This window comes from Amblyraja radiata, chromosome 18 (assembly GCF_010909765.2).
Source record: "Amblyraja radiata isolate CabotCenter1 chromosome 18, sAmbRad1.1.pri, whole genome shotgun sequence".
Taxonomy (NCBI): Eukaryota; Metazoa; Chordata; class Chondrichthyes; order Rajiformes; family Rajidae; genus Amblyraja; species Amblyraja radiata.
This window is the reverse complement of record NC_045973.1, coordinates 28,704,709-28,831,330: the sequence shown is the minus strand read 5'-3', so window position 1 is coordinate 28,831,330 and position 126,622 is coordinate 28,704,709. Positions and strand designations below refer to the sequence as shown.

At 41.9% G+C, this 126,622-nt stretch overlaps 2 protein-coding genes across 2 annotated transcripts; both read left to right on the top strand.

The window, feature by feature from the left end:
• Positions 1–10,797: 10,797 nt before the first annotated feature.
• On the top strand, positions 10,798–37,753 carry LOC116983580. Its single transcript, XM_033037364.1, has 9 exons — positions 10,798–11,221; positions 15,623–15,681; positions 16,319–16,594; positions 19,524–19,580; positions 22,413–22,448; positions 26,656–27,048; positions 32,207–32,488; positions 36,641–36,874; positions 37,662–37,753. Exons 2-9 carry the CDS (start codon positions 15,639–15,641, stop codon positions 37,751–37,753), a joined length of 1,413 nt encoding a protein of 470 aa, XP_032893255.1. The 5' UTR covers positions 10,798–11,221; positions 15,623–15,638.
• A 651-nt stretch (positions 37,754–38,404) lies between these two features.
• On the top strand, positions 38,405–73,321 carry LOC116983301. Its single transcript, XM_033036993.1, has 5 exons — positions 38,405–38,505; positions 40,303–40,608; positions 65,677–65,775; positions 67,240–67,338; positions 72,524–73,321. The coding sequence occupies exons 2-5, from the start codon at positions 40,359–40,361 to the stop codon at positions 72,979–72,981; spliced, it is 906 nt and encodes a 301-aa protein (XP_032892884.1). The 5' UTR covers positions 38,405–38,505; positions 40,303–40,358; the 3' UTR covers positions 72,982–73,321.
• Positions 73,322–126,622: the final 53,301 nt, after the last annotated feature.

Genomic DNA, 126,622 nt, shown 5'->3' with positions numbered 1-126,622 from the left:
CATGGAACTGCAGAGGATGGAATCTTGTGTAAAACACAAAGTGATGACAGCATCTCTGGAGGATATGGATGAGTGATGTTTCAGGTTTAAAGAAGGGTCCAGACCCAAAACATCACTATCCATGTCCTCCAGAGAGTCGGCCTGACCCACTGAGTCACTCCAATACTTTGTGTTCTACTTCCAAATAAAGATGTATTTTCTTCTTGACAATAGCCTCCAATAACTTCCCCGCCACCAATTTATACTGAGTGGCCTAATGTCTGCAGGTTCACACTGCTTTCTACAAAACTAGAACACACCAACAACATTTTAGCCCATAAGCACAACCCTGGTGTGGAACCTGAGGGTTTTATAGCTCCAGCAAGATGATAGCAGTGATTTCCATGAACCCCATGAAGATACATGCTATACGTGATAATATTACCATTCTTCTTAATCCCATATCTGTGTAGTGTGCAATGCTTAAAGTTCTACTGATAACTGGAATTTCGCAACTGACAGAATATGAAGAAGTAAGCAACAATTTGTTCCCAAGGACAAGTGGAGGTGGAAAATTAGTTGATGAGGAAGAATTGAAGGAAAATGAACAAGCAGTTGGACAGAATCTGTTTATAAGACCATAAAATCATAAAACATAGGAGCAGAATTAGGCCATCCGATCCATTGAGTCTGCTCAGCGAATCGATCAATTTTTCCTCTTAACCCCATTGTCCTACCTTGATGCCCTTTACTAATCAAGAACTTATCAATCTCCACTTTAAATGTACCCAATGAGTTGGCCTCCACCACTCTGTGGCAATGAATTCCACATTCACCACCATCTGACTAAAGGAATGCCTCCTCATCTCCACTCTATGTGTTGTTTCTATGTTCTCTTCATCTCCATTCCATGTGTATGTCTCAGTCTGGAAGTGGTGGAAGTGAACGGTAGAATGTCCATTTCTTCCTTGTTTTCTGGGCAGAGACCATATCTCTAATCTAACATCTATTTTCCTTCCAATAAGTAACGTTGTACCTATACAGAATATTTCCAAACTGCTCTGGAGTGATTTCTCAACACTTGATGAAGTCAATTGTTCTTACCTTGTTGCTCACAAATGTACAAAATAGTATGGACTTTGCTGCATTCTACGCAGTCTCTTGATTTTTTTAATGGTTTTATTTGTGAAACTTTTTAAATGTGATCTGGGACCTGAACGATTCTGCTCAGCTGTTTGTGACTTTGTAGGGAAAATGGAGATAACAGGACAAGGCAGCATGTGGAAATATATCAGAATATCCCAAGGTCTGCTCTTGTACAGATACCATAAGCTGGAAATGAGAATTTAGAACAGGCATTTCCAACAAAACGTTCACATGTCATAAAATGTTAAATTCAATGGAAATAGAAGATCTAACCTCCTGCAACCTTTCACGTTACAGTATAGAAGCATCATTTCTTGCCTCTGGCTGAATGGGGGATTAATAAGGATTATTTTCTACAATAGGATAGTCTCAAGTAATATAAAATTGGTTGGTTCACTCTGTATTTGGCTGGAAGGGATAAATTGATAACTACCAAACAACAGAATTGGAACATGCATTACGTCCAAATAAACGATATCCATTGTTCATATTTGTGTACTGTAGTGAAATAAATTCTGGGGGTATCTAGTGCGTTTTGTGATGTTCTGATACAATTGATGTGACATCAAGGCAGTTCTGTCTGCTATCAGAAAGTGAAAATTTGTATTTTTGGTGTAAAATGATATTTCTAGTTCCAAGTAAAAATATAGAATATGCTTGAGACTCAAGGAATTGCAGTTCCTGGAATCTTGAAAAAAATCACAAAGTAATTCAGCAGTTCAGGCAGCATCTCTAGAGAACATGGATAGGTGACATTTTGGTCGGGACCCTTCTTCAGATTGACTGTAGTAGGGAGAAGAAAGCTGAATGAGAGGTGTGGTGGTGATGGGGGGGAGGGGGGGGGGGTAGGATAAAGCCTGGCAAGTGATAGGTGGGATACAGATGGGGGTGATTGACAAATGGGTGGTACTGGAGATGAAATGGAGACAAAAGGGTATCAGATGAGGAGTGAAATGTAAAGCCAGAAGGATGGAAATAAGTGGGAGAGGACAATAGACAATAGGTGCAGGAGTAGGCCATTTGGCCCTTCGAGCCAGCACCGCCATTCAATGTGATCATGGCTGATCATCCCCAATCAGTATCCCGTTCCTGCCATCTCCCCATATCCTCTGATTCCGCTATCTTTAAGAGCCCTATCGATCTCTCTCTTGAACGTATTCAGAGAACCGCCCTCCACCTCCCTCTGAGGCAGAGAATTCCATAGACTCACAACTCTCTGTGAGAAAAAGTGTTTCTTCGTCTCCGTTCTAAATAGCTTACCCCTTATTCTTAAACTGTGGCCCCTGTTTCTGGACTCCTCCAACATTGGGAACATGTTTCTTGCCTCTAGCGTGTCCAAACCCTTAATAATCTTATATGTTTCAATAAGATTCCCTCTCATCCTTCTAATCTCCAGAGTATACAAGCCCAGCCACTCCATTCTCTCAGCATATAACAGTCCCGCCATCCTGGGAATTAACCTTGTAAACCTACGCTGCACTCCCTCAATAGCAAGAACGTCCTTCCTCAAATTAGGGGACCAAAATGGACATAATACTCCAGGTGTGGTCTCACTAGGGTCCTACACAATTGCAGAAGGACCTCTTTGCTCCTATACTCAACTTCTCTTGATGTGAAGGCCAACATGCCATTCACTTTCTTTACGGCCTGTTGTACCTGCATGCCTACTTTCATTCTGATGAACAAGAACCCCCAGATCCCGTTGTACTTCCCCTTTTCTCAATTTGACACCATTTAGATAATAATCTGCCTTCCTGTTTTTGCTACCAAAGTGGATAACCTCACTTTTATCCACATTAAACTGCATCTGCCATGCATCTGCCCACTCCCCCAACCTGTCCAAGTCACCCTGCATTGTCATAGCATCGTCCTCACAGTCCACACTGTCACCCAGCTTTGTGTAATTTGCAAATTTGCTAATGTTACTTTGAATCCCTTCATCTAAATCGTTGATGTTAATTGTACATAGCTACGGTCCCAGCACCGAGCCTAGTCACTGCCTGCCATTCTGAAAGGGACCCATTAATCCCTACTCTGTTTCCTGTCTGCCAACCAATTTCTATGCATGTCAGCACTCCCCATCGTAAATTTCCCCATTGTAAATCCATGCTGACTCGGACCGATCCTGTAACTGCCATCCAAATGTGCCACTATTTCATCTTTTATAATTGACTCCAGCATCTTCCCCACCACTGATGTCAGGCTATCTGGTCTATAATTCCCTGTTTTCTCTCTCCCACATTTCTTAAAAAGTGGGATAACATTAGCTACCCTCCAATCCACAGGAACTGATCCTGAATCTATAGAACATTGGAAAATGATCACCAATGCATCCACGATGTCTAGAGCCACTTCTTTAAGTACCCTGGGATGCAGACCATCAGGGGATTTATCAGCCGTCAGTCCCATCGGTCTACCCAACACCATTTCCTGCCTAATGTGGATTTCCTTTAGTTCCTCCGTCACCCCAGATCCTCTGGCCACTAGTACATCAGGAAGATTGTTTGTGTTCTCCTTAGCGAAGACGGATCCAAAGTACCTGTTCAACTCATCTGCCATTTCCTTGTTCCCCATAATAAATTCACCTTTTTCAGTCTTCAAGGGTCCAACTTTGGTCTTAACTGTTGTTTTCCTTTTCACATACCTAAAGTAGCTTTTACTATCCTCCTTTATATTCTTGGTTAGCTTACCTTCGTACCTCATCTTTTCTACCTGTATTGCCTTTTTAGTTATCTTCTGTTGCTCTTTAAACATTATCCAATCCTCTTGCTTCCCACTCATCTTTGCTACGTCCCATGTCAGCCACGGTCGCCCCTTACTCCCCTTTGAATCTTTCTTCCTCTTTGGAATGAAATGAAATGGGATAGTGGGAGTGGAGAAAATAGGGGGGGGGGGGGGGGGTGGAGGTAGGTATGAATGGGTAGGTGTGAATCAGGTTGGGGATACAGGTAAGAGATGTGAAGTGTTACCGAAAGTTGGAGAATTCACTGTTAACATAGAAACATAGAAAGTAGGTGCGAGAGTAGACCACCAGGTCCGTCGAGCCCGCACCGCCATTCGCTCATGGCTGAACACTAAACAGACACACTCACCCACAAACAGTAGACACAAGACACAGAACACAAGACACTACCCTCCCCTTTATACCGCTATCACCCCTCTCCACCCCAAGAACCGCGTGATCTCCTGGGGGAGGCAAAAAAACGGATAAAAACCCAGGTCCAATTCAGGAAAAAAATCCGGGAAATTCCTCTCCGACCCCAATCCAGGCGATCGACACTTGTCCAGGAGATCACTCAGGTCTTACTATACTAACCATACCTAGGTCCATATCCCTGCCCTCTCCCCGTAGCCCCTTATCCCCTTGGCAGCTAAAAAAACATCTATTTTAGACTTAAATATATTTAACGTTTCTGCTTCCACTGCCCCCTGGGGCAGTGAATTCCATAAATTAACCACCCTCTGGGTGAAGAAGTTCTTCCTCATCTCAGTTTTAAAAGAGCCCCCCCTTATTCTGCAACTATGTCCCCTAGTTCTAGTTTCCCCGATCATTGGGAACATCCTCGGTGCATCCACCCGATCAAGGCCCCTCACGATCTTATATGTTTCAATGAGATCGCCTCTCATTCTTCTAAACTCCAAAGAGTAGAGTTCCAGCTTACTTAACCTTTCCTCATATGTCAATCCCCTCATTGCAGGAATTAATCTTGTAAACCTTCGCTGCACTGCCTCCAGGGCTAGTACATCCTTTCTTAAGTATGGACCCCAGAACTGTACACAGTATTCCAAATGTGGTCTCACTAATACTGTGTACAGCTGCAGCAAGACCTCCGTGTTTTTATACTCAATCCCCCTAGCAATAAAGGCCAAAACTCCATTGGCCTTCCTGATTGCTTGCTGCACCTGCATACTGACTTTTAGTGATTCATGTACTAATACCCCTAGATCCCTTTGCGTTGCATTACAACGCAGCTCCTCCTCATTTAGAAAATAACTTGCCCTATCATTTTTTTTCCCAAAGTGAATGACTTCACATTTATTTAATTCACTATTAATACTATTTGAGTTGTAAGTTACCCATATGAGGTGTTCTTCCTCCGGTTTGCAAGTGGCCTCACACTAGCAGTGGAGGAGGCCTAGAACAGAAAGATCAGTATGCGAATGGGAAATGGAGTTAACATAGTTAGCAACTGGGAGATCCAGCTTGTGCAAGCATGTACCTGAGGTTGATTTCCTTGTGTTGTCCTCTCAAGTGTGCCTAAATTCTGAGGAGTCTCTTGTTTATTTAACTGTACTCATGCAGTGTTACTCACCTACCGTTACCACAAAGCCTTTCCATCATCTACAAGTCAGCAGTCAGAGACAGGATGCTCCCCTTGCTTGGATGAGTGCAGGTCTAACAACTCTCAAGGTACTCAACAGCAGCCAGGACAACCACCCCATTAGGACTCTTCCAACCATCTTAAATGTGCAATCTCTCCATTATAGTTGCACCTATTGTAAGATACAGCATGGAAACAGGCCGTTCAGCTCACTGAATCCATGCCGACCATTGATCACCCACTCACTAGATCTATGTTATCTAATTTTCTCACCCACTGGAAACCGGAGCATCCGGAGGAAACCCACGCGGTCACAGAAAGAACGTGCAAACTCCACACATACAGCATCTGAGGTCAGAAAAAGGGGGAGGAGCCATCTTGGTGAACGGCTGCTAGCCAGCAGCCGTCCGTCTTAAATTCGTTTTTTTAAATAGTTTTTAGTGAGTCCTGTTTTTTTGTTTGTAGGGGATATGGTCTTTTAATGTGGGGGGGTAGGTGTTACTTTATTTATAGGTCCCTACCTGGTCGGTGTGGCAGCCTTTTTTCCGGGCTGCCCGTCGACCCGTCCTCGTGGCCTACCAGCGGGCTTGGAGCGCCGTTTCTTGGCGGGAACCACCCAGCACCTCGGCCTGGGTGGCGGCACAGCATTGGAGCGCTGGAGCGGAGCGGAGCGGGCGATGCCTTGCCTGGGTCGCCGCGCTGGAGCTCTGGCGAGCTGGACCGCCGTGAGCAACATCTCCGGGCTGCGGGTTTGTGGAGCGGAGAGGCGGCGTGCGGAGAGACGGCGTGCGTAGAGGCGGCAAGGCGGCAGTGCGGAGAGCGGGCGCCGACTTTTTCATCTGGAGCCTGGGAGCGCCAAACCGGCGCGGCCTTGTCGGCTTCGGCAGCCGCAGGCTCCAACCAAGAAGCGGCCGTTCCAAGTGGCCCAGCCGCCGAAAGGACTCTCCCGACGCCGGGGCAAGACCACCCGGTGAGAACGGCCAGGGACATCGGGCCTCCGTACAGGCAATTGCGGTGGCCTCAATAGGCCTGACTTTGGGGTTAACATGGGGTGGGGACTGGACATTGTGCCTTCCTCCACAGTGCTATCCACTGTGGGGGGATGATTTTTTTGTCTAATTGTAGTCCTGTAGGTCTGTGTCCAAGATGGCTGCCGTGAAGAGAGAGTGGACGCTGGCGCGCTTTGGCTGCCGCTGCTCTCTCTTCACACTGTGTTTTTGATTTTCTGTTTTTGGATTGAATTCTGTTTTTAATTTGTGTCACTGTGATGTCTTTAATTACTTGTTTTATTCCGATTATATGTTTTTATTCCGATTACTATGTAAGGTGTCCTTGAGATGTATGAAAGGCGCCCATTAAATAAAATGTATTATTATTATTATAGAATCAGACCCGGATCTCTGGTGCTGTTTGGCTGTGGCTTTACCAGCTGCACCACTGTGCCGCTCAAAGTTGTACAGAATTTGCAGTATGGCTGTGAGGATGACCGGAGGACATGGAATGGGATAAACCGTTCACTGTAAGAGGAGCAGAAGAGGGAGGACTCTCAATAGGTGGACTTACCTGCTGCCCAGATCTAAGTGAGGAACTTGTGTTGGGTAGAAGTGAGATCGACCGATTGACCAAATGATGCCAGCACAATAACCTGGGTCTCAACACCAGCAAAACCAAGGAACTGATTGTGGACTTCGGAAGGGGTAGGATGGGGACCCACAGTCCCGTTTATATCAGTGGGTCGATGGTGGAAAGGGTCAATAACTTCAAATTCCTGGGCGTGCATATTTCCGAAGATCTCTCCTGGTCCCAGAACACTGATGCAATCATAAAGAAAGAACATCAGCGACTCTACTTCCTGAGAAGATTACGGAGAGTCGGTATGTCAAGGAGGAATCTCTTGAACTTCTACAGGTGCACAGCAGAGAGCATGCTGACAGGTTGCATCGTGGCTTGGTACGGTAACCTGAGTGTCCAGGAGCGGAAAAGGCTGCAAAAAGTTGTAAACATTACCCAATCCATCATCGGCTCTGACCTCCCTACCATCGAGGGGATCTATCGTAGTCGCTGCCTCAAAACGACTGCCAGCATCATCAAGGACCATCTTGGCCATACACTCATCTCTCCGCTGCCTTCAGGTAGAAGGTACAGGAGCCTGAAATCTGCAACATCCAGGTTCAGGAACAGCCTCTTTCCCACAGCCATCAGACTATTAAACACAACTTCAACCAAACTGAACTATAACAGCCTATTGCACTTTATCTGATTATTTATGTGTGTACTGTATATATATATTCTATGGTATATGGACACACTGATCTGATCTGTATATATGCCTAATATTCTGTTGTGCTGCAACAATGCACACATTTCATTGTCCTATCTGGGACACATGACGATAAACTCTCTTGACTTGGCTTGATTTGGGTAAGTGTGCATCCTTACTAATAAATGTGGCTTCCTTTAACAAGAGCTTCATCTTCAAGGCTGTGCAATGGTTATTAAGATCACTGTGACCATGGACAACTTCGGCAGATAGGTTCTTTATTTGCTGTTGTCTAATGGAGGTCAAGGAGGCATTCCACACCGAGAAGTGAGTATCTTTCATCGTCTCTTGTGGGAGAGGAGGGAGAGGGCATGTGGTTTTGTGATTATTGTAGCTTTCCTCTAGCGCAAGTTGTCAGCGGGAACACATTACTTTGCCAGCACTGTGCGGCAACTTGAAGATGAAGTACACTAGTGCATCATGCAGGTCATTGATCAATATCCTCGAGGCTGTTATAAATCCTGAAAATAGATCACCTAGCACTTTTATTTCAATATAACACAATTGAAAATGTAGTTATTGCCGAGGGAAATTTTATAATGACCATTTCCCAGATATTAAAATCATTCTGGAAATCTGATGGTACTCTTCACTATATGAGTTTTATGATTTTTTAATTATTCACAAAAATATACAGGAATAAAATCAATAAACATCTTAATATTTGTTGTGCCATTAAAACGATACATACTTGTACAATATTCCAGTGTTATTTATATTTCTTCATTAAACAATACACCATGAAGTGTGGTTCTATCTCCACAGAGACTTTGCATTAGTTGCAACAAGCTTCAGTGCCTCTCTTGACATATACGCTGCACCCTGGAATGTGCTAGCTAGCATCATTCACTTACAGATATATCTCCTCACATTGGAAGACCAACGTTGTAGACAGACCAACGTGCATCTTTCACCATGTTACTGATCTTCCTGTAGCAATTGATAGATTGAAAGATACAGCATGTAAACAGGTCCTTTGGCCCACTGAGTCCACACTGACCATTGATCACACTAGTTCTATCCTTATCCCACTATCACATCCACTCCCTACACTTTAGGGCCAATTTACAAAGCCCAATTAACCTACAAACCCACACGATTTGGGTATGAGGGAGGAAACTGCATCTAGTGGAACCCCACTTGCCATCGAAAGGAAATGCCACTCCCACATTCCCAATTCTTAATTTACATTGGTTATTCATCTCGCCAGCACCTGCCTCAACTCCTCTGAATCAGACTCCCAGCACCTTCAGATAGTTGACGGTAAAAAGAACCAAAGATCTACAGGGCCATTTGGCAAAATGTATGCCACACTCTCGTAGGCCAATCCAAACTGGTCACATATGCTAATCAATGGATGGACCAACTGTGGGTATGAGCAGAAGACAGAGATGTTGTTCTTGTATAGGAAGGCTATGATTGATTGCACACTGCCTGGCATCATCACTCTTTTATGCTTGAGTCCATCCTGATGGATTTGGCAAAAGATTTGATATAATAAGATAGAGTGTGCAGGCTTGCCTGACTCCAGACTATATGAGGAAGTTGGACTTCACTGCTGAAAAAATTCTTGACCATATGTCCTTCAGGCAATGGTTAGCACAGAATGACCTGCAGACCCTGTGGGATAAGGACAATATGGACCCAGTCGGATGATTTTGCTGGCACTTTCAGAACAATTTGTTAGAATATTTCAATGCGCGAACTCACCAATAAGCTCCATGACGTTAATTTCCTGGCAGTGAGTGGGGTCTGACCTGTCAAATCCATTCTGTAGTCCTTACGCATGCTCTGCTCTCAAGACAGCTGCGGTAAGAATAAGACAAACGTCCACCCCTTTGTGGATTGTATGTTTGCCAAATATGTCTGGAAAAGGATGTCATGGTCCTTGATGAGGTTCGTCCCAGCTACTGTCTAACAAAAAGGGGCAAAGGGGAGAGGCTTTCCATCCACGCCTCAACCCTTTGTCCCATCTGTTCTCACACCTATTCCTCACCCTCCCCCTCCCTCACGACTTACATTCCTTTCTCTATATTCATAATCCATACTCTTCCATCCTTGTCTTACACCTTCTGTCTTTTCATCTCTGGCCTTTGTCCAACCATCCCCAGTATACACTGATGGTACCGAAGTAGAGATCGGTGAATGGCTTCTAGTTCTTAAGAGTAAACACCAGCAACTTGTCCAGGACTAGCCATATCATAGCAATGGTTAGGGAAGCACACCAATGCCTCTACTTCCTTTGAAGGCGTAGAAAGTATGACATGTCCCCAACAACTCTCACCAACCTCTACAGATGTGCTATAGAAAACATTCAATCAGGGTGCATCACAGCAAGGTTTGGGAACAGCTCCATCCTGACTAACCTCTCTTCTATTGACTCGATCTACACTTTATGTTGCCTTGGCAAGGCCACTAGCATAATCAAGGACGATTTTCACCATCTTGGTCTTCCCACTCCCTCTTCTCCCCTCTCTCATCAGTCACGAAGTACAGAAGTGTGAAAATGCATACCTGCAGATTTAAGGACAGTTTCTTCCCACTAGTTATCAAGCAACTGAACCCTCTCACCAACTCGGGAGCGGTCCTGACCTACCATCTACCTCATTGGAGACCCACGGACTATCTTTAATCGGACTTCACTGAACTTTGTCACGCAATAAGTGTTATTCCCTTTATCCTGCATATACACACTGTGGACGGCTTGATTGTAATCATCTATAGTCTTTTCACTGATTGGATGGCACGCAATAAAAAGCGCTTTTCACTGTACCTCAGTATGTAATAAACTACATTCTGAAATATCTGCCTATCATCTGTATTAAACTATCTATCACTCATCACTCAGGCGTTGTCCTGCCCAAAGATCTTATAGCTCTGCTATAGGATCTTTGGTCCTGCCCCTCCTCTCTTCCCGCTTCCTCCTCTCATCAACAATCTCACGGAAGAAGGGTTTCGAACCGAAACGTCACCTATCCATGTTCTCCAGGGATGCTGACTGACCCGCTGTGTTCCTCCAGCGCTTTGTGTCTTATTTTGTAAACCAGCATCTGCAGTTGCTTGCATCCACTAAGTATTAGTGGTGCTTAGTTTATAACTCAGCCACATTGTTGATAAATAGTTTACACGATGTTCTGCCCAAACAGTGCCACCATGTTTTCTGCTGGCGGCTGCAAAACCTGAATTTTTGGTTTCACTTTTATGCGGAGAAAATATAAATTGTCCGCTAACGCACGAATTGTCACCAATTGCCCCAGTTACATCTTATTCCCTACCCTCTTTGTTCCTGATCGTCACACTGTTCGTGGAAACGGAACCGTGGCGTTTCACTACAGTGCGGGAAACGGAGTGTGTAAAGTTCAAGACAGTGCAGGAAACTGAGCTCAACACAGATACATTTCAAATGAACGCGGGAAACGGAACTCCGATAAACACGAAAGGAGCGCAGGTAAAGGTGAGTTGACTCCGTTTCATTCCAACATTTATTTCTTGGTATTTTGTTTAGTGCATTAATTATTATTTCCTACAACTGTCGCGAGGTCTGATAAAGGTTATCCATAAAGGTTCGGCCTACCCATGTTCTCCAGAGTATTAGTGGTGCTTAGTTTATAACTCAGCCACATTGTTGATAAATAGTTTACACGATGTTCTGCCCAAAAGGGTTGCTGAAGAAGGGTTTCGGCCAGAAACGTCGCCTATTTCCTTCGCTCCATAGATGCTGCTGCACCCGCCGAGTTTCTCCAGCATTTTTGTCTACCTCCAGAGATGCTGCCCGCCCCGCGCAGTTACACCAGCACTTTGTGTCCTTTTGGTTAAAAGATCAGTGGCTTTCTCTCTCACTCCTTTCTTATATAGCGGGTCACATGTGCGGCAATCCGATCCACAGGAACAATTCAACACTGCAAATAATATTGTCCAATGCATCCAACTAACTCATAGACACGAGGAACTGCAGATGCAGGTTTTTCATTGTACTAAGGTACACGTAAAAATAAACTAAATCAAACTTTTAAAAAAGTGCTGGGGGAACTCAGCTGGTCAGGCAGCATCTCTGACGAACAGTGATGGGTGACATTTCTGGTTGGAACCCTTCCTCAGATCCTATCAGTACCTCTATTGGCAATCTCTATTGACAATTCTTTCAAAACGAGCATACAGATGAGCACCATTTACACCTCTTGGTCTGTCTCACCATTTTCTCTAGGACTTTACTAATTTCTTTCCTCAATCACATTGGATTCTTGGTTCTCACATATTTCTGGTGGGTCTTTCCTATGAAGGCAGACACAATGTATTGGTTTAATTTCTTCACCATTTACTTATTCCTCAATATAAATTCTCCTGTCTCCGTCTGTAATGAAACACATTTGGCCTCACCGACGTTACCCTTTGGCATACGTTGAGAAAATATTATGATGTTTTTTATTTTCTCACCATTTTCTCCACAATTAGATTCATAGAAGCATACAGCACCAAAACAGGCCCTTGAGCCCAAAACGCAAAGTGCTGGAGTAACCCAGCGGGTCAGGCAGCATCTCTGGAGGAAAAGGATAGGTGATCTTTTGGGTTGCGATTCTTCTTCAGACTCTGCTGCCTGCTTCAGCACTTTGTTTTTACTCATTCCAGCACTTGCAGTTCGTTGTGCGTCCCTTGGGGCAACTTGTCCATGGTCGTCAAGATGCTCCATCTAAGCTATTATTTGCCCACTAGTATTTGTCCCATATCCCTCCAAACCTTTTATTATCTCATGATTTATTAAACATCCCAATATTGGAACAGTCCTATTATTTAGTTTGGAGCCCTGTCAACAACTCTATTTATGCCACTAGCCTGCAAGATGGTTCTCAGACAATTCCTTTGAAGGCCATCCCATACCTCCTGTATCCCCCTCCCTGACTCTCAGTCGGTCTCGACGCGAAACGTCACCTATTCCTTTTCTCCGGAGATGCTGCCTGACCCGCTGAGTTACTCCAGCACTTTGTGTTTATCTTCGGTGTAAACAAGCATCTGCAGTTCCTTCTTACACAGTACTCGAAATGTGGTTGTATGTAATACTTCATAACTTCAAATGTGCAGAACCAGCTCACACTTGCGCAATCAGAACAAATAAAAAGCAAATCAAATTAAAAAAAACACCCACCAATCAGCTACTACAGTTCTGTGATCTCACACACAGACATTCAGAAGCAGGAAGAGACTGAGCATTTCCACCGGCTGAAACAGGGTGGGCCTATTTTTTAACAGATTTTCCGTCTATAAGTTGGTCTCTCGTCTTTCTGTACTAATAAGCCCACCTCGCTGAAAGTAGTGTCAGAATCAGTCTCTCCTTTTAAGAGTCAAGAATGTTTAATTGTCATATGTACTGACAACAGATTAATTAATTTATTATGCAGAACTTAACAGCTGTAAATGCAAAACATCAATAAAATATGTAATAATTTTAAAAATCAATAAATTAATAGTTATAAAACTAATGCAAAAAAAACAAAGTCCTTAGCTCATAGTTGCTGAAGTGTAGTAGTGTTTAGTTTAGAGATACAGCGCAGGAACAGGCCCTTCGGCCCACCGGGTCCACGCCGACCAGTGATCCCCGCACATTAACACTATCCTACACACACTAGGGACAACTGTATGTCTTTGGAGTGTGGGAGGAAACCGAAGAGAGTCTCGGTACAGACAGCACCCGTAGTCAGGATCGAACCTCGATCTCCGGCGTTGCATTCTACCGCTGCGCCACTGTGCGCCCTTAATATTCAAGACCCTTATAGTTATTCAAGCTATTCATGAACCTGGTGGTCACGTTTTCAGGTTCCTGTACCTTCTTCCCGATGGAAAGAGTAACATTGTCGCACAGCCAGGTTGGTGTGGGTCTTAGATGAATATGGCTGCCTTTTTGAGGTAGCACCTTTTATAGATCCTTTTGATGGTGGGGAGGTCAGTACCTGTAATGGACCAGCTGTGTCTACCACGCTCTGTAATCTCTTTTGTTCCAGCCGTGAAGGAACCAGTCAATATGTTCTCCATCATACACCATTACAAGTTCAATGGAGTATACACACCGAATCACCTTAATCTTCAAAGGAAGTAGCGACATTGTGTTTTTTTTAATTCTTTGGATGCCACCTCTTGCCACTTCCTCTTCAACGTAGCTTTAAGCACTCTCCCGTGGGACACATTTTTGACCAACAAGTTCAGCTTGCTGTACGCAAACCAGGTAAGTGGGAAAATTATGAATCAAATTCTCTCTCTGTGCTTTATCAAACTCTACTACAAAGCTTTTCTTTAACCTTTCACATTATAAAGAAGACACCTTTTCTCGATCCTTCATTCACCCCAACAAAAACGTCTACACACGTTTTGAGCAAACACTTTATTGCCGTTTTTAATAATTATTAGTGCTGCACTGTTGTGCATCTTCAGATCCAATACATGAGCTCGTTGACAACGGAGCTGAAGCTCTTAAAGATACCCCTCAGCTACACCATAGCGCTGTTGGAAGCTGCCTGTGGTGCACACTTCATGGGGCAGTGGGTGAAAGGGAGTAATTGTAGAATGGAGGTGAAGATATTTTTGTTTGCAGTCTTAAGGGGAAAAACCTGGTCTGGGACTATATTTTATGTTTTTGAAAGAAATTACACATATATCCAGAATACCACAAAAAAAGGGTAGTGGGACTGAACAACATTTGAGCACTAGGAGTATAACGAAGTTGGAATCTGAAGAGAAAGAACTTGCGGACTCATGGGACTGGGACTAAATAGAGGAGCTCTTACAAGGGATTGCTTAGGCACAAATAGGTGAGCAGCTGGGGAGAGGTCCAGATTTCTAATATATTTTATATGTGCCAGTACTGTATCTCCTAATATAGTTAGTGAAAGGTCCAGCTGTAATTTTTTTAATTATGTTGCTTCATTTTTGTTGACTCCACTTTGATTTCCTCTAGCCATTTACTAAACAAATTAAATCCCATTAAAGCACTAGAGAGAAGAATGTCATCCAATTTTGTGGTTACAACAATATGATTTTGTGCAGATATAGGAAAGTTTCAGTATTCTTCCAATGTGTACTTGGACACCCTAAATGTTTGGAGTAATTGGTTCTTGCCATCACTCTGGCAGAGAATAGGTGGAGTTTTAAAGCTTTGTTGTAAACGTTAATTTCAAGCAAATTATTATGGATGGCAACTGGTCGAGCTGCTGTCTCACAGTGCCAGAGACCCGCGTTCGCCACTGACCACAGGTACTGTCTCAGTGAAGTTTGCACTTTCTTCCTTGCTCATCCACTCCCTATACACCAGGGGAAAATTACAGAGAGCCAATTAACCTACAAACCTGCATGTCTTTGGGATGTGGGAGGAAATCGGAGCAGTTGGAGGAGACCCACACGGTCGTGGGGAGAACATGCAAACTCCACACAGACATCACTCGAGGCCAGGAGTGAACCAGGTCTCTGGCATTGTGAGGCAGCTGCTCTACCAGCTGTGTCACTGTGCTGCTCTTACTTAGCAAATATTTACCAGTTTCAGTTGTGAACGCCTTTTTCAGGCTAGAGTTCCAGATTTCTATTACAAGTTGTTTGCTTTCTCCTACTTTAAATATTAAATCACCAGTTGTAATTTTAAAATTATACTCTTGTTCTTTGATTTTCTCTGGCCAAGTAAAATTAATAAATTAGATTCCCTTAAAATACCAGATAGAAGAATGTCATTTGTGCTTTCTTGGTCAAATTAATAATTCAATACACTCATGAAGGGCTAATGCAGGAAACATTATTGTACACAGAAAACAATAAAAAGCCGATAAAGTTCCCAAATTGTTCCAGAATGATTTATTAAATTTTTTTTATTTTTCTCTAGGCTCGAGACATAAAAGATGAGTGTGTTGACAAATAATTTGGACAATAACAATCAAAAAGGTAAAGGTAAAAATGAATGAAAATGCATAAAATAAGCAGTTGGAGGAGTCAGGCAGCATCTGTGGAGGGAATAAACATGACATTTCAGGTCGAGACCTTTCTTCAGACTGATGAGTCAGTCTGAAGAAGATCAAGGGGCCTGATCCGAAACTATTTAAGTCTATTTCCCTCCTCGGATGCTGAGTTCCTCCAGTTCTTTGTGTTTTTCTCAAGATTAAAATTTCCAACTGAAAATGCACCATGGTTTTTCCTTACATTTTGGGTTTGAATTGGTCTAAAGACTTAGAACCAGTTGTATATTAAAATTAAAATAACATGTAACGATAATTAAAATAAATAAGCCCAATATGTCTGGAGGAAGGGTCTCATCCTGAAAGGTCGGATGTCCATTTCCCTCCATAGATGCTACCTGACCCGCTGAGTTCCTCCAGCAGATTGTCTTTCGCACAAGGTTCCAGCATTTGCATTTTCTTGTGTCTTAATATGCATAATGCTTTCTTTGAAACATGAAACTAATATAAACAAGAATTTAATATAATATGTTCCAGTTATTTCCTCCAGACTCTCTCATTTTGCTATAATTAAGAAGTTAGTTTTGCATTACTGCTTTAAAAATGTTTTTCTTCTTTCTATACAGATAATCTAACGGACCGATTGCTGATGAAGGTAGCTGATAGATTCGGGAACGAATGGGAGCACATAGCAATTGGAGACCTAGGCTTTAATAAACATGATGTTGATCAGTTTAGTTCTGATGGAACGACTCATCAAAAGCGAGTGTTTAATATGCTACACGCTTGGAAATGTCGGGAAAAGCCCGCAAGAATCAAAACTCTTATCCAAATTCTGAACAAAGCTAATATTCATCCTGATGTATTGGAACTTCTGAAGAATGAAAACAACAGTTTTAATGGTAATGTTTCCCGATGGGGTATAAAGCATAGGGATACATGTCTGATATGATACGTAAATTACAGGAAAAATGTTTCAAGACAAAGAATATTTTATAGGATCCAAAGCAGGCGTGAGACAATAGAGAGGTTGGAAGTTGATGAAAGCAAGTTCTATAGATGGGATAGGCAGGAGCACAGCAGGGTGTGAGGAAGCACTGTTCGATTAACTTGCATTTATTTCAATGCTAGAGGCCTGACAGGTAAGGCAAATGAACGCGGGGCATGAATAGGACATGCGACTGGCATGTTATGGCCATTATGGTAACCTGGCTAAAAGAGGGACTAGAGTGGCAGCTTAATATTCCAGGGTACGTGCTGCAGGTGAGATGGGGGTGGCGGTAAAAGAGATGGGGAAGTTGCTTTATGATGAGGAGAATGTTGTGGCAATTGTCTGACATGGTTCGACAAGTGAAGCTATTTGGGTGGAGCTGAGAAATAAAATGGTCATTTTGTTGGGAGTGTACTAAGCCCCCAATTGGCCCTATCACTCTAACCATCCCTATCCACATACCTATCCAAATATATGTATGTGTGGATAAGGAGGAACTGAAGAAAGGTCACAACCCAAAACATCAAATATTTATGCCCTTTGTGTTCTCTGTGAGATTCCAGCATCTGCAATTCCATGTGTATATCTGCCCAAATGTCTTGAGTTGTAATTGTATCTGCTTCTATAGCTTCCTCTGCAATTGATTGCAGGCACGAACTACCTTCTGAGTGAAAAGGTTGCCCCTCAGATCCCTCTTAAATCTCTTTCCTCTCACTTAAGTCTATGCTCTCTAGTTTTAGAAACCTCAACTCTGGGGGAAAAAAAAGATTGTGAGTGTTCACTTGATCCAGATCTCTCATGATTTTGTATAGAAACATAGAAACATAGAAAATAGGTGCAGGAGTAGGCCATTCGGCCCTTCGAGCCTGCACCGCCATTCAATATGATCATGGCTGATCATCCAACTCAGTATCCTGTACCTGCCTTCTCTCCATACCCCCTGATCCCTTTAGCCACAAGGGCCACATCTAACTCCCTCTTAAATATCGATGGATCGATGGATCGATCGCCTCAGCGCAGAGGGAGAACAAGGAGGGAAGAGACAGAGACTAAGACTTTTGCCTCCATCACAGTGAGGAGGTGCCTGGTGAACTCACTGTGGTAGATGTTAATTTGTGTTTATTGTATGATTTGTTATTTATTGTTACTGTGTATGCCTGCAGGCAACGTAATTTCGTTCAGACCGAAAGGTCTGAATGACAATAAAGGAATCAAATTCAAAATCAAATTCAAATATAGCCAATGAACTGGCCTCAACTACCTTCTGTGGCAGAGAATTCCAGAGTTTCACCGCTCTCTGTGTGAAAAATGTTTTCCTCATCTCGGTCCTAAAAGATTTCCCCCTTATCCTTAAACTGTGACCCCTTGTTCTGGACTTCCCCAACATCGGGAACAATCTTCCTGCATCTAGCCTGTCCAACCCCTTAAGCCCTATACTTCAATAAAGTCATCCTTCAGTCGCTTGAGTTCGGATTCAAACTCACAAGCCCAGGTAACATCCTGGTGAATATCTTCTGCCCCTTTTCAAACTTAATGACATCCTTTCAATGCAAGACAATTAATTAATTTTGAGCTGTAGTCAATCTTGTGGGGTAGACGTCATAGCAGACAATTTATTGATGCCAATATTTCCCATACAACACTACAGTATTCAGAACATTTAATCTGTTTTGATCGTTTTAGTTGAGAGATGAATATTGGTCTAGGTAATGGGGAAAATCTTCTTCAAAAAAAGTACAATGACATCTTATACATTGACCAAACTTAGTAAACAATGCCTGATCCCACCAACTGATGTGAAAACTTGCTACTACTCAGGAATTCAAAACAACTAGGAAGTCATAAGGACCAAGTTTTATCTGTTAAATAATTTATTTGCTATATGTTGTGATCTAAATCTGCGCTATGGTTTGCCCAGTTCCCACTTTACAGTGTGCACAAAGTCAATCGGTGGCAATAAATCTCAGAATCTCTTCTGTTTGGAGGTTAACAGAAACAATTTCCAAACACAGTAAACCCTTGTTATAAGAGGAGGGGGGGTTGGCGTACGTTATTGCCGATTGTCTGTTATAAACAAATAAGGTATTATCATTGTATGTAGTTGAAACAATGATGATGGTTAATACACAAAAAGACACAAAGTGCTGGAGTAACTCAGCTAGTCAGGCAACATCGCTTGTGACGTCGGGTCCCTTCTTCTGACTGATTCAGTCTGCTGAGTTACTCTAGCACTAGAACACTAGGTGTCATTTCACCTTAAACTAGACTGATGCACACCAGCAAGCCCTACTTCACCGAATCACGTGACTGTTGTTGTTACAGCTCACATTGTAGCCCATGGGGACAGCGCTTTCTTCAGGCAAAATGTGCTTGGTCACCGTGGAAACGCTGTTCCCAGGGGCTACAACATGAGCCACAACAACAGCCGTGTCATCAGACTGTGAAGTGGGTCTTGTTGGTGTACCTTGCGAGTTGGGGGTGGGGTCAGATGCTTGGGGTCTAAAGGGCTGGGGAGACAGTGGGAGCTGCGGCTAGATCGGCAGGTCCATCCATTACATCTGATATCTGTTATAAAAGGGTCTGTTAAAATGAGGGTTTGCTCTAGTGTAATCTTAATGTTAAATAGTTTAAACACAACTCTTGGACCTACCAGTTTTTTGAAGCAGAATTATTAAGAATGGACATGCAAGCTAGAATTAAGCAACTTTCAAGATTTCTCTAAGTCTACCCTGCTCCAAAGTAAGTGGTGCCAGATTTAGACTTCGAGTATGTTTTTTTGTGTGAGGAACTTTCAAACTTCAGGAAATATTATTGTTGATAACATTATTTTCTGCTCATAGAATTGCGTTGCACATGTTGCCAGAAATATGACTGTTCGTGCAATTGTAAACCTCCAGGTAAGAAACCTTCAGTTTGAAGCTGTTTTTACATATATTTAGTCAGAGTCTATCAGAATTTAAAAGCAGGCATAATGTAGGGAATGTAATCCTTCTTGCAGTTAATGAAAATTAGTTGCTAATTAAGAATGCTTCTAAAATTTGGCCCAATGTCAGGCAATAGAGCATAGCACAATACAGCCCATCATGTGTGCAGCGACCACAATGTTCATCTAACTAATCCCATCTGCCTGCACATGGTCTCTTTCACTCTATTCCCTGTTCGTTCTAACGCAAGATGTCCAGTAACTAGCAATTTCTGTGTAATACTGTAACAAGATTGAGTAGAGGCGCAGTCGTGTATGGCTGCCCTGCCTGCAGCTGTTTGTCCTTTCGCCCTTTTTTTATTTTAAGTGTGTTATGAGTTTTTGTTTTGGAGGGGGAAGGGGGAAACTGTATTTCTCAGTCCCTCCTGGTCGGAGATGCGACTTTCCTCCCAGCCGCATCTTCGCCCCCTCCTCACTCTATTGCCTACCAACTGGACTGGAGCGGCGTTTCCTGCCGGGACCAGCCAGAACCTCAGCTTCGGCGGCGGCACAGAAAGTGAGAAAACGATCATGTTTCAAGTTGCGGAGTGGAGCAGGAGGTTAGAGACAACAGAGAGAATTACGGTACTAGGCTGCAGATCAAAGTTGTCATGGTAACAATTATTTGATTACCAGCAATTCAAGCCAAAGGGAATAAAAGAGCAAATTGACGTCAAAATATCTAGCAATATCTCAGAAGCAAAAATAATACAAAAAGAAAGGTATGTTACCTGAAATTGTAAAATTTGATAATTTGTCACAAGAGTTGCAATGTACCAAACAGAGTAAGTACTGCTCCTTGAGCTAATGTGGGGCATACCGATGCAAGATAGGATGCTGAAGATAGTGGTCTATCCTTATCCTGAGACAATGCTCCCTACTTCTAGCTACTCCATCTAGAGGAATCAGGCTCCCAACATCATTTGTCAATCCTATTCAGCATCATATATTTCATTGAGATGACTTTTCACTCTCTCAACTCCAGTCAACACAGGACCGTTGTCCATAGTGTTCCTCACAGGACAGCTTTTCATCCCAGGAAACCTCTCTAGTCTATCAAAGGTGCATTGCTTCCAAGATGAGTACACCTTAATGAGATAAGGAGAGGGGAAACTGAACATAGTCCAAATCTGTCCTTACCAAAGCTATGTACAATTGCAGCAAGGCTCCGTATTCTTGCATTCCAAATTCTTTGCTGTAAATCCAAATGTATAATTTCTCTCTTTTTAAATAAAACTAAATTAAAATGCTTGATGTTGAAAACATGAATTGCAGTATTAAAAACATGACCATTTAAAAAGAATTGTAAAATCAATAAAACATTTTGAAAATGTTTTAAAATAGTTGGAATAATTAAATAATGCAAAAGTAAGATTTAAAAAAAAAGGTTATCTTAATTCATTTCTTGCAGCAGCCTTACAAACCCCATTGAAATCAATGGGCTCATGGAGAATGCGACAAGATCTAAGAGCATAAGAGTCAGGAAGTTATGATGCAGCTCTCTGAGACTTTGGTTTGGCCACATTTACATTAATGTGTGCAGTTATGGTCACGCCATTACAGGAAAGATGTGGCGGCTTGGGAGAGGGTGCAGAAGAGGTTTACGAGAATGCTGTCTGGATTAGACGGTAATAGCTACGAGAAGAGTGGCGGCACAGTAGCGCAGCAGTAGAGTTGATGCCTTACAGCGGCAGAGACCCGGGCTCAGTCCTGACTACGGGTGCTGTCTGTATGGAGTTTGTTCTCCCCGTGACTTTCCCCGGGTGCTCTGGTTTCGTCCCACACTTCGAAGACGTACAGGTTTGGAGATTAATTGGTTTTGGTAAAAATTGTAAATTGTCCCTAGTGTGTAGGATAGTGCTAGTGTACGGGGATCACTGGTCGGCGTGGACTTGGTGGGCCGAAGGGCCTGGTTTCGTGCTGTATCTTTAAAACAAAAAATGAAAAACTAAACTAAAACAAAAGAGGTTGGACAAACTGGAGCACCAGAGGTTGTGGGGAGACTTGATAGAGTCGTATATAAAGTTACGAGAGGCATATATAGGCTACACTTTATCCCAGGCTGGAAGTGTCAAAGACTCAAGGGCATAGCTTTAGGATGAGAGGGGCAAAGTTTAAAGAGTTGTACAAGGCTAAGGTTTTAACACTGAAGGTGCTGGGTGACAGGAACATGTTGTCAGAATTGGTAGTGGGGGAAGATACAGTACGATAGTGGTGTTTAAGAGGCTTCTAGATAGGCCCATAGATATGTAGAGAATGGAGGGATATGGATGATTTGCAGGCAGATTAGATTAGTTTATCTTGGCATCACGTTCGGCATAGACATTGTGGGCTGAAGGCCCTGTTCCCATGTTATACTTTTTTATGTTACTTTTCTAACAGTTGGAGAAAATCTGTAAGGTTATGCGGTTTTGCTGGAATCCATGGGTATTGGCTGGCAGGGTAATTGGCAATGGATGCATAATGTTTAGATTCATTTTTATTTGGAAGTCCTTGAAAAATATTGGCATTTCCATTTCAAGCATTTGGAACTTACAGAAAAATTCTAGGCTGATCTTTCAGGTTAATATCATTTCATTAGAACTTGGAATTAAATACTCAATACTTTTTCTTTGTTAAAATTTAGGAATGTTAAGTGCTGTAAAGTTATGTGGTGCTCCATAACAAAGTTAATGATCTGTGCTCCCAGTTTGAGTTTGAAAACTACATATTTGCCTATTGCTGATGACGTACATTCAGAGCTAATGTTCAATCTATTTCCTTACAGAAATCATTGTCTCAAATTCTGAACCTGGAGGATATAGTAAGTAGTAAACCAACTACGAACATTTGCTATTTGCTCACTTTCAGGGTATGGGACAATATGAATGGGTTGGGCTAAATGGTCTGTTTCCATCAGTCGTAGATATATTTATGTAGATCTTTCACACTTTTTAAACAGTTAACTCCACTGTAATTTGGGACTAAGTTTGGCATAAAGGTAATTAAATTGTAATTATTTTTGGCATATAGTAAAAGACAGTGTCATAAGAAAAAGACATTTCATGTATATTCCACTGTTACATGCTGCTAGCTTGCTGTATTTCTCCATCTACAAAGTTGTTCTCCCTATGCTCTCGGGCAACTCCCTTCCTTACTTATATCCTGCTTGTTAAATGCACTCCATTAGCCCCATGTTGCTGACCCCAGGTTTATCCATTTTGGTGACCTTTTTTTTTTAACATTACATGACTCACCAAGGTTATGACTTATCACCTTGCATAACCTTTGGTTATGAAACCAATGGAGGCTATGAAATGGATTGTACCATTAAACCGCTCTGAATTCAGCATAAAATGGTAACCTCACTTAGGATTCCACGAGACTGCCAATGTGAAGGGGTTCTTTGCGTTTAGGCTGAGAGATACTCTTACAGTAGAGGGGGTGAGGTTCCAGTTCATATTTGACGTGATACTATCTTAATCAAGATAGAAAGTATCCTAATTTCCTATCAGTGAAATAAATATTAACTGGAAAATAATTTCTGAAATCAGTGCTAAATGTGTGCTGATCGTTTAAACCATGCCAAGGGAGATTGTACATAGTTTAATATCCCAATCCTGGTGGAATAGTGTGCAAGTGCTTTTAGCATGCAATGCTTTACATATTACTTTAATGCACAGGAATTGTACAATAAGACACCAATATCCTGGATTTATTGACAACTGGAAATGTCCGTGGCGCACCAGAGAACGTTGCTATTTTTGATATTTTTTACTGTTCAGGGACCAATGCCTTTTATTCACAGATATCAGTCTCAACATCATGGACACAGATTCAGTGAAGGGCAAAAGAAAGGGAGATGTGAGGATAAATGTTTATGTGCAGAGTAATGATAAGTGGTCCAATTTGTGGTCAGACCAGGGCAAATTGTTGGTGATATTTATACCGAGGAACTTGAAGCTCTTGACCATCTCCACATCAGCACCTTAATATAGACTAGGGCATGTACTCCATCCCACTTCCTGAACTTGATGCCCAGCTCCTTTGTTTTACTGACATTGAGGGAGAGATTGCTGTCTTGACGCCATGTGGCCATGCTCTCTATCTCCTTGTAAAAGGAGTTAGTGCAGAATTTGGCTGCACAGTCCTGAGGGCATAGGGTGTATAGTGAGGGGTGAGGAACGCAGCCTTGCAGGGTACGGCTGTTGAGAAATATTATGGAAAATGCTTTGTTGCCACTTTGATGGTGTCGTCCCCAACCTTGCAAATGAAATTAGAGCAGAATTTGGCTTTACAGTCATGAGTCTACATGGCGTATAGTAAGGGGCTTAGAATGTAGTCTGGCATGGCACTGCTGTGAGAATTACCATGAATTACTATGGAGGATGTTTTTGTTGCATACATTCACTGATTGCAGCTTATGGGTCACAAAGTCAAGGATCCAGTTGCAGAGAGAAAAACAGAGGACTAAGTCCAGGAATTTGGAGATGAGTTTGGCTGGCATTATAGCATTGAAGGCATTGTTACAGTCAATAAATTGGAGCCCGATGTAAGGGTCCTAGCTATCCACATGTTCCGCGATGAGTGTAGGGGCAGGCACGTGACATCCGTCATGGACTTGTTGTGGAGGTAGGCAAATTGCTATGGATCAAGGGTGCTGTAAGTAGGAATCGTCAGATTTTTCAGAGGACGACTGGATATGCACTTCTGGGGAAAAGATATGCAGAGCCACAGGGAGAATGCAAGGGGATATGACTTTGCAGGAAACTAGCAGGTATTTGATGTGCTCGATGGCCTTCTTTTCAGCTATGACCCAATCTTTCTTTGGTTTAGTTGACAGTGCAGGTTAATGTTTAGTCTTAGGGACAAGCAGAAGCAACTCAAAGCCCAGGTGCATTCCAACTGTGCTTGGTGCCAATTGAAAGTACAGTGCAGGATTGTAGAGAATGAACAGTAGCCAAACAGGTGCCAATGAGACTATGGAGACAATGAGTACAATTGCACAAGATTACAAGCCCATTGGACATTGGATCCTGAGAGAATGCCAATGCATTATGGAGCTAGAAAATCATGCCCTCTGTCAGAATGTCAGTAATAAGCTCTGACAATATTACTGCACGTGGTCTACAACTAACAATCCTACACATTAGTGCTGGGTGCAAGACAGTGGACCCTATCCTAGAGTATAACTCAATGGTCCACAAATTCTTTATTATCACATGTACAGTGAAATTATTTTTCTGCATACAATCCATGGTTATTTACAAAGTGCTTAGAAATAGTCCACTGAGACTATATGCAAGAGTCTCTAGGTTTTGGCATGATTTTCAAAGTCCAAGTTGCTTTAAGTGCAGCTGGTCATAAAGGCCCATTGCCCTGGCGGTGTTGCTGGGTCAGCCTGGTCCAGTGAAGCTGTAGGCATCCTCCATTGCTGTCAGCTCGGTCCCCTGGAATGACACCCAATCCAGTCGAGCTCCATGCTATGAAAGTTGCATATAGTTTTAACTGGCTATAGTTGTCCACTTGCAGTCAAAGTTCCCTAAAGGGAACAGCCTTCTGCCAACCTAATTGTAGCTTTGGGGTTCGAGAAGCTGATCAGCAGTGAGTCTGCATTCTGGCTTGGCCCTGTGCACAGAGCTCATCGTTTTGAATGATTGTAAACTTAATTCGAGTTTTCTGGCTTTTTCGTCTTCCACAAGCCCAGCTTGAAGTCTGTCCAGTGTGTGAGTTTTTGCCGAGGCATGTATGTGCAGGATGCCTCAGTTATCTTGTGTAGTTCTTGCAATTAATGATTAGTGTTATGGTATAAGTTTTGCTAAACCTGATGAAGAGCCAAGTGTAGAGCATGTAAATACCTTGCCTTGCGTGGACACATTGATTCTGCATCAAAGTTATTCATGTGAACTGTTGAGCTGATCATGAAGTGTTCTGCCCCAGTCGTCGAGCCAACATTGACTTCTGATGGTCTGACTACAATTTTTCAGGCTCATATGAAACTTAGATTATTTTCTGAAAACTTTATCCTCCAACAGTTCACTTTGGCTAATCGTCTGTGCTCAATGTTTTCTCATCATGGCCTCCAGCAGAGATAATAGAAGATAGATGCAAAATGCTGGAGTAACTCAGCGGAACAGATAACATCTCTGGAGAGAAAGAATGAGTGACATTTCAGGTCAAGACCCTTCTTCCGGCTGAGAGTTAGGGGAGAGGGAAACAAGATATGGAAGGGTACAATGGACATGTAAGGTGTGAACGGAACAGATCAAAGCAGACGATGATCAAGGAAATGTACAATGGTTCATTGTCAGATGAGGGGAAGGTAACACGAGGTATACCAACAGTAAGATTAATCAGGAGGACAGTGAAACTAGGAGGAGAACTAGGGTGGTGGATGGATGGTGAGAGAGGGAAAGAATGGTTACTTGAAGTGAGAGAAATCAATATAGCTACATACTGTCTGAAGAAGGGTCTCGACCTGAAACGTCGCCTATTCCTTTTCTCCAGAGATGCTGTCTGCCCCACTGAGTTACTCCAGCCTTTTGTGTCTCGCTTCACACTGCTGAGTTGTAAGCCATGCAAGCAAAATATGATAATAGGATCATTTGAAGGGGTACATAACCAGGAATGGAAAGTACACATCCCTTTTTCACATCCTTCCTCAAAAATGTTCCAAAGACACTACATCCGATGACTTGGTATTATTATCTCCAATTCTTCTACTAGGAGGTAGTTCTTCTTGAGTGAATGCCTAAAAGGGAAATTTATACTGATACCTGAGAATAAGGAGGGCATAAATTAAGGAAGATGTAGAAACTGATGCTGGTTTCCACAAAAGGACACAAGTTGCAGGAGTAACTCAGCAGGTCAGGCAGCATCTCTGAAGAATATGGATAAGATGACATTTCAGGGTCAGGACCCTTTCTCAGATCAAGTCTGAAGATGGGTTCCAACCTGAAACCTAAATTAGGAAACAAGCCTGTTGTAATTGATGCAATGAAAAAATAAATATTGTCTGCTTTCTTTTGCAGATCATACAATTAAAATAAGCTTGATGGAAACGTATAAAATATCTGAAGACATACCTAACACACTCAATAATATAATTTGCGAAAAAGATCCTCAATTATTCTTCAAATTAAGAGAAATTATCAATCGCTTGCAATTCAATCTTTTGAAGATTTCACCAGGATGCATAGAACTTAAGCTGCAGCTACGATCGTACGAGGCACTCCTGAACCTCACCCAGTTGTGTAAGAGAGAAGCATCTAAGGGGATAACGCAGCTTGCTCCATTGCACCAGAAACTACGAGATGCATTGATGGAAGAACTTCCATGTGAAAATATAATGCCTGCAATGTTTTCTTTCCAAAACATTTTTGAAGGCGGATCCTACAAAAGTGCACTGGAATTCTTCTGTGCAGGTAGGTCTTTCGTGAGGTTTGAATTGCAAAGTAAATAGAGAAAGGAAAGAGGAAATGTGTAGGAAAGAACTGCAGATGCTGGTTTAAATCGATGATAGACACAAAATGCTGGAGTAACTCAGCGGGACAGGCAGCATCTCTGGAGAGAAGGAAATGGTGACGTTTCGGGTTGAGACCATTCTTCAGACAGAGGATAGATAAGGAGCGTTTGAAATGATGGCTGAAAGCTCATTTGATCTAGGCTTTCTACAGCATCAGCTTGATTATCTCCCACTTATAACTGTTTCTGTCGCACCAGTGATTTGCATTTGTATAACATGTATTGTATTCACCGGAGTTTAGAAGGATGAGGGGAAATCTTTTAGAAACATATAAAATTATAAAAGGACTGGACAAGCTAGATGCAGGGGAAATGTTCCCAATGTTGAGCGAGTCCAGAACCAGGGGCCATAGTCTTAGAATAAAGGGGAGGTCATTTAAGACTGAGGTGAGAAAAAAATATTTCACCCAGAGAGTTGTGAATTTAAGGAATTTCCTGCCACAGTGGGCAGTGGAGGCCAAGTCACTGGATGGATTTAAGAGAGATAGAGCTCTAGGGGCTAGTGGAGTCAAGGGATATGGGGAGAAGGCAGGCACGGGTTATTGATAGGGGACGATCAGCCATGATCACAATGAATAGCGGTGCTGGCTCGAAGGACCGAATGGCCTCCTCCTGCACCTATTTTCTATGTTTCTATGTTGCAGAATAAAACATTCCTATCCACAAATAGTACGGTTCTTTTGAAGGTGCATTTGAGGTGGGTTATGTTGCGCTTTTGGACATTTTATTTGAGGTGTCAATTCAGGAAAATGCTGCAGCACACAAGTGTCAAAGGGCTTTGCATTGCCTGCTCCTGAATAATCAGTGGGGTTAGGGCGTTCAACACAGTAGAAATGCCTAATGAGGAGGGGCAGGGCATTAGTCTGGGGAGGTTGTGACTTACATAGAAACATAGAAAATAGGTGCAGGAATAGGCCATTCGGCCCTTCGAGCCTGTACTGCCATTCAATATGATCATGGCTGATCATCCAACTCAGTATCCTGTACCTGCTTTCTCTCCATACCCCCTGATCCCTTTAGCCACAAGGGCCACATCTAACTCCCTCTTAAATATAGCCAATGAATTGGCCTCAACTACATTCTGTGGCAGAGAATTCCAGAGGTTCACCACTCTCCGTGTAAAAAATGTTTTTCTCATCTCAGTCCTAAAAGATTTCCCCTTTATCCTTAAACTGTGACCCCTTGTTCTGGACTTCCCCAACATCGGGAACAATTTTCCTGCATCCAGCCTGTCCAACCCCTGAAGAATTTTGTAAGTTTCTATAAGACCCCCCCTCAATCTTCTAAATTCTAGCGAGTACAAGCCGAGTCTATCCAGTCTTTCTTCATATGAAAGTCCTGACATCCCAGGAATCAGTCTGGTGAACTTCTCTGTACTCCCTCTATGGCAAGAATGTCCTTCCTCAGATTAGGAGACCAAAACTGTACGCAATACTCCAGGTGTGGTCTCACCAAGACCCTGTACAGCTGCAGTAAAACCTCCCTGCTCCTATACTCAAATCCTTTTGCTATGAATGCTAACATACCATTCGCTTTCTTCACTGCCTGCTGCACCTACATGCCTACTTTCAATGACTGGTGTACCATGACACCCAGGTCTCGTTGCATCTCCCCTTTTCCTAATCGGCCACCATTCAGGTAATAGTCTACTTTCCTGTTTTTGCCACCAAAGTGGATAACCTCCCATTTATCCACATTATACTGCATCTGCCATGCATTTGCCCACTCACCCAGCCTATCCAAGGATCCAAGACTTCAAGGATTAATTCAGTTCATTGAGGGTATAGTGTACGAGTGATTATGAATAGCAGCCAAGAGTGTTTGGACAAGTGAATGACAAAAGCTAAAGGTGAAAAGTGGACAAAAAGGTGTCCGATTAGGAGAGAAGAGGAGTGAAATGTAAAGCCGGAGAGAGTAATATGGATGGAAGGGAACTGTGGGAAGGGGTTGTTAACTTGCTATCATGTGTTTACACCATTGTGTCTTTATACAGGGCAACAATTTCATTGAACTTTATAAATTGAATTTCTATAGAATTAAATTTTCCCATAAGCCAATCTCTGAACATGGTTGAATAATTAATAAACAAGTTGTAAAGGTTGTCAAATTGCTTTAAGATTTTCACTGCTGGTGGCTGGCTATCAAAGCTTATGGTTTCCAAGCTTCACATGCCTGAATTTCACAGCTTAAGTGAGAACTGTTTTAGTGGAATTTAAAGAGGATTTTCCTGATTAATATGTCATGGAGTCCTGTGCGATGATCCTTCTCCAGCTTTACGTTATCTGCTTATGTGATTGAATGGTATAACAGCTCCTTCACTGGGGGTCTCCATTGAGCACTAAAGCTCCACCTCCTTGGCCCCACCAGTTGAGCCTGGCACAACGGTGACTTTAACACCACATCACCAATTGCTTTTGCAACCAACAACATCCCCTCCTTCACTAAAACCATTCGTAACTCTTTCCAATTCCATAATATCCAGGTTTTGTCATTAACCCTCTACCCTGTATAAAGCCCAACCATCTCTCCCAGTCCTGGTCTGTCTAGTGAGTGGGGAGTGGGTTTAGACAAAACGTCCAATGCTCATTCTATTGTGTGCAATGCCCTGGGATTCATGCAACAGGATATAGAAGTGGAAGTGCTTGACTTAATTTGTACTTTTCTCAGCACTGGGGAGTTTCTGAACCAAGATCTACCCAATAATATATAAGAAGCAATACCTATGCTATGTTTACAGAACCAAAAACAGCAACCAAATACAAGAGCATCACCAGTTGCAACAGCATGTTTTATAATTTCTGATTTTCATCTATCTCTGTGATTTGATCTGATTCAAATAAAATGATTAATTGACAAAGAGCAGTGAGAAGAATCTTGGACAAAAAAGTGTTAATTGTTCATCTTTATTGCATGATATAATTTCAAATGTGGCAATCAATTAGGTCTTGTTCCATGAAAGGGGAGAAATAGCAAGAGATTTCCTATCCTTGCACAGCTGAACAATCTGCAGACTTCTCTGCATCCAAATGCATATGCTCTTCATTATCCTTACCTCTTTCCAATAAGCGAGTTCGGTATTCTGAAAAACACAAGGAATCATGGGATATGCTAAAGGTCACGCGCTATAAAGAATAAGTGAACGAAGCGCTGACTGCATAAACTGTATGTAAATTCTTATCTTGATTCATAATTCATGTGTAAAAATATATTTAATCTGAGGAATTGGGGTGCCAGGTAGCGAGAGAGTGGTTGTAACAGCGATAGAGAGGGGGCAGATGCCAGGGAAGAGCACGTGCAGACCCGCGCCTCATCAATAGCCCGTGTCCCGCGGGCGCTGCCGAGCCGCCGCCGGACCCCCCCACCCCCACTCTGGGCATCCCGCTTTACCTGATGGGATAAATTACAGACTTGATTTTTAAAATCTCAAAATTTTGTAACATTGCTACACAATGCCCTCCGCCTTTGATGAGCAGCTCCAGTGGAACTGGTTGCCAGCCCAGCTCCAACGGACTCACTGTTTGTAATGACACATGCCCTTCACCGAGGTGGCAAACCAACAGCCACTGGACAGGCAGAGAGGCGCGGCTGGCGGTTCCCCTCCCCCACCCCCCCCCCGGTGCAGGCTGCGAGCCTGGCCAATACCTCCAGCCGCCTCTGGACGGGGACGGGACAACCGTGGGGGGAACCGCGGCGACTCGGCTACACCTGCGATGCTAGAGACCCGCGCCCGACCCCGACCCCGTGGAGCAGCACGAAGCATAAAGCACTCACTTAAACGAAGGTCTGATAACCAAAGATACACATAGCAGATCCGCACCCTCCAATGTTTATCTCCAGTGACCTATAGCCTGGGCATGCACTGTCGGAATACCGAACACCAACCTCTTCCCATACTCACTCTCTTATTATAACCAACATTTAAAGAATCTCCTGTATTGAAAGAGGAAATCAAGCATTTGTAATCTTCTGGCAAACATGTGCTGAACTAATTCAGTTTCTACTTTAAATTCATACTCTATCCTTGGATGTACATTTCTATTATAGAGGGATTGTATAAGGTCACTGGGTCATAGGGCCTGACGCACGGAGCCGCTCAATCCATGTGGAGGACATCCGTAACTTCCGGTATATGTTATTAATGCAAGAAACGCGTTCTTTCCTACCTGTTAAAAACCGCCAAAATGTTGAATTTTTGCGCTGAAAAAAATTGTGGAAGTCAGGGTAAGTGTGAGAGACATGTACCCAACTTCAGAATTCCAGGTAAAGAGAAGCGAGAGCTGAAGGGACAACAACAGCTAAAGTGCTTGGTAAACATTGGCCGTGCAGATATCGGAGTTGAAAATATTGGGAATAATCGCGTTTGCTCACTGCATTTCATCAACAGTAAGGCATTATTTGTGTTTTTCTTGATTCCTTTGGTATCTAAAAAGTCTCAGAAGTGATAAATCTGGCTGTAAATTTTTCTTCAGATGCGTTTTCATTTTGAATGTAAAAACCCACTTGAGAACCATGGGCGATTAAAAAAAATTACAGCCAGATTTATCACTTCTGAAACTTTTTAGATGCCAAAAGAATCCAGAAAAAACCCAAATTATGCCTTAGTTGATGAAATGCAGTGAGCAAACGGCCAATGTTCGCCAAGCACTGTCCCTGAAGTTGTCCCTTCAGCTCTCACTTCTATCTACCGTCATTTCTCCTCACTTTTGGAATTCTGACGTAGGCTAAATGTCTCACACGCTTATCCCGATTTCCATAATTATTTACAGTGCAAAAATGGACAATTTCAGCGGGTTTTAACAGGCCCGCTACGCTGGAAACAATGGTAAGTGCCTACCTGCAGTTCATCGCGTGTACTCCACTTGGCGTAGCGTAGCAACAGCACGGGTCATGGGTCGTGACCCGACTGCCGTGAAACCTCCCTATAACTTCCTATAAGCTTCCCACCAGCTGTATTTCTACAATTCTATCGAGAAATCTTAGTACATACAGTACATCTATATTAGAAGTATCTGTGTAATGAATCAGCACTCATTTTGTAATTCCACTTTATTTTATCAGGTTTTTCACTTGATGATATGCTTCCAATCTTAAAAAAACACAAATTCCAGAATATTGATTATCTGTGCATTGATGTAAAAGGTGCACCACAAACTACCCTAACTGATCTGAAGAAAGAATTCATAAAGAAGCGTGATAGAAAACTACGTGCCATCAGGAAGAAGTTGAAAAATAAATTGGGCGTGAATGATTCTAAATTTATCATTAGGTTAATTGATAATGTTTTAAATAAAGCTGGGAAAAATCAAGGAAGGAGCTGCAAGAGAACCAGGGAACAAACAGGTAAGAGAAACACAACCATTACTGGTTGTGGTTGGCTAATCCATGTTACATTATGTTAATTGTCGAGTTGCTTTAAATTATAACATTGCAACGTTACAAAGCTCAGGTGTCTATTGTTGAAGGCACTATATTCTTTGATGTACACTAGAATATATCAGCAAAGTGATGGTTAAGGGGCTATGGTAATAATTACAGGCAGAGACACCTGCAAAACATGTGGTTTACTGATTCTGCTATAGAAATAATAGTAGAAAATAAAAGGACGTATTTTAATCTATTGGCTTTGTATTGACGTTTTGAAGACCAATACAATTAATCTCACTTCTGCACTCTTTTGCCATATCACATAATTTTAAGTGATTTTAGCCTTTTGTAGTTATCAACATGTCCTACCCATTAGTTCTGTCCGAAGAAATTTTCTTCATGTCAAGTTCAGTCTGCAGTTACTGGAAATCTGTTTCCCCTGGTTAGTGTCCTTTAAATCATGGAAATAATGTCTCTTCATTTTATCTAAAGCATTAATGATTTTATTTTTTTCCTATCTATTTTTGGCTTTCATTGATCTGATGAGAACAACTTAATTCTCTCCAATCTATTTATGTTACTGTCATTCCTCATGGAAACATAGAAAATAGGTGCAGGAGTAGGCCATTCGGCCCTTCGAGCCTGCACCGCCATTCAATATGATCATGGCTGATCATCCAACTCAGTGCATTAATCCAGTACATTAATCCTAAATCCTCTTCCAAACCTCATTTTCCTTCCTAAAGTGTACTGCCTAGAATTGGACACAATAGCCAGCTATGACTGAGCTAGTGTTTTAAAATTCTTGACCTTTGGACTCAATGGTTCCGTTTATGACATCAAGGAACCAATAACTATTTTAAGCCCTTTGTAATTTGCAATTGAAATCTTATCCCAAGCTAAGGTGATTAACAAGTATCCAAACAATAGAGATCTCATTTCACTACTCTGTAGACTGCATGATATACCTTCTATACACGATTCACTGCAATGCTTGGTTTCTTTCGCATCTGCTCAGCCGCTTCCACATGATTGTTCTGTGCAACATAGAAACATAGAAACATAGAAACATAGAAAGTAGGTGCGAGAGTAGACCACCAGGTCCGTCGAGCCCGCACCGCCATTCGCTCATGGCTGAACACTAAACAGACACACTTACCCACAAACAGTAGACACAAGACACAGAACACAAGACACTACCCTCCCCTTTATACCGCTATCACCCCTCTCCACCCCAAGAACCGCGTGATCTCCTGGGGAGGCAAAAAAACGGATAAAAACCCAGGTCCAATTCGGGAAAAAAATCCGGGAAATTCCTCTCCGACCCCAATCCAGGCGATCGACACTTGTCCAGGAGATCACTCAGGTCTTACTATACTAACCATACCTAGGTCCATATCCCTGCCCTCTCCCCGTAGCCCCTTATCCCCTTGGCAGCTAAAAAAACATCTATTTTAGACTTAAATATATTTAACGTTTCTGCTTCCACTGCTCCCTGGGGCAGTGAATTCCATAAATTAACCACCCTCTGGGTGAAGAAGTTCTTCCTCATCTCAGTTTTAAAAGAGCCCCCCCTTATTCTGCGACTATGTCCCCTAGTTCTAGTTTCCCCGATCATTGGGAACATCCTCGGTGCATCCACCCGATCAAGGCCCCTCACGATCTTATATGTTTCAATGAGATCGCCTCTCATTCTTCTAAAATCCAAAGAGTAGAGTTCCAGCCTACTTAACCTTTCCTCATATGTCAATCCCCTCATTGCAGGAATTAATCTTGTAAACCTTCGCTGCACTGCCTCCAGGGCTAGTACATCCTTTCTTAAGTATGGACCCCAGAACTGTACACAGTATTCCAAATGTGGTCTCACTAATACTGTGTACAGCTGCAGCAAGACCTCCGTGTTTTTATACTCAATCCCCCTAGCAATAAAGGCCAAAACTCCATTGGCCTTCCTGATTGCTTGCTGCACCTGCATACTAACTTTTAGTGATTCATGTACTAATACCCCTAGATCCCTTTGCGTTGCATTACAACGCAGCTCCTCCTCATTTAGAAAATAACTTGCCCTAACATTTTTTTTCCCAAAGTGAATGACTTCACATTTATTAGTATTAAATTTCATCTGCCAAGTTGTTGCCCACTCACCTAGCTTATCTATATCCTTTTGCAGACTCTTCCTATCCTCCTCATCCCCTACTTTTCCTCCCATTTTTGTATCGTCCGCAAATTTTGATATATTACACTTGGTTCCCTCCTCCAAATCATTTATATAAATTGTGAACAACTGGGGTCCCAGCACCGACCCTTGCGGAACCCCGCTAGTTACCGGTTGCCATCCCGAGTATGAACCATTTATCCCCACTCTCTGCTTCCTATTTGTTAGCCAATCCTCTACCCATGCTAATATATTACCCCCAATCCCATAATTTTTTATTTTTAGCAATAGTCTCTTATGTGGCACCTTGTCAAAAGCCTTTTGGAAGTCCAAGTATACCACATCCACCGGTTCCCCTTTATCCACCCGGGTTGTTACTTCCTCAAAGAATTCGAGCAGATTCGTTAAACAGGACTTCCCCTTCACAAAACCATGCTGGTTCTGTCCGATGAAGTCATGTTTATCCAAGTGCCCCGTTAGTGTTTCTTTGATAATTGTCTCTAACATTTTACCCACCACCGATGTTAGACTAACCGGTCTATAGTTACCCGCCTTCTGTTTACTTCCTTTTTTAAATATAGGTGTTACATTGGCCATTTTCCAATCCACTGGGACCGTTCCTGCCTCCAGGGAGTTTTGGAAAATTATCACCAATGCATCCACAATCCCCACCGCTATCTCCCTCAAGACCCTTGGATGTAATCCATCAGGCCCAGGGGATTTATCCTCCTTCAGTCTCATTAATTTCCCTAATACCACCTCCTTGGTGATCTTAATAGTATTTAGCTCCTCCATTCCTACCGCCCCCTGTTTATCCAGCGTTGGAATATTTTTTGTGTCTTCTATGGTGAAGACTGATACAAAATACTCGTTTAATGCCTTTGCCATTTCCATGTTCCCCACCAACAACTCTCCAGTCTCACCCTCCAATGGACCAACGTTCACCTTAGCCACCCTTTTTCTTTTTATATAGCTATAAAAACTCTTACTATTAGTTTTTATGTTGTTCGCTAAATTCCTTTCATAGTCTATTTTCCCCGTCTTAATTAATCTCTTAGTTATTTTTTGCTGACCTTTAAATGCTTCCCAATCCTCTGCCCTCCCACTATCTCTGGCTACCTTATATGCCCTTGCCTTCAGCCGAATACTATCCTTTATAGTTTTACTAAGCCATGGCTGACTGTTCTTACCCTTACCCCTTTTTTTCTTCATAGGAATAAATTTTGTGATAAGGTGTGATAAGGTGTGGAGCTGTTACATGCTAATGTTATTTTGACAGCATTTCCCAACCTGCAATCATGAACCGCTGACCATAGTAACGGATATGTAGGAATTTAATTATATAAAGTTCACTTTCAAGTCAAACATCATGCTGACTTTGGAAAATATTGCTATGTCTTTTTCAAATTCCTGAAACCTCCCAGCAGTACTGTGGGACCGCCTGCATCACATAGAATGCAATGATTCAAAAGGTGTCTCGCTACTACTCTCTCAAGGCAAATATATAGCTAACAAATCCTGGCCCCTCCAACGATGTCTAAATCTCCTGATGTAATTAAAAAAAACACAGACACGTACATTTTCAACCTCTCACTGCCTTGTCAAAACAGCTAACGTTGGACACAAGGAATTGCAGATGTTGGTTTACAGAAAAAAAACTAAGTGCTGAAATAACTCAGTGGGTAGTTAACTGGCTTGATCGCATCCCCTACCATTGTAGATCTTTATGGATTCTGACATCAAGCAAGTTCTAGCCAGCAACAAGAATGCTGTAATAGCTGAGAGTGGTCCCTCCTGTCCCTAAACAAAAAAATAGAAATATGTACTAGACGTTGAGTAGGAGACTATAATAATATGGAGTCAATGCATATTCTGCTTGTTGCACCCTAAGTATCAAAATGCTACTGATGAATTTAGCACGAGAAGCAAACTACTTTGTTGGGTTTTCATAATGTCTGAACTAAAAATTGCAGGGAAGAAGAGAAAGAAAATCCAGCACGAAACGTTAAGAAAACCAGAAGACTCTTGTATGTTTGAGATTCCAGGGAGGACAATGCAGCAGCCACAATCTTTTCTTATAAGTTATAAGCCTCCTTTGAAGCTAATGACATTCTTGAACTACATCAAACAGAAGGAAATGTTTGAGAAAGTGTTTGCAGCCCAGCTAAAATCCAAGGAGAAGAATGTGAAAACGAAAAAGAAACAAAGTAAGTTTTATTTTACTTGAAGCCATTTTCATGAAACTTTGAGTTGTCAGGTAAGAACACAAATCTAGACCATGAAAGAAGAAGTAATCCTTGGATAATTCCTCTTCAATTCCCTCAACTAGTAGGTCACTTTGAACTTAATTAATGCAAATAAGATACCTTCTGTATCAAAGTGAGGATATCATTAGGGGTGACCTTATGGATAGAGGTCTTGAGAGGTTTAGAGAGAGAGAGGTGCTTGGTAAAGTCAATCTAAGCTTTTAAAGAAAGTTGAAAGGCTTTTATGCATTTGATAAGGTCAACCTGGGAAGATTTTCCACATGTGGGACTAAATATAGTTACTAATAAATCAAATAAAAAATTCAGGAGAATCCTTTTTTCGTCTAGGGAATAGTTGGATTGTGGAATCTACTTCTGTGTAGAACTGTTGAGGTGAAAAGCACAGTTACACTTAAGAAGAAGCTAAAGAAAAAATGTGGGTGGATGAGTAGAATAATATGATGATGAAGAAGTAAGTAATATAAAAAGGGAGAGACTATTATATAGGGCAGTAACAATTCCCAATGAATAACATTATTATATCTCTACAGTTTTGTTATGATTCACAGAATTAAAATTCTTTGTTTTATTCACTAAGGCAATCTTACACATCCTATAATACAATTATTGTGGTATGTTACTGAAACATAGGTTGCTAGATTGTAAATTTGACACCAATGATGCTGCTTTCACAGAGAGAAATAGATCATCAGTTGTAAACAATTTCATTTTCATGAATCTTAAATAGGATTCATCATAATTTGTTGCCAAACATGGATTCCAGTAGCAAGCAGCTATCAATTTAAAATTATTCCTAATTCATGGAGCAATGAAATTTGAGAAATATATTTACTTGAGATTTTCTGGATATGGAATTACTGAGTGGGAGATTGTTGCAAGGGAGACACAAAGTGCTACAATAACTCAGCAGGTCAGGCAGCATCTCTGGAGAACATGGATAGGTTATGTTTCGTGTTGGGACCTTCCTTCAGACTTCATCTATCCATATTTTCAAGAAATACTACCTGACCCACTGAGTTACTCCAGCATTTTGTGTCTTTTTTTTTGTAAACCAGCATCTGCAATTCCTTGTTTCTACTCCTTGCAAGGGAGAATTTTTTATTTTTTTTAAACAAAGTAATTTAAAACTCATGGGAAAATAGCAGATCAGTGGGATTTACTTTGCATTCTAGTAGCCAAGACCACGGTTCCAACATGAAGAGTTGAATGGGTCTTTATTCTTTGCTGTAAACTGCTACTATATGAAACATCACATAACTCAGCACTAGATAAACATTCTTTAAGATTTTGAGGACACAAACATTTTTATTCATACTAGCGGTGAGGCAAATAATACTATGTAGATTTAGTTTAATTGAATAGCCTTATATATAATAGGATTATATAGTGATTTCATGCAATAACATACATTCAGATTTCAGACTTCGTGTGAGTAATGGTCAAATATATATGGATATAATTGAAATTGGGCGTGAATGATTCTAAATTTATCATTAGGTTAATTGATAATGTTTTAAATAAAGCTGGTAATAATCAAGGAAGGAGCTGCAAGAGAACCAGGGAACAAACAGGTAAGAGAAACACAACCATTACTGGTTGTGGTTGGCTAATGCATGTTACATTATGTTAATTGTCGAGTTGCTTTAAATTATAACATTGCAACGTTACAAAGCTCAGGTGTCTATTGTTGAAGGCACTATATTCTTTGATGTACACTAGAATATATCAGCAAAGTGATGGTTAAGGGGCTATGGTAATAATTACAGGCAGAGACACCTGCAAAACATGTGGTTTACTGATTCTGCTATAGAAATAATAGTAGAAAATAAAAGGACGTATTTTAATCTATTGGCTTTGTATTGACGTTTTGAAGACCAATACAATTAATCTCACTTCTGCACTCTTTTGCCATATCACATAATTTTAAGTGATTTTAGCCTTTTGTAGTTATCAACATTTCCTACCCATTAGTTCTGTCCGAAGAAATTTTCTTCATGTCAAGTTCAGTCTGCAGTTACTGGAAATCTGTTTCCTCTGGTTAGTGTCCTTTAAATCATGGAAATAATGTCTCTTCATTTTATCTAAAGCATTAATGATTTTATTTTTTTCCTATCTATTCTTGGCTTTCATTGATCTGATGAGAACAACTTAATTCTCTCCAATCTATTTATGTTACTGTCATTCCTCATGGAAACATAGAAAATAGGTGCAGGAGTAGGCCATTCGGCCCTTCGAGCCTGCACCGCCATTCAATATGATCATGGCTGATCATCCAACTCAGTGCATTAATCCAGTACATTAATCCTAAATCCTCTTCCAAACCTCATTTTCCTTCCTAAAGTGTTCTGCCTAGAATTGGACACAATAGCCAGCTATGACTGAGCTAGTGTTTTAAAATTCTTGACCTTTGGACTCAATGGTTCCGTTTATGACATCAAGGAACCAATAACTATTTTAAGCCCTTTGTAATTTGCAATTGAAATCTTATCCCAAGCTAAGGTGATTAACAAGTATCCAAACAATAGAGATCTCATTTCACTACTCTGTAGACTGCATGATATACCTTCTATACACGATTCACTGCAATGCTTGGTTTATTTCGCATCTGCTCAGCCGCTTCCACATGAATGTTCTGTGCAACATTGATAAGGTGTGGAGCTGTTACATGCTAATGTTATTTTGACAGCATTTCCCAACCTGCAATCATGAACCGCTGACCATAGTAACGGATATGTAGGAATTTAAATATATAAAGTTCACTTTCAAGTCAAACATCATGCTGACTTTGGAAAATATTGCTATGTCTTTTTCAAATTCCTGAAACCTCCCAGCAGTACTGTGGGAGCGCCTTCACCACATAGAATGCAATGATTCAAAAGGTTTCTCGCTACTACTCTCTCAAGGCAAATATATAGCTAACAAATCCTGGCCCCTCCAACAATGTCTAAATCTCCTGATGTAATTAAAAAAACACAGACAAATACATTTTCAACCTTGTCAAAACAGCTAACGTTGGACACAAGGAATTGCAGATGCTGGTTTACAGAAAAAAAACAAAGTGCTGAAATAACTCAGTGGGTAGTTAACTGGCTTGATCTCATCCCCTACCATTGTAGATCTTTATGGATTCTGACATCAAGCAAGGTCTAGCCAGCAACAAGAATGCTGTAATAGCTGAGAGTGGTCCCTCCTGTCCCTAAACAAAAAAACAGAAATATGTACTAGACGTTGAGTAGGAGAATATAATAATATGGAGTCAATGCATATTCTGCTTGTTGCACCTTAAGTGTCAAAATGCTACTGATGAATTTAGCACGAGAAGCAAACTACTTTGTTGGGTTTTCATAATGTCTGAACTAAAATTGCAGGGAAGAAGAGAAAGAAAAGCCAGCACGGAACGTTAAGAAAACCAGAAGACTTTTGTATGTTTGAGATTCCAGGGAGGACAATGCAGCAGCCACAATCTTTTCTGGCGGTGAAACACCCATCGGATTCCCAAGCAGAAGAGCTGGAGACAAGTTATAAGCCTCCTTTGAAGCAAATGAAAATCTTGAACTGCAGCAAACAGAAGAAAGTGTTTGAGAAAATACAATCCACAGTATCCACAGTACAAGCCGCAGATGCAGCCCAGCCAAAATCCAAGGAGAAGAATGTGAAAACGAAAAAGAAACAAAGTAAGTTTTATTTTACTTGAAGCCATTTTCATGAAACATTGAGTTGTCAGGTGAGAACACAAATCTAGACCATGAAAGAAGAAGTAATCCTTGGATAATTCCTCTTCAATTCCCTCAACTAGTAGGTCACTTTGAACTTAATTAATGCAAATAAGATACCTTCTGTATCAAAGTGAGGATATCATTAGGGGTAACCTTATAGATAGAGGTCTTGAGAGGTTTAGAGAGAGAGAGGTGCTTGGTAAAGTCAATCTAAGCTTTTAAAGAAAGTTGAAAGGCTTTTATGCATTTGATAAGGTCAACATGGGAAGATTTTCCACGTGTGGGACTAAAGATAGTTACTAATAAATCAAATAAAAAATTCAAGAGAATCCTTTTTTCGTCTAGGGAATAGTTGGATTGTGGAATCTACTTCTGTGTAGAACTGTTGGGGTGAAAAGCACAGTTACACTTAAGAAGAAGCTAAAGAAAAAATGTGGGTGGATGAGTAGAATAATATGATGATGAAGAAGTAAGTAATATAAAAAGGGAGAGACTATTATATAGGGCAGTAACAATTCCCAATGAATAACATTATTATATCTCTACAGTTTTGTTATGATTCACAGAATTAAAATCCTTTGTTTTTTTCACTCAGGCAATCTTACACATCCTATAATACAATTATTGTGGTATGTTACTGAAACATAGGTTGCTAGATTGTAAATTTGACACCAATGATGCTGCTTTCACAGAGAGAAATAGATCATCAGTTGTAAACAATTTCATTTTCATGAATCTTAAATAGGATTCATCATAATTTGTTGCCAAACATGGATTCCAGTAGCAAGCAGCTATCAATTTAAAATTATTCCAAATTCATGGAGCAATGAAGTTTGAGAAATATATTTACTTGAGATTTTCTGGATATGGAATTACTGAGTGGGAGATTGTTGCAAGGGAGACACAAAGTGCTACAATAACTCAGCAGGTCAGGCAGCATCTCTGGAGAACATGGATAGGTTATGTTTCGTGTTGGGACCTTCCTTCAGACTTCATCTATCCATATTTTCAAGAAATACTACCTGACCCACTGGGTTACTCCTGCATTTTGTGTCTTTTTTTTGTTGTAAACCAGCATCTGCAATTCCTTGTTTCTACTCCTTGCAAGGGAGAATTTTTTATTTTTTTTAAACAAAGTAATTTAAAATTCATGGGAAAATAGCAGATCAGTGGGATTTACTTTGCATTCTAGTAGCCAAGACCACGGTTCCAACATGAAGAGTTGAATGGGTCTTTATTCTTTGCTGTAAACTGCTACTATATGAAACATCATATAACTCAGCACTAGATAAACATTCTGGAAGATTTTGAGGACACAAACATTTTTATTCATACTAGCGGTGAGGCAAATAATACTATGTAGATTTAGTTTAATTGAATAGCCTTATATATAATAGGATTATATAGTGATTTCATGCAATAACATACATTCAGATTTCAGACTTTGTGTGAGTAATGGTCAAATATATATGGATATAATTGAAAATAATGTATATTGTGCTGTAGATTCACTATTCTGTGACGATTGTGTGAATACAGTCCAGAATAATAGAATGAGAGGTTTTAAAGGCAAGGCAAAATAGTTTTATTTTGTGTAGGAGGTGGATCTACATCACAAAACAACATGAAAAATCAAAAATTGGTAAAATACTTCCTTCGTTCACTGATGTCAAACCTTGATATGGATACGTTAATCTGCCTTGTAAAATGCTTTTGAAATTTAGTTCTCTTGAAACCAATTGAGCTAAATTTCAGAAAATTTGTCTAACATGCAGCCTGTACAATATGTTCACATTTAGTGTGAATAACTGAGGATGTCTTTCTTTACCAAATTGTGACGAAGACAGAAGAACATCACTACCGGGGGAAGTCAAAGGACCTAGGGCAGTGTGCCCTCGATTATGTATGAGATAAGAGCATGTCAAGAGAATGAATGGCAGATGTCAGGTTGATAATGCAAATAGAATTCAGTCTGACTATAAAAAAGATCAGAAGGGGAATGGCAAAGAAAATAAAAGTGAAGACAAAATATGAGGGTAGACAAATAGACATAAAAGGGAACCCAATCTTCTACCGGCACATAAATCGTAAACAGGTGCTAGGAGTGAATGGAACTGATTGAGGACCTATTTAGGAAAAGGGGAGGTGCAACGAGACCTGGGTGTGTTTGTACATCAGTCACTGAAAGTAAGCATGCAGGTACAGCGGGCAGTGAAGAAAGCTAATGGCATGTTGGCCTCCATTGCGAGAGGATTTGAGTTTAGGAGCAAGGAAGTCCTACTGCAGTTGTACAGGGCCCTGGTGAGACCGCACCTGGAGCATTATATGCAATTTTGATCTAATTTGAGGAAGGACATTATTGCTAATGAGGGAGTGAAGCGTAGGTTCATCAGGTTAATTCCCGTGTCGGCGGGACTGACATATGATGAAAGAATGGGTCGATTGGGCTTGTATTCACTGGAGTTTAGAAGGATGAGAGGATATCTTATAGAAAACTATAAAATTCTTAAAGGATTGGACAGGCTAGATGCAGGAAAATGTTCCCCATATTGGGGGAGTCCAGACCAGGAATCACAGTTTAAGAATAAGGGGTAGGCCATTTAGGACTGAGACGAGGAAACACTCCTTCACCCAGAGAGTTGTGAATCTGTGGAATTCTCTGCCACAGAAGGCAGTGGAGGGTAATCCACTGGATGTTTTCAAGAGAGAGATAAAGCTCAGGGCTAAAGAAATCAAGGGATATGGGGAAAAAGCAGGAATGGGGAACTGATTTTAGATGATCAACCATGATCATATTGAATGGCGGTGCTGGCTCGAAGGGCCGAATGGCCTACTCCTGCACCTATTTTTCTATGTTTCTATGTTTTTATTTATGAAGCAGAGATCAGGACTGACATATTAATGATACATCTGCCGTCACAGTTATTGTAAAAGGGTAAAATAATGAGGAGTCACGGGAAAGACAGGTTTTACTTAAGGCTTATATCACCAGACAGATAGAACACATCCCGTTGCTGAAGAAAGTAAGAGTGAGATTATGGAGATTCTCATCATAACTGTGGCACAATGACACAGCTGGTAGAGCTCATGTCTCACAACACCAGAGACCGTGTTCAATCCTGACCTCGGGTGCTGTCTGTGAGGATTTTGCAAGTTCCTCCGGTTGCTCCGGTTTCCTCTCACATCCGAAAGACGTGTGGGTTTGTTAGTTAATTGGCCTCAAAATTGTCCTTAGTATGTAGGGAGTGGATGAAAAAGTTGGATAACATGGAACTATTGTGAATAGGTGATGGATGGTCAGTGTGGACTCGGTGGGCCGAAAGGCCTGTTACCATGGTGTTCCCATGCCATATGGAAAATAGTAATATTTAAGGACATTAACAGTCACATGGATAAATATGAATTAACTTATAGATTGGTTAAAAAAAAATCAAATAACTGAAGAGATGAACGAGCGAACATCCTAAACACCACATGATGAACTTCACAGCAAGATTGAAGGTATGGAATAAAATAAAAGGCTACATAGAAAAGAAAATTGTTTAGGGTCAGGAAACAGAATGTTATGATGAGCATTTGATTATTAGCCTGAGTGAAATTATACCATGACGTTCCATGGGGTTGTTCCAGCGAATAATTCCACAATTTGCAGTCAACTCATGACTTAAGGCAGCACAGTGGTGCAGCTGGTAGAGCTGCTGTCTCACAGTGCCTGAGACCCAGGTTTGATTCTGACCCCAGATGCTGTCTGTGTAAAGTTTGCATGATTTCCCTGTCACTGCATGGGTTTCCTCCAGGTATTCTGGTTCATAAAGATCTCTTCAGCCTGGTCCGCCAAAGCAGACTTTCCATGAAGGATGAGCATGGCCCACAGGTTGAACTGGACTACATGGTAACAGTTGCAAGGCTATACTATAGCTATACTGCATACTCTATTCTGCATTCTGTTTATTTATCTTTTACACTATTTGATGTACTCATGCATGCTATTATTTACAGAGACTCGGAGATAACGTGTGGAAAAAGGCCCCTCGGCTCATTGAGTGCACGCCGGCCAGTGATCATCTGTTCACTCTAGTTCTATGTTATCCCATTTTCACATTTTACACACTAGGGGAAATTTATAATGAACCCACAAACCCGCACGTATTTAGAATATGGGAGGAAACGGGAGCACCTGAAGGAAACCTACGCTGTGCCGGGGAGAACGTACACACTCCGCACAGACAGCACCTGGAGTCAGTATTGAACCGGGGTCACTGTGTGTTGTGGGGAAGCAGTTCTACCACTGTGCCACTGTGATGTCCTATTTGCCTGATAGCGTCCACATCTTTAACACGGATGTCCATTCCCAGCACATACATTCAACATCAGAAGGCCTCGTGCCATTTCTATTTAACTTTGGTTCTTTCGCTGAATGCTGAGTATTTACAATATTCACAGACTCAACTTCCCTGGACATTCAGATCAAGATTTACAAGAAGGCATTTGACCACCGCTGTCTTGATTCTCACTTGATATCTGCTTAACGCTGATACTTCCCACAGAATACAAATACAATCATAAATAGTGTCTGATTCTTGCAAAGCAACTTTGCATCCAAACTTTAAAACAATCTACATCCGTATAATTTACTCCTAGGGTCTTCTAGCTTGCATTTTGTTTTATTCAACCACAGATGCTGGACTTGGCCGGCTTTGACAATATTTATTGTCCGTCCCTAATTGCCCCTGAACTGTGGAGGCCGTTAAGAATCACCCTCACTGGTGCAACAGGAGACATCTATTGGCCAGACTGGCTCGGAATGCTGAGTTTCTTTCCCTGCAGGTCATTTATGAAACAGGTTATTAGTTCCATGACAATCCAGCAGTTTTCATGGTTAGAATTTTTTAGACTAGCTGTTTTGAAATATTCTCAATTGATTTAATTATTTTAAATGCCCTGCTGCCTTTCTAGGATTCAAACACACAATGGAATTCTGACTGCTAGTTCAGAAACTTAACTACCAAATTGCCATTCTTCATCTCAATCCACTGGAATATTAAGTGTCTTTAATTCATAGAAGATTATTTGCATCTCACTTGCCTCGCTACATGAAAAATCAAATATCTTCCATTCTTTCTGCTTTATATTTTCATTGGGTATTTCATTTTAATTTGTTCCTAATTTTTTTTCCATTAACCTTCTCTACTTTTTGAAAACTTGGCATCCTGCTTAAATATTCAGTACTTTTTATTCCATCAGCCAGTAGAAACTGTAGGATAGTGTGGCATTTCTTACCAAGGTCTACGTCCACCTGAGCCTTTGATGTGAGCACAAAGCGAAGCTGGATTAGTCCATACTGGCTCTTGAGTCTGTTCTGACAATCAATAAGATTATTACTTTCCTGTCCAATCCCCATATCTCTTGATCCCTTTGTGTTTGATCTTAGTATTGAGTGTATTCAATGATTGAGCATGTCCAGTTCCTGATGGAAAAGAATTCCTAAGATTCATAGCCCTTTGAAGAAAGATTGTTTTCCTTATCTCAGTCCAAAGTGATTGACTCTTTGTGTGAGACAATGTTATAGCAGTTTATTAAAGACAAATTGCCCGCAACCATTTCAGAACAAAGGCAAGCAAATAACAAAGTAGTGTGCTACATGAATCTTGAAATTAATTAGCTTCACTAAAACAGCATATATAGTATAACACTATATTGATTTTAATCTAGAGTCCATGAACCTGTCTGCATCTGCTGCTAAAGTAACATCAATATCATTATCAAGAAGTCAATGTTTTGTTATTCAACCATCAGTTGCTTCTGTGCTTCTTTTTCCGATGTATGTGCATCATACTATTACTAAAACCCCTGTCTCACGGTGCGAGTCCACCCACGAGTGATCCCGAGTTTAAAACAAATCGAACTCGTGGTAATCACGTAGAATTAACGTAGCGGGAACGTCGGAACTCGTAACGCTAACGGCAGGTACTCGGGAAACTTGTTAACTCGTGAAAATCTTTCAACATGATGAAAGATTTCCACGAGTCAAATTTATTCTTGAAGTAAAAATGTTAAACTTTTAAACTCGTTGTAAGAACGTAGTAGCCCGTGAGTTTACCGTAGTGACTCGTGAGTCTACCGTGGGCACTCTTTAACTCAGCGGGACAGGCAGCATCTCTGGAGAGAAGGAATGGGTGACGGGATGACGTTTCCAAAATTCTGCGGCGTCTTTGTGATATTCCAGCACTGTGTGTTCATTTTTTGTCAACCAGCATCTGCCCTTTCTTGTGTATGACATTATTTGTACTCGTGGAAATCTTTCATCATGCTGTTTAATACAATCATCCCCTCCAAGCTGGTTACCAAGCTCGCAGAACTGGGTCTCTGCGCATCCCTCTGCAATTGGATCCCTGACTTCCTCATTCACAGACCACAGTCTGTTCGTATTGGTGGAAATGTGTCAGCCTCGATAACAATCAGCACGAGAGCACCTCAAGGCTGCGTGCTCAGCCCTCTGCTGTACTCACTCTATACTCATGACTGTGTAGCCGGTCATAGTGCAAACTCCATCATCAAGTTCACTGACGACACCACTGTTGTGGGACTTATCACTGATGGAGATGAGTCAGAGTATAGAGGAGAGATCGACCGACTGACCAAATGGTGCCAGCACAATAACCTGGCTCTCAACACCAGCAAAACCAAGGAACTGATTGTGGACTTTAGAAGGGGTAGAATGGGGACCTACAGTTCCGTTTATATCAATGGGTCAATTGTGGAAAGGGTCAAGAGCTTCAAATTCCTGGGCGTGCGCATCTCTGAAGATCTCTCCTGGTCCGAGAACACTGATGCAATCATAAAGAAAGCACATCAGTGCCTCTACTTCCTGAGAAGATTACGGAGAGTCGGTATGTCAAGGAGGACTCTCTCGAACTTCTACAGGTGCACAGTAGAGAGCATGCTGACCGGTTGCATCATGGCTTGGTTCGGCAACTTGAGCGCCCAGGAGCGGAAAAGGCTGCAAAAAGTCGTAAACACTGCCCAGTCCATCATCGGCTCGGACTTCCCTACCATCGAGGGGATCTATCGCAGTCGCTGCCTCAAAGAGGCTGGGGGCATCATCAAGGACCCACACCATCCTGGCCACACATTCATCTACCCACTACCTTCAGGTAGAAGGTACAGGAGCCTTAAATCTGCAACATCCAGGTTTAGGAATAGCTACTTCCCCACAGCCATCAGGCTATTAAACTCAACTCAAACGAAACTCTGAACATTAATAGCCCATTGCACTTTATCTGTTTATTTATTTATGTATGTTTATATATATTCAATGGTATATGGACACACTGATCTGTTCTGTATTCATGCCTACTATATTCTGTTGTGCTGAAGCAAAGCAAGAATTTCATTGTCCTATCTGGGACACATGACAATAAACTCTCTTGATTCTTGATTCTTGGAGTTCTTTGTTCTTTTCTGCCTCATGTATAGATTGTGGGATACTAAGGCATTCAATGGATGTACAGTGAATGCAGGAAAATGACACAGAGGGTATATGATTAGCTATGATCTAATTGAATGGCAAATCGACAGGAGCCAAGTTGCTAGTCCTGCTTTTATTTCCTGCATTCAGTCAAGATTAGCTTGAACAAAACTCAACTGAGTCTTTTAGAATGAGTAATTCATTAGGTGTATAACTGCTATAGAACGTTTTGTTCTGTGATTAAGGTAGAAGTCTACCAACTGATATTTCCTTATCAATTTCTGGCATTCTTACATTGATTTCTTCAGTGTTCTTTTAATAATTGTCATAAAGTCACATCACTTATTCTGGATGATATAAAGTTGTGCTTAACACCATCATTTTTCATAAAATCTTCACCCATAAAAAGAATCAAAGCAAGGCTTCTTGTCTAAAATTATCTCTTCTGGTGAACTGTGATACAAGAAAATAGATATCTTTTTTTCCAAAGTACTCTTTTGTATTAGAAGATCTGTCAAGTTTTGCCTCAATCCATTTTGAGTCCATATGTTTGAGTACTAAAGAGCCATCAATCTCTTTCTAAAAATAATCAATATGTACTTTTTGTAAAGGTCACATTGGCTATTTCCAACTCCACTAGTTAGGTGTACAATTCTGAAAAATAAATATATTTCTCAATTATTTCCTCAATATCTCTGTCAGTTCGAGGTAACAGGTAAAACCCTGACTTTTGTCTTGATGCTCTTAATTCCTAAATGTTCACTTTGAGGTTATTTGAAAATCTGTCTCGTACCCCATTTAACACAACTTTGTCAACAACTCGTATTGTTGGTGTCTTCATCTGGACATTTGACTGGTTCAGTCTATGTTTTTAATGATTTTTCACTGACCTATTTCTAGAATTGTATTTTTCCGCTCTTTTTGCTGATCCTTCATGCTGTAACTGGAAAATATCTTGCACTACTTTCAATGTAAAACCCATGCTTTAAGATCCTGTGACTGACAACTGCAATTCCATTTTGTTTGTAGCTTCTATATTTGTGTTATGACCAAAAAATGGCCCATCTCTGCAAACTCCACCAGGTTTGAATTACTGATTGTCAGAATTACTGATTTAGGACCGAGAGTTGCTAATGAAGGTTTATGATCTGTGACTGAGGTAAAATGTCTGTCCAAAAGGAGATGATGAAACCTTTCATACTGCGACTCTTTATCAACTTGAGTATTTTTTTCCTTTTTTTGTCAATATCAGTAATGCCAATGCAATTGCTTTCTCTTGAATGTCATCTGTGACTAATTTCAGCTCCTGCTTCATAGTGGAAAGCTTCACATATGTTTCATAATGAAGAAGTAAAGACACATTTTCCATGTTCTTTTAAAATAAATCATTTGTCATATTCTTTCCTTCAATTCATTTCTTATTGTCCAGAAGCGGACATTGATGAAATGGCATTAGTGTTGTTCAAGATCTTACAAAAGGATGGCACACTATTGGACCATTCTAGAAATTATCTAAGTTGAGTCCAGGAAGTGCAGACGTTGAAAGCTTGTGTGGAACACAAAGTGCTGGAGAAACTGAGCGTGTCGAGCCGCATCTCTGGAGAACAAGGATAGGTGACACTGATCAATCTAAAGAAGGGTCCCAAACTGAAATGTCACCTATCCATGTCCTATAGTGATGCTGCCTGGTCTGCCAGCACTTCGTACTCTACCTTAAAAACAATCTAACCTCAGCAATGCTTCTGGGTTTCTTCACCTTCCACCTTCACAATTGTTGCTACTTTTTTATTTCAATCCACTGGCATTATTTTAACATAAACTACTTTCTGTATAAATATCTTTTGAACTTTACATTGTATTTACATTGTCATCTGAGCATTTCTTTAGTATTTGAAAATGTTCTTCTTAGGCATTTGCAACTTCTGGTACATTATCATGGTTGCCTAGAAACCAATCTATGCAGTCTACTATTTTGTCCAAGAGACATTTACAGTGATTATTTTGTACTATAATATAATTTTATGTTGAAGCAAAGACATTTTTCTCATTTGTTAAATACTTCTGACTCAACTGCTTTGTCAAGTGCTTTCTTCGGTTTCACCTTGTATTTTCTGTATAGTTTTACAACCACATCTGCTTCAGCGCTACAATAGTTGGTATTACCCATTCATTATAATCTAACCAGAATTTCATTGTAATCTAAATTTATCAACCTTTTGTCCACTTTAGTTTAGTTTAGAGATACAGCGAGGGAAACAGGCCCTTCAGCCCACCGAGTCCACACCAACCAGCGATCCACACATTAACACGATCCTACACACACTAGGGACAATTTACACTTATACCAAGCCAATTTACCTACATGCTTGTACGTCTTTGGAGTGTGGGAGGAAACCAAAGATCTCGGAAAAAAACCCATGCGGTCACGGGGAGAACGTGCAAACTCCGTGCAGACAGTACCCATAGTCGGGATAGAACCCAGGTCTCAGGTGCTGCAAGCGCTGTAAGGCAGCAACTCTACCGCTGTGTCACTGCCTTCCTTGCAAAGTAATATTTTATATCTGCCTTTGAATATATACTCTAAAATATCTAGAACATAGAACAGTACAGAACAGGAACAGGCCCTTTGACCCACCATATCTGTGCCAATCATAATGCAAATTAAAACTAGACCGGTCTGCTTGTTCGCAATCTGTATATGTTTATTTGCTGCTTGTTCATGTGTCTGTCTACATTGCTTCTTAAATGTTGTGTTCTACCACCTCCCCTGGCAGTATGTTCCAGGCACCTACCATTCCCCATGTAAAAAAGCATTTACTTCGCCTATCTCCTTTAAATATTTTCCCTCTCACCCTTAACCTTATGCCTTCTAGTGTTTGTTATTTCCACCCTGGGAAAAATAATCTGACCAGCTACCCAGTCTAGGTTTCTCATATAATTTTATAAACTTCCATCTGGTCACCCCTCAGACAAAATAATCCAAGTTTGCCCAACCTTTCCTTATAACTAATACCAAACTCCAAACCAGGGAGCATCTTGGTGAACCTCTTCAGCATCCTCTCCAAAGCCTCCACACATTTCCTATCCTTGTCTTTTAATCTGTCATAATCATTATCATTCTCGAACTTGGTCGCACATCTCGCCAATAATATATCCGCTGATTCTGAAAATCAGCGTCGAGCAGTTCTCTCCAGTCTGGTTTCAACTTTCTGAGCCAGTTCCTGCCCAATGCCATTTGATTACAATGTCAGTTACAATATTTTAGTATTTCTATCTGATGTCTTTGTGATGTACTGAGCATTTCATTCAGCCTGTAGCCTTCAATATTTTGCCTGAATGCTTTCCAGATTGCTGTATTCTTCATTAGTGGTGCATGGCTGAACTTCTTTAATGGGTAATATTTCCCATAATTAAACAATCTGCTGCTATACCATTGCACTGACCATTTATCCGTGCTTTTGATTTGAAGTTATTTTGCTTTCCACCACGTAAGCTAAGTTCCTATTGGTTTTACTAACATACATATATATGTGCATATGTATATATACACACTGAACTTTTTTTCTCCCGTTATGTACTATGTTCACATATTCTGTTATGCTGCAGCAAGTAAGAATTTAATTGTCCTATCTGGGACATATGACAATAAAACATTGACCTCTTCTTGTTGATGTGTAAAAACATATATATGAAGAAAGCACATTACTAGCTTTAATTATCCACTTTGGCTTTAGATCTGAATGCAGAGGATATGTGTTCTTCTGACAATTACAATGTTTTACAATTTTATATTGACATCCATGCAGTGGATTAAATCTGTAATGACAATCTGTACCAATTACACAGGTTATGGCTGACTACATTAATCAGCCAAACTGATGGGGTTTGGATTTCCATTGCAAATCTCGTCTTTGCAACCATTCTAATTGTAATCTGCTTTAATATTTTGCACTGAATGAAAATCTTTTTCATTTAACAAGGTCATCTTCAGGGCCGTTGTAGTTTTACTTGCAAGATCACGTGAGATTCTATATATTTAACGTTTAATTAAATAAACTCACATTGCATGATGTCATAATTGTTGAAGCTGTTGTGTTGACATATATCGTTTAATAGATTTATCCACTTGATTTCAGTCCCACTTGACTAAGCTAAATTATTTATTCAACTCCATCTACCTCTGGACATACATGCATGCTTACATACATCATCGCTCTATCATGCAATTACATATACTATATTCACACACAGTTATAAGTGCTTGGCATCTACCAATAATTCTGAAAACGAGTTGTGTGGTTGATTTCAAAATAATTTCCCCTATCTGAACCTGACTTGAACAGAGCAAAAAATGGTTGATTGTTGAATTTAAAAATGCAGGTCCTATGCATGGGGCTGCTATTAAAACCTCTTTTTTGACTGGCTCTTGCAGTTTTCTAATCAGAAATTAAAAATCAGGAATTTTATCATTGATCATCAAAATGAGTATAAATGGAAATTTCAGTTATTCACTCGCACTGCATATCACGTGCTGAGAGACCCCCTATACAGAAATGCTGGTAATGTGCATGAGAAGCAAAGTGTTTTGCTGATTTGCTTGTACTAAAATTAAGCATGTTCTTCACATAGGGCACAATAAGCAAGTTTTGGGATAGGTTGGGCAGAAGACTAGGACTTTACTCTTATAAGACTGATGAGCGATCTTATAAAAAGGTGTACACTATTGTGATGGTCATCAATAGAGTGAATGCACACAGTCTTTGTTCCCCCAGAGTCAGGGAATCAAAAACCAGAGGATATAAATTTAAGGTGAGAAAGAACAGATTTAATAGGAACAGCTTTTAATAGGAGCAACTTTTTCCACACAGTGGGCGCTACATCTATAGAACAAACTGCTATAGGAAGTGCATGAGGGAGGTATAATAACAGCATTGAAAATACATCTGGACAGCTACATAGATTTAGTGGAAGATGAGTCGAATGTGGAAAATGGGACTAGCTTAGATGGGGCATCATTGTTGTCATGGACAAGTTGGGCTGAAGGGTTTGTTGTCCATCTTGTATGACTATGTGAATGAGCTTTCAAGACCAAATTTTTGATTTTGTATATATTATTGCAATATACGTTACAGTTTCAGGGCCATTCATTGAAATGTCTCCCTTTGATTTAAAAGTAACACCAGAAAAGGAAGTCAAGAAAGTAATTGCAGAAACAAAGCTCGCAGAGAAGAAACAAACCAGCACTCAGATGTCAGAGAGTTTACAGATGAAAAATCTTTCTGAGCAGGTGGTTATTCCAGAAAAGAAGAAATCGATCGTGAAGAGTGAGCAAAGAAAAAAAAATCTGAAAAGTAAGTATTATTTTTTTTAAATACATTCTCATGAGGTTTTGAGTTGGCAGATGAGAAAATAAATCTAAAATATGAAAAAGATGTGAAAATTGATATCACGGCAGAATAGTTGAGCTGGAAAGGAGAAGCTGGATAAATTCTGCAGTGCTAGGGATTGTTATTGGGGGGTATTAATTTATCATTAATGTTACATGCACTGAGATGCCACCAAAAGCAATGTCTGTGTGCTCTCCAGTCAAATCATACTGCACATGAGCATAATTAAGACAAACACAAGTTCAACAGACAGTGCAAAGAGAGCACCAGAGTACTGAATACAGTGTTACAGCATTTTTGCGTTAGTTATAGAAAAAATGTTCAAGGTCGCCAATGAGGTAGGTTGAAAGATAAGGACTACACTGAGACTGTTCCCGAATCGGGCGATACAAGCTTTTGCCGTTGTAGTTTTACTTGCAAGATCACGTGAGATTCTATATATTTAACGTTTAATTAAATAAACTCACATTGCATGATCTCATAATTGTTGAAGCTGTTGTGTTGACATATATCGTTTAATAGATTCATCCACTTGATTTCAGTCCCACTTGACTAAGCTAAATTATTTATTCAACTCCATCTACCTCTGGACATACATGCATGCTTACATACATCATCGCTCTATCATGCAATTACATATACTATATTCACACACAGTTATAAGTGTAGAGATATTGGCTATGGTATTGATCTCCCTTTGGGATGCCTGAAAATATTGGCCAACAGCAGCCTGATCTAGAGGTTGCAATAAAACATCCCACCTCTCACAGGAACTCAAACGTAACTATGAGTTCTCCTCCTCCCTCCGAAGACAGCTTTCCTTTCTTCTTCCCGCCCCTCCACCCTACACCAGTCTGAAGAAGGGTTTTGGCCCGAAACGTTGCCTATTTCCTTCGCTCCATAGATGCTGCTGCACCCGCTGAGTTTCTCCAGCACTTTTGTCAACCTTCGAATTTCCAGCATCTGCAGCTCCTTCTTAAACAGTAACTATTATCTAAATGGTGGCCGACTAGGAAAAGGGGAGATGCAGCGAGACCTGGGTGTCATGGTACACCAGTCATTGAAAGTGGGCATGCAGGTGCAGCAGGCAGTGAAGAAAGCGAATGGTATGTTAGCTTTCATAGCAAAAGGATTTGAGTATAGGAGCAGGGAGGTTCTACTGCAGTTGTACAGGGTCTTGGTGAGACCACACCTGGAGTATTGCGTACAGTTCTGGTCTCCAAATCTGAGGAAGGACATTATTGCCATAGAGGGAGTGCAGAGTAGGTTCACCAGACTGATTCCTGGGATGTCAGGACTGTCTTATGAAGAAAGACTGGATAGACTTGGTTTATACTCTCTAGAATTTAGGAGATTGAGAGGGGATCTTATAGAAACTTACAAAATTCTTAAGGGGTTGGACAGGCTAGATGCAGGAAGATTGCTTCCGATGTTGGGGAAGTCCAGGACAAGGGGTCACAGCTTAAGGATAAGGGGGAAATCCTTTAAAACCGAGATGAGAAGAACTTTTTTCACACAGAGAGTGGTGAATCTCTGGAACTCCCTGCCACAGAGGGTAGTCGAGGCCAGTTCATTGGCTATATTTAAGAGGGAGTTAGATGTGGCCCTTGTGGCTAAGGGGATCAGAGGGTATGGAGAGAAGGCAGGTACGGGATACTGAGTTGGATGATCAGCCATGATCATATTGAATGGCGGTGCAGGCTCGAAGGGCCGAATGGCCTACTCCTGCACCTAATTTCTATGTTTCTATGTTTCTATGTGAAGTTTTAGTTGTCTCTTTTCATTAATGTTCAATTAAAATCACCATTTCATAAAATTGCCTGCATTAAAGTGAAACATTGACAAATACATTAGCAAACACAAATGATGAAGTTTCTAGATCTTTTCTATCAGAATGAATTATATTGCAACATTTTTGAAATATTTTCCAAATTTTATAAAAGGTCAGAGTGCAAGTAAGTATATTGTATAAGTAAGTGCAATCGAACACGATATTGCCCATTGCTTGGCATCTACCAATAATTCTGAAAACGAGTTGTGTGGTTGATTTCAAAATAATTTCCCCTATCTGAACCTGACTTGAACAGAGCAAAAAATGGATGATTGTTGAATTTAAAAATGCAGGTCCTATGCATGGGGCTGCTATTAAAACCTCTTTTTTGACTGGCTCTTGCAGTTTTCTAATCAGAAATTAAAAATCAGGAATTTTATCATTGATCATCAAAATGAGTATAAATGGAAATTTCAGTTATTCACTCGCACTGCATATCACGTGCTGAGAGACCCCCTATACAGAAATGCTGGTAATGTGCATGAGAAGCAAAGTGTTTTGCTGATTTGCTTGTACTAAAACTAAGCATGTTCTTCACATAGGGCACAATAAGCAAGTTTTGGGATAGGTTGGGCAGAAGACTAGGACTTTACTCTTATAAGACTGATGAGCGATCTTATAAAGGTATACACTATTGTGATGGTCATCAATAGAGTGAATGCACACAGTCTTTGTTCCCCCAGAGTCAGGGAATCAAAAACCAGAGGATATAAATTTAAGGTGAGAAAGAACAGATTTAATAGGAACAGCTTTTAATAGGAGCAACTTTTTCCACACAGTGGGCGCTACATCTATAGAACAACCTGCTATAGGAAGTGCATGAGGGAGGTATAATAACAGCATTGAAAATACATCTGGACAGCTACATAGATTTAGTGGAAGATGAGTCGAATGTGGAAAATGGGACTAGCTTAGATGGGGCATCATTGTTGTCATGGACAAGTTGGGCTGAAGGGTTTGTTGTCCATCTTGTATGACTATGTGAATGAGCTTTCAAGACCAAATTTTTGATTTTGTATATATTATTGCAATATACGTTACAGTTTCAGGGCCATTCATTGAAATGTCTCCCTTTGATTTAAAAGTAACACCAGAAAAGGAAGTCAAGAAAGTAATTGCAGAAACAAAGCTCGCAGAGAAGAAACAAACCAGCACTCAGATGTCAGAGAGTTTACAGATGAAAAATCTTTCTGAGCAGGTGGTTATTCCAGAAAAGAAGAAATCGATCGTGAAGAGTGAGCAAAGAAAAAAAAATCTGAAAAGTAAGTATTATTTTTTTTAAATACATTCTCATGAGGTTTTGAGTTGGCAGATGAGAAAATAAATCTAAAATATGAAAAAGATGTGAAAATTGATATCACGGCAGAATAGTTGAGCTGGAAAGGAGAAGCTGGATAAATTCTGCAGTGCTAGGGATTGTTATTGGGGGGTATTAATTTATCATTAATGTTACATGCACTGAGATGCCACCAAAAGCAATGTCTGTGTGCTCTCCATACTGCACATGAGCATAATTAAGCCAAACACAAGTACAACAGACAGTGCAAAGAGAGCACCAGAGTACTGAATACAGTGTTACAGCATTTTTGCGTTAGTTATAGAAAAAAAGTTCAAGGTCGCCAATGAGGTAGGTTGAAAGATAAGGACTACACTGAGACTGTTCCCGAATCGGGCGATACAAGCTTTTGTATCTTATGCATGACAGGAGAGAGGAAAAGAAGGGATGACTGGGGTGTAAGTGGTCTTTTTTAGTTTAATTTAATTTACATATACAGCGCGGAAACAGGCCCTTCGGCCCACTGAGTCTGCGCCGACCAGCGATCCCCGAACACGAACACTATCGTACACACACTAGGGACAATCTACAAATTTATCATGCCAATTTGCCTACAAACCTGTACATCTGGAACGTGGGAGGAAACCGGAGTTCCCGGAGGAAACCCACACAGGCCACGGGGAGAACGTACAAACTCCATACAGACAGCACTCATAGTCGGTATCAAACCCAGGTCTAGGGTTGTAAGGCAGCAATTCTACCAGCACCACAATACCGCCCTATTCATTATGCAGGATTATTTTACTCGTACGATAATACAACTGCAATATGCCACTGAGGTCTGGATTGCCCACATCTAGATTTGACACCTAAAGAGAGGAAATAACATTATTTTGATGGTTCTCATTTTGGATATGGCACAATTTTGTGGTTGTTTATTCCTGAGCTAACTGATTAGCATGCCAGTGACGAGAAGTCATCAGTTTAAAACGATCACTGATTCAGTGAGGAGAGAGATTTGGAGAAATATATTTACTTTAAGGTTTGCTGGTCTGCGGAATTCTTTGCCGCAGGGAATTGCTGAAAAGGACATATTTGCAGGCTTCAAAGAAAAATGATAAGTATTTGAAGAAAATTAAATTAAAATATGATTGAAATGATTAAATCGGTAATACTAGATTTGCAATGTCCTAGAAAATAGCTACCAATGACATACAGTGCCCTTCATAATGTTTGGGACAAAGACCCATCATTTATTTATTTGCCTCTGTACTCCACAATTTGAGATTTGTAATAGACAAAAAATCACATGTGGTTAAAGTGCACATTGTCAGATTTTATTAAAGGGTATTTTTATACATTTAGAAATTACAGCTGTGTTTATACATAGTCCCGCCCCCCCCCCCCCCCCCCCCCCCCCCATTTCAGGGCACCATAATATTTGGGACACATGGCTTCACAGGTATTTGTAATTGCTCAGGTGTGTTTAAATGCCTCCCTAATGCAGGTATAACCGAGCTCACAGCACCTAATCTGCCCTCCAGTCTTTCCATCATCTTTGGACACATTTATTGCTGTTTATCAATTATCAACATGAGGATTTAAGTTGTGCCAATGAAAGCCAAAGTAGCCGTTATGAGACTGAAAATCAAGAATAAAACTGTTAGAGACATGAGCCAAACCTTAGACTTACTAAAATCAACTGTTTGGAACATCATTAAGAAGAAAGAGAGCACTGGTGAGCTTACTAATCGCAAAGGGACTGGCAAGCCAAGGAAGACCTCCACAGCTGATGACAGAAGAATTCTCTTTATAATAAAGAAAAATCCCCAAACACCTGTCCAGCAGATCAGAAACACTCTTCAGGAGTCAGGTGTGGATTTGTCAATGACCAGTGTCCGCAGAATAAATCAACCTTTATTGTCATCTTGCAAGCAACAGTTGTACAGTGCAAAATGAAAAGACGTTTCCCAGGGAATAGCGGAGCATCGCACATGAAATTTAAAACATTTCAAACATAATAACACTAAAAACAATCCAGTCCCTGATGGAACAGTATAAATAGTTAAAAGCAGGTAAAACACAATGTTAAAATACAATAAACCAATCATAAAAATGTCCGGGGCAGCTGATTTGAGTGGCCAGTGCCAGTTATTAAAGTGTCCGTGCCAGTTATTAAAGTGTCCGTGCCAGCCGCAGAATCAAGTGACTGTGAGTACAGAGTGACTGTTTAGCAGCCTCACAGCCTGCGGTAGGAAGCTGTTTAGCAGTCTTGTAGTCCGGGCTTTGATGCTTCGATATCTCTTGCCTGATGGCAGGAGATCCAGGTGTATGTGGAGGGGGTGCAGTTTGTCCTTAGCAATTCTCTGAGCTTTTTTCAGACAGCAGCTCTGGAACAGTTCTTGTACCGAGGGTAGGGAGACGCCAATGATCCTCTCTGCTCCCCTCACTACCCTCTGCAGAGCCTTCCTGTCCGAGCAGTTGCAGGTGGAGTACCATGTATTTATACAGTACGTGAGTACAGACTCCACCGTACCCCTGTAGAAAGTCCTGAGGATGTTGGTGGGGAGTGAGGCCTGTTTTTAGTTTCCTCAGGAAGTGCAGTCGCTGATGGGCCCGTTTGACGGTCCCAGTGGTGTTCCTGGACCAGGTGAGGCTGTCTGTAATTTGCACACCGAGGAACTTTATGCTCTCCACTCTCTCCACTGTGGTGCCACTGATGTTGAGGGGTGTATGCTTTGGCTGCGCCCTCCTGAAGTCGACAACCATCTCCTTCGTTTTGTCGACATTTAATTCTAGATTGTTTTTGCCGCACCAGTCCACTAGTTGTTCCACTTCCTCCCTGTACATTGATTCGTCATCTCCGCTGATGAGTCACACCACTGTTGTGTCATCCGCGAATTTTATGATCTTATTGTCCCTGAATCTGGCAGCACAGTCATGTGTGAGCAATGTGAACAACAGCGGGCTGAGCACACAGCCTTGAGGGGAGCCGGTGCTCAGCGTGATCGAGCCTGAAGTGTTCTTGCCAACACGGACTGACTGCGGTCTCTCTGTCAGAAAGTCCAAGATCAAGTGACACAGGGTGGTGTTGGGGCCCAGCAGGGTTAGTTTCTCCACAAGTCTCTGTGGGATGATGGTGTTAAACGCTGAGCTGAAGTCAATGTACAGGATTCTGGTGTATGTGTTTTTGTTTTCCAGATGCGTGAGTACTGTGTGCAGCGTGGTAGAGATGGCATCCTCTGTAGAACGGTTGGGGCGATAGGCACACTGGAGGGGGTCTAGCGATGGGGGGAGGCTGGCAGTAATGTGGGGTTTCACCAGGCGTTCAAAACACTTCATTATTATTGGGGTCAGGGCGACAGGGCGGTAGTCATTTAGGCAGGCAACCACTGGTTTCTTCGCTATGGGGATTATCGTGGCAGTTTTGAGGCATGTGGGGACAATGGCTTGACTAAGGGAGATGTTAAAGATGTCTGTTAGCACATCTGCTAACTCCTCAGCACATTCCTTGAGCACACGAAGACTTCTTGAACAAAAATACAGAGACTACATTACAAGATGCAAACCACTGGTTAGCTGCAAAAATAGGATGGCCAGGTTACAGTTTGACAAGAAGTACTTAAAAGAGCAACCACAGCAGTGTTTCCACACGTCAAATTTTTTTTCCTTAAACAGAATCCCAAATTTCCTGGAATTTTATGGTATTTCCTGACATTTTCAAAATCCTTCCTGCGTGCTATTTGTTAATGGCTTTTTTCCACGGGCACACGTTAACAACACAAAGAAGAACAAGGCAAAACAGATCTATGTAACTACACCATATCTGCCTGCTTCTGTTACTCACTTGTACAGTGTTATGCAAGGCAGCTGTTGTTGCCTCCAACAGCTTTCGTTGTCTTCGGTTTTTCAACCTGCTCTCATGTGTCTCAGTCTCTGCTCTTTCACCCTCTCCCTCCCTCTCTCTCCCCCTCCATCCTTCTTCCTTCCTCTCCCTCCACATCTCTCCCTCTCTCTCCCTCTCTCTCTCTCCCCTCCCCCTTTCTCTCCCTCCCTCGCCCCCTCCCCTTCCCCCCCCTCCCTCTCTCCCCATTCTTTTTTCTCTCCCTCCCTCTCAGTCCCTCCCTCCCTTTCTCCCTCCCTCCTTCTCCCTCTCTCACCATCTATCTCTCCCTCCCCCTTTCCCTCACTCCCTCCCTCTCTCCCTCCCGTCCCTCTCCCTCCCTCTCTCCCTCCCTCGCTCCCTCCTTCCCTCCCTCTCTCCCTCCATTCCCTCTCCCTCCCTCCCTTCCCTCCCTCCATCTCTCCCTCTCTCCCTCTCTCCCTCTCTCCCTCCATCTCTCCCTCTCTCCCTCTCTCTCTGCCCCTTCTCTCTCCCCCTCCCTCTCTACTTTCTCTTTCCCTCCCCCTCTCCCTCCCTCTCTCATTCCCTCTCTCCCTCTCTCCCTCCCTCCCTCCCTCCCTCCCTCCCTCTCTCTCTTCCTCTCTCTCTCCCCCCTCCTTATTTCTCTCCCTCCCTCTCTTATTCCCTCTCTCCCTCCCTCCCTCCCTCCCTCTCTCTCCCTCTCTCCCTCCCACTCTCCCTCCCCTCTCCCTCTCTCGCTCTCAGCCTCTTGAACCCACCCACCGTTCTGCAAGATCAGGGCCAATCCCAAAGTAACTGCAATCTCACCGCCCACTGATAACTTTTCACCATTAGGCTTATCCAGAAAAAACACTGCCTGAAAAATAATCAAAGGCTCAACTTCCACTGAGAAAGAGAATTCCAAAGACTCATTGTTATACGGAATTTTCCCGAACAGTCTGTGACCCATAGTGCTGTGGCCATACCGCTATGTTTAGACATTTGAGCGCCAAACCGGCAGCGCTGTGTGTATTACCTTTCAGGTACCTGTGTGTATACCCTTCGTGGGCCGGATGCCTAAATTTACCCAAATTTCCCGAAATTATTCAATTTCCCTAAAATTACCCGGAGACAACCAGAATTTCCTGAATTTCGGGTAATTTCCTTCAAAGTGGAAACACTGAACCACAGTTCTGGAAAAAGTTCTTCTGGACAGATGAGACAAAGATTAACTTATATCAGAGTGATGGCAAAAGCAAATTATGGAGGAGAGAAGAAACTGCCCAAGATCCAAAGCATACCACCTCATCTGTGAAACACAGTGGTGGGGTTGTTATGGCCTGGGCATGTATGGCTGCTGAGGGTACTGGCTCACTTATCTTCATTGCTGATACAACTGCTGATGGTAGTAGCATAATGAATTTTGAAGTGTATAGACACATTCTATCTGCTCAAGTTCAAACAAATACCTCAAAACTCATTGGCCAGCGGTTCATTCTACAGCAAGACAATGATCCCAAACATACTGCTAAAGCAACAAAGGAGTTTTTCAAAGCTAAAAAATGATCAATTCTTGAATGGCCAAGTCAATCACCTGATCAGAACCGAATTGAGCATGCCTTTTATATACTAAAGGGAAAACTGACGGGGACTAGCACCCAAAACAAGCATAAGCTAAAGATGGCTACAATACAGGCCTGGCAGAGCATCACCAGAGAAGACACCCAGCAACTGGTGATGTCCATGAATCATAGACTTCAAGCATTCATTGCATGCAAAGGATATGCAACAAAATCCTAAACATGACTGCTTTCATTTACATGACATTGCTGTGTCCCAAACATTATGGTGCCCTGAAATGGGGGGCTATGTATAAACACTGCTGTAATTTCTACATGGTGAAACCGAAATGTATCAAAATGGCCTTTATTAAAATCTGACAATGTGCACTTTAACCACCTGTGATTTTTTCTATTACAAATCTCAAATCGTGGAGTACAGAGGCAAATAAATAAATGATGGGTCTTTGTCCCAATCATTATGGAGGGCACTGTATGGGGATGAAAGGTCCCTCATTCTACACTGTAAATTTTAGTCACATGAATATATTATAATCTCAGCACCTCAATGTTGCACAGAAATATTGAAGAATTTTGCAGATACAGAAAAATGTATCACTAATTTTTGGACGAGGTAAAGAATAGTAGGTAAATTTAATTTTAATTGGACGGCATCAGAGCTAAAGAGCTAAAGAACATGGAAACAGGCCCTTTGGCCCAACTTGTCCATACTGACCTTGTCTTGTAAAGAACTGGATTATATATTGGGTTAATTCCCTAGGAGAAATTCCGCAATTTCAGTGGAGCAATATGCAGACTGTGAACCAGAGAACTGGTGATGGTGTTATAGCCTCAGGATATAGGCTTACTGAACATGATGTTTCACTGTGGCAATAGGTTTGAATGCAGTTTAGAATGATAAGAATGAAAGGTCTTCAAAGGGTAAGTTAAAAAGATTTTATGTGCTTAGTGGGAAGCAAATCTACAACCCAAATTGGGTTAAATATTTCATTTGGTCACTGACGCTGAAGTCAGGTATGTTTAAGTAACTCTGTTTTGTACTCTGTCTTTGAAATTTGGTCCATTGGAATCAAATTTCAGAAATGAAGGTTGATCTGGAGCTCTGGCATGTTTGCACACATGACATTGATTAACACATGTCAGGTTGATAATACAGATGAGAAATAGGATGCCTATAAAAAGCTCCAAGGGAAAATAAAATAAGAAGGGCACAGCCGGAGTACGGGAGCATTCTCAGCAGACTAATAGCCAATTGAAGAGGGAGCCAGAAAATAATCTGTGGGCATATCAAGCAACAAAAAGTGGAAGTGATAAGGACCTACTGATTACCAGAGGTCATGACTGGAAGACAAAATGAGTACCTGTCTTTTTAAAGGAAGAAGATGTTGCTGCAGTCAGAGGATAAGTGGACACATTAGATGAGCTAAAAATTGATAAGAACGAACTACTAGAAGGGCTGAATTTACTTAAAGTAGATATCACAGTACAGGCATGACATAGGAAAGACTGATTCACAAAACTGTTGAAGGATAAATTGAGCAAATACAGACCATGCAGTTTAAATTGGAAAATGTTTAGAAGCAATTAATGGGGACAGGATTAAAATTCACATGACTAAGTATGAATTAATTAAAAGACATCAGTTTGGATTTGTAAAGAACAACTACAGTTTCACTAAAGGGATGAGAATGTTTATTTCCAAATAGCCGGACAGTCACTAGCATCATTGCCTTAGAAGTCCTGTGAAACAGGTTCAATCTTAACCTATTGCTGCTTTTTGGAGTTTACACATTCTCCCTGTGGCCACGTGTGGTCCCAGGTACTGTAGTTTCCTCCAACATCACAAGTTTGTACTGGTTACTAGGTTGATTGGCCACTAAATTATCTCTGTGTGGGTGTGTGGCAGGAGAACCAGGGGAATGTTACTGAGCATGTCTGAATGAAGAGTTTGCAAGAAAATAAAAGGGGAAATAGGATTGATATTGATTGCTCTGAGAGCTTGCATACTAAGTGGGCTGAATGGCCTCCTCCTACGCCATAGGCAGGGAATATACAACAGACTCTCCAGCAAAGTTGACGGGCTTGGAATAAAAGGGACAGTGACTTCACAGATTAAAATTTGGCTAAGGCACAAAGAACAGAAAGTCAGAGTGAATAGTTTTTATTGGGCTGGAAGGAAGTGGAACACGGTGCCTTAGGGATTCTGTGACCACTGCTTTTCCTAATTTGTATTAATAACTAGGTTTTAGTTATACGAGGAACAATTTCAAAATGTGGCATCACTTCACAAGACTGGTGAACAATGAGGATGATTTTGATAGACTTGGAAAGACGGTGGAATGGGTAAAATTTAACTATGATAAAAGGGAAGTGATACTTTCCTGCAGGTTATGCAAAAAGATAGAGAGAAAATAGTTTTAAGAGTGATGCAGGAATAGAGACCTGGCTTTTTATGTGCAGGTCTAAACATTAAAATCCTGTACATTTATTAATTGCCTTCTCGCCCACCCTTGTATTAGTAAAATTTCACTTATGCCAGTTTCACTCTAACTGGAAAACTATGTCCAACCAAAGGATGGAAAATACATTTATTAGTTTGACTTCAAGGATAAGGGATTATTTGGTAGGGAAAGGGAAAAGAAGCTGGACTTATAGCTTTAGCACAGTAAGCTGACAACATGCTTTAGAAGTGCTTCAAATAAAGAGGGGTCTACATAGATATAAGGAAGCAAAGTGCACCTAATGGTGGTATGATAAAGAACCTGAGACATATACCTAACATGGTTGATAAAAGAAACAAAAGTAAATTCTTTACTTACTGTAGCTAACAATTAGCCTCTGAAATGCAGTTCCTTAGACAATGATGGTAGAAGAATCAACCGTGGGTCGCAAAAGTGAACTGAATTAGTAATTTAAATAAATGTACTTGTGGACATATGGAGAAAAGGCAGATGAATAGTTCTGGCTGTACTTCTTTTGCAGAGGGACAACACAAACCTGAAGGGCAGAATAGCACTCTCTATGGTACATGATGATTCAATGGTCCTTCAGGGTAATAGAAAACTTTAGATGGTTCCTGCAGGAATTCCACTTCCTGGACTTTTGCTGAACGGTATATTGTTGGAACAGAGGAAAGAAGTGAAGAAAGACCATGCGTATTTATTGCATCTTTTTAGAATGTCCCAATTAATTTTCCAGTTGAAGTTCAATTGTTAGATACACAAAAAATGGCAGATGGTTAGATCTAATAAGCATTTCACAGCTGATCCAATTTGTGGTATTTCTGACTGTACAAGACTTATTCAATATGTGTTTATGGTTCACCTCGTATTACACAGTCAAGTATCAGAAAAGGGCTTGAATTCACAACTGGCAATTGGATCAAGTTGAGTACAGCCTTGAGGCATTACATAGTGAAAGCATAACATTAAGGTCTGTCCCACAGCCATTGGGATAGATTTAGCAACAAGACATGTTCCTTACAATGCAGGAATTCGTAGCTTTCATGATTATTTATCCAATATCTCGTAGTTTATCATTATTCTGGAAATCCCCAAATGAACTTTATGCATAATGCAATGTACAAAACAATTTTATGAATGTTGCAAAAGGCTGCAAAATCAATATTTTTTACATTTAGCAGGAAAAATAATCTGTGATCAGGATGCAACAGTCTCAACACCAATAAAGATGGAACCCACCTATTTACGCAAGGAAACAGACTCAAAGAAACATACTGGTAAATCCTGCTTGTGTATTACAATCTTTTCTAATATATTGTGATAACAACCAATTTTTTTGGAAAAAGGAAACTGGGAACAATTTCAAAATATGGAGTCACTACAGGACTTGCATACCTGGTGAACAATGAGGATGATTACGATGGACTTGGAAAGACAGTGGAATGGGTAAAATTTAACTATGATAAAAGGGAAGTGATACTTTCCTGCAGGTTATGCAAAAAGATAGAGAGAAAATAGTTTTAAGAGTGATGCAGGAATAGAGACCTGGCTTTTTATGTGAAGGTCTAAACATTAAAATCCTGTACATTTATTAATTGCCTTCTCGCCCACCCTTGTATTAGTAAAATTTCACTTATGCCAGTTTCACTCTAACTGGAACACTATGTCCAACCAAAGGATGGAAAATACATTTATTAGTTTGACTTCAAGGATAAGGGATTATTTGGTAGGGAAAGGGTAAAGAAGCTGGACATAGCTTTAGCACAGTAAGCTGACAAAATGCTTTAGAAGTGCTTCAAATAAAGAGGGGTCTACATAGATATAAGGAAGCAAAGTGCACCCAATGGTGGTATGATAAAGAACCTGAGACATATACCTAACATGGTTGATAAAAGAAACAAAAGTAAATTATTTACATACTGTAGCTAACAATTAGCCTCTGAAATGCAGTTCCTTAGACAATGATGGTAGAAGAATCAACCGTGGGTCGCAAAAATGAACTGAATTAGTAATTTAAATAAATGTACTTGTGGACATATGGAGAAAAGGCAGATGAATAGTTCTGGCTGTACTTCTTTTGCAGAGGGACAACACAAACCTGAAGGGCAGAATAGCACTCTCTATGGTATATGATGATTCAATGGTCCTTCAGGGTAATAGAAAACTTTAGATGGTTCCTGCAGGAATTCCACTTCCTGGACTTTTGCTGAACGGTATATTGTTGGAACAGAGGAAAGAAGTGAAGAAAGACCATGCGTATTTATTGCATCTTTTTAGAATGTCCCAATTAATTTTCCAGTTGAAGTGCAATTGTTAGATACACAAAAAATGGCAGATGGTTAGATCTAATAAGCATTTCACAGCTGATCCAATTTGTGGTATTTCCGACTGTACAAGACTTATTCAATATTTGTTTATGGTTCACCTCGTATTACACAGTCAAGTATCAGAAAAGGGCTTGAATTCACAACTGGCAATTGGATCAAGTTGAGTACAGCCGTGAGGCATTACATAGTGAAAGCATAACATTAAGGTCTGTCCCACAGCCATTGGGATAGATTTAGCAACAAGACATGTTCCTTACAATGCAGGAATTCGTAGCTTTCATGATTCTTTATCCAATATCTCGTAGTTTATCATTATTCTGGAAATCCCCAAATGAACTTTATGCATAATGCAATGTACAAAACAATTTTATGAATGTTGCAAAAGGCTGCAAAATCAATATTTTTTACATTTAGCAGGAAAAATAATCTGTGATCAGGATGCAACAGTCTCAACACCAATAAAGATGGAACCCACCTATTTACGCAAGGAAACAGACTCAAAGAAACATACTGGTAAATCCTGCTTGTGTATTACAATCTTTTCTAATATATTGTGATAACAACCAATTTTTTTGGAAAAAGGAAACTGGGAACAATTTCAAAATATGGAGTCACTACAGGACTTGCATACCTGGTGAACAATGAGGATGATTACGATGGGCTTGGAAAGCTGGTGCAATGGGTATTATTTAACTATGATAAAAGTGACGCAAATCTTTTCTGTAGGTTGTGCAATAAGATGCAGAGAGTACAGTTTTAAGAGTAATGCAGGAATAACCTGGCTGTTTATGTGCATGTCTGAACATTAAAATCCTGCAAGTGTATTCATTGCTTTCTCGCCCAACCTTGTTATAGTAAAATTTCACTTATTACATTTATTTCAAATTCTGCTTGTGCATCACAACATTTTCTAATTTATTGAGATATCAACTAATTTTTTGGAAAAGCCAAATAAAAAGTTGGTGAATTAGAAAAAATTGGTAAAGATTTTTTAAAATCTGGATAATTCCCATTTGATCTTCTTACATGTTAATAACTAATCTAAAAGACGACCCTGTAGTTTCTTATTTCTTTGCTGTATGATCTTCTTGTACAAGGTGATTTCAGCAACAGCTAAAAACAGAAACTGTTCATCCTTGAAAGAAATTCAATGGGCTAAAATGTACATGGTTACAGTAGAGGAGCAAATTGCTGCTGAGATGCTCTTCATGGATCAAAGTGTTCCTGACCTCCACTCTGCTTATTCCAGCATGGTAGTCTGAGACATGATTGACATCAGATTCCAGTCCATCTGATCTTGTGCTCCGCTAATGGACTCAGCATTTGGATCAAGGGTGGAGATGAGTGATGGTTGGATCCACTTTGAATTTGGCCCTTAACCTTTATGCTAGGAATAACTATTGCTGTTCAACATTGCTACGTTGGTGTGATGTTTGGTGGACTGTGGGGTGGGAGGACCCGTTGCTCCTCCCGTGCAGCAGGTGGCGCAGGACAAATGGAGATGTTTTGTATATAGTTTATCCTGTCTGTAGACAGTGTGAGTGGGCAGTCAGATTATGTGTGTGCAGTCATTTGTGACTTGTCTTGCTGCCAGAATTGAGTAAAGTATTAAAGATTTCTGTTGTAAATTGAAAACTCTCAAGTTTTGTGCAGACCTAGAAAATGAACACGAAAGTGGTGTCAGAAGTGGGATATTTCGGATTGCGTCCAAAGACCCAGAGAAGAGCCTATTTTTCGATTAAAAAAGAATATATATATTTTTTTTTTTTAGTTCTGTAACTAACATTTCTCGGCAATTCGATCGTTTCGATCCCGAGTGAGAAAGGTGGTCATTGTATTTAATGTGAGCTGAGTTTTAATTTGAAAGTATAGCAATTACGACTGACCAGATGAAGAAGGCTCTCTTGTGTTCATCAATGTCTCCAGAAACTTTTACACTGCTTCAAAATTTACTTCCAGAAGAAGTGACTTAAGTTTCATATGCTGAAATCACAATGGCTTTGCAGCTGCACTTTGAAGAAAGTCGAAATTTCCTAGCAGCTCACCTTGATTTCTACCAGACGGTGCAACAGGAAGGGCAATCGATCGTCAAATTTCTTGCCGAACTTCGCACAAAGACAAAGGCATGTGCTTTTAAAGCTCAATGCTGCGAAAAGTGCCAAGACAATGCGTTGCGGGATAGACTGGTCATGGGTTGCAGGCACGCATTCATCCAGCAGGCGATTTTCAAGGAATCGGTCGTCTCATTGAAGAATGTGCTGCAGTGTGCTAAGATGGCCGGGCTGCTAAGTAAAGAACTGCACAAAATGGCCAGCGAAACAGCGTCGAAGGTCCCTCAGGAGTGCATACAGTTCGTCAGACTTGTCCGCAACGCCAGATTCTGCAACGCCAGAAATCACTTGACCGACCCAGAGCAAATCCGGAGAAGGTGGGACAGTTTCAGAAGAGCCGTTCCCCTGTGGGGGGGGAAGATCGAAACCCTGCTACCAGTGCGGCACGACTGCTCAACATCAACGTGAGTGCCCTTATATCAAGTCCGTTTGGTATGCCTGTTACCAAAAAGGTCATCCCCAGGCAGTGTGTCAATCCGTAGGAAAGCTGAGAAAGGGCAAGAAATCGCAAAACACAGTCGACCAAATCGCGGAGACCATTCCTACTGAAGTGCTTGGGGTGTCTACGATCACCGACAAGCCAAGGATTTTGCTGCGGGTCTCGAACGTCTATCAACAGTTCCAGGTGGACACTGGTGTCGCTAGTGGGTCAGGACATCTGGGAGAGGATCGGATCACCCAAACTGAAACCGGCCAACATATACGCCTTTTCGGATATGGATGACAGCGCATTCACAAGAAAGGCAAATGCACGATCGCCGTTTCCTGTAATGGGATGACACAGTTGTTGCCGCTGATCGTCGTTGGTAAAGAAGGTACATCCCTGTGCGCCATCGACTGGATCCTTGCTTTTATCTTGACATGAACGCCTTGGTCTACGATGGATCAACTATGGCATTGTCATCTACCACGGATTGCAACATGGTCAGCAAGTGCGAGAACAACCGGCAGAAGGTTCTTGACCAGTTTCCGACCGTTTTCGCACCTGGACTCAGACATTGCACAAAGATGAAGGCACAGCATACTCAAAGACGATGCCGTCCCTAAGTTCTTCAAACCAAGATCAGTTCCATTCAGTCGGATGGACGCCGTCGACAAGGAACTCTGCCGTCTTGAAGAAATGGGAATTATCACCCATGTGGACCATTCAAAATGGGCCACACCCATAGTTGTCGTTCAGAAGCCTTGTGGCAAGGTGCGCATCTGTGGCGACTACAAAGTGACCGTAAACCCCCAATTTCACATTGATCAACACCCCGCACCTAGAGTGGACAAGCTGTTCGTCAAGCTGCAAGGAGGACAGTACTTCTCGAAATTTGACATGTCCGATACGTATTTCTAAGTGGAACTGGATGACGAGACAAAAAACCTGCTCGTGATCAACACGCACAAGGGACTGTTCAGATACAACCGATTATGGTTTGGACCGGCACCAGCGCCGGCCATCTTCCAGAAACTGGTCGACAATCTCGTTGCCGGGATTCCGTACATAGCCGCCTACCTGGATGACATAATTGTCACCGGCCGTACAGCACTGAACAACTACGGCATGAAGTTGCGCATGGACAAGTGCGCATTCTTCCGACAACAGGTCACATATCTCGGACATGTGATCTCGGCAAGTGGTCTGAAGCCATCGGAAGAACGAGTGGATGCCATTGTGAAATTGCCGACGGCCGAAAATGTGAAGCAGCTTGAAAGCTTCATTGGCAAAGTGAACTACTATGGCAAGTTCATACCGGCACTTTCGACTTTGTGCATACCATTGAACAACATGTGAAAACAGGATGTCGAATGGCACTGGTCCAAAGAGTGTGACCATGCACTCACCAGGTCGAAGGAGATGCTCGCCAAGAAGATGCACTTGGTCCACTATGACCCATCGAAGCAGATCTCGCTGGCCGCTGATGCATCGCCATATGGTCCTGGAGCTGTAATCTCACAAACGACGCAGAACGGCAAGGAAGAACCAATCGCGTTCGCATCCAAAACGCTGACGACCGCCGAGAAAAACTACAGGCAATAGCAGAAAGAACAGCATACAGATAAAGCAAATACTGATATCTCTTCAAAAAAGAACACTGGGGAAAACTCTGTTGATTCTGAGCCTTTAGCAAGAGTTGTGAAACGCAAAAAAGGCTGGAAAAAAAGAGTGAAGCGAGGTCCAGCCAAATGAAGACGTTCAAACTGGAAATGGGGAACGCGATGTTTGGTGGACTGTGTGGGGTGGCGAGGACCCGTTGCTCCTCCCCTGCAGCAGGTGGCGCTGCACAGGGAGATGTTTTGTATATAGTTTATCTTGTCTGTAGACAGTGTGAGTGGGAAGTCAGATTCTGTGTGTGCAGCCATTTATGACTTGTCTTGCTGCTAGCATTGAGTAAAGTATTAAAGACTTATGTTGTAAATTGAAGACTCTATAGTTTTGTGCAGACCTAGAAAACGAACACGAAAGTTGGATTGAAAAGTGCAGATAAATCGTTTTGTTTTTTCCTTTACTGAACGTTAATGTTTTTAAATTCACTTATTTCATGTTTTAATTTATTTTTTTAATTGTCTCTGAACATAAGATATTTTTAAATGCAGTTCAATAAACTTTAACAGCATTGAGCTGCAAAGGGGTCATTGTAATCCATTGCCAGCAGCTTAGTTGGGACTCATAGACCGTACTGCTTTGTAGGATGGCCAGGTCCAGAGCTGATATGGACCTCTACAACTTCAAAAGTTACTGTAGGCATGAGAATGGCTTCTAAATATAATCCTACATGTGGATTGAGGTCCAACGCTGATGAACTAGAATGGCCTTTAACTTTAATGTACAAGGTGCATTAAGCCATTTGACCTATCGTGACTGAACTTGATCAAAAATATCTGGTCATCTCTTTATGATAGCACAAAATAAAAAATGAGTGCTACTTCATGGTCATCATAATAGGCATGTGGAACTGACCCCAAAGAGAGAAAGCTAATGCCAAATCTAATTTTATATTTATATAAGATTGGCTGATGTAATAGTGCAATCATTAGGAAATCTACTGTAAGCAACATAAAATGACTGGCTGCCTCTTCATTATTGTGCAATTATACACCTCTACACATCACAAGGCTGTCTGCACAATGGTGCAGGAAGAGAATGAAAATTCCACCTTCAATGAACAAATACAAACAATGAAAGTCTTTCAAGGCTGGGTCTTTGTCTGACAGAACACATATTACTTTGCAGCATACTTGAATTATTTTGTCAATTGTAAAATAATTAGCCAGAGAAGAAGAAATCATATAATGGTTGAGGGACGCAAGATTAAATGTAAAGGATTTAGAACATAAAGTTCTAAGAATTCTTGATGCTGATTTATGAGGTTGTGGATATTGCTTCCAGTATCATCAGTTGAGGCAGAAACCATGCCTATCTTTCATTATGTGTTTGAATATGTGTATAAAGGAAAAGGGTGAAAAAAATAGTTTCTCCTGTGGGAAGTAGGCAGTAATATGGACTGAGTGCAATGAATCATCCATACTAGCTCTTTAAATTGTAAGCTGATCTGCTACGTCTATGTTATTGACATCATATCATTCTGCATTTTTTTCAGAAATACAAGCAAAAACATTTGAAGTTGTCATCTTCTCTGAGTTGAAACGGAAGCCAAAGATATGCTATGGATGCAAAAAACCACTCATTGATGAAAAAAGCCTGGATTTGATATTGAAAACTCAAGATGTTCGAGATTACTTTGGTCAATGCGGACAGAAGCATCGTGCCTTTAAGAGTTCCAATGTATACTTACACTTGCTTGAGAAATGTGTACAAAAGAAATATGGGAAATATCAACATAACTACATATTGCCAGAAAAAATGCGAGCACATTTAAATAGTGCCCAGTCCACAATGCTCCAAAGCATGAATATCATTCAAGATCCAGGAGCTATTAAATACACAAGTAAAACTGAGAAATGTCATTTTAAACATGTAAAGACAGAGCAATATAAGACAGAAGAAGAAGAAATCTCTTCTAGTTCCCATTCCTCACGATCCACTCTTAGTCGTTGAATTCCGTGGTCCGCTCTTCAAGGTCATTGGGATTCAGGACCAAACATTGAACGAGTTTCCAGAACTTTTGAACATCAAATAGCTATAAACATACTGTGATTAAAATAAGATAGAAATCGAAATCTACCAGGGGAATGGGAACCTGAGGGCAGAATCAGAAAGGAAGAAAGGTAGACGGGAAATTAAAAGGTAAAGTTCAGATGAGATGATATTTAAGAAGGCAAAGAGAAAGGGAGTATAACAGGAAGGGTCAAAACATACAACCATAAGAATGTATCAGCAAAGAGTCAGAGTAAGGAAAAATAATAAGATACAATTTAAGGCCAAAGTCAAAAAGAAACAGATAGGGTGAATTGGAATAGATAAGGTGAATGCATGGTTTTTTACCCAGGTAATCAAAAGCATCAGGCTCTCAGAAAAGCCTGAGTGAGTAACTACAGTAGATTTTGTTGATAGCACACAATGTAACTACTTTATGCTGCTGCTGGAGAGATGAATGTTTAGGGTTTCTAATGGAGAATGGCCCGGACGGAGTCCCTGGCTGAGTCCTTGGGAACTGCATGGAATAACTAGCGGGAGTAGTCACAAACATCTTTAATCTCTCCCTACCTGTGGCATTAACATCAGTCGCCATGAAGGCCTTTGAGCACATAGTCCTCACCCATCTGAAAACTCACACTGCCCCCATTATGGACCCTTTCCAATTTGCATATAGGGCCAACCGGTCTGTTGAGGATGCTATCAACTTAGCTCTTCACTATTCCCTTCATCATCTGGAATCACCGAACACCTATGCACGCATCCTGTTTATAGATTTTAGCTTGGCCTTTAATACTATACACCCGATTAAACTCTACAATAAAATGTTGGACATGAGCATCCACCCAGCCATGTGCCATTGGATTCTACACTTTCTAACAAACAGACAGCAAAGAGTCAAGGTGGGTGAAAAACTCTCCAGCCCTTTGACTCTCAACATAGGAGCCCCCCAAGGGTGCGTTCTGTCACCCCAGCTCTTCTCACTTTACACCAACAACCTCACATCCCAATGCAGCTCAGTTAAAATTTTTAAATATGCAGACGACACAACAATAATTGGCCTTATCTCAGACAACAAAGAATCACAATACCATCTAACAGTCGATAGCGCAGTCAAATGGTGCGCAGACAACAACCTCCAGCTTAATACTTCAAAAACCTTAGAAATCATCATAGATTTCAGACGCAATCAAAACCACAAACCCCCGGTCCATGTCAACTCTCACCCCATAACCTCCACGAACTCATTTAAGTTTCTAGGCACCTATATCTCCAATAATCTAAAATGGCACATCAATGCAGACCACGTCATCAAGAAAGGTCAACAACGCCTATATTTCCTCAGACAGCTCAAAAAGTTCAGAGTCGATAAACACCTCCTGGTCCGTTTCTATCAATCAATCATTGAAAGCATCATCACCTCCTCAATCACAGTCTGGTACGGTAACACCGATAGTCACTCACTACACAGAATACAACGCATTGTCTCCAAGGCCTCCAGGATCATCAACTCCCCCCTCCCCTCAATCCATTCCAGTTATCTCCAACGTACCTCAAAACGGGCAAAAAAGATCATCTCGGACCACTCCCATCCAGCAAATCACCTTTTTCAGTCTCTCCCTTCGGGGAGGCGCCTCAGGTCACTTGCTACTAAAACCACCCGCTTTAAAAACAGTTTCTTCCCCTCAGCAATAAGAACTCTCAATTCCGTCCAATAATCAGACAATAATATGACTTTTGATGTATACAGTGTCTTGTCTATGGTCTTTGTTTGTTCTTTTGCACTATGTATTGTTGGTGAGATTTGTGATTTGTGATGTGGTATGGATGCACTTTATTACGGTGATCTGTGTTATTAGTGGTATGTAACAAAAGCAGTGTACCATCATGTACGGAACCCAAATACCACCTACCCTGGTTGCGTGGCAATTAAAGATTCTATTCTATTCTATTCTATTCTATTCTATTCTATTTGGAGGTACCCACCTGCTTCAAGAAGATCACTATCATCCCGGTGCTGAAGAAAAGCAAGATCTAATGCCTTAACGACTACTGTCCAGTGATTTCCATTCATTGATTAGAACTCTGCTTTCAATACCATTATCCCATCTCCAAACTCATGGAACTTGTAATCGGCATTCATCTCTGCAACTGGATTCTCAACTTCCTGACCAGAAGACCACAATCAATGAGGATAGGTGACAAATCATCCTAACCCATAATTCCCAACACTGGTCCTCCACAAGAATATGTTCTCAGTCCCCATTATACGCCCATGACTGTGCAGCCAAGTGCAAATCCAACTCAAATTACAAATTCGTGGACAACACCACCACAGTGGGATGGATATTTTAAAAAAATGACGAGGGAGTACGGGAAGGAGATTAAGACACTCGTAAAAAGGCCGATAAATCCCCAGGGCCAGATAGGCTGCATCCCAGAGTACTTAAGGAAGTAGCTCCAGAAATAGTGGATGCATTAGTAATAATCTTTCAAAACTCTTTAGATTCTGGAGTAGTTCCTGAGGATTGGCGGGTAGCAAACGTAACCCCACTTTTTAAGAAGGGAGGGAGAGAGAAAACGGGGAATTACAGACCAGTTAGTCTAACATCGGTAGTGGGGAAACTGCTAGAGTCAGTTATTAAAGATGGGATAGCAGCACATTTGGAAAGTGGTGAAATCATTGGACAAAGTCAGCATGGATTTACAAAAGGTAAATCATGTCTGACGAATCTTATAGAATTTTTCGAGGATGTAACTAGTAGCGTGGATAGGGGAGAACCAGTGGATGTGGTGTATCTGGACTTCCAGAAGGCTTTCGACAAGGTCCCACATAAGAGATTAGTTTACAAACTTAAAGCACACGGCATTGGGGGTTCAGTATTGATGTGGATAGAGAACTGGCTGGCAAACAGGAAGCAAAGAGTAGGAGTAAACGGGTCCTTTTCACAATGGCAGGCAGTGACTAGTGGGGTACCGCAAGGCTCAGTGCTGGGACCCCAGCTATTTACAATATATATTAATGATCTGGATGAGGGAATTGAAGGCAATATCTGCAAGTTTGCGGATGACACTAAGCTGGGGGGCAGTGTTAGCTGTGAGGAGGATGCTAGGAGACTGCAAGGTGACTTGGATAGGCTGGGTGAGTGGGCAAATGTTTGGCAGATGCAGTATAATGTGGATAAATGTGAGGTTATCCATTTTGGTGGCAAAAACAGGAAAGCAGACTATTATCTAAATGGTGGCCGACTAGGAAAAGGGGAGATGCAGCGAGACCTGGGTGTCATGGTACACCAGTCATTGAAAGTGGGCATGCAGGTGCAGCAGGCAGTGAAGAAAGCGAATGGTATGTTAGCTTTCATAGCAAAAGGATTTGAGTATAGGAGCAGGGAGGTTCTACTGCAGTTGTACAGGGTCTTGGTGAGACCACACCTGGAGTATTGCGTACAGTTTTGGTCTCCAAATCTGAGGAAGGACATTATTGCCATAGAGGGAGTGCAGAGAAGGTTCACCAGACTGATTCCTGGGATGTCAGGACTGTCTTATGAAGAAAGACTGGATAGACTTGGTTTATACTCTCTAGAATTTAGAAGATTGAGAGGGGATCTTATAGAAACTTACAAAATTCTTAAGGGGTTGGACAGGCTAGATGCAGGAAGATTGCTCCCGATGTTGGGGAAGTCCAGGACAAGGGGTCACAGCTTAAGGATAAGGGGGAAATCCTTTAAAACCGAGATGAGAAGAACTTTTTTCACACAGAGAGTGGTGAATCTCTGGAACTCTCTGCCACAGAGGGTAGTCGAGGCCAGTTCATTGGCTATATTTAAGAGGGAGTTAGATGTGGCCCTTGTGGCTAAGGGGATCAGAGGGTATGGCGAGAAGGCAGGTACGGGATACTGAGTTGGATGATCAGCCATGATCATATTGAATGGCGGTGCAGGCTCGAAGGGCCGAATGGCCTACTCCTGCACCTAATTTCTATGTTTCTATGTTTCTAACCTAGTTTCAAGACAACAACCTTTCAATGTCAGCAAGATAAAGGAAATAAACTTCAGGAAGCGAAGCAGTAAACGTACCACTGCCTGCATTGATGGCACTGAAGCAGAGATAGTTGAATGCTTCAGGTTCTTAGGGGTAAATATCACCACCAACTTGTCTTGGACTAGCTGTATCGAAGCAATGGCCAAGAAAGCACACCAACGCCTCTACTTCCTCAGAAGGCTTAGGAAGTTTGGCAAGTCCTCAACAACTCTCACTGACTTTTGTAGATGCACTGGAGAAAGCATATTATCAGGACACGAGACAATAAAGTAAACTAAATTTGGGATAGGTGGTATTCATCTCAGGTGGCATAGACCTACTTAAGTGTTGTTAAACCGGTACTCATTCAGGCAAGTGGAAATTATTCCATTGTGTCTCATGACTTTGCCTTGGAGATGGAGGACAGAAAGTATGCACCCCAAGTATTTTATATTTTTTGTACAGAAAAATATAGATGACCATGTCCATGCACTATGATTACTCCAAGGACAGGGCTTCAGATCTAGATTGCACATCAGAACTGATTTAAAATATATTACCAGACTAGATTTTCATCCACATGTATAAAATCCAAGGCAATCATTTGCAATGTGTGGAGGCTTTGTCAGCTCAAGAACTACGAGATTATTTAAATTATGTTTCATTTATCTCACTTAGCTTGATTGCAACAAACAAAAAAATACCGTTCATTTCAGTTCTGTTCTGTTTCCCTCCAATGATAGACATAAATACATCTGCCAGGTGAAACATCTGACTTGCAATGTGAATTCTTTCATCTCCGTAAACAGTTTCTTGAACTTTTACAGAATAGCAATTCAAATTCTATTGCTGTTAAATCAGCTGGGAAAGAAACAACTCATAGCAAAAATTGCAGGTCAATCCTGTGAGATAAAAACATGAAAACAAACACCGGAAGAAAATACAAACTAACCTTGCTTGCCACTCGCCAAAATGAGAGTTGTTATCCTAACTTTAATGGAAGTCATCCTTTTGGTGAACACAGAATGCAAAATCCATAATCTCCCAAATAATGACTGCACGGAACGTACTAGTTTATGAAGAGCGGTGAAATGTTTCTCAGCCAATGGATGTACATGCAGTGGAATACTCAGATATTGCCTTATTTGACATTGTGTTGTAATAACTAGCATTGTTTGTCCCCTTATTGCCTTTTGATGTTGAATGGAAAGTTTAAGTTTGTCTATGTTTAGGGACGACAGATGGCACAATGGGCTAAGTGTTCGGCTGGCAACCGGAAGGTAGCCGGTTCAAATCCCGCTTGGAGTGCATACTGTCGTTGTGTCCTTGGGCAAGACACTTCACCCACCTTTGCCTGTGTGTGAATGTGTGTGAGTGATTGGTGGTGGTCGGAGGGGCCGCAGGCGCAGATTGGCAGCCACGCTTCCGTCAGTCTGCCCCAGGGCAGCTGTGGCTACAGAAGTAGCTTACCACCACCGAGTGTGACTGAGGAGTGAATGAATAATGCGATGTAAAGCGCCTTGAGTATTAGAAAGGCGCTATATAAATCCCATCCATTATTATTATTATTATTATCAACCATGTTGCCTAATGCCAATGTGGAGGGAATAGTTTAGGTTTAGATTGCCTCTATTTACACTTCATAGTGCCTTGGAAAAGCAGCCAACATGATCAAAGACTTGTTCCACCACGGTCATTCCTTTTTATTCCTGCTCTTGTTTGATCGAAGGTAGAGAAGCATGAAAGCGCACATCACCGACATAAGAATAGCTACTTCCCCTCTGTTTTCTTGCTTCTGAACAGCTGTAATAACAATAAGAAGGTACTGTCCAATTCACCTCTACTCCGTTATGGACATTGGACTTTGCCTATGGAACTGGCGAGCTACAATTTTGAGAACTATATTCTGCATTCTGTATCTTCTATGCTTCACCTATTGTACTTGAGTTTGACGTGATTGTTTTTTTAATAGTATTATCTGATCTGATAGGATAGCATGCAAACCAAAGCTTTTCACTGTACCTAGGTACATGTGACAATAATTAACCTAAACCTAAGGTAGCTGGTCATTAAACACTGGCCTGGTTCTCAAAAGTCGATGTCTCACATTAAAACAATTAAAATAGGTTATCCTGGGCCTCTGCTGCATCCGGGTCGGTGGGAGCGCTGCGAGCCAGCTGCCCTGCCAGCAGCGTGTTTGTTATTTTGACTTTTATTTTTGGTGTGTCTAATGTTAGTTTAGGTGTCCCTTGATGTGTCTTGTGTGGGGGGTGGTTGGGAAGGGAGGGGTGTCTTCGTTCGCCTCCTCCACGGAGAGGCGACTTTCTCCATGTAGCTTCCCTTGCGGCCTAACAGCTTGGATTGGAGCGGCCTTTCCCAGAGTCGGGCCCAAGAGCTTCAGCAGCGGACGCAGCATGGACTTTTTCCATCGCAGAGTGGGTGAACCCTTGCCGGGGGCCACCAGAGAGGATTGCTCCGATCGCTGGCCTGGTGACTTTGGCACCGTGGGGGCTGTGGTCCGCGGAGCTTCTAGCCGCGGGCGCGGCGTGGACTTACCATCCCTGGGATCCCTTGCCGGGGATCGCCGGAGAAGAGCTCCGACCACCGGCCCGCTGCCTATAACATCCTGAAGCCACGGTCTCCGGTAGGAAAGTGCCAATTCGGGACCTCCAAGCGTGTGTTTGACCGTCCCGACGTTGGAGTTTTGATCATCCCGACGAGGGGGCCTGTACATCCCTCCGTCCGTAGCAGCGACTACGGAGGGTTTATGACCCCGACCATGGGTGAACAAAGGAGGAGGACTGGCTGAACTGTGTTGCCTTCCACCACAGTGAAGAATGCTGTGGTGGATGTTTGTGTTCATTTTTATTGTGTATTGTGTGTTCTTTTAAGTGTATCGCTGCTGGCAAATTCATTTCACTGCACCTTTGAGTGCATGTGACAAATAAAATTGACTTTACAGAATTCAGTAGAACTTTAGGCCTTGATCTTGCATAATTTCTTGATGAGCGTGTACCACTGTGTTCCAAGGACAATTACAGGTAAAAGAGAAGACCTGAGGTTTTGCGGCACGGTGGTGCAGCGGTAAAGTTGTTCATTTGCAGCACCGGAGACACGGGTTTGATCCTGACTATGGGTGCTGTCTGTACGGAATTTGTACGTTCTCCTCTTCACCTGCGTGGGTTTTCTCCGAGATCTTCGGTTTCCTCCTACACTCCAAAGACGTGCAGATTTGTAGGTTAATTGGCTTGGTATAAATGTCAAATTGGCCCTAATACATGTAGGAGAGTGTAAATGTGTGGGGATTGCTGGTCGGCGTGGACCCGGTGGACTGAAGGGCCTGTTTAAGCACTCTATCTCTAAACTAAATTAAAAGCTCCATCCAAGAACATAAGAAATTGCAGCGAATTGTGGACACAGCCTAGACTATCACACAAACCAACCTCCCTTCTATTAACTCCATTTATACCTCATTTATACCTATTGACTCCACTTATACATTTATACTTCACGTTGCCTCAGCAAGGCCAACAACATAATCAAGGACGAGTCTCACCCTGGCCATCTTCTCCCCTCCCATCAGCCAAAAGGTATAGAAGTGTGAAAACGCACACATCCAGATTCAGGGACAGTTTTTCCGCAGCTGTTATCAGGCAACTGAATCATCCTACGACAACCAGAGCAGTGCTGAACTACTATCTACATTTTTAGTAACCCTCGGACTATCCTTGATCGGACTTTGCTGTATTTACTTTCACTAAATGTTATTCCCTTACCATGTATATATACGCTGTAAATGGCTCGATTGTAATCATGTATTGTCTTTCTGCTGACTGGATAGCACACAATAAAGCTTTTCATTGTACTTCGGTACAGGTGTCGCTAAACTGAACTGAGTGCAGTCAATGGCTGGGGTTTGTTACCAGCAAAGGAATGGTGATCCAGTGAGTGATTAGCTGGGTACAGGAGTCGTTGATTTGAATACAGGTAAATAACCATTTTGGGAAATAGAAGCAGCAAATAAGTCATTTGTTCAGGCAGAATGCATGTTGCTTGAGATCAGGGGCAAAATCAATTACTGAAATCTTATCCAACGGATCGGTATCAGTTAATAGAGGGGGTGAGGATTTGGATCAAATTGGGATTGGAAGAATGGTGTAACTGAGAAATGTTCAGGTCTTGGAGGTCAGGACCTTGGCTGAAAAGGGTATCGGGGTATGTTAATGTTTGGAGGGTGTGGTGTAAGTATATAGGAGGTGGAGGCAATGGATAATAGAGAAATACCTTATTGAGGACAAATTTCACGCTATGCTCGTGAAGACTTAATCGTCATGGGAGCGCACAACAATTAGTCACTGCCTGGTTAAAGTGGTTCCCTAGCAACTCTCGAAAAAGTGATACCAGACAGGAAGTGGTCATGCGAATTTGTTAGAGGAATGCAAAACGATCAGTTTCACATGTCACTCTGTGCTAAGTATATTTTCAATCGCATTTCATTGAAATAGGTAGTGCTTTACAATTGTCATTTCTCAGACAGTATAGTCAATATGTGTGATCATGGTTGGAATAAAATGATGAAAGAACTGTGCAGAAAATAATTAAATGCATATCCATTTGTAAGAATTGTAGGTAAATAACATTAAGCCATGGAAGAGTGGTATGAAGATTTGATGGGTGAGAAAGTTGATCGGTCTCTATCCAAAATGCAGGAACATGAGATTCACACTTTTAAACAATTAACATGAAAGCTTTAAATGACTCTCCAGACTTGAGAAGATGCTGTGAACAAGATCCATGATTCCCATGGTGCACGTTACTTTCAATTCCATAAAGTAATTATGCATGTATAATAGGGAGAAAGAGTAAATAAATAACATGAAGCCAAAAGAGAAACAACTGATAAGATTGTGCAATAGAAAGTTAAGTATGGAAATTAAAATGTCATTAACCTGAAATGGTGAGGAAGATGGAAAGAGCTTCTATTTAGAATTCATGATATTCCCCGAAATGTCATGAACAAAAACATGGGGAATTGATTAGAAATTAAAGTTAAAAAAACTGCAGTTGCTGGAAAGCTGAAAAAATGCTAAAATTACATTGTGATTCAAGCACTATCAGAGGTGAGAGAAACCGTCAGCAATTCAGGACCTGTCATCACACCTAAAATAGTGAGAAAGCAGATGGGGGGGGAGGGGTGGAAAGAATAGAGGAAATATCTGTGAGGGTGCAGAAGGAGAATAGATAATGCAACAATTATTTTAAATATCACAGGCAATTAGAGACATTAAAAAAAGTAAAACATTGAAACAGACGCTGCAGCCCTGTGGAAACAGTGGAAAAAACATGTGGTTGTTTGATAGTGTTAACGTCAGTGCTGTGGGCCAACACAGGCAGAAAGAAAAGGATCAGCTTACTCTGGGCACCGCTGGAGCAATGTGGGAGACTGAAAACAGAGAGGCTCAGGTGGGAATGGTGCAGAGAATTAAAGTGACATGCAACTGGAGGTTCAGGATGCCTTCAGGACTGGATGACCACCAAAGACTGGGAATCTGTTGATTGGCTGAGGACTATTCATGTGCAGGATCAGGGCTGTTAACAAAAAAATCAGAGAAGACCCATGTGTGGCCATCTTGTATGATCGGCACGACCAGGGGCGGAAATCCGGGGGGGGGGGGGGGACGATCCCCCCCCCCCCCCCCCCCCCCCCAATGTTTTTGTAATCCGGATTTTAAAACCCGGTGAAATCTCCGGTTTCCGCACGACAGTGGGGGTGGGACTGCTGATCGAGGGCGCCGATTGGACGAGAGAGACGTCGGTCAGCAGGAAATGGGGGCGGGACATGATCATTCAGCGCGTTCATTGGAGGAGGGAGGAGTGGGGGGTGGGACTGAGGATAGAGCGCGGTGATTGGAGGAGGGAGACGTGGCACAGACCTGCGCCTCATCCGCAGCCAGGATCGATCCCGGGTCTCCGGCGCTGTCCCGATCCCACCCGAGTGCCCCCCCAATGGGTGGCCAGAGACGTCAGGAGTCAGACGGGAGCGGTGCCCACAGGCCCACAGCCAGTGCAGAGAAGCAGCGCAAAACCCAGCTCAACTACAGATTCTGGTATACATAAATAGACCAAGAAGCTTCCTCAGAGTTGCTGCCTAATCTGCTGAGTTGCTCCAGCATTTAGTGTTGTTTTTTAATTACAACATTTTCCTCGTTTTACTGTTGAGTAAACATTGAGAAACATTTTGAAACTTCTCAATGAGGGAATGGAGGAACGAGATAAATTGAAAATTGAAATGTTCATTTGAAACTATCAAGAAACACAAACAGTAAAACACACTGTTTTAATATTCTTCAAGGGTCCAATAATGATCTTTGCATTTTAACTTTGTGTAGGATTTCACTTCTTTTACACCAATATTAATCTCCCATATTATTAGGCACGGCATCATGGTCTCAATGATCATCCTTTCCATATGTTGTATCTAAATGTAATCAGCCTGTCCCAGAGTCCCAATGAGAGAATAGAAATAGGGAAAATGAATATTTAAAAGTTAGACCTTAGAACCAGCTATCACATCTACCTTTTTTCATCTACCCTTTCTTTCGAGATGCTGACCCACTGAGTTACTCCACTGCTTTGTGTCTTTTTTTTTGTAAACCAGCATCTGCAGTTCCTTGTTTCTAAATTTACCCATAGGTGTTCAGTCTCCAGAGCAGAAAATCCTTTATACTGTATTTGAAAAAGCATAAAAAGGGTAAAATCAAACAATGAGACTCCAAGCTGCGAACAAGATAAGTAGACATTAAAAAGGGTAAAGCTGAAGAGACAAAAAAGACAAATTATATCATATATTTAATGATGATTCTGAGAGACAGACAAAATAATTCAACATTTGTCATAATGGATCTGAGTTTAAACAGAGGACCAGCAGATATTAAGTTCTGAGTCAGTGGCTCAGAAAAATAGCTTGTTCTCTCCCTGAGGTGAAACTAGATAGATTTAGTAGATAAATTAAGATGAGGTGAGCTGGGTTTTAAATTAAGTAGGTTTGCAGAATAAAGTAATTCTAGTTAAGAACAAAACCGACATAACAATTCAGGCTGATTTGCCATTACATACCAATTATATTTATGGTCATTACTGATTTGCTTTCAGCTGAATTTAAAGTAGTTTCTGCATTATTCGATAATATTTGAAATAAAGATCTCAGTAATAAGAAATACTTTAAATAAGAATGTAAGACTATTGTCTCTCTTACTAAATTTTAAGCACGTTTAATTTTTTTTTAAACGGCTTTTTTTTTTCATTCATTGAAAAAATCTATTTTTTGAATTGTGTTAAAATAGCTTTGCATCTGAGCAAAGCAGTAAAGTATATTCTTAGAAATAAATGAAGGAAGATTAATTGTTCACCAATATTCTTTACTATACAATATTCCCAATGATAACATTTGTCGATTATTTTCATGAATGGCGAAAGCTATCCAACTAAGATCAATCCTAATCAATTCTGGCTGATTGATCTCTTAAAAAATGACACTTGGGCTTTACAGGAACCATTGTTCTGCATGAAGTATATGTTCCCTGGTACTCAGCCCTTTTGAAATAACCTTGAATCCTGTCCCAAATCACATTTTTACTTGTTAATTAAAAATAAATAGATGTACAAGCATGGTATTTTCCGAATCATAGATCTTTACCATATTCTAAAGAAAATGTTGAATCTCAAATCTTGATTATTATGTATTAATTTAGTATTAATCTGTGATCACAAAAGCATGGGAGGTGAAGCGATGTCACGAAGGCAATGTTACAAATATTACAAATATTTTGCAGTTGTTCATAAGGAAGATACCCAAAATAATGATAGCTCATACTCAATGTGAAAATGTATCTTTAATTCAAATTAGAGACAAACGTAAGATTATTATCATCATAAACCTAGATCATCAGTAAAACGTGGCCCTTGGTGGACTTCTTACTCCCTGAGCAAACATATTGATCAATCATTGGAAATACTTCTTCTAGAATGACTGAATCGGTATTGAATTCTGAGTATTTTTCTCTGACTGAAGTAAATAAAGTAAATCTGTCGATCTCATTGACTTAATTTAATCAGCTCCATCAGCTGTTTTAAATCATTTGATAATATTCAGAAATGTTATTTACTGTGATATTCCGTTAGTATTAGTCATAAGTCAGCAGAAGTATGTATTTTTTGGTCCGGAATGAATAAAAAGGTATTCCTACAGACTAAATAGATTTTGACAAAAAATTGAATCTTATTATGGTGAAACGAATCAAAATGGATTCCATCCATCTATATCGATATTCTATCTTCTATCTATATCTATTTCTATTCTATATGCATAACTAAAACTCTGATCTTGTTATCTTCCGGTTTGGTGGTCTTTAATTTGCGCGAAAACGGTTCGCGATAGCGCTACGATTTTTTGCAAGTTCACTCAACGTTCTCCTGTGCTGCGAGTGCGCAAAGTTCGTTCCCATCTGTTGAATGTCGCAAAAGTTAGCGAGGTTTAAAAATCTTTAAAACCACGCTTGCACAGATCGATCTCTTCTGCCAGCTAGTCTCTTCCCCGTCACTCCCTGGGACAGTCCGCCCCTTCCTGCGCCATCGCATCTTTACTGGAGCTGAGGGTGGCCGGCGGAAGTTTCCAACCGGACTTTCGGAGGGACCCGAAGCAGCCCAGCCCCAAGCAGCAGCCCAGCCCCAAGCAACAGCCCAGCACCAAGCAGCAGCCCAGCGTGGGAGACCCAGCCCAGCCCGGAGTCGGAGATGTCGTCAAATGGAAAGTGGAGACTCTGATCCCGGCAGAGGAGGGCGACCAGCAACCGATGTGAGTCCCTATCGCACTGTCAATTCCAGCCACTACCCCTCTGGTTCCCCTCGCTGGCCCCTCCCTCTCCCCCGTAATGCCCCCCCCCCCATGGCGCTTCCCCGTCTTTTCTCCGAGCTCATGATGCCCCACCCCTCCACAACCCCCTTAGACTTTAGTCTAGTTATTCTTAAATCTCTTTTTAATCCACCTTAAAAGCAGGCTAATCCTTTGATGTAGGCAGAAATCTAAAGAATTTGTACTGGAAATAAATGGCCAGGAATTGGGTTGTACTTTCATTTTTGTATTAAAACGTTATTGAAAGTAGTACAAACTCCAAAATGATGTCCCCCAAATTGGTTAAAACACATTCTTAACATGGGTGTATTGATTCAAGATCTACATGGTTCTTGATCAGAGTACCCACTTGCTTCAAGACAATCTCGTTGCTAACAAAAAGCAAGGTAGTATGCCTTAATGATCACCGGCAAGTGGGTCTGACATCCACCATCATGTAAAAACAAAATGCACAAAAGGACACTATGTGCAACTTCCCTGGACAATATGGATAGGTGAAATTTCAGCTCAAGACCCTTCTTCTGACCTCCAGTCTCACAATTGTGTTAGGAACAGGATGATAATTGAATCAAACATAACAGTGCTTCTCATGCGCCATTTTCTTCAAAACACATGTTGTCAGTTTTTTCTCTTTGGACTACTTTTGAGCAGTGTGTATTTTCAAATTGCCTTTTGTCACATGTCCAGATATCACTAAAATTACGGGGCAGTCACGGAGGCGCAGCGATAAAGTCATTGCCTTGCAGTGAATGCAGCGCCAGAAACCCGGGTTCTATCCCGACTACGGGTTCTATCTGTTCGGAGTTTGTATGTTCTCCCCGTGACCTGCATGGGTTTTCTCCGAGACCTTCGGTTTCCTCCCACACTATAACGACCTACAGGTTTGTAGGTTATTTGGCTTGGTAAATGTAAAAATTGTCCCTAGTGGGTGTAGGATGGTGTAAATGTGCGGGGATCGCTGGTCAGCGTGGACGCGGTGGGCTGAAGGGCCTGTTTCCGCGCTGTATCTCTAAACTAATCTAAAACTAAATAGAACCTAAATGGAGAACAGAGCATATTATCCTTTTTTGATGATTTAAAGTTAGTCAATTTCTGGAGTTGAAAGCTCTTTGTTATGTCGTAAGGTGTAGAAATGTGTGTTGTGTGATAAGTGATATTATTAGGCCTACATCTATCACAATAGGAAAACATCAGACATGCTTTCATGGATGCAACTGAAGTATTTAGACCAATTTTGCAATTGGTGTGATTTCACTCAGAATTGATCATTAATGTTATTTACTCAAAGTAGAATTGATAGTGCATCACATAACTATCGAATCTTCTGCATAATCCAACTTCTGGATGATAAACCTTCATGGAAGCTTTTCACATAAATATGTTTTTACTATTTACTACAATCAGTCAAAAGGTCCAATTAAAAAATTCAATCATGTTTTCATAACATTATATCATAGCACGATATTATGTTGTGCTTATTATTAATATATTACTCATTGATTAATTTAATTTACAATCTGACATGATAGAGAATAAGGATTTCAAAACAGGAGTCTTTTTTTTAAATCATTTTTTGTGATCTGGACGTCAGTAGTTATTGCCCTATTTTTCTTGGGAAGTTGAAAGTAATTCTGAGCCATCTTCTTGAACTGCTGCAGTCCTTTCACTTCTCCATTTTAATAGAGTGATATGACTGACTGGGTGATTAGGCTATTTTAGAGTCACCAAGTGGGGTGGGTCTGGAATGATTTATAGGCTTGTACCCAGGTGACGAAAGCAGATTTTTTCCCTGGAAGGACATCAATGAAGGATTTTTCCAACAATTTAGTAGATTTTATGATTTATCTTCCCTGAGACTAGATGTTATTTTTCCAAATTATAAACTGAAATTAAGTTGCACACCTAACATAGTGGGATTTAAACTTAGATCTCAGGATTAGTAGTTTGGTAACTGGGCTGCTGCTTCACCAACTCTTTCAGTTTTTACCTGTTTAAGGAGACCATTTACCTGTTTAAGAAGACAATTTCTTCATTCTTGTGAAGAAAAAGCATAACAATTCGTATTTTACTGAATCTTCTAACCTGTGAGTGATAGAACCTGCCCCTGCAGTTATAAGCTATTTATAGTGATTCATTGTGAGATCTTGAATTTAATTTTTCCATAATTTTTCTACCACAGAGCAAACTTAGACAAAGACTATAAAAATGTCACAAAGTGCTCGAGTAACTCAACAGGTCAGGCAGCATCTCTGCAGAACATGGAAAGGTGACATTTCGGGTTGGGACCCTTCTTCATTCTGAGACTTGAGTCGATGACTTGCAGCAGCGTGCTGGTGCACAGTACCATGGCACCATGACTGTACGGTGTTCCGACATCTCTGGAAAGTTAAAAACTAGATTTTCACATTTTTTGAATTTGGATTTACATTTTAGTTATTAGTTTATTAAATTAGTTGATTGGTCTCAAAATCAAAACATAGGAGTGGGTAGATTGATGGAAAAAATGTGTCGATAAATATAGCCTAATGTTTAGTTGATATACTTGACGTTTCTTTTTTGTCTTCAAGAAATGGACTGGGCTTGTTCAAATAAATCATTTAACTATTCATATAAATACTGCTTAAACCAAATTAGTTTAAAGAGTAATGACTGGTAACCACAGTCAGCAGAAATTCTGCACAATCACTGTTGCCATGTTACATTGTGTAAATTGTGTTTATACAACACAGTTTAGCATTTACTTCAGTTTAGCCTAAAGCACAAAGCCTCTTTAGTTTGTAGAATGATGGGTCTACTTACAAGCAAATGATCATTGTCAGAACAGTATTTTAAATTACAATACATATGGAATTATAATTGAAAGATTCTCCAGGATATCAGTGCTGTGAACTCACTTAAATTCTGCTCAGTGTTATTTCAGTCATGAGGTTGCTGCTCCTCAGCACAAGATGCTATTGAATTAAATTGCACTAATCCAAAAGAAATAAGAATAGCTGGTATTACTGTAGACATGAAAATATCAAACTGGTACTAAATGCTTTGCTCTTCAGAGTTTTAGGTTAAAGAAATAAAATACATTTTATTTCATTTAGGAAAATCTTGCGTTGGCAGTGGGTTCCATCCACTGCCTTTAACTTCAATTGCTTCATTATTTGCATAATGTGACCTCAATATGCACAATCTACCTTTGTAACTTACCAAAGCTTCTTTGGCAGCACATCCCAAGTTTATGATCTCTACCAGCTAGGAGAATAAGGCTACCTGTCACCACCTCAAACTTCCTTCCCGGACTCACTGAATCAAAACCCTGTAACTCCTGGCTGCACAACACCATAGCATGTCTTCACCATACGCTCATCGAAAGTCCAAGAAGATCTGCGGTTCAGTTCCATAAGATCTCGGATAATGGATGGGCACTAAATGCTCGTTTAGCTTATTTTCAATTATTTAGGTTTTGCTGTATTAATGAGTGGACAGCTTAATTTGTCGAGGTGATGTGAATGGAATTGAGAATTGTTCAATCACTGATAAGCATCCTTACTGATTTTATAATGGGAAGGAAATTCACTGATAAAGTAGCCGACTAGGACCCTGTCCCTAGGAACTTCTGTATTTACATCTGAGGGCTAGAATGATTGACTGTCGACAAGCAGAACTATCTTCCTTTGTACAACAAGTAAATCCAATCACAGGAGAAACTTTCATTTTATCAGGGTTTCTTAAGGCCAGATTTGGTCTAATGGGGATTGGGGAATAGTGATTGGTAAGTAGATTGTTGGTGGGTGCTGCTTGATAGTCCAGTTGATGACACCTTCCATCGATTTGCTGATGACGGGACAGTAATTGGACAGATTCAATTCATCTTGCTTTTCTTGAACTGAATATACTTGGCAGACAGATGACAATGTTGTATCCTTACTGTAACAGCTTGGCTTAAGGAATGGTACCATTCGGCGCCGCTATTTCGGCGCCTCCGTTTCGGAGGGTTAAGGTTAGGGTTAGGGTTAGCATTCAGGACTGCTTTCAGAAAGTTCATCAAAATTTGCTGACCTGCATTTCATTTAATATGTTTTCTATTCACACTACAGCATGCTCTTGAATTTATTTTATCGTATGTATTTAGCATTAGCACTGACATAAGACTGTGCTAATGTGCCATAGGGAAGGAAATAAGTGGAAAACCTAAAGCAGATTGTTTCCTTTGCAGCGCCGAAAAGTACCCGACCTAACCCTAACCCTAACCCTCCAAAACGGAGGCACCGAAACAGCGGTGCCGAAACTGCAGCGCCGAAAAGTACCCAACCCCAGTCTTCAGTACTGCAGTTCAGTCTGGACCTGTAGCCTTTATTGTTACCAGTGCACTCAACTGTTTCTTGATATCATGTGGTTGAAGACTGGCTCATATGATGGTGGGGATCGCTGGAGAAAGCCAAGACAGAGCATCTGCTCTGTGCTCATGGCTGAATATGATTACGAATGCTTTCGCATTTTCTTTAGCACTCGCACACTGTGATCTGCCATTTTTCAGGAATGGGATATTCTTAGAGCCTCTGCCTTCCATTAATTGTACACCACTTCTTGTGTCCAGGTGTGGCAGACTTTTCAACAGATTTGCTTGTAGTTTTTCCATTAGCTTTGGCTCTTGCATGCAGTTTAGAATGCACACTGTGTAATGCTACACACTCAGCAGTTTGGCACACCGATTTTATGTAGACACTAGACCAAGTGCAGACCCGTTGGGTCTGCTTCCCCAACGGCGTTTTGTGGGGGGGGGGGGGGGGGGGGGGGGGGGCATCAAACTCACATTAACCACCCCCCAAACACACAGGTGGGGGGAGGGGGGATGTGAAGAGGGGAGAGAGGGGAGAGGAGGTGGAGGAAACGGGACAGATTTGGGAGGGAAAGGAGAGCGGGTTAGGGGGTGAGAGAGAGGGGGGAAGAAATGTGGAGAGGATTGTGGGGGTAGGGGGACGGATTGTAGGAGGGGAGTATTCTCTTTTTTTTCTCGTATGTTTTGCGCTTTCCGTGTGGGGGGGAGAGTGCGGGGAGGGTTCTAGGTGAAGAGGGGGGGTCTTTGGGAGGGGTTGTGTGGGCTTTCCCTGGACCAGAGGTATCGAGGAAGGGGGCGTTGGGGAGAGGGAAGGGGGTGGAGTAGAGAGGGAAGGGGGTGGGGGAGAGAGGGATGGGTGGGAGAGGGAGAGGGGTGATGAGAGGGAAACAGAACCATTGAAATTAAGTGCAGGAGTAGGCCATTCGGCCCTTTGAGCCTGCACCACCATTCAATATGATTGTGGCTGATCATCCAACTCAGTATCCTGTACCTGCCTTCTCTCCATACCCCCTGAACCCTTTAGCCACAAGGGTCACATCTAACTCCCTCTTAAATACAGCCAATGAAAAGGCCTCAACTACCTTCTGTGCCAGTGAATTCCAGAGATTCACCACTCTCTGTGTGAAAAATGTTTTTCTCATCTCGGTCCTAAAAGATTGACCCCTTATCCTTAAACTGTGACCCCTTGTTCTGGACTTCCCCAACATCTGGAACAATCTTTCTGCATCTAGCCTGTCCAACCCCTTATGAATTTTGTACGTTTCTATAAGATACCCCCTCAATCTTCTAAATTCTAGCATGTACAAGCCGAGTCTATCCAGTCTTTCGTCATATGAAAGTCCTGACATCCCAGGAATCAGTCTGGTGAACCTTCTCTGTACTCTCTATGGCAACAATGTATTTGAACATTGGGCATTGTGACATTACACAATGGAACGTTCACCATGGGCTGGGGCTCCTGCAAAGGCACATGTAAATGGATCCATTCCGATTGGACATCTGTGAGCATCGGGCATTGTGACATCACACGATGGAACGTTCACCAGGGGCTGGGGCTGATTCTATGGGTGAGAAGCCAGTTTATTTTTGAAATATTGGGGGGGGGGGGGGGAGAGAAGGATTTGATTAAAAATGTGCACTTAAACACGACGACCAATGGCAGATCCGTTGGGGGGTCTGCTCCCCCAACGCAGCCGTACCCTACCCGTAGCCCCCACTGGGGGGGGGGGGGGGGGGCGGTATCACACACACTAACCACCCCCACACACAGAGTTGGAAAAGTGTATAAAGACCGTTCCCTACCTGTAGCCCCCAGGGGAGACGTGGTCGTCGAAGTCGGGTACCGGCCGTCTTAAAATAGCGTATCTAGAAGTCGTCGAAGTCGGGACCGTCTCGGCAACGCGGGGGGGGGGGGGGGGGGGGGGGGTGGCGGGCCGGCATCACACACACGAAGCATCCCCACACACAGAGCCTGGTCATCGAAGTAGAGCTGTTCCCGAAAGGCCGTTTTTAAATGGCGTCGCTTGAGGTTGTGCTGCGGGCGCCAGCAGCCGTTATGGGCGCTGGCCAGCAGGAGGCGACAAAATGAGTGAGTTGGGGGGGGGGGAGGAGAAGGTTTTAATGAAAAAAATGGACATAAACATAACGAAATGTAATGAGGAGTGGATAGCTGGAAGGGAAAGTGAAATGTCTACCGAAATGGCTGCCTGTATGGGTGAGATGCCAGTTTTTTTTTGGAAAAACTGAGGGGGGGGGGGAGAAGGAATTGATTAAAAACGTATACTTAAACACGACGAAATGTAATGAGGAGCGGGTACTTTGAAAGAAAAGTGAAATCTCTACCGAAATGGAAAAGATGTCGGTGATTCTGCTTTCCCCCTTATCCTTAAACTTTGACCCCTTGTTCTGGTCTTCCCCAACATCCGGAACAATATTTCTGCATCTAGCCCGTCCAACCCCTTAAGAATTTTATACGTTTCTATAAGAAACCCCCTTAATCTTGTAAAATCTAGCGAGTACAAGGCGAGTCTATCCAGTCTTTCTTCATATGAAAATCGTGACATTACAGGAATCAGTCTGGTGAACCTACTCTGTACTCCCTCTCTATGGCAACGATGTCTTTGAGCATTGGGCATTGTGACATCACACGATGGAACGTTCAGCAGGGGCTGGGGCTGGTGAAGATTCTGTGGGTGAGAAGCCAGTTTATTTTTGAAATATTGGGGGGGGGGGGGGGGAAGGATTTGATTAAAAACGTGCACTTAAACACGACAAAATGTAATGAGGTGCGGATACCTAGAAAGAAAAGTGAAATGTCTACCGAAATGGAAAAGACGTCGGCGAATCTGCGTCCGGTTTCGGAGTTGCAGGGAATCAAAGGAAGAAATGCGGCCGGAAGCCGTACATGTAAATGGATCCATTCCGATTGGACGTCCGCGACCGTCGGGCATCGCGATTGGACGTCTGCGAGCATCGGGCATTGTGACATCGCACGGCGGGAACAAATCGAAAGGCAGGAAGGGATCCGGACGCCAGCCGGACGGATGGGGCGAGAGTTTTAAATAATAGAATAGAAGATGGTCCTACTGCTGGAATGCTTTTCTGCACACCTTATTCAAACAGGGTTGATCTCCTAGCTTGATTGTAATGGGACAGCGAGAGAGAGAGAGAGAGAGAGAGAGAGGGTGATGGATAGGCCGTGAGGTTAAACATTTTGTTCCTGACTATAGTCTCCAACAAGTCTGGGAAGCCAGGTTTTAAGCCACCAGATTTGTTTTTACCTCATCCGATTCAGCACAATGATTGTACCTCACAAACTCATGAAAGGTGGCCTTGAAATACAGATGGGAATTTGTCTCACGCTGGTATCACCCCAGAATTTAGGGAGTTTTAAATAATGGCAATCATTATCTCTGCATGCAATTGTTTTAAAAATCCTGGCTGCAGCTCACCAGATCCTACTTTTTGAGTTAATATTAGCCTGGATAGTTCCTCTTTCTCATAGAATTCCTCCTTTTGGTTGGGATAAACTCCTGATGAACATTGTAAACTAGCTATTTCACCACCTGCTGCTCTTCATCTATTGACCCATCTCTCAGCTAAACTGTCTAATTCACCCTATAGACAACTCCACTTTCATATCACCGTATCACCGCTCTTATTTAAATTGAAGACACTGGCTATGGATCTGGGATGTTTTCCCTCAAACTGTTTCTATACTGTGTAAGTTAGACCTCAATTAGCGTTTTGGAAGACTTCAAGGTTCCAGAACAAAGACTGAAAGGGTTATTTTTCAGTGTCCTTCCTGATATTTATCACTCAATCAGTAACATTAAAGAATAAATTCTCCACCACAACACTGGTAGTGAGACATTGTGATACACAAATTGACTGCTGCATGTCCTATATTGTAACAGTGCCAACATTTCAAAATGTTCATAATTAGTCAAAAAGTATTGGAATCCCCTGAGATTAAGAAAGGTGTTATAGAACTGCAATTTTTAAAAAACTATTATAGGGCCTCAAATTAGCAACCTTATTGAATTGAATTAAACAATTTGGCATGATAAAATTTGAACTTGTGCCCATTGTATTGTTAGTCCCATCAATACCACAATACTAACATGTCCAGCAGGGCACACATCAATTATAGAACAACATAGAACAGTACAGCACAGGAACAGGCCCTTCAGTCCACATTGTCCGTGCCCAACCTGATGCCAAGGTAAACTAATCTCCTCTGCCTACACATCATCTATATTTGTCCATTCTCTCTCTCTATATATATATATACTTGTGCCCATCTAAAAGCCTCTTAAACACCACTATTGTACCTACCTGGTAGAGCATTCCATCTGTGTGAAAAAACACACATCTCCTTCAAATTTTACGCCTCTTATCTTAAAGCTGTGCCCTCTGGTCTTTGATATTTCCACCCTGTGAAAAAGATTCGGATTGTCTACCATAACTATGCCTCTCATAATTTTATATACCTATCAGTCCACTCAAAAAGCTGGAGTAACTCAGCGGGACAGGCAGCATCTCTGGACAGAAGGAATGGGTGACGTTTCAGGTCGGGACCCTTCTTCAGTCTGAAACGTCACCCATTCCTTCGCTCCAGAGATGCTGCCTGTCTTGCTGAGTTACTCCAGCTTCAGTCTATCTTCGGTTTAAAGCAGCATCTGCTGCTCCTTCCTACACAGTTCTCCACTCAACCTCCAGTGTTCAATAATCCTTGTGCTGCTGTTCATGCGTATAGAATTATTTGTGAACCAAATATACTTTGTGATTGCAGATTTGCAACGCAGGCCATTGGAGTGAGAGTGAAAGCAGATGGAATATTCCTGTTGGGAATATGTTGGGAATATTACAAGGTGTTAGGAGTAATGAATTGGTTAAAATGCCACAAAAATGATTACCATATCCAGAGGTAATCTGTCAGAGCATTAGAGATGTCCCAATCATGAACCACATAGAGCATGGGCAGTAGGAGAAGATATTTTTTTTAAATTCCTGCTTTGGGAATTGGGGCTGCTGGCAACAACAGCATTTATTGCTCACCCCCATTGGCAATGGGAAAATGCAGTCCTTTTGGTGAAGGTAGTCCTTTTTTAGCTTGGATAACTTAGATAGAACAAAAATATCTCTCAAATTGTGCTGTTTCAGGCCCTTTTGAACAGAAAGATTTTTAGAGGTGAGTACAAAGCCCTGGCACAAAAATATAGTTTGTTTAGTACTGCCAAGTGAGATGAATTTCTAGGCAAAACTTTTAATATACAATATATTTAGAAACTGATGGAGAAACTATCCATATCAGCAGAAAACATGTTATTTCAGTATGTTCCAGTATAACAATTTCAGGTCTAATAGTTTTTTCATAGAATTTCTCATTTTGTTCCCCATGAGAGTAGTTCTATTATTCTGATCACATACGCCACCTTTTTACATTCCTCTTATTCTGATCTCCACATTCCTCAATGCCATACGGAGAACATGAGAAATAAAGGCAATGACCAAACATCACCCAGACGCTTGCACAATCAACACTGGAGTCACCCCCATGTACAATTTGTGTCAGACACTTACCCCATGTCATATTATCACTGAGTAAACTTGTCCAGTATGGGAAAGCCCCGTGATATGAAATGTACCGGTGCTGTATGTAGGTATGTTGCAAAGCCTACCTGAAGCGTCGCTGAAAATCTGCCGCTGCGGGTGTGCGCAATTTTGGCGCCGTTTAGAGGGGGGCGGGTTTAAAACGCGATTTTCTCTAGGCTGTTCAAATCGAAGATGTTCAGCCTAGTTAATTATTAACGAAAAATCGCTGGAAGACCCCGTCGCAAAAGCTATTATTAGTTTTAAAGGTCTCGTATAATAGTTATAGTAGTTTAAAAATCAATCTCTAAACCCGCGACCAACAGCAACCGCAGGGTCTCATAGAGCAAACAATTGAAGGTAGGCTGCTTATTTTTACATTAAAAAGGGCTTCTTAAGATCCCTTTATACAAAGTTTAATATTGCGAGTAGCTAATTTTGGGCCCATTATATCCCGCAGTATTTTTCTGGGCATTTGAGGCACAAATCTACCGCAATGTGAACGTTCTAAACCAGCGCGTTCACAGGATCCCACTAGAAAGCTGATTTAAATGGACTTTAATTTACAGCAATTGAACACTAAATTCCTTCTATGTGGCCTATAAATTAATGTAAATGAGATTTAAAAATCATGTTTTATTGTGAATTATTTATGAATATTATTTGGACACTTAGGCTATTTAAAAATGTTAATCATTTATTAAGAAATGGATAGATGTTTAGATCTAGTAATTGAAGTTTGAAATTAGCTACACTTGGGTAACTAACTAATTATATGCTTTAATTTCAGGTCATCCAAGTAAGATTATTTTATATTTGTTTCAGAATGGTTCAATCTACGATAACTGAAAATTTCATTCAGTTCTCTTAATTTTTAAGAAGGTTATGGGCTATTGACTGCACACGATCACAGCTTTTTTGTTATGTCCATAGAAAATCAATAGGGAACAAGATGCTAATTTCCCAGTATGAAAATGGCCATAACTTTTTAAATACTTGAGATATGAAAGTGAATTAGGTGTCAAATTAAACTTCTTTTTATGCTTTATCTGATGGGATAAATTACAGACTTGATTTTTTAAATCTCAAAATTTTGTAACATTGCTACTGTATGACAGCGGCATAATTATCTCTGCCTACCTCAAGTCTACAATCGTTAGCTGTTTGCACAGTTTAACTCAGTTAACTGGTTACTTTGGAAAAGGGCCATCAGAGAACAGTGGCCAACCAATACAATACAATACAATACAATTTATTTGTTGTCATTTGAACCTCATTGAGGTTCAAACGAAATTTGGTTTCTGCAGTCATACACACAAGAAAAAGAACCAAGACACAACACAATTTACACAAACATCCATCACAGTGAATCTCCTCCTCGCTGTGATGGAAGGCAAAGCCTTATCTCTTCCCTGCACTCCTCATTCTCCTCCCGATGTCAGAGTCAAAGCCCCCGGCGGGCGATGGTAAGCAAGTCCCGCGGCCATTAAAGCCGCGCCGGGCGATGTAAGGCCCCGCTCCAGGTACTTTTCAACCGCGCAACTCAGGCGGGAGAAATCGCCGTTACGGAAGCCCCGAAAAGCGGTCTCCCACCAGGAACCCGCGGGCTCCCGGTGTTACTGTCCACCAGACTTGCGGTTGGAGCCTCCAAATCTCCGGGGTCGGGCCGCAGCAGTGCGCCACCACAGCTCTCCGAACTCGGCCAGCTCCGCGATGGTGAGTAGTCCGCAGGCTCCGCGACTGGAGCCCCAGGTCGTTCCGGTTGGAGGCTGCTCCACGGTGCTAGGCCCCAATGACAACGGAGACCCGACAGAGAAAAGATCGGGTTCTCCGTGCAGGGAAAAGATTTTAAAAGTTTCCCCCACCCCCACACACATACCCAGTTTAAAAAAAAGCACTTTAAACTACATTCAAACGAGACAAAAAAAAATTTTTTAAACGACAGACGGACTGCAGAGGCCGCTGCGACGTGAGTCGCTCCGCCCAACCAAGGAGAAAGGAAAAGGATACAGTGAATGTCAGACACACATTACATGGTCACATCACTGCAAAAAGATTCCTGATTTCATGCTGCCGCTTCTTCTTGACAGCACATTTACTTGGTACTACTGTTACAACTGTCTATGAAGAGCTGTGGCAGGAATGCTTTTCCCCCTTTAACAGTGTCGGTATCTGTGTAAGGATGGCTGACCAGTATGCTCTGAGGCAGAGTAGAATTCAATTACGTGGAATACCTGCGACTACGTATGTACCCAACTTGCTCAGTTAAGAGCCAATATGGTAAAGTGGTAAAGAAGGCATACCTTAATTGGTCAGGGCATTGAGTACATGAATCAGGAAGTCATGCTGCAGCTTTATGGGAATTCAATGAGACTATATTTGGGGTATCGTGCAGTTCTGGTTGCACCATTACGTGACGAATGTGACGTCTTTGGATAGGGGCGCAGAGAAGGTTTTAGTAGACTGATGTCTTGATTAGGGGGTAGAAGCAAAGAAATGCAGAGGCTGCCTTTTACACAAAAGGACACAAAGTGCTGGAGTAACTCAGCAGGTCAGGCAGCATCTCTGGGGAACATGGATAGGTGACGTTTTGGGTCAAGTCCCTACTTCAGACTGACTGTGTGGGGGGGGGGGGGGGGGAGATAATAAAGCTAGAAGAGGAGAGATGCAGGATATAGTGAGGCAGGTAATAGATGGACACAGGCAAGGGAGGTTTTGATGGGCAATGATTGGAACAAAGGCCACGATTAGGAGGCATTAGCTACAGAGAGAGGATGGACAGACTTGGATTGTTTTCTCTGGAATGCAGAGATTGAGGGGAGGGCTGATAGGAGTCTATTCATTTATGAAAGATATAGATAGGGTAGATGGTCAGAATCTTTTTCCAAGGATGAAAAGATCAAAACTAAAGGACGTGGCTTCAAGGTGAGTGGGGCAACGTTTACAGGAGATGTGCAGAGCAAGTTTTTTTTCTCCTTGGTTGGCCACTGCCCCCTGCCGATGCTTTTCCACTGAGTGTATAGAGTATCTGGAACAGGGTGATAGTGGACACAGATACAATAGTGGCATTTAAGATACTATTGGATAGGCACATGGATATGCAGGGAATGGAGGGCTATAGATTATATGCAAGCAAATAAGAGTTGGTCTTGGCATCATGTTCAGCATAGGCATTGTGGGCCGAAGGGCCTATTCCCGTACAGTACTGTTCTACGGTGAAGTGAGATATGTTATAATAACCTAATAACCAAGGCCTGGATACATGGAGAGAGGCAACATGGTGGATCTGCCCACTGCTTATGGATGACCCTGGGATCAAGTGGCATTTTACTGAGGCTACTTGTAAGCTTTAACTGTACTTTTCAATAAAAATATATCAGATTTAGTTGGATAAATACAAGAAGAAGGTCTTCTCAAATTCTGCACGTATACGCTAATAAATAATAGGTTATAAAACTGTTTTTTTTCCAATAATTGTTTGCAATAGGGAATCACATTTTCTAGAGTGGGAAGATGTTAAATTTGGTGAAATGAAAATATTTTCACCTATGGAAGAATTGAAAGTGAAAACACAAGATAGTTATTAAAAAAACACAATGGCAAAATAAGGAGAGATTTATTTAGTGTGATTATAATGCGGTTAAATCAAATAGCTTTGATGTTTTCAAAAGAAAACTAGAGCACAAAGAATAGAAACTTCGATTGAAAGACTGAGATGAAGTAAATGGATAACATGGTGATTCATGTGAAGTACAAATGCCAGCACTGACCAGATTGGCCGAATGGACTTTTTCTGCATCTAATTTAATTTTTTTTATTTTTATTTTTTTTAAATTATTTTTATTAGAAGTACGGTAAATTACAATAACACACAACACATATATCTTAATACATTTTTTGTACCGCTTCATTTTTTTTTTAAGCTTTAAGAAAAAGATAGAAGTAAGGAAAGTAAAGAAGGTGCGCAAGAGTCGTGAAGTGCAAGAGAGTGTTGGGAAAAGAAAGCCCCTTAGAAAAGAAGTTAGAGAAGGAAGTGAAGTAAGAAAGTAGACCCTAGAAAAGAAAGAAAAAGAAAGTAAGGACAATCGCTCTATTATAACATTAAACTCCGCAGAAAGACTACCAACCAAGTCTGTTTTTGTTGTTTTACCTCCCATTGCCAGGTCCTGATACCATTTATTTATTTATTTATTTTTAAAATTACTATTGCACCTCATGCTTGTAATAGGTCCATAAACGTAGACCACGTCTTTTGGAATTGGTTTGCTTTACCTGCTAAGAGGAATTTCATCTCTTCCAGATGTAATGTTTCAAACATATTTGATGTCCACATTTTTATTGTTGGTGTGGGCGCATTTTTCCAGAATTTAAGTATGAGCTTTTTTCCCATTATTAGCCCGTAATTGAGTAAATTCTTCTGATACACGTTTAATTCAGGGATATCTAATTTAATTTAATGGTTTTTTCCTAACATTACCTTAAATTCTATATCTTGGAATAATCTTAAATCTTAAATATCTTGGAATAATCTTAAAGTGCAGTATTTCAAAACTGAATAATTGAGCCCATGCAGGTAAAGACTGAACAAATGAAAGAATCTGATTTAAAAAAAAAGCTTAATAAGGCAGTTTGTAAAGTAGATATAAACAGAAAAAAAACTGAAATGAGAAAAACATGTAAAAATCAGAACAGTCAGTGATGTCAGAAATCATTAGGAGCACGTTTGAAGAAACAGCAGCGTGTTGTAATTATTAGATGGGTTCAGAGTCGACAGGCAATGATGTTTTGGTGAAAGGATGCAAAATTAAAAGAAAAGATTGACTTTGATCTGTGATACAGCCCAGGGACTGAGAAGTTCAGAGATTGGTGCAGAAAGATTGGACAAGCACAACTGCCAGAAGCGACTAAAACTGTCTGCTGCAAAGCAAATTAAAAATTGTACAAAGAGGAGATAGTGCAAAATCAATTATTTCAACACCATGTGGAGAAAATTCATGATTCAAAAGTAGCAAGAGGAAAGAAAGGCCGAAATATCAGATGATATTCTGTTTATAATATAGATGCAAGCTATATGCAATTTATAAAGCATATTAACAAAAATGTTCAAGAAAATTGGATCATATGGTACTATTTTATCCCCGCTAAAAGATCCAGAATTAATATTACAATTCTTACAATTAATTGTTATAGTGAATATTTTGAAGTAAAAATACATCAATTGCGAAATTGGACTAAGCACTTGTGAACATGTTATCATATCTATCATTTTTCCAGTGTCAGGCAAGGACACTGTCTGAAGAAGAGTCCTGACCCAAAACATTGCCTATCCATGTCCTCCAGAGATGCTGCCTGACCGGGTGAGTTATTTGTGTTCTTTGCAAGATTACAACATCTGCAATTCCTTGCGTCTAATGATATAATTGTTGTGCAATCCTTGTTTCAATCCATTGTGATAAAAGTTGGAGCTCTGAGTTCCATAAGACAATAGTCGCTGAACAGTCACAAAAGTCAAGAAACAAAACATGCTGCAATTTTTATTGACATGACATATAAAGTGACAGTCTGCTGACATCAAGACATTTCACAAGATAGCTCCAAAACTCTCTGAAGACTGTTCATATACATTTCAACCAGATCTGGCTGCTCTAACCATCAGTAAGTGCTTTTTAGAAAATGTAACCAATTGGCAAATAATGCAATGTGTGTCTCAATGGTCTTCTTGTTGGAAGGTATTTACCTGTGAAAGGTAGGTAATATACAAAGGGCTCACTCTCAAGAAATATGACAGAGCAAGTGATTTGAGGTGTTTAAGAAGGAACTGCAGATGCTGGAAAATCGAAGGTACACAAAAAAGCTGGAGAAACTCAGCGGGTGCGTCAGCATCTATGGAGTGAAGGAAATAGGCAACGTTTCGGTCTGAAGAAGGGTTTCGGCCCGAAACGTTGCCTATTTCCTTCGCTCCATAGATGCTGCTGCACCCGCTGTGTTTCTCCAGCTTTTTTGTGTACCAAGTGATTTGAGGTGTCAGTTGGTGCGCATCTTGGACCAGTGACCACTGTCCTATTAATTTTAAATTAGTTATGGAAAGGGACAGAACTAGGTCATGTTAAACGTCTAAATTAGGGAATGGCAAATGCTGATGGTATTAGACAGGAGTTGGTAAAAGCTGATTGGAGTAACTTGTTTGCAGGCAAAGGATCATCTGGTAAGTGGGAGACTTTGAAGCGTACGGCTGACAGGAACCTGGATACCAAGAGATATTGAGGCTTTGGGCAGAAGGGTCAGGTAGAGGCAGCTGGGATCGTGAATTCCTGCAGGACTCTAGAGGGTGCAGGATTATACTTAAGAAGGATATCAGAAGGGACAAAGAGGAGGCATGAGATGGGTTTGGCAAAGAAGATTAAAAATAATCCAAAGTGATTTTATAATAATATGAATGGAAAAAGGGTACCTTGAGTGGGAATAGGGCATCACAAATACCAATATGGATATCTATGTGTAGAGCAGCCTGCGGTGGCTGAGATCCTCAATGAATATTTCTCCTCTATTCTTATGGTGGAGAATGTCATGGAAACAAGGTGACTAGGGAACATTAATGGGGATGTCTTGGAGATAGTTTGCATTACAATGAGGAGGCACTGGATAGTTTAAAACAAATGGAAGATAAATCTCTGAGACATAATCAGATATACCCAAGAACATTGTAGAAAGCTAAAGAAGAATGGTGGGAGTTTTGGCTGAGATATTTGCATTATCGTCAACAATGCATCAGGTGCCAGAGGACTGGAGGGTGTTTAATATTATGCCTTTATTTGAGAAGGGTTGCAAAGAAAACCTGGGAACTATAGACCAGTAAGCCGAATACCTGTGGTAGGCAAGTTACTGGAGTGCATTTTAAGGGATAAGATGTATGTTTTTGGAAAGACAGGGGTTGATCAAGAATAACCAATTCAACTTTTGTCCGTGAGAGATCATGACTTACAAATTTTATTTGAGTATTTAGTAATGAAGAAAGTGATGAGGGCAGTGATGTAATGATGTAGACTAAAGATAGACACGAAATGCTGGAGTAACTCAGCGGGACAGGCAGCATCTCTGGAGAGAAGGAATGGGTGACGGTTTCGAGTCGAGACCCTTCTTCAGACTGGTTAGGGAGAAGGGAAACAAGAGATATAGACGGTATGGAGAGATAAAGAACAATGAATGAAAGATATGCAAAAAAGTAACGATGATAAAGGAAACGGGCAATTGGAAGCTGTTTGTTGGGTGAAAATTAGTAGCTAGTGTGACTTGGGTGGGGGAGGGATAGAGAGATATAGAATGCTGGGGCTACCTGAAGTGAGATAAATCAATATTCATACCACTGGGCTGGAAGCTGCTCAAGTGAAATATGAGATGCTGTAACCTCCAATTTGCATTTAGCCTCAATAGACAATTGGTGCAGGAGTAGGCCATTCGGCCCTTCGAGCCAGCCAATGTGATCATGGCTGATCATCCACAATCAGTACCCCGTTCCTGCCTTCTCCCCATATCCCCTGACTCCGCTATCTTTAAGAGCCCTATCTAGCTCTCACTCTGACAATGGGGGAGACCAAGGACAGAAAGGTCTGTGTAGGAATGGGAAGGAGAATTAGTGTGTGCAGCAACCGGGAGATCAGGTTGGTCCAAGCAGGCTGAGTGAAGGTGTTCCGCGAAACGATCGCCCAGTCTGCGTTTGGTCTCGTCGATGTATAAGAGTCCACATCTTGAACAACGGATACAGTCGATGAAGTTGGAGGAGGTGCAAGTGAACCTCTGCCTAACCTGAAAGGACTGTTGGGGTTCCTGGACAGAGTCGAGGGAGGAGGTATTGTGACAGATGTTGCATCTTCTGTGGTTGCAGGGGAAGGCACCTGGGGAGGGGGTGGTTTGGATGGGAAGGGATGAGTTAACCAGGGAGTTGCGGAGGGAACGGTCTCTATGGAAGGCGGAAAGGGGTGGAGATGGGAAAATATGGCAGGTGGTGGGATCCCGTTGGAGGTGGCGGAAATTTTGGAGGATTATGTGTTGTATGCGATGGCTGATGGGGTGGAAGGAAAGGACTAGGGGACTCTGTCTCTGTTGCAACTAGGGGAGGGGTTGAAGCAAGGGCGGAGCTGCGCGGTACCGAGGAGACACGAGTGAGGGCCTCGTCTATAATGGGACAGGGAAACCCCCGTTCCCTAAAGAATGAGGACATCTTGGATGTTCTAGTATGGAACAGCTCATCTTGGGCGCAGATGCGGCGTAGACGGAAGAATTGGGAGTAGGGGATAGAGTCATGGCAGGAAGCAGGGTGGGAAGAAGTGTAGTCTAGATAGTTGTGGGGGTCAGTGGGTTTGTAATTTACATCAGTCAATAGTCTATTTCTTGTGATGGAGACTGTGAGACCAAGAAAGGGGAGGGAGGTAGACTATATGGACTTCAGCAATATCCTTGGTACAGTTCTGCATTGCCGGCTGTTTTCTAAGGTTAGATCACATGGGATCCAAAGAAAGCTAACTAATTGGATACATAATTGGCTTGATGGTAAAAGGTTGTTTATTGGACTGGACTCGCGGTGTGCCTCAGGGGTCAGTGCTGGGCCCATTGTAGTTTTTCTCATCGATATCAACGATTTGGATAAGAATGTACAAGGCATGCTTAGAAGGTCTGCAGACAGCACTAAAATACACGGTATCTTGCAGAGAGTGGTAAGTGTATGGAATGAATTTCCATAGAAGTGGTTGAGACAAGAACAGTAATGATATTTAAAAGACATTTGGACAGGTACATGGTTAGGAAAAGTTTAAAGGGATATGGGTCAAACTCAGACAAATGAAATTACCTTAGATAGGCATCTTGATTGGCATGGACGAGTTAGGTTGGAGGGCTTGTTTCAATGCTGATGGAGGACAGCTGTCCCTGGAGGCACAGAAGTACATAACTGTGAAAACGCTACCACCTGCAGTCAGTCTTTTACAAAAGCAGTTGCTATACTTCCTACCTTAGTATGAGACTGGCATGAGGATAGATCTGATGACTTTTTCTGAGTGTTCCACAGCAAAGAGGTGGTAGCTGCATTACAATGGTACCATTCCTGATGGGACATGTGCCTTTTGTGATTCAACACATCTATGGAGGAAGAAACCGTATGAATACTGTTGGTATGTATTTTTAACTACTTTCATGAAGGGGAGGGCAATCAGATATGGTACAAGGGCTGCCTTGTTTTACAGAAGGTGCAAGTCATTAATTCCATAACTTTTGATCCAAGTCAAAAGGAAACCTGAATCATACCATCAAATGTCCACCAATCAGCGGCTTGAAATAAGTCAATTTGTGCTCCTTGGGTTTATAGCTGCTGTTCTATTTACTTGAGGTGCCAATCAAATCAGCCTTGGTCTTATTGAATGGAGGTGCATGATTGAGGGGTTTAACTTCTGCTTCCAATTCTTTGCTTGAGTCTATCTAAAAGAGACAAATCAAGGTAGACAAAAATGTTCGAGAAACTCAGCGGGTGAGGCAGCATTTATGGTGCAAAGGAAATAGGCAACGTTTCGGGTCGAGACTCTTCTTCAGACTGATGTGTGTGTGGTGGGGTGGGTAGGGGGGATGGGAAAGAAGAAAGGATGAGGTGTATGCCCTGGGGTGGAACACCTCATCCTGGGAGCAGGTGCGGCATAGACGGAGGAATTGGGAGTAGGGGATGGAGTCCTTACAGGAGAAGTGTAGTCCAGATAGCCATGGGAGTCAGTGGGTTTATAGTGGATGTCGGTCAGTAGTCTATCACCTGCGATGGAGATAGTGAGGTCAAGAAATGGTAGGGAAATGTCGGAAATGGTCCAGGTGTATTTGAGTGCCGGATGGAAGTTAGTGGTGAAATGGATGAAGTCAGTGAGTTGTGTGTGGGTGCAGGATATAGCACCAATGCATTCGTCGATGTAGCAGAGGTAGAGTTCGGGGTCGCCAAGTCTACTTTAGGTCTTGCAATGTAAAGGAGGCCACATCAGGAGCACCAAAAGCAGTAGATAAGGTTAGAGTGAACCTTTGTCTCACCTGGAAGGGGTGCTGGGGTGCCTGCACAAGTGTGAGGAAGTATGGGCATGGATGTTACCTCTCCTGCGGTTGCAGGGGAAGATACCCTGGGAAGAGGTAGTTTGGGTGGGAAGGGTTAAGTGAACCAAGGAGTTGTGTAGTGAGCAGTCTTGGCAGAAAGCAGAAAGGGATGGGGATGGGAAGATGTTAGTGGCAGTGGGATCATGTTGGAGGTGGAAATGTCAGAGGGTGATGTGTTGGATACGGAAGCTGGTAGGGTGAAAGGCAAGGGACAAGGGAGACTCTACCCTTGTTCCTTGGGGAGATGGGAGGCAATACCAGTCACAAATGGAAATAATGTATATAGCCTCATAATATTGTTTAAGGCTTGATATTTTTAAAACACTAGCAGGACTTATTGCTCTATCTGAAAGAACCTAAAAGGTAATGGATGCTCAATTAACTGAAATATTCAAAATTGTAAATGATAATTTTTGTGGCTAATGAATGACATTACTTGATATGGATCAAATATGAATAAACGTAAAACAGATATGCCATTGAATACCTGCATTGGGTCAGTATCCAACCAACATATCTGATACTGATGATCATTGATGTATGATATGTTTGCTTCATTCTGTAGCTGTCTCTTTCTAATGGTTCCTATGTTCATTATTTTTCGTTTGACTGTTTCTCTGCCTAGGTTTTTACATGATCCAGTGTTAGCAGTATGTAATGGGAAACATTATACAAGATTCTAATAGAACAGAATTTCATATTCTAATACAGATATTAGAGGAACTGAGCTGCAAATTGAAGAGTCACTTGTAGCTTGACAGCTGTGCTGAAGTAGCCTTGTTCTTAAGCTCCAATAATAGTTGTAAGATGGAACAACGTAGGAAGAATATCTTTGGCTGAAAACCCAGTTCAGGTTTTCTACAAATCTTGACAAAACAAATGACAAGGCTTATTTTACAATCTTTAAACAGATCACCCAGTTGCAGCTGTTCTAATTAATAGTTAATCGGGGACGCAGCTGGAGAAGGATGAAGTGGAGCGTTACAGTGCAGACTTCCGTTAGTACATCATATTAGGAGAGTTATGCTCCTGTCACACTTAGGAACCCTGAACGGAAACCTCTGGAGACTTTGTGCCCCACCCATGGTTCCCGTGCGATTCCCGGAGGTTCCCGGAGGTTTTTGTCAGTCTCCCTACCTGCTTCCACTAGCTGCAACCTCCGGCAACCACCTGCAACCTCTGGGAACCGCACGGAAACCTTGGGTGGGGCGCAAAGTTTGGTGGGTGGGTGTTATGTATCATAGGTGTGTAGTAGAATCAAACATTATGAGGGTAGAAGAGAGTCAGGCATTGTAATGGTGGAGAAACAAGAAACTGCAGATGCTGGTTTAGATAAAAGGATGCAAAGTGTTAGTGTACCTCAACAGATCAGGCAGCATCTCTGGAGAACATGGATAGAAGACGTTTTGGGTCAAGACCCTTCTTCAGACTGGTGGAGTTGGACACAATAGGGGCAGTCATAAAATGCAGAAAGCAGCAGCCATTTTGCAGTACCGCCTGTGCTTTCTCTCTATCTATTTACACCTCACATATGAACTTACAACTACTCCTCCACTTATAGGTTGTTTTGAATTCTGTAGCATGAGATTTGGTAAACTGGATTTTGTTTGGATTGACTCAAAGCCCAAACTTGGTTGTATGTAAAATAACCCTCAGCATTGAGCAATAGAATAGTAAGATTAAACGAGAACTTACCAGTTTGAAGTTTGATCTGTATTTTATGAGGAGTTACGATGAGGGATTACGTGAAGAACCCCGCCAGGACGCATGCGTGTCATACTTCCAAGCAGCGGTGTGAAATCACAGATAACTGTAATGACTAAACATAGTAAGATTAGAGAAGAGATACCAGTTAAGTATATGATCAGGGTGGGAGCGGAGGGCACGTAATCCCTCATCGTAACTCCTCATAAAATACAGATCAAACTTCAAACTGGTAAGTTCTCGTTTAATCTTACTATTTTACTTCGGAGTCACGTGAGTGACTACGTGAAGATTTTAAAGCTCTGTGATTTCATGCCGTGGAAATGAGTCCATGCATCACGTCTGCCTTGACTGTGGGAGGAATTGTGTTAACATAATTTGGACATGAATTCGACATTGAAATCATAAAAAAAATTTAAACACAAATTTATAACCCCTTTTTATGGGTTTAAATTAATTTACAGAACTTAAATTGTTTCTGCAAACGTCCAGGTTTCATTACTGGTTTATTATAAAATAATTGGAATGTTTTCCCCTCCAGACCATCCTGCTGCCTTGAGGATTTGGTCCATTTTTTACATCCAACTGTATCGCTGCCGATGTAGCTGCAGCCCTGGTGGAAAGAGATTTTTTAAATTAGTATCCACCCCAGCCTGTGTTAGCACCTGTTTCAGCCATCTTGAGATGGTCTGGACCGTCACTCTTGGTGTGGTTGCTAGTGGCTGACCAAAATGTGCCTTTTCATTGCCTCTTAGGATATTCGTTTTCTCCATGTATAACGACGATGTCTTATTATACACAGACGGTCATCTGTTGGGTATGACCTAATTGTATATTGAGGCCTGCTGACCCCTTTTCTGTTCTGCTTACTATCTCATAAATATGAACGTAATATTTTCTGTTGAGGAAGTCATGTTGTCCAGTCTAGTTTTTGCAGTGACTGTATCCTCTGTGCCGTGACCAATACCATTAGCATGACTGTTTTAATGTCAGTCTGTGTAGGGACAGAACTGTTGCTGGAGACCAATTCCTGAGCATCTTCAGGATTATTCTCACATCCCATATTTGGGAGTATCTGGTTCCCCTCATAGGTTTTGTACCAGTGGGTGAGTCCCAACAGTGTAATGGTCTGTCCCCTGCCATAGGTAAGTCGATAGGGCACTTCTGGCGCAGTTGATGGCATTGTAACTGAGCCCCTCATCATAGTGGAGGCCTGCCAGATATTCCAGAACAGACGGGATGTTCATGTCTCTGATACCATGTTTGATACCACTGGGAACCATGGTTGTGTAGGCCAATCGGGTACTACCAATACCAGATGCAGAGTCTTGTTGTATTTTCTTAATACCCGACTGATGAGGCAGGAAAGGAGGGAATGCGTAAATAAACAATTCCCCCCCCCCCCCCCCAGCCTTAGGCTGCTGCTGCCGGTTGCCCGCGACTCCGCGGTTCTCCCCCGCCAGCTTTCCCGCAGCCTTCATGGATCCGGTCCATGTTTCCACCTAAAAGGTGAGTGGAAGGAACGCAGAGTCTTCTTACCTGCTGTTCCCGACTTTCAAATTCTGGAACGCAGAGTCTCCTTACCTGCTGTTCCTGGTTTTCAAATTTTGCCGCTAGGGGAACATTGTTCCCCCTTGCTGTGACTTGTTGCAATGCGTGTAGCGATATGACACGCATGCGTCCTGGCGGGGTTCTTCACGTAGTCACTCACGTGACTCCGAAGTAAAATAGAAATTTCTCAGTGAGAATGTCATCAAAAATGTGTCTTCATCCAGCTACTGAAGCTTTGGCTAAGAAAGTACCTCTACTTTTTCAGAAGACTAAGGGAATTCAGCATGTTTCCTACGGTTCTTCATAATTTCTACAAATGTACCCAAGAAGGCATCCTAACCAGATGCATCACAGCTTGATATGGTAATTGCTCTGCCAAAGATCGCTAGATATAGTCGAGAGTTGTGAATATGGATCATTCCTTCACACAAAAGAGCCTCCCTCCCATTGATTCCATCTTTACTTCATGTTGTCTCAGGAAAGCAGCCAACATAAGCAAGGATTACTCACACCCTGGTCATCCTCTCTTCTACCGGGCAGAAGACACAAACGTTTCATAGCACATCTCACCAGATTCATAGAACATAAAACTGTACCGCACAGGATCAGACTCTTTGGCTCTGTTCTGTGACAAAATGATATCAAAATAAACTAATCTCATGTATGCACGCACATGAGCCTCCATGCCCTGCATATCCATGTGTCTATCTAAAACTTAAATGCCACTATCATGTGTGTCTCCACTGCCATTCCTGGCAGTGCATTTCAGGCACCCAGCACTGTTTTGTTACATCTATGTAAAAAACGAACCCCACACATCTCCTTTAATAATCAGACGGAGTACAGGAAGGAGATAGTTATGAGATGGGTTACATGAAGGAAATGATGATGAGACAGAGTAGAGGAAGGAGATTGAGAACGTTGTGTCCTTGGGTCGAGTCAACAACCTTTCTCTCAATGTTAGCAAGACAAAGGAGATCGTGATTGACTTCAGGAAGCGAAGCGGTACACATACTACAGTTTGCATTGATGGCACCAAAGTAGAGATGGTTGAAAATTTCAAATTCCATGGAGTAAATATCACAAACAACTTCTCCTGGACCACCCATATTGAAGCAACGGCCAAGAAAGCACACCGACACCTCTACCTCCTTAGAAGGTTTTGGAAGCTCGGCATGTCCCCAACAACTCTCACCAACTTTTACAGATGTACCGTAGAAAGCATTTTATCAGGATGCATCACAGCATAGCTTGGGAACAGCTCCATCCAAGACCACAAGAAATTGCAGAGAATCGTGGACGCAGCCCAGTCCATTACACAAACCAACCTCTCTTCCATTGACTCTGTTTATACCTCACACAGCCTTCACAAGGCCAGCAGCACAATCAAGGATGAGTCACACCCTGGGCACTCCCTCTTCTCCCCTCTCCCATCGGGCAAAATATCCAGAAATGTGAAAATGCACACCTCTAGCTTCTGGGACAGTTGCTCCAGGAGTATTCTGGTAAACCTCTCCTGCTCTCCCTCAAAGCTTCCACATGTTTCCTGTTATCTGGTGATCAGAACAGCACACAACATTTTAACAAATGACTCTTAATACTTCAACAATTGAACCTATGAGTACTGCTGTTAAATTTAATGATAGTTTGTTGATGAATACACCATGCTGATAAATTCTCCTTTCATTCATCCTGAAGCAAGCCCAAGGATTACAGGAAATTCCACGAATCTAGGCTGAGCTTGACACTAGATGGCAGTGTTGGTTTATACCACTTTTTACCATAATTAATAAGTTTTATGTATATCCACTTTATCTTTCACAAAGCAAAATTCCTGTCCTTCTTCCAGTTGTTTCATTATTCAAAACAACACCCACAAGAATAAATCTGGTCTCAAAGGCTGGCCATAGTGGAACAAGGAGAAAAACAGAATTAGGCTTCACAGTGGAAACTATTTTATTCCCTCATTCAGAACACAATGATCTTTGACAAATGGACACCTAGATGCAATGGAAGATCAATTCACTGAACAGGGATTTTAATTATAATATTATTCTTTGCACCAATTGTGGCCATGATAGTGTCATTATGGTCATTGGTCCATCTAATTTCATGCTGCCTCTCTGTTGAGCAATCCAGTCCAGTTGCATTTTCCTGCATTATCTACCAAGCTCTGCAAGTTTATTTCCCTCAAGCATTAATCAAAATTCCTTTTGAAACTGTTAATTGTCTTTGCTTCTACTATCCTCATAAGCAGTGAGTTCCAGATATATATATATTGTTGAATAAATGGTTCTTTCTTGCATCTCAATGTAACTCTCGCCCAAAAACAATGATTCATGTTCTCTCGTCCATGTACCATCAGCTATTGGGATCATTTTCTCCTTGGGTACCTTGTGTAACTAAACTTGTCATAATCATGTGCACCTCGATCACATCTACCCCAATTTTTTCTGCTCTAAGGAAAATAACTACAAATTCTCTAGGCTGACCTTATAGCAAAAATTCTTCATCCCTTGAGCCATTCTGTTTAATCCCGTCTGCATTCTCTCATGGACATTTCTAAAGTGTGATGACCAGAATGGGACACTATGCTCTTGTTGTGGTTAACCAGAAATGTATTAAGATTCAGCGTAACTTTACTGCTTTTGAACGCCATTCCTTTGTTTATACTTTTTTTTTAAATTTCAAAATAGACATTATTCAGGTAATAAATATATACAACACGTGAACCGTGCGAAAAAATCATCCGACATTTTCGGAGGCTATACAAATTGTTCAATACAGTCTATATACATTGCTCAAATTTCACGAATCTGTCCCCCACCCGTGCCACTCATGTGGCCCCCTGGCTTGGGATACCTTCCCTTATTTTGAGGGGCGTCTCCACCATACCGTGCCCCCCCATGTCCAGCAGCGGAAGGACCCTAGACTGTGGTCCTCCCCCACCTTTATTTATACGTTGTTAACTGTCTCTCAATGTATTCTGCCTCCTTCAAAGATGTATACACATAAACCCAAGGTCGCTCTGTTCCTCACACTCTTTAGAAATGTTCTGATAAGTCAATTCTGTCTCTTCCCACCTCTACTCCCAAAATACATTACCTCGCACTTCTATGACACTTGTTTGTCTGTTATGTTAGGTTAAGACAGCATAAAGGCAAAATGCTTCCTTCTTTCTCGGAGGGTTCTCTGTATTCCTTTGCTGAATTGGAGCCCCTTCCAAGTAGCATCAATGACACTAACATCAATTGTTACATCGCTCCAATCATGGTGTGGTGACTTTAGCTAACACAGCACAGTCTGTAGATCAAACATGCAAGGTTTGCATTGATGAATTCAACTGCTTTAAATATATGCAGCATACAGGCAGAACCCTCTGACTCTTGCATACTCAAAGAATTCAGTTCTTGCGAAAACAATTTATATGTATATAACATCTCTGTTATAAAACTAAAGTTTAAGGTTAATTTTTAAAAAATGGAGACTTGGTGCTGGGGATTGAACCAGGAGACTATGGACAGTTCTGGAAGGTTGGTCCAAAAGATGAGACTTCAGAGAGACTTCAGTCATAGAGACTTCAAATGCAAAAACAAATAGACAACAGCTTGGAAACAGGCCCTTCGGCCCAAATTGCCCACACCGGCCAATTTGTCCCATCTACACCTGCATGCATTTGGCACAAATCCCTCTAAACCTGTCCTTTTCATGTACCTGATTAAATGTTATTTAAATGTTGTGATAGTACCTGCCTCAACCATCCCCTCCGGCAGCCTGCTCCGTACACTTACTACCCATTGCATGAAAATGTTACCCCTCAGATTCCTATTAAATCTTTCTCCTCTCACCTTAAACATATGTCCTCTTGTTCTTGATTCCTCTACTCTGGACAGGATCCTCTGTTCATCTACCCAATCTATTCCTCTCATGATTTTGTACACCTCTCTAAGATCATCTCTCATCTGCGCTCCAAGGAATAGGGTCTTTGCCTGCCCAACCTCTTCCTATTGCTTAGGCCCTGGAGTCCTGGCAACATCCTTGTAAATCTTCTCTGCACCCTTTCCAGCTTGACAACATCTTTCCTATAATACAGTGCCCAAAATTGTAAAGTATACTCTAAATGTGGCCTCACCAACATCTTACACAACTGCAATATGACCTCCCAACGTCTATAGTCAATGCTCTGACTGATGAAGGCCAATGTGCCAAAAATACTTTTTGACCACCCTATCTGCCTGTAATGCCACTTTCAACAGACTATGTACCTGTACTCCTGGATGAATATTGAAAAGGGTTTTTAAAGGAGGGATTTATTTTATCTATAATTATTTAGTCAAGAGATGTGGGCATTGTTGGCTGAACCAGGATTTAACTGCCTATCCCTAATTGCCCCAGAGAAGGTGATGGCAAGCTTATTTCGTCCTTCCATGACTGCTGTTGACCTGGAGGTGCAGATACACCCACAATGCTGTTATAGAGGGAGTTCCAGGATTGTGACCCAGCAACAGTGAAGGAACAGTAATATATTTCCAAGTCTGCTTGGTGTTTGGACAAAAGGGAAACTTCCAGAAGATGATGAATGCATGTTTTTTAATGTCCTTGTCCATCTAGCAGGTTGTGGGTTAAAGGTGCTGTGTAATGACTCTTGGTAACTTCTGCTACTTCAGTGGCGAAGTGAGTGTATGGTTGTGGACGGAATGTCTATCAAACCAGCTGTTATATCGGGTCTGATATGGAGATTATTAAGTATTGTTGAAGCCGCACTTATCCAGGCAACTGGAGTGTATTCCATCACAGCCTTAGATGGTGGACAGATTTGAGGTGTTTGGAGTTGAGTTATTCACCATAAGATTGTTAGCCACTGATTTGCCATTGTAACCTCCAAGAGGAGCGTTTGATTTAAATGTAGCGAAGGAAACTTCACCAATCTGCTTCGTCTAGCCAGTACTGAAGAAAGGAAGAGGCGGAGACAGTAGGCTGTGGGAGAGTTAGGAAGGGGAGGGGATGGAGGGAGAAAGCAAGGACAACCTGAAATTGGAGAAGTCAATTTTCATACCGCTGGGGTGTAAACTGCTCAAGCGAAATATGAGGTGCTGCTCCTCCAATTTGCAGTGGGACTCACTCTGGCCATGGAGGAGGCCCAGGACAGAAAGGTTGGATTCGAAATGGGAGGGGGAGTTAAAGTGCTGAGCCACCGGGAGATCAGGTTGGTTAATGCGAACCGAGCGGAGGTGTTGGGCGAAGCGATTGCCAAGCCTAGGCTTGGTCCCCGCCTCTTCCTTTATTTTCCCCCCCCCCCCCCCCCCCCACCAGTCTGAAGAAGGGTCTCGATCCAAAACGTCAACTATCCCTTCACTCCATAGATGCTGCCTCACCCGGTGAGTTTCTCCATCATTTTTGTATACCTTCGATTTTCCAGCATCTGCAGTTCGTTCTTAAACAATTCTGAACACTTGATCATTTTCAATTTTAGCAGCCAAGATCAGAAGTTCCCTTCATAACCCTCTTAATCTTTCTACCTCTTTCTTTAAGATATTCCTTAAGTGCATTTGGAATGCTTTATATAGTAAAGATCATATGAGGAGCAAGAGTAGGCCTTATGCCCACATCTTCTCTGCCATTCGATAAGATCAGGGCTGATCTGATCATAACTCCATTTTCCTGTCTATTCACCATGAGCATTGACTGCACTATGGTTCAAAAATGTGAACATCTCAAAGCCTGAAATATATACTGCATCCCCATAACTCTGTGGGGAGAGAATTCCAAGGATTCATAACTCTCTGGGAGAAGAAATTCCTCCTCAACTCTCTTAAATGAGGAAACACAAATTGATTGATTGAAAGATACAGCATGTAAACAGGCCCTTCAGCCCACTGAGTCCACATCGGCCATCAATCACACATGCACATTGGTTCTAGGTTATCCCACTTCTTCATCCACCCTGACACTGAGGGAACTTTACAGAGGTCAATTAACATATACTCTCACGTCTTTGGTATTTTGGAGGAAATGGGAGCATCCAGAGGAAACCCACATGATCGCAAGAACATGCAAACTCCACACAGATAGCACCCATGATCAGGATTGAACCTGGGATTCTGACACTGTGCTACCACCTGAATCATTATGCCACCTAATCTGAAGCAAGAATCCCTCATGAGGGAAAAGATATTCCAAGTATATAAATTTCAAGTTCTCTTAGAGTCTCCTTTATTTCATAAGATCACCTCTCATTCTGCTAAACTCCAATGACACCCGACCTCAGTCTTCTCTCATAAAGATTACCTTTTCACCCTGGAATTAACATAGAAAACCTTCTCTGAAGTGCTTCCAACACAAAGTTATCCTTCCTTCAGTAAAGAGACCAAAACTACATACTGAACAGCAGGTGTAGCAAGACTTGCCTACTTTTATAACATACCTCCTTTGTAATAAATCAAACAATGTATTTGCCTTCTGTTAGAATGCTATACTTTATCCTGCTTGAGTCTGGTTATAGGTTTCAAGACTTCTTTATTCACCGCCTCTAGTTGTTACATATCCAGAAAAGAGGAAGCCAATACACCAAGAACAACTAAAACATCCAAACATCACTGTTGCGCAGGCTTACTTTACCTATACAAATAATGAGACTATCTATCTCTGTGTTTCTTCGCACAGGCTTAAAACTAATCACCAAGTTGTGTTCCTTCCTTATTGGTCCTAAACCCAGGTGGCTTACCTCATTACCTCTGTGCTAATAAAGTGTTGTTGCTCACAATTCTGCCAGTTTTTTATCAGTTACAACCAGTTCGAGTTAGTGTCTGGACACAGATTTCCTGAGTTCATGGCCTGTTCTTTGCCCCTGGGCTCAAGTTACTTCAATTTACAGATTCTTTAAAAGGGGCCAGCAGCTTCACTCCAGCAAATCTCTGCAAATCCCTACACCTTCCTAATTATTTGCTGTGTTTGCATTCTATATTCCTGTATTTAATTGAAAAGGGTATGCATATCCCTTGGTACAGCAGCAGCATGTAGCCTCCCTCCACTCGAACAATATTCTGAATATCGGTTCTTCCCACTAAAGACGATAGCCTCAAATTTCTTTGGATTATACTTTTACCAAATTTTGCAAAACATTTAACTTCTCTCTATGCCATAGCAGTTACTTTTGTTGTTCTCAGATTGTGAATAATTCTGGACAGGTATGCATTTATTGCACATACCTACTTACCTCTGAGGAGGTAGCGGCAGTGAGCCTGATATTTGAACTGTTGAAGATCTTAAATTGATTTTTTTCCAACTATGGTGTTCAGCAGGGACTTTTACAGAACGTTAACTCAGTGAAAATAAAGGAGAGGCAATGCATATCCAAATTAGGATGGTCCTTGATGGAATTAGATCACGCTCCAGAGAACTAAATGTAAAATCTAGGGCGAATGTCCATTGTAATATTCAGGCACTGTTATACTGAATGAGGCTCCATTTTACAGATGAATCATTAAACCGTCTTGTCTGCCCTCTCACATAAATGTAAAAAGCCCCAAAGCAGGAGTCTGGAGATCAGGAGTGTTCTTATCAGTACCCTGGTTGATGTTTGTTATACATTCAATGAAAGGATTATCTGGCCACTACTACATAGAAACATAGAAAAGTACTGCACCGGAACAGGCCCTTTGGCCCACCTTGTTAACCATGGATCACGATTAAATCCCCAAATTCAAATGTAAATCATGCAGTAGACTTGCGTACTGTATGGCTTTTTGCTGCTTTTAATGGTTTATATTTTTCTATTACTGCATGATTAATGAGATCGTATCAATTTCATTTAAAAGTATTTGCAGATGAATCACCCCTGGGTCCTCTCCAGAGCAATTGCACCCTTTCTACAATGTGTCATAGTCTTACGTATTGAAATAGGCACTTCATCCCAACTTTTCCTGCAGGTCAAGATGCCCCACCTAAACTAGTCCCATTTATCTGCATTTGGTCCATATCCCTTTAAACCTTTCCTGTCCATGTACCTGTCCAAATGTCTTTTAAACGCTGTCATTTTACCTGCCTACTTCACTTGGCAGCTCTTTCCACATACCCACCATCCTCTGCATGAAAATGTTGTCCCTCAGGTTCCTATTAAATCGTTCCTCTCTCACTTTAAACCAGGGGTGACAAACTCATGAGTGAAAGTGTGTATCAGTATGTGTGAGGATGTGTGCGAGGGTGTGTGTGTGAGTGTGTGTGAGTGTGTGTGCGAGTGTGTGTGAGAGTGTGTGTGAGAGTGTGTGTCAGTGTGTGCGCGAGGGTGTGTGTGTGAGTGTGTGTGCGCGAGGGTGTGTGTGTGAGTGTGTGTGCGCGAGGGTGTGTGTGTGAGTGTGTGTGCGCGAGGGTGTGTGTGTGAGTGTGTGTGCGCGAGGGTGTGTGTGTGAGTGTGTGTGAGTGTGTGCGAGTGTGTGAGAGTGTGTGTCAGTGTGGATGAGAGTGTGTGTGTGAGAGTGTGTGAGTGTGTGTGAGAGTGTATGTGTGAGGGTGTGTCAGTGTGTGTAAGTGTGTGTAAGTGTGTCAGTGTGTGTAAGTGTGTGTAAGCGTGTCAGTGTGTGTCAAGTTGTGTGTAAGAGTGTGTGTCAGTGAAGAGGCGACAATACACGGAGTGAGCGGAAATTCGGTGACTTGGCGACGTCCGGGGAGCGTTTACCTCCCCCCCCCCCACCCGCCCATCTCTTCTCCCCGCCCCCTGGGAATGCAGGCCAGCCCAGGTGCTCTGTCCAGCTGGGGTCTGGGGAGGTGAGGGACAGTGACCCGGGGGTCGGGCATCGGAGCCCGAGATTCACCCCCCGTGGCTCCAGAGGCGGCACCGACGCCCACACTCACCCGGTCCGCTCCATGGGGTGCGGACAGAGCGGTCGACGGACACAGAGCCGCCGGAGGTGAGGGTGGGAGGCGTGAGCAGTGCCTCAGGGGTCGGTGCTGGGACCACCGTGTGTCTCACCTATCACACCATCTGCACGGGAATGTGTAGTTTAGTTTAGACTCTAAGCTAAAGATCTATGATCTTTGTTCTAAACTAAACTACTTTTTTTCCCCCAAATCATCCGGCGGGTCGGATTGGACCCCTTCGCGGGCCGGTAGTTTGACACCTATGCTTTAACCCAATTCCCTCTAGTTCTTGAATCACATATCCTGGGAAAAATACTATGCATTCACCTTATATATTCCCCTCATGGCTTTTACTCACCCTTAAAACAATTTGCTCTATATTGAATTTCCAGCACCTGCAGATTTCGTTTATTTGCCATTTTAAATAGTGTGCGATGGGCTTAAGACAATCAAATTGCTCGTTCTTTAACTGCCAACAGAAAACTATTCTCATTGGTGAACATGGAGGAGATCTGGAAGCCTTGGGCAAATTGAATTGTTCGTGACTTTATTTATTTATGTACAAAAAATATATATATATTTTTGTGCATGAGAAATTCTGTGATCAGCATGAGAATTTTGCGAAATGCGTGAGTCTCACGCTCAATGCATGAGAGTTGGCAGCCCTGGGTTTTCACACTGCATGACTCTATGACTATAACTAAAGCCAGCAAGGATGATCAAGGAAAGGTGGAACCCACAATGGCTTTGATGGCTGTGGAGAAGGTGTTAATGAGTGGATATGAACTGAGACTAAGCAGGGTGACAGTGAAACTAGTCGTACAACTAGGGTGGGTGGAGGGACAGAGAGAGAGGGGATGTAAAGGTTAATTAGACCATTCAGCCCATTGATTCACCTCTGCCATACAATCATGGGTTTAGTGGATATGCAGGAAATGGAGTGATATGGACCACGTGCAGGGAGAGGAGATTAGTTTAACTTTGCATCATGATCAGCACGGACGTTGTGGGCCGAAGGGCCTGTTCTATGTTCTAAATTCTACCACAGTTTAATGATTCACACACCAAGTCACCCTGGCCACTCCCTCTTCGCCCCTCTCCCATCAGGGCAAAAGGTATAGAAGTGTGAGAACGCACATCTCAAGATTCAGGGACAGTTTCTTCCCAGCAGTTATCAGACAACTGAACCATCCAACCACAACCAGAGAGCAGTGCCGAACTACTATCTACCTCATTGGTGACCTTCGGACTATCTTTGACCGAACTTTGCTGGCTTCACCTTGCACTAAACGTTATTCCCCTAACATGTATCAATACTGTAAATGTCTAGATTGCAATCGTGTATTGTCTTCCCGCTGGCTGGTTAGCACGCAACAAAAGCTTTTCACTGTACACGTGACAATAAACTAAACTGAACTGAACTTGCACTTTATGGGGTTTTTTTCAGCTGACGGATTGACTACATCTTCGGCGTGAGGTACGTTCGGCCAGTTTTATTTGGTACAATTTGTTCTGATATATGGGAGCGAGGGAATTCCCAAATTTGGTCAGTTGGGATTTATTGGTTGTCTGAACTACCTTCAGGCAGCCCCGACATTCCCTCTCTTTCTATCCCTCGGTTTAAACCAGTCTCTGCAGTTACTTCCTTATATATATATACACACCCACTGAACATTTTTTTCTTGTTTATTATATTATGGACAGTGCTGTGTTTACTCAGTACTACTGCAAGTAGGAATTTCAGGATAGTGTTAGTTTGCAGGCAGTAGCGGACTGGGTCTAAAAATATTGGTTGCCAGGAGACAAAGGGGGCACATTTCATCAGGGGCCCACTTGCTATAGGGGGCCCACTTCATCAGGGGCCCACTTGCCATCGGGCAAGCTGACACCCTGGCCAGTCCGCCACTATCAGGTAGCCCCTGCATTCCCCCTCTCTCTCTCTCGCACCAGCTCATTCTCACCCAACAATGGCCTGTTTAATTTATCATTGTTACTTTTTTGTATATTTTTTATTCATTGTTCATCTATCTATCTATCTATCTATCTATCTATCTATCTATCTATCTATCTATCTATCTATCTATCTATCTATCTATCTATCTATCTATCTATCTATCTATCTATCTATCTATCTATTATATATTAAAACTACGTGCCTGCCGCCGTCCGGCGTCTGGCGTCCGGCGTCCAGCTGCCGGCCGACTTTCTTCCTTTGATTCCTTGCTACTCCGAAACCAGACGCAGAATCGCCGAGATCTATTCCATTTCAGTAGAGATTTCACTTTTCTTTCAAAGTATCCGCTCCTGATTACATTTCGTTGTGTTTATGTACACATTTTTAATCAAATCCTTCTCCCCCCCCCCCCCCCCCCCCCCCCCCAATTTCAAAAGAAAACTGCTTCTCACCCATAGAAGTAGCCCCAGCCCCTGGTGAACGTTCCATTGTGTGATGTCACAATGCCCAATGTTCACATATGTCCAATCGGAATGGATTCATTTACATATGCCTTTGCAGGAGCCCCAGCCCATGGTGAACGTTCCATCGTGTGATGTCACAATGCCCAATGCTCAAAGACATTCTTGCCATAGAGGGAGTACAGAGAAGGTTCACCAGACTGATTCCTGGGATGTCAGGACTTTCATATGAAGAAAGACTGGATAGACTCGGCTTGTACTCGCTAGAATTTAGAAGATTGAGGGCGGATCTTATAGAAACGTACAAAATTCTTAAGGGGTTGGACAGGCTAGATGCAGGAAGATTGTTCCAGATGTTGGGAAAGTCCAGAACAAGGGGTCACAGTTTAAAGATAAGGGGGAAATCCTTTAGGACAGAGATGAGAAAAACATTTTTCACACAGAGAGTGGTGAATCTCTGGAATTCTCTGCCACAGAAGGTAGTTGAGGCCAATCTCCCTCCCCACTCTTTCCCCTCTCTCCCCCGACCCCTCTCCCCCTCCCTCCCTCCTCCCCTCCCTCCCCAACCCCCCCTCCCCCACATATCTCTCCCCATCCCCCCCTCTCACCCCCTACCCCGCTCTCCTTTCCCTCCCAAATCTGTCCCGTTTCCTCCTCCTCCTCTCCCCTCCCTCTCCTCTTCTCACCCCCCCTCCCCCCACCTGTGTGTTTGGGGGGTGGTTAATGTGAGTGTGATGCCGCAGCCCGCAAATGCCGTTGGGGAAACAGACCCAACGGGTCTGCACTTGGTCTAGTTATTATATAAAACTGTGTGCCTGCCGGCGTCCGGCGTCCATCCGTCCGGCTGCCGGCCGCCTTTCTTCCTTTGATTCCTTGCAACTCCGAAACCAGACGCAGAATCGCAGAGATCTTTTCCATTTCGGTAGAGATTTCACTTTTCTTTCAAAGTATCCACTCCTGATTACATTTCGTCGTGTTTATGTACACATTTTTAATCAAATCCTTCTCCACGCCCCCCCCCCCCCACAATATTTCAAAAATAAACTGGCTTCTCACCCATAGAAGCAGCCCCAGCCCCAGCCCCAGCCCCTGGTGAACGTTCCATCGTGTGATGTCACAATGCCCGATGCTCACAGATGTCCAATCGGAATGGATTCATTTACATATGCCTTTGCAGGAGCCCCAGCACCTGGTGAACGTTCCATCATGTGATGTCACAATGCCCAATGCTCAAAGACATTGTTGCCATAGAGGGAGTACAGAGAAGGTTCACCAGACTGATTCCTGGGATCTCACGACTTTCATATGAAGAAAGACTGGATAGACTCGGCTTGTACTCGCTAGATTTTAGAAGATTGAGGGGGTATCTTATAGAAACTTACAAAATTCTTAAGGGGTTGGACAGGCTAGATGCAGGAAGATTGTTCCAGATGTTGGGGAAGTCCAGAACAAGGGGTCACAGTTTAAGGATAAGGGGTAAATCTTTTATGACCGAGATGAGAAAAACATTTTTCACAGAGAGCGGTGAATCTCTGGAATTCACTGGCACAGAAGGTAGTTGAGGCCAGTTCATTGGCTATATTTAAGAGGGAGTTAGATGTGGCCCTTGTGGCTAAAGGGATCAGGGGGTATGGAGAGAAGGCAGGTACAGGATACTGAGTTGGATGATCAGCCATGATCATATTGAATGGTGGTGCAGGCTCGAAGGGCCAAATGGCCTACTCCTGCACTTAATTTCTATGTTTCTATGTTTCCCTCTCCTCACCCCTCTCGCTCTCCCACCCTTCCCTCTCTCCCCCACCCCCCTTCCCTCTCTACCCCACCCCCTTCCCTCTCTCCCCCCACCCCCTTCCCCTACCCCTCTGTCCCTCTTCCACCACTCCCCCTACCCCTCCATCCCCACTTCCACTTCTCTCCTCCCCCTCTCCCTCTCCTCACCCCTCTACCTCTCTCATCCCTCTCTCCCCCACCCCCCTTCCCTCTCTACCCCACCCCCTTCCCTCTCTCCACCCGCCCCCTTCCCCCTATCCCTCCGTCCCTCTTCCATCACTCCCCCTACCCCTCTCCTCCTCCCTCCCCACTCTTCCACTTCTCTCCCCCTTCCCCTCCACTCTCCCTCCCCACTCTTTCCCCTCTCTCCCCCACCCCTCTCCCCCTCCCTCCCTCCTCCCCTCCCTCCCCATCCCCCCTGCCCCACATCTCTCTCCCCATCTCTCACCGCGTACCCCGCTCTCCTTTCCCTCCCAAATCTGTCCAGTTTCCTCCTCCTCCTCTCCCCTCCCTCCCCTCTTCTCACCCCCCCTCCCCCCACCTGTGTGTTTGGGGGGTGGTTAATGTGAGTGTGATGCCGCAGCCCCCCCCCCCCCCCCCCCCCCCCCGCAAATGCCGTTGGGGAAACAGACCCAACGGGTCTGCACTTGGGCATCTATATAAATGGTGGAATTAAGGGGAGGGCACCTGTAAATGGGGATCCAACCATGCCCCCATGTCCATGTTGTATGTTGTATGCTATATTTTACCCCTTCCCCCCTCAGTCCCATCCCTCTCATTCAATGTGATCATGGCTGTTCATCCAAAATCAGTACCTTTCCTGTTTTTTCCTTGATTTCCCTTGATTTCGCTAGCCCCAAGAGCAAAATATCTCTCTTGAAAACATCCAGTGAATTGACCTCCACTGCCTTCTGTGGCAGAGAATTTCACAGATTCACAACATCTCAGTCCTAAATGGCCAACCCCTTATTCTTCAATTGTGTGACCCCTGGTTCTGAACTCCCCCAACATCAGGAACATTTTTCCTGCAGTTACAGTAAGTGAAAATCTAGCAGGCAAGGAGGATGCTTTCTCCAACCACCCCCATTTAAAGGCCACTATATTCCACCGCTTCTACCAAGTACTTTGTACTTATTTCCAGCAGCCACTGGTTGTTCTCCAGGATGCACCGAGCCGCAGCCTGGTCCATGCCGATCACCTGGGCGAATTCGGCACAGAGACTTTCACGGCAGCGGCGCAACGCTTCCGACTCCTCCGACGGCCCGGGACTCTTGCACTGAGACTGCTCCATGGCTGGAGCTGCAGCGAGCGACTCGCCAGCCCGACAAACACTCGCCTCCCCGTCTGTATCTGCCGCTGCTTCTGCTTCCATCCCTCTCTCCGCCCCGGCTCTCCAACACCCGCGGGACCCAGTTGATATTGTTTTGAAATTCTCGTTATCATAGAATTTCTCACGACAGAGCGTGAGAAATTTGTGATCAGCGTCAGAGCGTGGGAATTGGGCCAAATGCGTGATTCTCACGCTCAATGCGTGAGAGTTGGCAGCTCTGGTGTGGGTCTCTGTGGATATTATCTGTTTTTTTCACGCAGTGCATCCAATAGATCTTTTTGATGGTGAGGTGGCCAGTAACTGCGATGGCCGTATCTATAGATCACTATAATCTTCTTCTTTCCCGGTTGTTCATGTTGCTGCACCAGGCCGTGATGCTAGCAGTCTGTATGCTTTCTACCATACACTTGTGGAGATTCAATACAGTATTCATCGACGTACCGAATATTCTAAAAAAGTATAGACATGGATGAGCTTACTTTATGACCGCATTAGTGAGCCAGGGCCAGGACAGATCTTCAGAGCTATGCATGTCCAGGAACATGAAATAGTTTTAAAAATTTTTTTAATATTTATTTTATTGGAAACAATTGTACAAAAAACTTGACAATGTTACAACTTTGTGAACAGCTTCGATTTTAACATTTTCCAAACAGAACATTAATTTTAAAAGAGAAGAAGGGGAAGAGAGAGAGAGAAAAGAAAGAAAGAAGAAAAGAGAGTAGATATATCCATCGCCCCACCCATGCGCCCGCTCACCCAGCCCGACGATCAGTTTCGAATTTGTGTTCAACCATTGTGTTGCTGAAGAAATTCAATAAAAGGAGAACATATTTTTAATAATTGTTCCGGTTTATCATTCAAGACAAACCTAATTCTCTCTGGATGTAGTGTGTCCATCATTTCTGTAATCCACATCTTCACTGAAGGGACTGCAGTCTTTTTTCAGAATTTAACTATGTCTTTTTGCTGATGTTAGACCATAATCGAGAAAGCGTCGTTGAAAGACCATTAGATTGCTACATGCCTCTGATATTATGAAATTGTTGATATCTATCCACTGCTGTCGCGTTGATGGATATAGATTTGTGGATCCTTGGCTTTCTCCTCCTGAAGTAAACAATTAGTTCCTTGGTCTTGCTAACATTGAAAGCAAGATTGTTGTTCTGGCATCATTTAATCAAGTTTTCAATTTCAATCAACAGAAGTTAGGAAGGATGTGATAGCACCAGAGAGTCGAGAGGAGATTTACTGGGACATTATAAGGTTGGATGATATATCTGTGAGGAAAGAACATCAAGGCTGGGGTTATTTGGAATTAATTGAGATGTAAGGGAGGCCAGTAAGTAGAAGGGTTTCGACCCAAAACATCACCCATACCTTCTCTCCAGAGATGCTGCTTTTCCCGTTGAGTTACTCCAGCTTTTTGTGTCTATCTTTGGTTTAAACCAGCATCTGCACCTTCTTACACATTTTGTCTGCTCCACTGCGAAATCTCCTCAAGGTATGTCTACTTTGAAGAAGTTCTCCTCCTCTCTCCGACGTGAGTTCTACAACACCCTCTCTCGCTGCTCCCCCTCTGTGAGTCTCGACCCGAAAAGTCACCCATTCCTTCTTTTCAGAGATGCTGCCTGTTCCACTGAGCTACTCCAGCTTTTTATGTCTATCTTCGGTTTAAACCAGCATCAGCAGTTCCTTCTTACACATAGATTTGTTAATTGGTTAAAGGATCAGAGGGGAATTGAGAAAAAGGATACTTGCAGAGTTGAAGCTATGGAAGTAACTGCCTGAATGGGTTGTAGAATCAGGAATATCTTTCACATAAAAAATGATCTGGATGAGCACTTGAACAGTTATAATGTAGGCTCGAACCAAGAGAGTCTCTTGCCCAGCGTTGCGGAATCAAGAACCAGAGGACATAGGTTTAATGTTGAGGGGACAAGATTTAATAGGAATCTGAGGGGTATCTTCTTTACGCAAAGGGTGGTGGGTGTATGGAACGAGCTGCCAGAGGAGGTAGTTGAGGCAAGGACTATTGCAACGTTTAAGAAACAATTAGAGAGGTACATGGATAAGACAGGGTTTGGAGGGATTTAGGCCAAATGCAAGCAGGTTGGACTAGTTTAGATGGGACATGTTAGTTGGTATGATCAAGTTGGGCTGAAGGGCCTGTTTCCACGCTGAATGACTCTAAGTGCTTGGAAGTAGAATTAACCAAAAGTTAATTTCCGGAGGTAGATTGAATAATCTCCATCTCTGCTGCAAATGTTGGTGATTCTATGATCTTATTATAGAAAAAGCAGAAACTTAATACAAAACTTCAAGGCACAACTATGAAAAGAAGCATGATTCATTGCAATGGGAAAAATAAGAATATAGTGGTTCCTAAAATTTTGCATCATTGGCTTTTCAATGAAAGATCCACCCTGGAATAACTATAAGCCTTTAATTGCATGCCATTTCAAACACCCAGGACACCACTCCAGTATTCTCTTGTGCTAATATGTTATACTAAGTGACTGATCCATCTTACAGAAAAATATTTATAGTTTAAAAAGTTTTCCATGAATTTGATACACGTGGTGTTTTATAAAGATCAAAAGGAATTCAATACTAGACAACTACATGAAAAGTTTAGATCTAGTAACTTATTATTTATGTACTGTTATTCAATTGAAATCATTGTGCATTTCAATTCAGCGCATAAAAAGCAACAAGACAAGTATTTTGTAACATCGATATCACATATCTAATTAGCAATTTACAGTGTAGTAATTGCTGTTTCTCTTTTTTAACAACATCAAGTTAATGCAACACCTACAAATGATTCATTCTCCAATTATAACAAAACCCAACAATTTAATCTCTAAACTTACTTATTTCATTAAGTTTGGAAAATAATTAGTTTTTTCATTGTTACGAGTAGTTCAAATACCAGGGGACACAGGTCAACAATTAGTTTAAAAGAAAAAAGAAAAAGTCAGGTTGATGTTTCTTCCACTCC

Excerpts from the sequence above, each read along its gene's own strand:
- LOC116983580 (XM_033037364.1), top strand. The coding sequence starts at position 15,639 with ATGAGTGTGTTGACAAATAATTTGGACAATAACAATCAAAAAG. Across the intron at positions 15,682-16,318 it reads GGACAATAACAATCAAAAAG|ATAATCTAACGGACCGATTG; the intron begins GTAAAGGTAAAA and ends CTTTCTATACAG. Across the intron at positions 32,489-36,640 it reads GAGAACCAGGGAACAAACAG|GGAAGAAGAGAAAGAAAATC; the intron begins GTAAGAGAAACA and ends TAAAAATTGCAG.
- LOC116983301 (XM_033036993.1), top strand. The coding sequence starts at position 40,359 with ATGTTTGAGATTCCAGGGAGGACAATGCAGCAGCCACAATCTTTTCTG. Across the intron at positions 65,776-67,239 it reads AGACTCAAAGAAACATACTG|CAGGAAAAATAATCTGTGAT; the intron begins GTAAATCCTGCT and ends TTTTACATTTAG. Across the intron at positions 67,339-72,523 it reads AGACTCAAAGAAACATACTG|AAATACAAGCAAAAACATTT; the intron begins GTAAATCCTGCT and ends CATTTTTTTCAG.